General features: G+C 46.9%; 2 protein-coding genes across 2 annotated transcripts; both read left to right on the top strand.

Moving 5' to 3' along the window:
* Positions 1-59,658: 59,658 nt before the first annotated feature.
* On the top strand, positions 59,659-64,241 carry TPGS1 (tubulin polyglutamylase complex subunit 1). The gene is made up of 2 exons (XM_085638869.1): positions 59,659-59,935; positions 63,132-64,241. Exons 1-2 carry the CDS (start codon positions 59,700-59,702, stop codon positions 63,658-63,660), a joined length of 765 nt encoding a protein of 254 aa, XP_085494995.1. The 5' UTR covers positions 59,659-59,699; the 3' UTR covers positions 63,661-64,241.
* Positions 64,242-72,234: 7,993 nt separating this feature from the next.
* On the top strand, positions 72,235-120,071 carry CDC34 (cell division cycle 34, ubiquitin conjugating enzyme). Its single transcript, XM_085638870.1, has 5 exons — positions 72,235-73,216; positions 86,057-86,143; positions 111,166-111,263; positions 117,409-117,543; positions 118,902-120,071. The coding sequence occupies exons 1-5, from the start codon at positions 73,037-73,039 to the stop codon at positions 119,119-119,121; spliced, it is 720 nt and encodes a 239-aa protein (XP_085494996.1). The 5' UTR covers positions 72,235-73,036; the 3' UTR covers positions 119,122-120,071.
* The last annotated feature ends 24,108 nt before the right edge of the window (positions 120,072-144,179 follow it).

Below are 144,179 nucleotides of genomic sequence, written 5' to 3'. Positions count from 1 at the left end.
ACTCTCCAGACACTCCGTGGCCACCCAAAAATTAGACAGCCATATGTCCTGAACTGAGCGGCTCATCCTGATACCTAGGTACTTGACCTCGTCGGTGACCAATTCGATCGGAAATTCCGTATGACACACGGCCGTGCCATCCGTCAGCGGTAGCATCACCGACTTTGACCAGTTTATATCTATGCCAGTGAGGCCACGATAGCGTATCACCTCTCTCATCAACGGATCAAAATTCTCTGACGGGTTCAGCATGTATATAGTAATATGGTCAGCATACATCGATATTAATAGACCACGCGACGTGAATCCAATGCTACGCTGAGTATGGTGTTGCCTCAAGCGAGCTGCCAGTGGTTCCGTGGCGATAGCGAAGAGTAACGGCGACAGCGGGCAACCTTGTCGAGTCCCTCTGGATATGCATATAGGTGCAGATGTTTGACCATTCACCCGCACTCTTGCCGTCGGGTCATTATAAAGTATGCCGATATGCCTGGCAAATGGCAGGCTAAACCCCATTCGGGTAAACAGCGTCTGCAAGAACTTCCACTCCAGGAAGTCAAATGCTTTGGTCGCGTCCAATAACGCCGCCGACGCCTGCACCCTGGGATCCAGGTAGTGCAGGAGCCCAAAAAGCACCCTCAGGTTATGTGAGGTGGACCTCCCCATTACAAATCCCGACTGATCAGACAGCGCAATCTGTGGCAACATAAATTTTAAGCGGTCGGAGAGCAGTTTCGCGTAGATTTTGGCATCAAGGTTTATTAATGAAAGTGGACGATAGGAGTCCGGGCTTGTGGGGTCTTTACCCGGTTTAAGTAGCATGATAATCAGCGCTTCACGCATCGACTGGGGGAGGATGCCCGTTTCCACCGCCTCCTCAAATACCTTTTGCAATCGCGGAACCAGGATGTCTGCATATTCTTTATAGAAGGCCGCCGTCAGCCCGTCAGGGCCTGGTGCCTTGCAAGGGGGCAAGCTAGTTATTATCGCCCGTATGTCGTCTGGCGTAAACGGGAGATCCATATACTGTCTGGCACTGTCATTGAACCATGCCAACGCTATAGTATCTAGGTAATCGTGGAGAACCTTGTCATCTGGGTCCACCCTGGAAGTGTATAATTCTCTATAGTAGTCTGTCATGGTGGCTAGTATAGCCGGTGGCTCCCTCACCACTCCACCCTCTGCACTCTGTAGTGCCAGGATATGGTCCGCCCCTCGTGGCGCTCGCAGCAAGTTTGCTAGCGTGCGGCCAGCGCGGTCCCCCTCGCCATACTGTCTGGCCTGACAGTCTTTAGACAAATACACAACTTCACGGTCAGCCTCCTCCTGGTACCTAGTAAGCGTTGATCGAAATGCAGCCCGCACGCTATCTGAAGGCGCAGTAATCAAAGTGGACTCTAGCTGCGCTAGCTCAGTTTCTAAGGAGTGCAGCGTATCTCGTATGGATCTCAGAACTCCTGTCTTTAGCGACATGCAGTACCCTCTCGTAACCACCTTACAGGCCTCCCATAGCGTGCCCTGGGACTCCATAGAGCCCTCGTTGATCTTGAAGTACTCCTCCAGCTTTTCACGGAGTCCCTGCTGAAATACCTGGTCGCGCAGCGCCCGAGAGGGGAACCGCCAGCTAAACGGTGTAATATATTGGGAGGGGGTGGCCATGGACAGGAACACCGGAGCATGGTCGGAAAGTGACCGCGGCAGGTGCTCCACCTCTAGTACTGAGGTGTGTAAATCTCTGGATAACAACCAGTAATCCAGCCTGGACCAGGCAGCTCTATGCGCGGTTATGCATGTGCCCGCGCGGTCCCCGGGGTGTAGTAGCCTCCAGGAATCCACCAGCCCCGCATCCTGTATAATACAGCCGAGCGCCTCCGCCGCTCTAGGATGGTGGTCCCTGGCCGCGCCCTGCCGATCCATAGTGTCGGATAACACCACATTGTAATCTCCCCACCACAGTACCGCTGCCGGTCCCCGGGTCTGCACCTTATGCCATAAGTCCCCATAGAAGTCCGGGTTATCATCATTCGGGCCATAAACATTCACCAGCACCACTCTCATGCCATACAACGACCCCACAAGGATTATGTATCTGCCTTCAGCGTCCCTAATTGCCTCGTGTGTGGTCCATGGAAGCCCTCTTCTGATCAGTATCGACACCCCTCTGGAGTAATTGGAATACGCCGCGTGCACTATCTCTACCCATCTATGACGCTGGAGCAGCTGCGCCGCATTAGCAGTTAAATGGGTTTCCTGCAGGAGGCAGATGTCTATGTCTTTCCTAAGTAAGTAGGCCTGCACCAGCCTGGCTTTGCGGCTGTCATTCATACCCCGCACATTCCAAGTGAGACACTTCACGTTCTGCACGGCGACAGGGACATCAAAAAACCATGGTCTAACAGCAGCCCATATCCACTCAGCACGCCACACACTCCCCACCCGCAGACGCGTGGGTCAAAACCCAGTGGCCCGACGAGCAACCAAGCACGGGAGTGAGCGCAGCACATCAAGCAATTTGACGGACAACATGGCAGTGAGTACTTTACGGTAATTGGTATATCACAATAACTCGCTTCCTCTGATCCTACGCTACAAAACAAACAAACAACAGCATCATCCTCCAAACACCCAATACCAAAATCCCCACCTGCATCAACCCCCCAATTAGGTTGTGCAAAATCCCCCCAGGTCACCCTCCCTACCCCACAAACTTTAACTAAGGCCATTGGCAGCAACCAATGAGTGGGAATCATCCCCTGAGGCGCGCAGGTTGGCCACCTACTAACCCCGTACTTTTGACAGGGCGATCGAGCGCTGGCTCAGCGTGTCAGCTCGAGGACCTCCCTCCCCTAGATCCAAAGTCATATGTATAGCACCCCAGCCACATGAAGGTAACCCCCGATGTCCCCAGCAGCCACCAGTCTCCGATCCAGCCAATACAGGCAGGCCATAACGGAACACCATAGACCCAACGTATGCAATCACTCAATATCACTTAGCCTGTCTTGGAGAGCCGGCCCCTCTGCAAGCGGTTGGTTCTTTTGGTCTCTGGCCAATTGTTTCGCATACTGCAGGGCTGCCTTCGCATCCACGAAAAAAGATGGTTTCCCCGGGCCCTGTACCCTGAGCTTTGCAGGGTAGATCAGTGAATATTTCGTGCCCGTTTGTTGGAAGATTTTCTTCGCCGGCATGAATTCTCTGCGAGCGGCCTGGACCTGTAGAGTGAAATCCGGGTATAGTGCTATGTGATTGCCTTTGTATTGCACGTCCTTCATGTCTCGTGCCATTCCCAATATCGTGTCCCGGTCCCTGTAGTTCAGGATGCGTGCAATAATGGGCCTGGACGGCGCTCCCGGCTTTGGCCTAGGTCCCAATGTCCTATGCGCCCTCTCGACGAGGAACATCGGCGAGAGACCCGACCCAAACAGATCTTTCAGCATCTGCTCAACATACTGCTCCATGTTGGTAATGTCCGTTGATTCTGCCACCCCCGTGACGCGGATGTTATTGCGCCTCGAGCGCGCCTCCAAGTCTTCGTTCTTTTGCTGTATGAGAGCCAATGCTTTGTCCATGCCCCGCATTTGTGTGACGAGAGCAGACTGGCTCTCTTCCGATTCCGCTACGCGTGTTTCTAACACTTCTACCCTGCCTTCTTGTTTGTCCATTCGCGTCGTAATGCCATCCATGCGTTCCGCCAGCGCGTCCATTTTGCCATCAATACCCTGCAGGCTCGCCTTTAATTCTTGGAACATTGATTTAATGTCCACATCTTGAGAGCCACTCCGGTCGACCTTCGCAGCTTCAGAGTCCCGAGTGTCGGGATCCGGCGTTTTTTGCTTGGATTTGTCAAACGGCAGTCTCGGCTGACGGGTACCAGGCTTACCCATTTCTGCCTCACAGCGCAATCAAGTGACCGGAGCAGCCTTGACCCCGATACCCCTCCTGTCACCAGACACTCTGCTCCGGGCTTCCACGGCAGTCAGCAAATCGGTCAGTCATCGCCAGCAGCCAGGGGGAGCACCGTCCCCCGCGGCGGGGTATGCCCACTGTGGATTAATCCGCCCGCTCGGGACAGTCGCGGCACGGGTCACCAATCTCGAGCCGCCCCCTGTGCAACAGCTTCACCTGTGACTCTCAGGTCTGGGCCGCGTGTTAACACCGTGCGGCTGCAGCAGTGCTCCAACCCGGGCGCCCGTCGGGCCTGGCGCCCGTCAAGATGGCGGCTCGCGTGACAACTCCCAGGCGCCAACGCCGCCCGTCCCCCGTCACCACGGTCGGACACACCGGCCCTCAAAGGGCCGCGGCTCAGCAGCGCGTAGTCTCCGGAACCGGGCAGTGGACACACACCCCTGTCAATACTTTCACTCAGTCCGCTGTCGCGGGGTATCTTCTCTCAGGCAGCTGTGGTGTCGCTGTTCTGGATACAATGGCCGCCCTCCGCCTCGGACCCCGAGACCCAGTGCAGGTTTCAATGCTCCAAAGGGAGCTCGGGCGCCCCGCAGATGCGAAGCGGTTCCTTTCACCTCGAGGTCCGGCACAGCAAGCCCGGCTTACGTGGTCCCGCAGCGTCCACCGGTCGCCGGCGCAGGTCCACGCTCCTCGACTCCCGGATGTCCTCCAAGTGCTCGAATCGCGGGGACACAGAGAGCTCTCTCCGCACTGCACCTCAATTCCGCCAGCAATGGTCCGCAGCACAGGACACGCCGCCCCCGGACTATGGCACCGCCCGTGGGGGTAGATCCTGTATTATATCGCGCACCCGGGTCCGGGCAGACCAGATGTACGCCGCTACGTAACACTGCACTTCCTCGGGCCCCAGCCCCACGCTAGTCCCCGGCATCCGTGAGCGTCACAGGCCTCACCGCCGATCTCCACTTGCCAAGCCCTTCTTCGCTGCAGCTCTACCCACTGGGGCAGGGATCCCCTCCGGCAGAGCCCCTTCACAGTGCGTCCTGTTGGGGTCGAGAGATCCGAGTCCAGACACAGGTTTGACGGATTAATGCCGGATTAATTTGCTCGATCGGCGGAGCTGCGGTTTCAGGCAGCCATTCCGCTTCGCAGCCAAGCCACGCCCCCTGTACTGCATTTCTACTTTTGGGGAGACAGCAACCAAAGATAAGCACAACCACAACTAAGAGAGAACAAAGAAAACAAAACCTAACAAAAAAAGGCACAGTGAAATAACACTGAAGAACAACCATGAAACCAGCCCGTCAATTAACAATAAATTAGATAATTTTTGCCTTTCCAATACTTACATAGTGTTACCCTACTCTAAGCTCCTAGATTACAAACAACAACAAAACTAAAAGTACAACAATAAAATAACTTTACAATTTATCGGCAGTCAGGGAATGTGAGGATTTTGAGGTACCCCGCAATTTAGGGTGAGGATCTGAAGGATGACTTGAAAACCAAGCCCATATCATGCTCAACAATTTGGTTGTGGTCTCTTCGCCCGGGAACCACCACAGACTGAGATATGGACAAAAAGGCATTTTAAAGGCAAAGCCCTGCAATGCATTATGGGCTGAGTTTGCAGCAAGCAGTGAATTTTATATAGGGGTGGGCGGAATTTGCATTGTCACACTACGCAAAGCTCCGCGAAATGGTAAAAAATCTCTGCAAGCACCCAAAAGTTCTACGAACACGCGAAGTTGCTTGTTCCGCTCGTTCGCGATGTCTTTTTCTGTTTGCGAATGCTGTTTGCGTGCTCGGGGAGAAATATCTCGCGAACAAGCATTTTGAAAGCATGAACAAGTAAACAATTCCGCGAAGACACGGATCCCGGAATTTTTGGCTATTCCGCGTTCTCCGCGGAACGCAAAATTACCCAAATTCCGCGTGCGGAGCGGATTTTACCACCCACGCCTAATTTTATAGTAGCAGCTCGCCTTCATCCTGTTTTTCAGTACTTTAGTCAAGAGTTTGTAGTCCACATTTAGTAAAGGTATTAGTCTCCAGTTTTTAATGTCTTTCTTTCTCCCTTTTTTTGGAGTAAGGTGATGATTCCATGGCAGGCGTTTTATGGGAGTTTGTTGGTTTTGACACATTCCGTGTAAAATTGTAAGACATCAGGGCAAATGACACGCCAACATTTTTTGTAAAATTCCCAAGGGAGATCGCAGTCTCCTGGGCTTGATAGTTTTGAGCAATTCTGTAAAGCTTTCATGAACGCCTACCCACTAAGCTACTCCTATAAAAAAAATTACATGCTTATTATTTAGAGAGCTTTTATAAAGTAAATCTTCATTTTCATAATTTTTGCCTTTGTTTTACTTTTCTTATACAGATTAGAACAAATGTCATGTACATTATTTTTATCAGTACTATTATGTAGATTATCATATCCACACCACACTTCTTGTATGCTTTTACACATACCATTTAACAAAATCTACATCCATATTAAAAATTAAAATAAACTGGCTGCAAGGCAGGGAAGGTTATGATGTTGAGGTCCCCCGCAACTTAGGACGAGGACCTAAAAGTTAACAAGAAAAGCAAGGCCACGTTGTGCTGTACAATTTGGTGGTGGTCCCGTCACCCTGGAATCCCCACAGGCTGACATATGGACAAAAAGGCATTTCAAAGGTGAGGCGCCACAAGGCATTATGGGGAGAGTTTGCAGCAAGCTGTGAATTTTATAGTAGCGGTTCTCCCTTGCTTGGGAGCACTGCAGTGATATTTATGTTTAAGTATTGTGTTCTGCAGAAATATCTGTACTGCATTTCTACTTTTGGGGAGAGTATAACCAAAGATAGGCACAACCACAACTAAGAGAGAACAAAGAAAACAAAACCTAACAAAAAAATGCACAGTGAAATAACACTGAAGAACAACCATAAAACCAACCCCTCAATTAACAATAAATTATATAATTTTTGCTTTTCCAACACTTACAGAGTGTTACCCTACCCTAAGCTCCGGGAACACAAACCACAACAAAGCTAAAAGTACAACAATAAAATAACTTTAAAATGTATCGGAAGGCAGGGAATGTGAGGATTTTGAGGTACCCCGCAACTTAGGGTGAGGATCTGAAGGATGACTTGAAAACCAAGCCCATATCATGCTCAACAATTTGGTTGTGGTCTCTTCGCCCGGGAACCACCACAGACTGAGATATGGACAAAAAGGCATTTTAAAGGCAATGCCCTGCAATGCATTATGGGCCGAGTTTGCAGCAAGCAGTGAATTTTATATAGGAGTGGGCGGAATTTGCATTGTCACACTACGCAAAGCTCCGCGAAATGGTAAAAATACTCTGCAAGCACGCAAATGTTCTACGAACACGCGAAGTTGCTTGTTCCGCTCGTTCGCGATGACTTTTTCTGTTTGCGAATGCTGTTTGCGTGCTCGGGGAGAAATATCTCGCGAACAAGCATTTTGAAAGCGTGAACAAGTAAACAATTCCGCGAAGACACGGATCCCGGAATTTTTGGCTATTCCGCGTTCTCCGCGGAACGCAAAATTACCCAAATTCCGCGAGCGGAGCGGATTTTACCGCCCACGCCTAATTTTATAGTAGCAGCTCGCCTTCATCCTGTTTTCCAGTACTTTAGTCAAGAGTTTGTAGTCCACATTTAGTAAAGGTATTAGTCTCCAGTTTTTAATATCTTTCTTTCTCCCTTTTTTTGGAGTAAGGTGATGATTCCATGGCAGGCGTTTTATGGGAGTTTGTTGGTTTTGACACATTCCGTGTAAAATTGTAAGACATCAGGGCATATGAAACGCCAACATTTTTTGTAAAATTCCCAAGGGAGATCGCAGTCTCCTGGGCTTGATAGTTTTGAGCACACTTCTTGTATGCTTTTATACATACCATAGAGCAAAATCTACAACCATAATTGAGATTAAAGAAGAATGAGTGGAAGGCAGGGTAGGTGATGATTTTTAGGTCCCCTGCAACTTAGGGCGAGGATCTGAAAGTTGACAGGACAAGCAAGGCCACATTGTGCTGAACAATTTGGTGATGGTCCCGTCACCCTAGAATCCCCACAGGCTGAGATATGGCCGAAAAGGCAGTTCAAGGTGAGGAGCCACAAGGCATTATGGGGAGAGTTTGCAGCAAGCCGTGAGTTTTAAGTGTTGTGTTCAGCAGAAATATCTGTACTGCATTTTTACTTTTGGGGATAGGCACAACCAAAATTAGAAGAGATCAAGGAAGGCAAAACCTAACAAAAAACTGCACTGTGAAAGAACACTGAAAAACAACTATTAAGACAGCCCCTAAATTAACAATAAATTATATAATTTGGGGTTTTTCAACTCATATAGAATATTACCCTGCCAAAACCGCATAGAACACGCATACAAACAACTACAAAACTAAATATACAACAATAAGATAACCTAAAAATGTTTTGGAAGGCAGGGAATGTGAGGATGTTGAGGTCCCCCGTAACTTAGGGTAAGGATCTGAAGTATGACTTGAAAACCAAGCCCACATTGTGCCCAACAATTTGGTGTGGTCTCGTCGCCTGGGGACCACCACAGGCTGAGATATGGACAAAAAGGCATTTTGAAGGCAAGGCCCTGCAATGCATTAAGGGCTGGGTTTGCAGCAAGCAGCGGATTTTATAGTAGCAGCTCTCCTTCATCCTGTTTTCCAGTACTTTAGTCAAGAGTTTGTAGTCCACATTTAGTCAGAATATTAGTCTCCAGTTTTTAATGGCCTTTTTTCTCCCTTTTTGTAGAGTAAGGTGATGATTCCATGACACACGTTTTGTGGGTGTTTGTTAGTTTTGACACATTCTGTGTAAAATTGTAAGACATGAGGGCATATGACACACCAACATTTTTTATAAAATTCCCAAGGGAGACTGCGGTCTCCTGGGCTTGATAGATTTGAGCACTTGTGTAAAGCTTTTAGAAACTCCCACCCACTGAGCTACTTCTAAAAATGTACCTGCTTAATATTTAGAGAGCTTTTTATAAAGTAACTCTTCTTATTCATCGGTTTTGCCCTTGTTTTACTTTTCTTGTACAGATTAGAACAAATGTCAAGTACATTGTTTTATTTTTGTCAGTATCATTATGTATCCAAACCACACTTCTTGTATGCTTTTATACATACCATAGAGCAAAATCTACAACCATAATTGAGATTAAAGTAGACTGGCTGGAAGGCAGGGTAGGTGATGATTTTTAGGTCCCCCGCAACTTAGGGTGAGGACCTGAAAGTTGACAGGAACAGCAAGGCCACATTGTGCTGAACAATTTCGAATCCCCACATATGACATGCCAACATTCTTTATAAAATTTAGAAGGGAGACGGACGTCTCTTGGGCTTGACAGTTTTGAAGAATTCTGTCAAGATTTTAGGAACTCCTACCCTCTGAGTTACTCCTATAAAAATACAACCTGCTTACTATTTAGGATGATTTTTATAAAACAAATCTATTCATTCAACAAGTTTGCCTTTGATTTACTTTACTTATACATATTAAAACAAATGTCATTTATATTGTTTTTATATTTGTCAGTGCCATTACATAGATTACCGTATCCACACTACGCTTCTTATAAATTTTTATACATACCATAGAACAAAATCAACAACCATAACAGAGATTAAAATAAACTTAGTTGAAGGCAGGGTAGGTGATGATTTTGAAGTTCCCCGTAACTTAGGGCGAGGACCTCAAAGTTGACAAGAAAAGCAAGGCCACGTCATGCTGCACAATTTGTTGGCAGTCCTGTCACCATGGAATCCCCACAGGCTGAGATATGGACAAAAAGGCATTTCAAAGGTGAGTCGCCACAAGGCATTATGGGGAGAGTTTGCGGTGTGAATTTTTTAGTAGCGGCTCTCCCGCTGTGCCAGGGAGGGCCACAGTGACATTTCCTTATTGGGTTTATAGAGCACGGCCTCGGGTGTACCAAACAGTTAACGCTAGTTCTGTATTAGGAAGTAACACCATGACATGCTGTTTTATCTCACAGTGTAAGTATTGTGTTCTGCAGTAAGAACCATACTGCAGCTTGAGTTTTGAAGAGGAAATAACTAAAGACAGGCTCCACCAACCTTAAGAGAAATAAAGAAAAGCAAAAAATCTCAACTTATATTGCTCTTGCATTGTGATAAAGCATTGAATTGCAGTCATATAATCAGCCTCTAATAAATATAATCACATGAACAATACATTATACCTTTTCTGTTTTTTTTTCAATTCGTTCAATATAATTTTGTACAGATACAGCAAAAATAAACACACAAGCTGTACACCAAAAGTTCCACTAAAACAAAAGATTTAAAATGTTATTGAAAGCAGGGAAGGTGATGATTTTGAGGTCCCCTCCAACTTAGGGTGAGGACCTGAAAGTGCACAAGTAAAGCAAGGCTATGTCATGCTGCACAATTTGGTGGCGGTCCTGTCGCCCAGGGACCTCCACAGGCTTAGATGTAGACAAAACGGCATTTTAAAGGTGAGGCCCTGCAAAGCATTATGGGGCGAGTTTGCAGCAAGTGGTGAATTTTACAGAAACAGCTCTCGGGCAATGCCAGGGAGAGCCACTATGATATTTCCTTGTTGTGTTGTTTTTTCGAGAACGTGGCCTCACATGTACCAAAGCACAAGGGGCCATATTAGCAAGGGCAGTATCGCCGCTTTAGAGGCACTTTTTGCAGATAAAGCGGCGATATTTTTATCGCCCTATTAGCAAGCTGTCGCTAACAACTGTTAGCGACAGGTTAATGGCGATAGCGGCCTTATTTTTTACCGCTTTGCATGTCAGCGATATTTATCGCTAATGACATGCAAAGTGGGAGTTCCTCACTAAAAGTAATAGGAAGAAGTTGCTAACACAACTTCTCCCTATTAGCAATGCCCGTGAAGCGATAAAACAACTCGCGCCAACCTCGATTATCGCTGGATTTTAACACCTGCTAAAATCCTGACTTAGCCATTGTTTTCTATGGGAGGTGGATTCTACGGCTGAATCCTCACCTGCCTATTAGCGACCTTTTCCTTAGCGTTGGGAATTCATCGCTGGTATTCCCGCGTTAATGATGGAGAATCTCCACTATTGCTGGTTTATTATCACCTTGGAGATAAACGTTGATAATAACGCGTTATCTCCACGATCTAAACCAGCGATAGCCCGCTATAAAAAATACAGCGCTAAACGCGCTTTGCGATGATTATTGCAAGTCCTTGCTAACATGGCCCAAGGTTTTTAAAATTATTTTTTAGAACATGGCCTAGTGTGTACCAAACCAGTCAGCCATAGTTCTGTATTAGGAAGTACCACCATGACATGCTTTTTACCTATCACGGGAAACAGAGCCGGGGTAGGTGTAGAGGCATACGCCACAACACGATCCAGATGCAAGGGAGCGTTGTGCTCTGTCCTTAAACCGAGAGATTTACACTGACTCTAATAGGGGTCAGGTCGCAAAACAAGGTATAAGAATGCTTTGTTATTTATTGCGTGACTGATTACTTGTATACTTACCACACATTGATGAATCAGTCACATAGTAGTGTGGGTTACGTTATTTCAGTCCTGATGAGTTGCCTTTCGATCCCTTGCGGACTAGACTTGGCAAGAAACGTGTTGACCTCACGTTTTAGCAAATGATCACGTCTGCTCCTGAGCACCATTGGATCCCATATGAGCAGCACAGTTAGTGAGCTTCACCAGTAAAGACTCCTCAAATAGGCATCACTAGACCTCTTTTAAATCACTTCCTTCCACCCCCTACACATTTCTCACGCGCCACATACACACACATAATCATACTGCAGCGCCCGCCAAACAAGGAGCATGCCCAGAGGATGAAGCATGACACATTTCGGGTGTGTGAGGGCACGTGCTCCTATGGGAGCTTATTCCACTGACCTGAGAACCCACTATTCTTCAATTCGTCATTTTTTCCTATCCTTTTCTAAGGAACTGCACATTCTTGTATTTAAGTTATGCTTTTTACCTCACCATATAAGTATTTTGTTCAGCCATATTAATTGTACTGCATCTTTGTTTTTGAAAAGTGGATAACTAAAGATAACATCAACCCCAAACAAAAAAAAGTAATCAAAGGAGGTAAGACACCACAAAAAAACTGCTTTGTGAAGTATAACAAATTGCAACAATAAATCAGCCTTTAGAGATTATAATCCCATGAATAGAATACTACATATTGTTTTAGATTTCTTGGTCATCTTCAACATAGCCATGCAAAGGGTTCCTAAGGAAGAAACGACAAATGCTGTAGACCAAAAGCACCAACCAAAGAACACCTTCTGAAACCGTCATGGAAGGCAGGAACGAGCCCCCCAATTTAGGGTGAGGACCTGAAAGATGACATGAAAAGTAAGGCCATGTCGTGCTTAATAATTTGGTGCGGGTCCTGTGGCCCTGGAACCACCACAGGCTGAGATATGGACAAAAAGGCATTTTAAAGGCGAGGCCCTGCAATGCATCATGGGCTGAGTTTGCAGCAAGCAGTGAATTTTATAGTAGCAGCTCTCCTTCCTCCTGTTTTCCAGTACTTTAGTCAAGAGTTGGTAGTCCACATTTAGTCAGGATATTAGTCAACAGTTTAATGTCTTTTTTTCTCCCTTTTTGTGGAGTAAGGTGATGATTCCATGGCAGGCGTTTTGTGGGAGTTTGTTGGTTTTGCCACATTCTGTAACAAATTGTAAGACCTCAGGGCATATGACACGCCAACATTTTTCATAAAATTCCAAAGCAAGACCGCCGTCTCCTGAGCTTGATAGTTTTGAGCAATTCTGTAAAGCTTTTAGGAACTCCTACCCTCTGAGCTAGTCCCATAAGAAAATTAAGCTGTTTATTATTTAGGATGATTTTTATTAAGTAAATCTATTCTTTCATCACTTTTATTCTAACTTGATTTATTTTATACAGATAAAAATAAATGTCATGTACATTGCTCTTAATTTTGTCAGTATCATGATATGGATAATCATATCCAAACCACACATTTGTACATACTATATAGCAAAATCTGCAGCCATAACAGAGACTAAAATAGACTGGCTGGAAGGCAGGGTAGGTGATGATGTTGAGGTCCCCCCGCAACTTAGGGCGAGGACCTGAAAGATGACAAGAAAAAGCAAGACCGCGACGTGCTGAACAATTTGGTGGTGGTCCCGTCACCCTGGAATCAACACAGGCTGAGATATGGACGAAAAGGCAGTTCAAGGTGAGGCGCCACAAGGCATTATGGGGAGAGTTTGCAGCAAGCCGTGAATTTTATAGTACCGGCTCTCTCTTCCTGGGGAGCACTGCAGTGATAATTCTGTTGAAGTATTGTGTTCTGCAGAAATATCTCTACTGCATTGTTACTGTTGGGGAGAGGGTAACCAAAGACAGGTACAACCACAATTAAGAGAGATGAAGGAAGGCAAAACATAACAAAACCACTGCAACGTGAAAAAAGACTGAAAAACAACCATAAAGCCACCCCCACAACAAACAAAAAATTATATCACTTTTGGCTTTCCAAGTCTTATACAACGTTATTGCTGGAGCAGAGTTTTCTTTAGAAAATTCTGGGGCTTTTGAAGCTCTGGCATGTCTATGCGTTTTATTGATTTATTAATATTTAACAATTAATTATTTGTCTTGTGCAAGTGTGTTTTACTAATCAACCCGTTTGTCCTAACACAAGAGAAAGTTACACAAGGGTTAGCATGTGTGTGCTGTTTTTGTTTCCTAAAAAATAACGTGCAAGTTTTCATGTTTAAACGTTGCTGTGTGCTGTTTATTTTAAGCACAAAACGCTGTCTGAATTAATGCTTTTTTATGTCGCAAAGCTAGATAAATGCATACACATAAGGGTATTAGTGGGGTTTACACTGTTTAATCATTATGCTGTAGTAACGTTGTTTTTATTTCTTTAAATTGAGATGGTCTATTGTGGCCTATGGAGGCCTAATCCATGATGGCTAATTTTGAGAGCCTGGCCTCGAGTGAATATGTGAAAGACGTGACGAGAGAGACCCCTGCTGGAAAAAGGTCGAAGACAACTGACCATGGTCCTTCTATGAAATTTTCCATAAGGACGGCAGCAGCTTTGGGTGTTCTCCAAGAAAAGTGAAGGTGTCCTTGGCAATCTCGAAAGACAAAGGAGCCTTAGAGGGAAACTCTGAACTGTGGCTCGATGGCCGAGGGAAACCGGATTAAATGTGTTACATGTTTTATTTTCTTGGTTCCTGTTCCGTAGTTCACGTCTTGTGACTTTTCCTGAGCGGAGATTTCCAGATGTAGCAATGTTACATTTCTTCCTTCTCGTTCTGCTCAGTGATACAGTTTATTCAGCCAACTTTATGTGTGTTTCTATTGTATTTTTCACTATAAAAACTGTTAGTTTAGGGAGGGCTCCCCCCACTCTTTTGGCCACATTCACGCGTTGCTGAGGATTGATGCTGAGGACTCTGTCTTGACAGACTTTACCGAGAGACTGGTCCTGACCCGTTCTGACACTTAGTTAGAATAGGTAATTATGAGATGATTTATTCTGATTTACTTTGACTAATTTTAGATAAAGCAATATAACTTTAAACATGGTGTTGAATATTCTTTCTTGTCAATTATTGAGTACATTTTGATTATTGTTGTATAGATTGTATAGAGTATGATTAAGGATAACCATCATAATTAGGTCCTATCGTCCTAGATATAGATGCAGGGTTTTCTTCCCACAGGTCTTATGCTGGTAGAGTATTTGAGCGTATGTTAGTGAAATGGGCCCTAGCGTATGATGAATGTATGTGCGTGTAACTGTGAAATTACTCTATCCGTGATAGTGGGTTTATTTTAGGTACCCTGATCTCTATCATTAACCTACCCGAAGTACTTGGAGCACAAACCTCTCCCAACTACCAAGCTAAAGCTCCTACTGTAAATAAAAATTAAAAAAAGTTTTAGAATGTTCTGGAAGGCAGGGAATGTGAGGATTTTGAGGTCCCCCGCAACTTAGGGTGAGGATCTGAAGGATGACTTGAAAACCAAGCCCACGTCATGCTCAACAATTTGGTTGGGGTCTCGTCGCCCAGGGACCACCACAGGTTGAAGTATGGACAAAAAAGGCATTTTTGAAGGCAAGGCCCTGCAATGCATTATGGGCTGAGTTTGCATCAAGCCATGAATTTTATAGTGGCGGCTCGCTGGCTGTGCCGGGGAGAGCCATCATCATATTTCCTTGTTGTTTTGTTGTCTTTTCCAGACCCGGCCTTACCGTGCTTGCACCAAAGCTGTCAACGCTAGTTCTGTATTAGGCAGTAACACCATGACATGCGATTTAACCTCAACATGGAAGTAATGTGTTCTGCAGTAATGCCTGTACTGCATCGTGAATTTTGTAGTGTAGCTAACAAAAAAAGAGAATCAAACACATCTAAAGAAAATCAAGAGAAACAAAAGCATCACACTTAAACTATATAGTGAAAAAGAAATTGAATTGCAACCATAGAGTCTGCTCTTAGAGAGCATAACTACATGAACAGCACATTGTACTAGCTTCAAAGCCTTTTACAATGTTAACTTGCACAATAATGATCAAGAATAAAGCAGCCTTTAACCAACAAAACAAAAGTTTCAGCCATAGTATCAGACCAGAGCACATTAGTACTCAGGGAAGGAGATGGTTTTGAGGTTCCCCCTTCATCCCCAAACTAAGGGTGAGGACCTGGAAGTTGACAGGTAACGCAAAGTCTCGTCATGCTCAATAATTTTGTAGTGGTCCCGTCACCCTGGGACCACCGCAGGCTGAGATATGGAGGGAAAGGGCATTTTAAAGGCGAGGCCCCGCAAAGCATTATGGGGCACGTTTGTTGCAAGCAGTGAATTTTATAGTAGCGTCTCTGGGGCTGTCCCAGGGAGAGCCGCGGTGACATTTCCTTGTTATTTTAATGTTTTTTCTTAAAGCACGGCCTCCCGTGTACCAAACAGTTAACGCCAGTTCTGTATTAGGAAGTAATACCATGAGATGCTGTTGTACCTCACTGTGTAAGTATTGTGTTCTGTAGTAATAACTGTACTGCATCTTGAATTTTGGAGAGAGTATAACTAAAGATAGGTTCAAACACAATTAAGAGAGGTCAAGAGAGGCAAGACATCACAGTAATATTGCAGTGTGAAAGAACATTGATTTGCAACCATACGATCAGACCCTAGAGGGCGTAACCACATGGACAGTGCATTATACATTTTTCGGCCTTTCAGGTTGTCTACCATGTAACCATGCACAAGGCCTGAAGAGGGAAAACAGGTCTTTTTTAATGAAAATAAATCTTTATTTAATTTTAGCTAAAGAATTACAGAAAAACCAATCCCATAGAGTGAGGCACATGTTTACCTTGCCTAATATGATGCTCGCAGGCATATCACGTTGGAGGTTACCATCTAGATTATTTTATAGATATCTTTTCTCTTGTATTAGAAAACACGTAGAGACCTAGACCAATTCCTTTTATGGGTTGTCTTTGTTGGTGGTTTTATTGCCAATCCTCCCATTGTTGTTGTTGCCATATTTTATTTCCTTCAATTTTACCATAGTTTTTTTTATGTCAACCCATACCTATATAGTCATTTTATTAGGACATAGTTTATGCAATCATTTGTGTCTAGCTGTTTGTGGGAGAAAAGTGACAGGTTTCTGGATATCCGGAGGGCTTCTTTCCCTGCTTTGATTATCTTCCGTTTTTTAGGTCTCGCCTAGCTATTGCATTTACGTAATCGCTATGCGAGACTCTAGTGAGAGGGGCATTTCAAAGTGCTCCCAAAAGTGGATAGCATGGCGAGCACGCGCACAATCACGTGCATCGTGCCGCCATGCAATCCGTTTGGGGAAGCGCTTCAGCCCACTGGCGCGTGCACGTATAGCCACAGCCTCGGCATCATACTTCAAAGGGTCCGCTCCCCCGCCTGGAATGCACTCCCCCGCCCCCGCCACAGCATGCCGAGAGATTGTTTCCTCATGGCGCCTCTCACAACTGTCCCTCCCCCACCACAGGGCTAGTCTCACGGACGCATTGCCATCCATCGATTTCACGCCCGTGTTCTCTTGTTCTCCGTGTGAAGGGTTGATTCTTCTCCTGGGCAGTGCTCACGGGGACATCTTGCTCTTCTGGCCATGCCCCTCCGGTGATGGAACTGTCTGGTTGGCAGGCATGAATGTGCAGTCCTCCGGGCAATGTCCTTCTGCTCGTTAGTGTGTTTTCCCATACTCACTTGTTGCCAGGCGTGTGTGATGTTTGCTTCTGTCCAGTTGCTGGTGTTGGTTATCTGCTGTGTTGCTGTGATTTCTTTGGATTGTTGTTTGGCAGTCCTGGTATTGTCAATGTTCTTTATAACTGTCTTATACTTTGCAAGAAAAGGTTCTGTGCATATATACATTGGTGGTACAACTAGATGAAATGCTTTGTGATTGAGTACAATTTGTACCCGTGAAACAGAACGTCAGAGTATAATCTTATGTAGTCTGCACTTTTTGTCTGTTTTTCTAGCAGACGCGTGTAATATAAAATGAAATATTTGGGAACAAAAATACTTCTAAACTGGGCATGTTTTCCCCCTTTGTCGTGTGTCTTGTAGTCCACCTCTCTTTTGAGTTTTTCTGCTGGTGAGTTCCAAAGGAAGGTGAGCAGATGTTTGTTCTGATGTCTGATGTTGTTTTATGTGGGGGGCGTATTACTGCCAGGAACAAAAGGATGGGCAGTATCACTGCTTTTATGACCAAGAGTTTACCTTTCATGGTAAGTTTTCCCAGTCGCCATAGATTCAACTTGTTCTTAACCTTTTTCTTTGTTTCTTCCCAGGTCCCCTTGCTTTTGGTGTCTTGAAAAAAAAATCACTCCAAAAAATCTGGTGGGGTCTCTTGTGATTTGTATTGGAGTTTGGTCATGTTATCCCATCGCCCTATTGTTAGCATGTGCTTTTTAGTTTTTTAAGGATAAGGCCCAAAGCTTGCTCAAACATTTGCATGTGGAAGATGGTTCTCCTGACTGCTTGTGGGGTCTTGCAGATGGTGATGAGTTGACACACTTTGATCCTGGTATAAAGCCACCTCTGATGACGTTATCCTATCTGATCTGTATGAGCAGTGATTCTAAAGTGCAGATGAAAAATGCTGGTGAGAGTGGGCAGCCTTGTCTCACTGCTGTTTGGTTCTAAACGGGTTAGTGACGCCTGTTGATATTAACACTGCTTGATGCGGTTTTGAAGAGGTTAACAATTATGTAGGTGAAGATTGTGGAAAACCCCATGTTCTGTAGGACCTACAACAAAAAACTGAGTGAGAATTTGTCAAAGGCCTTGTTAAAGTCCAAAACCATTGTACTTCCTATCGGGCATATTATCAAAAATGGCGTTAAAATTATTGCCGCTTTAGCGGCAGAAAACTGCCGCTATAGCGGCGATAATGGCTTGATAATATGCCCTTGAGAATTCCCATAGAAGCCCATGTTCTGGTGACAACATGGGCTTCGATTGGAATTCTCCAGGGCATATTATCAAGCCCATTATCGCCGCTTTAGCAGCAGTTTTCTGCCGCTAAACCGGCGATAATTTTAACGCAGTTTCTTGATAATATGCCCCTATGTCTTTTCTGTCTTTTCTGGTACATATAGCGTCTCTGAACCTGATCATAGTTTCCCAGATCTGTGTGCCTGGACCCTCACAGGTTTGCTGCTCATGTATCAACGTGGCTAGTACTACCTTCATCCTGTTTTCCAGTACTTTAGTCAAGAGTTTGTAGTCCACATTTAGGTAGGATATTAGTCACCAGTTTTCAATGTCTTTTTTTCTCCCCTTTTGTGAGGCAAGGTGAGTATTCCATGGCAGACGTTTTGTGGGAGTTTGTTAGTTTTGATATATTCTGTATACAATTGTAAGACATCAGGGCATATTATACGCCAATATTTTTTTTTTAAATTCCCAAGGGAGACCGCCGTCTCTTGGGCTTGATAGTTTTGAGCAATTCTGTAGAGCTTTTAGGAGCTCTTATCCTCTGAGCTGCTTCTATAGAAAATGTACCTACTTATTATTTAGATTGCATTATATTAAGTTAATCTACTCTTCCATTATTTTTGCTATTGATTTATTTATTTTACAGTGATTAAAACAAATCCCACGTCCGTTGTTATTACATTTGTCAAAACACAATTCTTGTTTGCTTTTATGCATACTGTAGAACAAAATCTACAGCCACAAAAGAGACGAAACAAATGAGCTGAAAGGCAGGGAAGGTGATGATTTTGAGGTACCCCGCAACTTATGACGAGGTCCTGAAAGTTGACAGGAAAAGCAAGGCCACGTTGTGCTGAACAATTTGGTGGTGGTCCCGTCACCCTGGAATCCCCACAGGCTGAGATATGGACAAAAAGGGATTTCAAGGGTGAGGCGCCACAAGGCATTATGGGGAGAGTTTGCAGCAAGCCGTGAATTTTGTAGTAGCGGTTCGCCCTTGCTTGGGAGCACTGCAGTGATATTTCTGTTTGAGGATTGTGTTCTGCATAAACATCTGTACTGCATGTTTACTTATATGGAGCAGATAACCAAAGATAATTACAATCACAATTAAGAGTAATCAAGGAAAACAAAATCTCACAGAAAAACTGCATTACGAAAAAAAAATTGGAAAACAGCCATAAAATTTGACCCTAAAGAGATTACCCCCAAGGACAATCCATCCTATTGTTTTAGGATTTCCAAGTGTTCTATAACTTTACCCTGCAAGAAACGCCCAGCGAATAAAACACTCCCAACTGCAAAACCAAACCTCCGGTTTTGGCAGGCAGGGAATGTGAGGATTTTGAGGTCCCCCGCAACTTAGGGTGAGGATCTGAAGTGACAAGAAAACCAGGCCCACGTCATGCTCATCTATTCAGTGGTGGTCCCGTTGCCCTGAGACCACCACAGACTGAGATATGGTCAAAAAGGCATTATAAAGGCAAGGCCCCGCAAAGCATTATGGGCTGAGTTTGCATCAAGCAGTGAATCTTACAGTAGCAGCTCTCTGGCTGTTAGTTCTGTATTAGGAAGCAGTACAATGACATGCTATTTTACCTCACCATGAGAGCATTGTGTTCTGCAATAATAACTGCTCTGCATCTGGTTTTCAGCAGAGTGGATAATTTTTTTTAAAAAAAGGATCAAACACAAATAACGTAATTTGAAGAAAACTGCATTTTAAAAAAACTACATTGTGAAAAAACATAGAACTGCAGCCATATAACGAGCACCTAGAGAGCATAACCACACAAACTGGTCACTACACAATTTTCAGGTATTCATACTTTCTACAACGGTAAAACACACAATAACATTAAAAACAAACACTTCCCACTATAAAGCAAAAACTCCAGCCATTGTGAAACTTACATGAATGTTGGAAGGCAGCGAATGTGATGATTTTGAGTCCTCCCCCGCCCCCCAACTTAGGGCGAACACCTGGAAATTGATCAGAAAAGCAAGGCCACTTCATGCTCAACAATTTGGTGGTGGTCCCGTCGCACTGGGGCCATCACAGGCTGAGATATGGGCGGAAAGGAAATTTAAAGGCGAGGACCTGCAAAGCATTATGGGGCAAGTTTGCACCAAGCAGTGAATATTATAGTGGTGACTCGCTGACTGTGCCAGGTAGAACCACTATGATATTTCCTTATTCCATTCCAAAAGCTTTATTCGACAGTTAAGTCATAAAAGCACATACACAAAGTGCTACATAACAAACTAGGCAATCAATAAATAATTTAAAAACATTAATAAATATTCACATTAATTGTCGAGGCGAGTATTACAATTTTCCATGTACTAAAAATCGGAGAATAAAATTGATAATTTTATCGCTGAACATAAAAATAAATATGGCACTACTAGATATGATTTTTCGGAGACCTTACACTTAACCATAAAACCAGACGTAACTTCAGTACCAAATGAATGATAACCAGCATCATATCGCAATCGCCAGGACAGCTCTTTTCAGTGCACACTCCCAATTACAAGGGTTCATTGTGGTCTAATAGTCCATGACCAACTCAAGAGCTCAGCCATTGCGATGGCAAAACATTGAGAAGTTTCAGAGCGTAAAATTCTCAATGCATCGGCGCACCTTCTAAAGCCCAAAGACCTACAGATTGGCTTAAACCACACCTGACGGGGCCCCTCATAAGCTGGGCACACAAACAATAAGCGTGCCAGGGTCTCTAGTTGTTCCGGGCACAAGGGGCACGTACTATTACCAGATGGAATCCATATTGCAGTATGCGATCTTATTGGCAGTGTGCCCACACTAAATTGAAAGTACAGATTCCTTTCAAGTGGTTTGGTTATTACATCCCAGTATTGCTCTAAATTTGCGAGAAACTTGACTTCCAAAAAACTTTCAGTAAGCTTTGAAGTAGCGCTATTTCGATGAATCTCAGAGAAAACCAATTCCCATTACTTTTCTTTCAGATACTCTTTTGGGGGGAAAGACGCATTAGCGGCATCTTCCCACAACATGGCTAGACCGAGCTTAACTAATACAGTTCTTATCTCCCGTAGTCATTTGATTTTATGGTAGCAATCTGCCCGGATTAAGTCGCTAAGGCCAGAAGCATAAGGTGCTAATTCTGGCGTGCACCAAATTCTTCGCCAATAGAGTAGTGGGTGTATTCTTGCAATATCACCCAAAGATTTTCTGCCTAATTCTAATAGCATTGGGCACACTGGGGTACTTTGCGGAAGGCCCGTAATGCTACGTAAAAACCTTTTTCCTGCAATTGCTAATTGAGATAGGTTCTCAAAACCCCAGAGCTCGGCCCCGTATAGGGTAGAGCTCACAACTTCCAGGTCATAAATCTGAAGTACAGGGCAAATTGGCTTTGTGAGCAAGGTTTTAAATTTTGTAAATAGTGCCCCAGATAGTTGCTGGTGTTTTAAAGTGGCCATATCAAGTTGGCAGTTCCACTTCATGTCTTTTTGGAGGATTACCCCCAGGTAAGTGAAATCCCTTACTTGTTCTAAGGGGCAATTATTCATACATACACTACCTTTAAAAGTTTTGTGTTGATTAAAAGACATGAACTTTGTTTTGTCTACGTTAATTTCCAGACCCCTAAGATGGCAAAACTCCTCAAATAAATAACAACATGGCACGCTGAAGGCCACTGGGAGTTTTTGAGATAATCAGCGTTTTGTGCGTGAACATTAAAATGGGAATATGAATTCCTGCCAATATCGGGGCATTCGTGGGGGTTAACGATAAAAACTTAGCGATCCAATTGATGAAGAGTGAGAACAATGTAGGAGCCATTACACAACCTTGCCGCACCCCTCTATCAATGGGAAATGGTTTGGTAACACTACCTTGTAGCCCCCACCTTATTTGAGCGAAATTGTCCTCATGTAAGTGAACGATAAGTGATAACAGCTCGGGTGCCATCCCTAACTCCTGTAGCACTGCCCATAACTTGCTGCGGAAAAATAAATCAAATGCTGACTTAAGGTCAACAAATGCAGCATATAAGGAACCCTTACGTAAAACCACTGTCCGCCAATATATTAAAGTAAACCAAAAAACCCGGTCAATAGTGCTGATATGGGTCCGAAAGCCTGCCTGTAGTGGTGAAAGAATGTCATACTCATCGATCCAGTCTTTGGACCTTGTTCAGCACTAACCGGCCCATAACCTTTTGCAGTGAATCTATGAGGCTTATTGGCCTATAATTACCTGGATGGAATTTATCCCCTTTTTTGTATACCGGGATAATCTCAGCCCCTTTCCAGGAGTCAGGCACTGGGGCTCCTTTAGCGATGGCATTGGCCAGTAATATAAGGTACCGGCACCATTTAGATTTATCATGCAAGAAGATGTCAGCCGGGATGCCATCTATACCCGGTGCTTTACCCCCTATTACAGCTCCAAGGGCAATGTTAACATCAGCCAGTGTAAAGGCTGTGTCTAGGTAGAATACATGTGTAGGCACAGCAGGGTCCCCCTCTTTATCCCCACAGGCATATTGGGCTTTAAAGTGATTAACCCAATCCTCCTGGGCTACATGATTTTGAGGCGGAACTGGCTGTCCTCCCCTATCCCATTTCACAATGTTCCAAAACTGTTTGGAGTTATTACTAGCATATGCCAGTCTCAAATCCTGCCATCTGCTTCCGTCCCAGTGCTTCTTGGCCTTTTCCTGAATCTTCCTATAATTACGCCCGGCCACCCTATTTTGTCTGGCACCCCTGACTTGAGTTCCTCTCCCAGTCTTGTACGAGCCAGCCTACAATCCACATTAAACCACGTACTAGGTTTTTTCCTTTTTGTATTCTTATCTGTAACCTGTTTTAAAAAATACAATCTTAAATGGGAAAAAAATTCTTTATGGGTTATGGTAATTATCTTAGGGAACTCGGAGTGGTCACAACAGGCCTCTAGGTCAGCTATAACAAAATCAATATCCCGATTAATAGTATCAAGGAGATCTGGGTTCTGAACGAAGCTTAGCCCATTATAATCGCCACAAATCATTAGTGGGGGTCAAATCTAGAGTAAGTAATTCATAAACTGGCTGGGCCACTGTGCTCTGTACTATAAATTCTAGGGAAAAGCATAAGGGATAATGATTACTCTCTAAACGACCCCTCACAATCATATCCCCTAAGGCGTGCCATAACTTTAGATTAATTAATAAATAATCTATGCAGCTGGCACTATGGCCGCTGTCAAAAGTATTAGCCCCATGCCTATCGGAGACTGAGCGCCCATTTGCTGCCCGCAGCCCTTTTTCAAGACAGAGTGCTTTGAATTGGATTGCAGCATCCGTCCATTTTTTTATGGACGCTAATTCCAGTTTTGGGATGCCCCACCGAGTATCTTCCTCGCCTGTGAGATCTTGGTCCTCAATGCCAAGAGGCTCAAAGGTCGAGTTGAAGTCACCAGCCTCTAACACTAGAGAGTCCCAGGAATGTATATCCAGGTGATCGTCAAGGGCCGTTATAACCTCAGACGTCTTCCCCCCGCTCTGACCCCTTGCGCAGACATTATAAATGTCAATACTATATTGTGGGCTTACTCTCAGCCGTTTTGCGAGGACTTCCTTACTCTGGGTTGGAAGAGACTGGATTTTATAACTAGTCTCCTGACACACCCAGATCGTAAGGACCCCTGCAGGTTGACCTTTACCCCTTTTATGGCTGGAATATAATGGTTCAGGTAACCTACTCGAAAGACGGGGTCTACTAGCCATCTTCTCTTGAAAGAGGCAAATGTCGAACTGGTCAATAAATGTTGACCAGTCAGGGGATGTAACCTTGGTGCCCAACCCTGCGATGTTCCATGACAGTACTGCTAGTCTACGTGTGGTTGATCCATTTGGGGTCCCCCCACCGCTCTCGTTGGTAGATAGAGTACCACTATCTCTCCCTCCCACTATTAATGGGGCAATGTCAAGTGTTTGCCTAGATTCAGTAGATGTCTAATATTAGAACGGGTGAGATTTTGTGTACGAATATCAAAGCTTACAAGGTTTTCCACTAAGTGTTGGTGGGTTAGTGTGAGGGCAATGTAATCAAATGTGGCATTAGGGCATGAGTGTCTTTCTGCTGTGATGATGTCATCCCTTATTATTGACCAACAGCCCCTACCATATCGGATCCACTGGGTGCACTTGTTCTTAAGTGATCCCTCATCTTCTCTATAGGATGCACCTGGAAGTCTGGGGACATTAATCATATACACCTTATTTACTGTGTTTGGTGTTCTACTCCCTACTCCTGCTTCTCCTTCACCAACATTTCTATTAGCATTGATATTAAAGGTTGAGACAACGGCCTTAGCAGGGAGCAACCGGGGTCTGGAAATGGGCGTCCAGCTGTCTTTCTTTCCAGGGCGCCCTTGACTTTCGCTCAGGGTATCCACATTTAAGGGCCTGGGGAGACCACTCATACTTGGCCTCTGTGATGGTTTGGCCACACTTTGTACCACTGAATGATTGCTAGCACTCTTAACGGTATTTAAGGATGATTTATGGTTGCCCATTAATGATTTGATCAAATCCACTGCAACATGCACCTTACTTATTGTGTCACTAAGTATGCTAACGGACACTTTGAGGGCCCTGATTTCATCCATCATTGTTACCAATTTATTAGAAACTGTTTGGTGATCAGTGTCGTCTATGGGTCTTTCATGTTGTATGTTACTAACAACGGGTGTTCTATTATCTGCACCGGCTGCGCGTCGATCGCCCATACACCTATGGTTATTAGGGTTACTAGTCGCTGTATTAACCAGGCCCATCGTGTTTTTCCTAATTTCCATTGTGGGGGGTATTTAGCGGCGGGTCGGTTAGGTCAGCCAAAATTGAGAATCTATTACTACATGCTAAGCTGGTACAAAGTTCCTGGGTGTCTGGCTGGCACTGGGACGGTCCCTCTGTCATTATATTTGTCACTGGTACATTCTGGGGTACTGGTGTTATTGATTTTTTGACTGATTTTTTTAACATGTCGGGTACACGCCCTTTAGAATGTTTGCTACTCGGGCTCTGTTGCGTGCTATCACTGGGAACCTGGACAGGGTGTGTGGAATCCAATAACCCCTCATATTTGGATAATAGGCTATCTATCCTGTACCACCCTCAGAATCATTATGGCTAGGACTTTTTCTTCTTCCCTTTTTAACTTCCTCTTTTTTTTGCATCACCCGTGCCACTGTCACACAATTTCCTCTTCACCAGTCTGGCTAGCCCATACGAGTGTACAATACAATATTATACAATTAAAACTATTAAAACAATTGGGAGCTCAGTTAGGCCACGCTTGATATAGTTCAATGTCTATGCACCACTGTTCGTGAAGACTTCCAGTACTCCAAAACCCTCTTGTCTTTGGTCACAGTACAGGGTAATAACCTTATTTAGGTATGGAAACTACTACTGTATAGTCACCTGGTCAGGTGTCCCGGTCGTCAAATCTTAGAGAGTTGCCCAGCCCAGCCTGTTCCCCCAGCACAGATCAGAGAAGACGGCGTCCCGCGCTGCGGGAGTGCGGCGGCCCTTTATTGCGCCTCCTGGCATGAAAACGGGGTGCTGGGCGGCCCTCCTGCCGCAGGTGATGCTGGGCACTGTGGTCCTGTTACCCCAGCACATGTCAGAGAAGATTGTTTTGTTGTCTTTTCCAGAACGTGGCCTCGCATGCACCAAAGCTGTCAATGCTAGTTCTGTATTAGGAAGTAACACCATAACATGCTATTTTACCTCACTGTGTACATATTGTGTTTTGTAATAATAACTGTACTGTACAGCATTTTGAATTTTGCATAGTGAATAACAAAACATTGGTTTAAACCCAAATAAAAAATAGCAAGGAAGCTAAGACTGTTTGTAGGAGAGTAGGGTCTGCTATCCTATGGTCACCCCAAATTTTTGCTTTTTGCTTCACTGGTTTTTGACATATTGAGGCTGTGGGCCTGATAATCAGACCCCCAGCCTGCTGTTCTATCTAACTAAATTGACACTATGCACCCTAGGTGCATAACCAATTGGAAGTGGATCACCCTGTGAGCCCCTGTACCAGTGTACACTAGGTACCCAGGGCATTGGTGTATCTAAGGCCTGCCAGGGGCTGAAGCATGTATTATGCCACCCCAGGCTTGGCCTAACAAATTTGACACAACTGGCTGATCAATCAGCTGGGGTAAGTTGGTGTAACCACCTCTTACTTAGGTGTAGTATACCTATACCTAACCTTAAATGGGACACGTTAACCTATAAGTCACTCCTATGGCAGGCCTTAACAATCCTGAAGGCAGAGTGCGTGGTTCCATGTGAGATGGTGCTCTGGCATGAGCTGAGCCTGTCTGCAGTGGTCGGAACAACTTCCTTCTACCGTTTCCAGATATCGTCATACCATATACTCTTAAGTGCATTATGAACCTCGCGGTTAAATGCTATCTTTGGTTTGGCTTTATCAAAACATGTCGAGTAAGGTGCCATAAGAATTGGAATACTAACCCCTCGCCAATTCTGGCGACGGGGTTAGCATTCCACCCTTCTAGAGGGACACGACATGTACAGTGCCTGAAACCCGGGTAAAATCAGACATAGCCTCAGCTCCACAAAATGGATGCTGCCACCACAGACACAAGTCTGCCCTGCTGCTGCTGGGAGTCCTTCCAGCTTGGGAGACGTGGACAAAGGGTTTCCTGCCAGGGGAGGTGCGTGCACCATCCCATACAGGATTTTGTGTATTGGTCAGGTAGGGCTTGAAAGGAACCAGACATGCCTGAGGCTCACAAGGAGCCTCGGTGCATATGCCAGTTCAATCCGGTCCTGGGGCACACCAGCCCCGGACCTGGGGCGAGCTGGACAAAGGATTGGGGGTGTAACCACCCCCCTTCCTGGTCCCACCCTTAGGGAGGGACCTAGCAGGTAGTCCGGCCCCTAGAATCCGCTTAAAGGTAGGAGCTGTGTCCTAAGACTTCAGACATCCTGGAATCAACTTAACAACAAGAAGAAGACGGGAACTTCGACGCTCTGCTGCACAGAGGACTGAAGGAAATCTCCCCTATGGTCAGGGAGTGACCATCTTGCTAACGCAAGCACCAACCAGCTATTGAACGTCTGCTTTGCCGCCGCCTCCTGCCGGAGCCCGAGCCCAGAGCCCGACAAGACCTGGATCTCCAGACCTCGCACCGCCCGATCCACAGTCCCTGAGAAGAAGGAACCCGTGGAGGCACCGAGACACGTGGAGCCAGCCATCTTGAAAGACCGACGACAAGCTGCAAGCGCAACGACAGAGGCTCCCTCCAAGTTGTGCTTTGGGTCCTGAGAAGCCCAACCACCGAGCAGCAGCTGCACCAAAGGTGAGCCCTCCAGCATCTCCACGATCTGCGTGGGGCCCCTCTGCACTTTGCAACTCGACGCGCCTGCCCGGTCCCTGGCCCGTTGGCTAGTGGGCATTTTGGCGACCTATTTGAAAATCAATGATGCTGGTCTGGTTGCTCCAGACTGGCCCTAGCTGCTCTCCAAAAGAGCAGCTCCTCTGACCTTGCTGGTCAGAACAAACAGCTTTCTTGAACTTCCACGACTCCTGCCTTTGCCAAGGCTTGTTTGCTTCTTTCGAGTCGCCGACACCGCCGACAGCGAGAGCCTGCGTGGGACAGCTCATGACTTGACTCCTGGACATCGTCGACCTTCAGGGACCACGTGGCTGCGGAGACAAGCTACACCTCTTTGCCTGTTTGCACCCGACATCGCCTGGTACCTACCTGGTGCCACGCCGGTCACTGGCTAGTGACTGTGAACACTGTCCCCTCTGCTTTCAGGTCTTCTACAACTCCGATCCACCCTTGGATCCAACACAGCTCTTCTGGACCGACCGCCTGCAGCATCTTTGTCATCAGGCTCCATTGAATCGATAGAAGAAACCCGACGCACTTCGAGACCTATGCACCCGCTTCCTGTGGGGGAGGTAAAGCTGGCACTCCGGTGCCCAAGTGTAGAGAATCATCTCTAGTGTCTGTGTTTCGAATCTTAAGATCGTAGTCCACCCAGAAGACCCTTTCTGCAGTAACTTTGTAACTTTTACGCACCCATTGAAAACCTATGGGAGCACGCGTGTGACTTTCCTCACTGCACGCGCAACCCGTGGACCTCCTGGTCACTAACTGAAGTTAGCTCCTTGTAGGCCCAGCGATTCTAGAGGCCCTAGGCTTTTTCCCTTTCCTGTTCGTGGTACTTATACCACTATTTTAGTATATGGTTTGAGTGGCCACCAGGGCCCATCCATATAAAGTGCAACTTCTGTATATTATAACGTTGTCTTGTTTAACGATTTGTGCTCCTATGCTCATAAAGAGTCTAGGGGATACTTTGAGAAATAAATACATATATTTTTTGAATATATATCTGTGTGGTGTCCTTTCATTGGTATAAAGGGGGGTTACATTTGGTAAAACAGCCTGCTTAACACGCTTTAACGAGTTTAGCCTCAAAGACTGCTTATCCTACGCTACCACTAGGGCAGCTAGTCCGAAAAGGTTGACTTACAACCACACCATAAGGGTTGCTTGGCATGGTACAAGGTGGTCACTTTAACTAGTGAACATCATATACCAGGCCAACTTCTCACATTGGTGAGCAGCGGTGGGATTTGAGCTTGCTGTGTTTTACCATTGTAATCTCTTGGTTACCAATTGAAAGATCACATAGGTACCTTTAGGTACATATAAAACAAGATTAGATATACTTAAGTTCTACTGAACTTAGTGTTGTAGAGCAAAGGGAGTAGCACACCCTGACTACAACTACTAGATAGGTTTAGTAGGTAAACCCAAGTGTAGGTAGATTGCAACACATCCACCCACACTTAAGAGCAATGGAGGGGGCAGAGGGGTCCAAGGTACCCATCTCTGTCGAGAGTGACCCCCAGAGGGCACCAACTCTCTTTGCTACCCTAAATCAAAATGAGCTCAGGCAGTTGGCAAATATCAGGGGCCTTAAACAGCTCAAGAACCCTACTTCTGCTGAACTCAGGGAGCTTTTACAAGCTGATGAAGATCAGAAAGCTCTCAAGAAAGCCTCCCAGTTAGGCCCCTTAGGGACTGGAACAGGAGGCCCCCCTTCTGAAGATGCTACTGAGGTACCCCTTTCCAATAATCACCCCTTAGATGAGATTCATACTACAGAGGATGAAAGTGAGAAGGGTACTGATACAGAAGGTAGTGAGGATGAAGGGAGAATTAGCCCAGTGCCAAGTGTTATACGTGGCCCAGCTAACCTAAGGCTATTGGGGACTGACAATGGGATCATCCCATTGGATCACCCTAGTGGACTTAACCAGGGGCTTGGGAGGCAAAGGAATCACTCAGGTGAATCTAATGCTTCTCATACCTCTAGAGGCTCTCAAGGTCACTCCAGGAGAAGGATGACCACCCCTCAGAGGAGGGAACATGAGGCCAGAATGCAGGAAGCTCAGCTGAGAATCAGGAGACAGGAGCTAGATGTAGCTCTGATGGAAGAGAAACTGAGTAAGGCTAGGCAACCTAGAGAGAGTGGGTCTATACCCACTGGTGGCAGCATTGTCCCTAAGGACAAAGATAGGGTCTTTGACAATAGGAACCTGTCCAAGGTTGTGCCCCCCTACAAAAGTGGGGATGACATCCACAAATGGATGACTGCTCTTGAGAGAGCCTGCAAAGTGCAGCAGGTTCCTGAAGACCAGTGGGCAGCAATCTTATGGCTCTCCTTTGAAGGAAGAGGCAGAGATAGACTCCTCACTGTTAGGGAGGAGGATGTCAGAAATTACAGAGCCCTGAAGAGTGTCCTAGTTGATGGGTTAGGCTTAACCACTGAACAGTACAGGTTAATGTTCAGAGACACCCAGAAGACACAGACTCAGGACTGGTCTGAATACATTGAATGTGCCACTAAGGCTTTGGAGGGTTGGTTGCTGGGAAGTAAGGTATCTGATTATACAGGATTGTACAATTTGATGATGAGAGAACAGATTTTAAATAACTGTCAGAACCAGCAACTGCATCAACACTTGGTTGACTCAGATCTGACCTCTCCCCAAGAATTGGGCAAGAAGGCAGACAAATGGGTCAGAACCAGGGTTAAGCAAAAGAACCAGAACCAGGGCCAAGGGGGTGATCAGAAGAAAACAGACCAAAAGGGTGGAGATCAGAAATCTAAAGACCAGAAGTCTTCAACAAGGCCCCAAACTAGTACTAACGAGGGTGGGTCCCAGCCTAAAGGGAAGAAGAAAGAAGGTCCAAAGAAACCCTGGTGCAAATCTTGCAAGAATACAACTCACTGGACTAGTGATTGTAAGAAGGGTGGAGCCCCCAACACTGTTGCCCCTAAGGCACCTGCTCCCAGTACTACTGTTAGCAGTGTTGGTCCCCAAACAAAGGGTGTAGTGGGAATCACTATGGGAACTGAAGGAGATTCTGACTTAGACAGAACCCTGACACAGGCAGTCTTGATCTGTGATGGGGACATGGATTTGTCCATGACTGTGACCCCCAGTAACCTGGGCAAGTACAGACAGACTCCTTTAATAAATGCAAAAGTGGCTCAAGCCTACAGGGACACATGTGCCAGTGTCACTATGGTGACACCAGGCTTTGTGGACCCTGGACAGTACATACCAGGTGAGAATTACCTGGTGACCAATGCCAGCAATGCCACTACTTCACATAGTGTGGCAGTTGTTAACTTCTCATGGGGAGGGGTAACTGGCCTCAAAAGGGTTGTGGTTAGTGCAGACCTCCCAGTAGAATGTTTGTTGGGCAATGACCTAGAGAGTTCTCTATGGTCAGAAGCAGAGTACAGGACACATGCAGAGATGCTAGGTATATCACCACATGTCCTTGCTGTGACCAGGCCACAGGCCAAAAAGTGCCTTACTAAACCACAGGTCTTGGATCCTGGAAAAATGGACCAAGCACCTACCAAGAAGAAGAACAGGAGGGTAAAGGCTGTGCTTTCCCCCCTGCCTCAAGGTGATGATCAAAAGGGGGTGGTGATGGACGGAGCATCAGAACTAATCAAACACTCACACCCAGTCCACAGATCTGGGTTTGATCCATCACCGTTCTTTAGCCCACTCTGCCACCCCAGTTCAGACATGGCCATATGCAAATCAGTCTGACCCTGTGCCTCATGGGAACAGTCCAGCCCGAACTGCCAAGCCATGCCTTCCCTGGACCGGAAACAAGCTTCCTAGGACCGGTTTCTGGCATTTCAGCCGTCTTCAGCCAGGCTTGCTTGAATCCAGTGGCAAAGTGAGCAAGGGACTCACGTCTGACCATACCCTGCCAACTTATGGCGAACAAAGCAGTACAAAAGGGGGTGGTGATGGACGGAGCATCAGAACCAATCAAACACTCACACCCAGTCCACAGATCTGGGTTTGATCCATCACCGTTCCTTAGCCCACTCTGCTACCCCAGTTCAGACATGGCCATATGCAAATCAATCTGACCCTGTTCCTCATGGGAACAGTCCAGCCCGAACTGCCAAGCCATGCCTTCCCTGGACCGGAAACAAGCTTCCTAGGACTGGTTTCCGGCATTTCAGCCGTCTTCAACCACGCTTGCTTGAATCCAGTGGCAAAGTGAGCAAGGGACTCACGTCTGAGCATACCCTGCCAACTTATGGTGAACAAAGCAGTACAAAAGGGGGTGGTGATGGACGGAGCATCAGAACCAATCAAACACTCACACCCAGTCCACAGATCTGGGTTTGATCCATCACCGTTCTTTAGCCCACTCTGCCACCCCAGTTCAGACATGGCCATATGCAAATCAGTCTGACCCTGTGCCTCATGGGAACAGTTCAGCCCGAACTGCCAAGCCATGCCTTCCCTGGACCGGAAACAAGCTTCCTAGGACCGGTTTCTGGCATTTCAGCCGTCTTCAGCCAGGCTTGCTTGAATCCAGTGGCAAAGTAAGCAAGGGACTCACGTCTGAGCATACCCTGCCAACTTATGGCGAACAAAGCAGTACAAAAGGGGGTGGTGATGGACGGAGCATCACAACCAATCAAACACTCACACCCAGTCCACAGATCTGGGTTTGATCCATCACCGTTCTTTAGCCCACTCTGCCACCCCAGTTCAGACATGGCCATATGCAAATCAGTCTGACCCTGTGCCTCATGGGAACAGTCCAGCCCGAACTGCCAAGCCATGCCTTCCCTGGACCGGAAACAAGCTTCCTAGGACCGGTTTCTGGCATTTCAGCCGTCTTCAGCCAGGCTTCCTTGAATCCAGTGGCAAAGTGAGCAAGGGACTCACGTCAGAGCATACCCTGCCAACTTATGGCGAACAAAGCAGTACAAAAGGGGGTGGTGATGGACGGAGCATCAGAACCAATCAAACACTCACACCCAGTCCACAGATCTGGGTTTGATCCATCACCGTTCTTTAGCCCACTCTGCCACCCCAGTTCAGACATGGCCATATGCAAATCAGTCTGACCCTGCGCCTCATGGGAACAGTCCAGCCCAAACTGCCAAGCCATGCCTTCCCTGGACCGGAAACAAGCTTCCTAGGACCGGTTTCTAGCATTTCAGCCGTCTTCAGCCAGGCTTGCTTGAATCCAGTGGCAAAGTGAGCAAGGAACTCACGTCTGAGCATACCCTGCCAACTTATGGCGAACAAAGCAGTACAAAAGGGGGTGGTGATGGATGGAGCATCAGAACCAATCAAACACTCACACCCAGTCCACAGATCTGGGTTTGATCCATCACCGTTCTTTAGCCCACTCTGCCACCCCAGTTCAGACATGGCCATATGCAAATCAGTCTGACCCTGTGCCTCATGGGAACAGTCCAGCCCGAACTGCCAAGCCATGCCTTCACTGGACCGGAAACAAGCTTCCTAGGACCGGTTTCTGGCATTTCAGCCGCCTTCAGCCAGGCTTGCTTGAATCCAGTGGCAAAGTGAGCAAGGGACTCACGTCTGAGCATACCCTGCCAACTTATGGCGATCAAAGCAGTACAAAAGGGGGTGGTGATGGACGGAGCATCAGAACCAATCAAACACTCACACCCAGTCCCAGGGAAGGCATGGTTTGGCAGTTCGGGCTGGACTGTTCCCATGAGGCACAGGGTCAGACTGATTTGCATATGGCCATGTCTGAACTGGGGTGGCAGAGTGGGCTAAAAAACGGTGATGGATCAAACCCAGATCTGTTGACTGGGTGTGAGTGTTTGATTAGTTCTGATGCTCCGTCCATCACCACTCCCTTTTGTACTGCTTTGTTCGCCATAAGTTGGCAGGGTATGCTCAGACGTGAGTCCCTTGCTCACTTTGTCCTTGGATTCAAGCAAGCCTGGCTGAAGACGGCTGAAATGCCAGAAACCGGTCCTAGGAAGCTTGTTGCCGGTCCAGGGAAGGCATGGCTTGGCAGTTCGGGCTGGACTGTTCCCATGAGGCACAGGGTTAGACTGATTTGCTTATGGTCATGTCTGAACTGGGGTGGCAGAGTGGGCTAAAAAACGGTGATGGATCAAACCCAGATTTGTTGACTGGGTGTGAGTGTTTGATTAGTTCTGATGCTCCGTCCATCACCACTCCCTTTTGTATTGCTTTGTTCGCCATAAGTTGGCAGGGTATGCTCAGACGTGAGTCCCTTGCTCACTTTGTCACTGGATTCAAGCAAGCCTGGCTGAAGACGGCTGAAATGCCAGAAACCGGTCCTAGGAAGCTTGTTTCCGGTCCAGGGAAGGCATGGCTTGGCAGTTCGGGCTGGACTGTTCCCATGAGGCACAGGGTCAGACTGATTTGCATATGGTCATGTCTGAACTGGGGTGGCAGAGTGGGCTAAAAAACGGTGATGGATCAAACCCAGATCTGTTGACTGGGTGTGAGTGTTTGATTAGTTCTGATGCTCCGTCCATCACCACTCCCTTTTGTACTGCTTTGTTCGCCATAAGTTGGCAGGGTATGCTCAGACGTGAGTCCCTTGCTCACTTTGTCAATGGATTCAAGCAAGCCTGGCTGAAGACGGCTGAAATGCCAGAAACCGGTCCTAGAAAGCTTGTTTCCGGTCCAGGGAAGGCATGGCTTGGCAGTTCGGGCTGGACTGTTCCCATGAGGCACAGGGTCAGACTGATTTGCATATGGCCATGTCTGAACTGGGGTGGCAGAGTGGGCTAAACAACGATGATGGATCAAACCCAGATCTGTTGACTGGGTGTGAGTGTTTGATTAGTTCTGATGCTCCGTCCATCACCACTCCCTTTTGTACTGCTTCAAGGTGATGATCAGCCTTCCCAGGAAGATGATCTAGAGGATCCTGAAGGAACTGTCCCTGAAGGGCTTGAACCTGATCAGGTTGAGTTCCTGGGGACAGGGGACCTTCCAGGGCTGACTTGGGGCAGGCTCAGTTATCCTGTCCCTCTCTTGAACTGAACCCCTCAGACAGCTGGCTGCTGCTGAGGCTGCTGGGAATGCTCAAGGTACCCATAAAGTGTATTGGGATGATGGGCTCCTTTATTCAGAGGCTAGAGACCCAAAACCAGGTGCAACCAGGAGGTTGGTTATACCTCTGCAATTTAGGGGCTTCCTTCTTACCTTGGCCCATGATATTCCTCTAGCAGGACACTTGGGCCAGACCAAGACCTGGGACAGGCTTGTCCCTCACTTTCACTGGCCTCACATGAATGAAGATACAAAGGAGTTTTGTCGCTCCTGTGTGACCTGCCAAGCCAGTGGCAAATCAGGTGGCACAACAAAGGCACCCCTAATACAACTACCTGTGGTGGGGGTCCCCTTTGAAAGAGTGGGAATAGATATAGTGGGTCCCATGGATCCTCCCACTGCATCTGGGCACAGATTTATACTGGTGGTAGTGGATCATGCCACCAGGTATCCAGAGGCAATTCCCCTTAGGACCACTACAGCTCCTGTTGTGGCTAGGGCCCTGCTGGGAGTATTCTCCAGAGTGGGGTTTCCTAAGGAGGTGGTTTCTGACAGAGGTACCAACTTCATGTCAGGATACTTGACAGCTATGTGGAAGGAATGTGGTGTCAACTAGTTCACCACTCCTTATCACCCACAATGCAATGGGCTTGTTGAGAGATTCAACAAGACCCTAAAGGGTATGATCAAAGGATTACCTGAAAAGCTCAGGCGAAGATGGGACATCCTTCTACCCTGCCTTCTGTTTGCTTACAGAGAGGTCCCACAAAAAGGAGTTGGCTACAGCCCCTTTGAATTGCTGTTTGGGCACCCTGTAAGAGGCCCACTGTGTTTAGTGAAGGAAGGATGGGAGTTACCTCTCAAAAAGCCTAAACAAGACATAGTGGACTATGTACTTGGTCTCCGCTCCAGGATGGCTGAGTATATGGAGAAGGCATCCAAAAACCTTGAGGCAAGACAGGCCTTACAGAAAGCTTGGCATGACCAAAAGGCTGTCTTGGTTGAGTTTCAGCCAGGACAGAAGGTATGGGTGTTGGAGCCAGTGGCCCCAGCAGCACTCCAAGACAAATGGTCTGGACCCCATACAATCCTGGGAAAGAAGGGAGAGGTTACCTACTTGGTGGACCTAGGAACTCCCAGGAGTCCCCACAGGGTACTCCATGTTAACAGGTTAAAAGCATATGTTGACAGGGCAGACATGGGCTTGCTCATGGCTACAGATGAGGTACAGGAGGAAGAGAGTGACCCTCTCCCAGACCTGTTGTCTCAGAACCCTGAAGATGGCTCAGTTGAAGGAGTGACCCTGGGAGGTAACCTCACTGATCATCAGCAGATTGAATGTAGACAGGTTCTACAATCATTTCAACACATGTTTTCCTTGATACCTAGCCAAACTGACTGGTGTACCCATGTGGTGGACACTGGTGACAGTCTGCCTGTGAAGAACAAACTTTACAGACAACCTGACCACGTCAGGGACTGTATAAAGGCTGAGGTACACAAAATGCTGGAATTGGTTGTCATTGAACCCTCAGAGAGCCCCTGGGCTAGCCCAGTGGTTCTGGTCCCCAAACCTCACACCAAAGATGGCAAGAGAGAGATGAGGTTCTGTGTGGATTACAGAGGACTCAATGCTGTCACTAGGATAGATGCACATCCTATTCCAAGGGCAGATGAGCTCATAGACAAACTAGCTTCTGCTAAGTTTTTGAGCACATTTGACTTGACAGCTGGCTATTGGCAAATCAGATTAGCTGAGGAGTCTAAGGCCAAAACAGCATTCTCAACCCCAGGTGGGCATTATCAATTTTTGGTGATGCCCTTTGGTCTGAAGAATGCACCTGCCACCTTCCAAAGGTTGGTGAATCAAGTCCTTACTGGGTTGGATGACTTTTGTGCAGCATATCTTGATGACATTGCTGTCTTTAGCTCCACCTGGGAGGATCACCTGATCCACCTGAAGAAGGTACTAGAGGCTCTGCAAAAGGCAGGCCTCACTATCAAGGCTACTAAGTGCCAGATAGGGCAGAGTAAGGTTGTGTATTTGGGCCACCTTGTAGGTGGAGGCCAAGTTCAACCACTGGAGAGTAAGATACAATCCATCAAGGACTGGTCCCCTCCAACCACCCAGACTCAAGTTCGAGCTTTCTTGGGCTTGACTGGGTACTACAGGAAGTTTGTTAAGAACTATGGGTCCATTGTGACTCCTCTTAATGATCTGACATCCAAGAAGATGCCCAAAAAGGTTCAGTGGACAGTAAGCTGTCAAAAGGCATTTGACGACCTGAAGAAGGCCATGTGCTCTGCACCTATCCTGAAAAGTCCTGACTACTCCAAAGAGTTTATTGTCCGAACAGATGCTTCTGAGTTGGGTGTGGGAGCTGTGCTGTCACAACTTAATGTAGATGGTCAAGACCAACCCATTGCTTTTATTAGCAGAAGGTTGACCCCCCAGAAAGAAGAATTGGTCAGCTATTGAGAGGGAGGCCTTTGCTGTGGTGTGGGCCCTGAAGAAGCTGAGGCCATACTTGTTTGGCACTCACTTCAAGATTCAGACCGACCATAAGCCCCTCTTGTGGCTAAATCAGATGAAGGGTGAAAACCCCAAACTGCTTAGGTGGTCCATTTCCCTACAGGGGATGGACTTTACAGTGGAGCACCGGCCAGGTACAGACCATGGGAATGCAGATGCAGATGGTCTCTCCAGATACTTCCACTTAGGACATGAAGACGAGACTGGTCAAGGCTAGTTTAATATCCCTGCATTTGGGGGGGGGGGTTGTGTAGGAGAGTAGGGTCTGCTATCCTATGGTCACCCCAAATTTTTGCTTTTTGCTTCACTGGTTTTTGACATATTGAGGCTGTGGGCCTGCTAATCAGACCCCCAGCCTGCTGTTCTCTCTAACTAAATTGAAACTATGCACCCTAGGTGCATAACCAATTGGAAGTGGATCACCCTGTGTGCCCCTGTACCAGTGTACACTAGGTACCCAGGGCATTGGTGTTTCTAAGGCCAGCCAGGGGCTGAAGCATGTATTATGCCACCCCAGGCTTGGCCTAACAAATTTGACACAACTGGCTGATCAATCAGCTGGGGTAAGTTGGTGTAACCACCTCTTACTTAGGTGTAGTATACCTATACCTAACCTTAAATGGGACACATGTTAACCTATAAGTAGGGCTCCCGGTTTTATGGTATTTATTTTTTTGCCATTTCCGTCTGTATTTATCCATATTTATTTTTTGGGCATTTTTTCTGTATTTATCCACATTTATTTTTGCCACAAGCAAAAGACGACGCTACAGCTAGTATTTTTCCACGTTTATTTAAATTGACAATTTTGTTCATTTTGTAGTACAATATAGGCTATATTATACTAGAAAATGAATAAAAATATGGTTAAAAAAAGGGCAGGAGGAGTAGGGTGGAGAGAGAAGTTGGGCTAGCTCACCCACAGCAAGGCTGTAAACACCTGCTCAAACTCTTGTTGCAAAAGGCCAGGAAAAAAAAAGCGCAAGCTAGTACATACATGGCAGCTGAAGCTAGAGCACCTAAAAATAAGACTTGCCTGATCACACATTGCATTCCGGCGCATCTTTAACAGTCTCCATAACCACACTCTCTCAGATAGCGCCACTCATACCAGTGTAGGGTGTCCGAGCACTTTGCATCACACACACATTACACAGAGACAATCAATCATATGTGTTTTAAATCAGAATATAGGAAATGTTTACATAAGACAAAGGACTAAAAGTGTAGGAGTCACATGTCACCCATACTGGTAGGCAGTATAGTTTAAGAGTGCTTGGTGTGGAGAAGCACAAACGCAGAGTCGAAAAAGAAACAGCAGAGTTGGGAGTTTTCTTTAATAGTAAGAATAGATTTCTGGTCAAATGAACCCTTTTTGCAACATTAATCAATGTTCTAATGTATGCTTTGCAGTGTGTATGCAGTTCTATGATGAAAGTTAATAGCTCACTGCTAAATATTAGGACTTTAAGTTATAAATTGCAAGTAACAAAACGATGTCTCTCTTAAAAGCAGTAACCTGCTGATGTGTTCACATTACATGCACTCTGAAATCAACTTGGTACACGTTCTTAGCAGCAGGCATATTAACCCTCTGCACTAACTATACAAAACAATGATCTCTCTCCAGGAAGATAATTAATCACACGAGTTATCTTGACATTTTTGTGAGGCCTGGCAATTACCGGAGGTAAGAAACGCTGCAGCAGGTGCTTCAAAAACATAATAAACTTGCAAACAGGCGCCCCCAGGAAGCCAGCACCTGGTGCGGTGGCACCGGTCGCACCACCCTAAAGCCGGCCCTGCTTACTGGAATCATCAGTCAGTCCTTTCAGCATATGTAGTACGGAAGAGACAGGCGGGCGACGCTGATGCATCTGTTAGCATTCTCTTGCGCTCCTTACAGAAGCGAAGAGCCTCGGAGTTACAAAGAGATGAATGCTGCTAGCGGGTGGTGTGGTGTTGTGGGCCCGGGGCCCACATGCTGATCACTACAGGTGGTAACCATAGCAACAAGACGACGCCAGTGGAAGTATGCGAGGACGAGGGAGGTGAGTAGTGAAACAGTCCGCATTTTGAGGAATTGTTTTGCAAACGTGGCTCCTGTCCCTTTGCCAGCACAAAGGCGCAGTGGTACGACCGTCTAATTTCATTTTGGTTCTATGCCCCTCTAAAACCATCTCAGTCACTGGACGGTCAAAGATCTCTCTTTTAGCCCTTCACTAGCTGTAAAATGTGCCTGTGGGGATCGACGTGTGCGGGGTCGTGTACAATATAACATCAGGAGCGCTTTCAGGCAAAAAGACACACATTTAACGACATGCCGATGAACAGATCTCAAAGTGTGATTGACCGCCAGCCGCACCCGAGTACTTAACAGGTCTTTAAAAAGACCATTCACCAGATAACAAGGCTTTGTTGTTTTTTTCACCCCTTCTTACCAGACTGCGAGCAGTGTCTCCAGGACCCCCTGTGCTCAGTGGCTTAAACACCGAAACGAAACGTAAAGAGCTGCCTTTTACACGGGACAGCAGCGTGGCAAAATTTGCTAGCATTTTGCCGTTTCAAAATATAAATACAGACAAAGGAAATATAGATTTCCGTCTGTATTTATATGTAAAAATCCGTAAAAACGGAAAACCGGGAGCCCTACCTATAAGTCACTCCTATGGCAGGCCTTAACAATCCTGAAGGCAGAGTGCGTGGTTCCATGTGAGATGGTGCTCTGGCATGAGCTGAGCCTGTCTGCAGTGGTCGGAACAACTTCCTTCTACCGTTTCCAGATATCGTCATACCATATACTCTTAAGTGCATTATGAATAGGGCTTCCGGTTTTATGGTATTTATATTTTTGTCATTTCCGTCTGTATTTATCCATATTTATTTTTTGTAAATTTTACCAGTATTTATCCATATTTATTTTAGGTTTTGTGAAAAAAATAGATGAAATGTGTATATTTCTGCATTTATTTAACCAGTTAATGTGCACTCTTGCCTGAACGCCTGACAGGTTTCAATGATATATACACACACAGGTGGCAAATTCTGCATGTGCAAGAAAATATGTAAATTTTAGTATCATCTACTGCTGTTTAAGGCTCTTTACTAAGATTCCTATCTTTTTTAACCCCCTTGCCTGTCAATCCGCACAGCTATTGGCCTGGCAGTCATGATTGACAGCATTTAGACTCACTCAAAAACAACCAAATTTCCGTTTTTTTCCACATTTAAAAATAAATACAGACAGGAAAATGAATTGTTTTCTGTCTGTATTTATCTGTAAAAAAAAGGTAAAAACGGAAAACAGGGAGCCTTAATTATGAACCTCGCGGTTAAATGCTATCTTTGGTTTGGGTTTATCAAAACATGTCGTGTAAGGTGTCATACGAATTGGAATACTAACCCCTCGCCAATTCTGGCGACGGGGTTAGCATTCCACCCTTCTAGAGGGACACAACATGTACAGTACCTGAAACCCGGGTAAAATCAGACATAGCCTCAGCTCCACAAAATGGATGCTGCCACCACAGACACAAGTCTGCCCTTCTGCTGCTGGGAGTCCTTCCAGCTTGGGAGACGTGGACAAAGGGTTTCCTGCCAGGGGAGGTGCGTGCACCACCCCAGACAGGATTTTGTGTATTGGTCAGGTAGGGCTTGAAAGGAACCAGACATGCCTGAGGCTCACAAGGAGCCTCGGTGCATATGCCAGTTCAATCCGGTCCTGGGGCACACCAGCCCCGGACCTGGGGCGAGCTGGACAAAGGATTGGGGGTGTAACCACCCCCCTTCCTGGTCCCACCCTTAGGGAGGGACCTAGCAGGTAGTCCGGCCCCTAGAATCCGCTTAAAGATAGGAGCTGTGTCCTAAGACTTCAGACATCCTGGAATCAACTTAACAACAAGAAGAAGACGGGAACTTCGACGCTCTGCTGCACAGAGGACTGAAGGAAATCTCCCCTATGGTCAGGGAGTGACCATCTTGCTAACGCAAGCACCAACCAGCTATTGAACGTCTCTAGTGTCTGTGTTTCGAATCTTAAGATCGTAGTCCACCCAGAAGACCCTTTCTGCAGTAACTTTGTAACTTTTACGCACCCATTGAAAACCTATGGGAGCACGCGTGTGACTTTCCTCACTGCAGGCGCAACCCGTGGACCTCCTGGTCACTAACTGAAGTTAGCTCCTTGTAGGCCCAGCGATTCTAGAGGCCCTAGGCCTTTTCCCTTTCCTGTTCGTGGTACTTATACCACTATTTTAGTATATGGTTTGAGTGGCCACCAGGGCCCATCCATATAAAGTGCAACTTCTGTATATTATAACGTTGTCTTGTTTAACGATTTGTGCTCCTGTGCTCATAAAGAGTCTAGGGGATACTGTGAGAAATAAATACATATATATTTTGAATATATATCTGTGTGGTGTCCTTTCATTGGTATAAAGGGGTGTTACATTTGGTAAAACAGTCTGCTTAACACGCTTTAACGAGTTTAGCCTCAAGGACTGCTTAGCCTACGCTACCACTAGGGCAGCTAGTCCGAAAAGGTTGACTTTTAACCACACCATAAGGGTTGCTTGGCATGGTACAAGGTGGTCACTTTAACTAGTGAACATCATATACCAGGCCAACTTCTCACACTGTTTATTATAACAACATAGAGAAAGAATATTGAATTGCGGCCATACACTCAGCTTCTAGAGAGCATAACCACATAACTAGTGCATTATGTACTTTTCAGGCTTTCTACCATGTTAATATATACAATACCTGTCAATTACCAAATACCCTCCCAGCTGTAGAACAAAAGTACCAGCCAATCAATAACTTTACATCATGTAAGCAGGCAGGGAATGTGATTATTTTGAGGTCCCCACCAACTTAGGGTGAGGACCTAGAGCAGAGATCTTCAATCTGTGGGGCGCACCCCCCTAGGGGGGCGCGACAACATCTCAGGGGGGCGTGCACTCCTCTCTAATCTTTCCTTACGATCCCATGCTTTTGTTTTGCTAACTCTCCCAGGGGGGGGTTAATTCATAGAGCTGAAACGCTTCAGCTGCAGTGGGAGGCAGGATGTCTCCTCTGCTAAAACCGAAAGCAAACCAGACGGTCCTGTTCCTTCACGTTTGATATCACAGCAGAGGAGAACCCTTGCCTCCCACTGCAGCTGAAGCATTTCAGCTCTATGAATTAACCCCCTCCTGGGAGAGTTAGCTCTTCCCCGAAAGGAGACAAAGTTTCCAGGGATGTTTTAAGGCATGGGCAAGGTGGGCTCTGGCCCAGGGCCCCAGCCTTTTAAAGCTCGTGGGGGGGGGGGGGGGGGTTTGCTGAAAGAGCCAGCTCTGTTCTACAGAGTCTTGCTCTCATGAACTTGACATTTTTTTAAACACAATGTTGTAAATAGCGTTTTTCTATCATTCATTTTTAATGTGTAAGAGTCTATTACAGACATTTTGCAGCCAAAAGTTGTTTATGCGTCATGTAACATCCATATAAAAAGTTATTTTAGATCAATACAGGACTTCGCATATGAGAAATGGGAGGGTGTGACAGAGATTATTTGCAGTAATATTAGTGAAGTGCTGTTGTGTTACATACTAAAAACACACATCACTATCCCTGAATATCAGATGTACACACTTTAGTATTTGACCAAAGAAGGCATGAAAGAGCTGAGACTGGATCATAAAATCAAAGCTGGTCCGAACAGGGGCCGCCAAAATACATTTGGCCCAGGGCCCTCAAAATCCTTAAAACATCCCTGAAAGTTTCTTTTAAAATTACACAGGCAGGTGCGCAAAATGCCAGCCAGCCATGTGTTGTTTAAACAGCCTGCAAATTGCTTGTCTTGACACTAAATATGGTTATAAATAAAGTAGTATGTATTCATTTGTAATGTGACTTTTCTGTTTTTGTTCCCTTTTATTATCAGTCATGGATCATTCAGGCAGCTCTAGAAAACAATTAAAAGTTCATTCTATTTATAGTTGCTGTTCAAAGTATGCACAGACAAGTGCTTAAAATACGGCTTTAGGTGACTGCTTATGTTTATACCATCTGTGACATCAAAATAATGAGCTGGCTACCCTAATCATAAGACTGGAAGTTTGTTGAGGGATCAGCACATTATTTCTTTCCTCCACCCTGATCCCTGGTTAGTGCCATAATAGCAATAGTTTAACACATTTGAAACCCTACGCTGCGGTCAATAACATGCTGAGTTACTTCAACTGTCTGGAATTGCACCTTGCATTCAGACATCTCTCTCCTCATTCTCGCCCTTCACTTTCAACCTCACCCTGCACTCACACTGATCCGATACACTCACACCATTCACCCGCTTACCCTCCACTCACAGTGATCACACTGCACTCACAGCGATCACAATGCGCTCACACTGATCACATGCACTCACACCATTCACCCGCTCACCCTGCACTCACACTGATCACCATGCACTCACACCATTCACCCGCTCACCCTGCACTCACACTGATCACCATGCACTCACACCATTGACCCATTTACCCTCCACTCACAGTGATCACTCTGCACTCACAATGCACTTGCGCTGTTCATCCTGTACCTCACCCTGCAGTCACACGAGCCCGCGACTCAACCTGCACTCGTGACACTTCACTCACTTGTCCCCCTCACTGTTCAATCTGCAATCTCACTCAAATAAGCCCACCACTAACCATACATTCATTCGTCCCACTCTGCACCAACATGCGCACCCAAATTCATATGGTCACCTCACTCACCCCTGTATACAAGTATGGGCATGTCCGGCCACATCAAGGTTTTCGTCCTAAATTACACAAGGAGACATCTAAATGCACTGCAATCCAGCCTTCCAGGGGCTCCTGATAGAGACAGTTCTGTTTTTGCCTTGATGGCCTGGAATAATTCCTAAACAGATTCTTGCAAATACCGTTTTGTTTAATCTCTTTTTAATGTGATTGATGTGAGGGAGTCTATTACTATTTGCAGAGAAATGTGTTTGTTTCATGCAACAACCATAAAAACGTTAACCATAAAAAAGTTAGCTCCAAGCGAGTCCTCCCATATGAGAAATTGGAGGATATCACAGATATTATTCACTGTAAAATTAGTGGGCTGCTGCTTTGTTACAACAGTGAAAACACATCACTATCTCAGAATATTAGATGTAAACGCTTTTAGAATTTCTACTACAGTGCCTGTGCACCATTAGTAGCCTGGCTAAATAGGGTATGGCAGAGCTGAAAGTAAATCATTTAAACTCAAAGCTGTACTGACAAAATCCATGCCATCACAAAGTCTGTCAGACAACATTACCCTGAAGTAAAATAGACAACATCATTAATTTATTATTAGTTCTATTTTTTTTTAAACATAGGCCCGACGTGTCCTAAACTCCCACTGCTTCAGGCAAGCAACTTATCGTACTACTTAGGAATTCTCAATTAGGTGTTCGTTCAACGCCCTCTCAGTGGACTTTCAACTGTCTTCGGTTCCATAACTGGTTGGTGGGCAATTATCCCATTATAATGCTGCATAAAATGTTTGTTAATGATTTCTAGAGAAGAATTGTTTCTCGTGTATGAGCTGTGAGCTAGGGAGTGCTCGAAAAATCTAACACTGTCTCCCTTATAGTCCATTTCTTGGCTGAAAATGTCGGCAGGATATTCAGCTTTGGGAGAAACTGCTATCAAAACTCTCTTGCCTTTCAGCTCGTCCTATTTATGTGAGACTGGGTTTTCAGCACTTGCCTTGTTAAATACTAAGTACCGTTCAAGACTGGATGTGGAGCACAACCTGAGGATGGCAGAAGCAAGAAACCATCCACAGATTGATCGTCTCTGAAAAACAGGCACGCCTTGTCACATTTATGTTGAGGGTGTTATTATCAACCTATGTCATGTGTAAAACAAAGCATCTTAGTAAAAACAATCTGCGCACATTTTATCTTGAAAAGTGGTGTTTTGAGCTGTGTAATAAGCCTCTGTCATTTCACCACAGCCACTCACAAACCTGCAGTTTACTAAACACTCTTATTGTATTGAACATTATTTGCTGGATATTCCCGGAATATGAGCGTGGCGGTCGATTCCAGAAATTTCTTTCAGGTGGTGGGGGGGGCCCAACATCTAAAAAAATTCAGCTGGGGGTCTCAACGTACAAAAGTTTGAAGACCTCTGACCTAGAGGTTGACAAGAAAAGCAATGCCACGTCATGCTCAACAACTAAGATATTTCCTTGTTGTTTTATTGTTTTTTTCGAGAGCGTGGCCTCACGTGCACCAAAGCAGTTAATACTAGTTCTGTATTAGGAAGTAATAGTGTGTTCTGCGGTAATAACTGTACTGCATCCTTACTTTTGGGGAGTGGATAGCTAAAAATAGATTCAACCACAGTTAAACTAAATAAAGGTGAAAAACTACAACAAAGCTACATAATAAAAATACCTTAAATTGCAGCCATATAATCAACTACTAGAGAACATAAGCACATTAACAATGTATTATACATATTTCAGCATTCTAGACCTTCTACAAAGTTAACATTCACAATTCATCTAGAAAACAAAATCAATCCAACTGCAGAGCTATAACTCCAGCCTGAGGAAAGCAGGTAAGGTGATGATTTTGAGCCCCCCCCCCCACGCCAACCAACTTAGGATGAGAACCCAGAAGTTGACATGAAAAGCAAGGCCACGTTGTGCTGATCAGTTTGGTGGTGGTTCTTTATCCATGGGATCACCACAGGCTGAGCTGTGGATGAAAAGGCATTTTAAAGGCGAGGCCCCACAAAGCATTATGGGGCGAGTTTGCAGCAGGCAGTGACTTTTATAGTAGCAGCTCAGTTTTGTTTTACTGATTGTTTTTAGAACACAGCCTCGCATGTACCAAAGCAGTCAAAACTAGTTCTGCATTAGACATTACATGCTGTTTTATCTCACGTGGGTCCTGTGCTCTTCATGCCACTGGAGTCAAACTATCCTGGCTGATGAGGGGTGAAACCCCAAAACCGGTTCTAGGATCCTTGTTCAAAGGTCCAGAGAGGATCTGGCCTGGCAGTTCGGGCTGGACTGTTCCCATTGGGCGCAGGGTCAAGACTGATTTGCATATGCCTGGGTTCAAACTGGAATGACATAGGAAGCAAAAAAACTATGGATTTAGCTCCAGATCTCTGTACTGGGGTGAATGTATGACATTGTTCTGCATTCTCTCCATCAATTGTTCTTTTTACATAATTCAGCATAATTTCACTAAACGCCACATAGTTCCACACCACACAATTCAACTCCACACATTTCCATTCCCACACCACATAATTCAAAAAACCACATAATTCAACTCAACCACATAATTTAAATCAACCACACAATTACACAACACACCAAATACATTCACTCCACACCACAGAATCATGCCACAATATTCAACTGCACACCACATAAATTCCACTACATACCATTCCACAGCACAAAATCCAAATCCACATAACTACACTCCATGACACACAATCCCAATCCACATAATTCCAGTACACTCAATACCACATAATTGCTATCCTCAAAATTCCACTGCACACCATGCCACATAGTTCCACTCCACACCATACTATTCCATGCCACACAATTCCACAACTAACAATTCCAATCCAACCCACATAATTCCACTCCACATCACATACATACACTCCTCTCCATAACACATGGGTAAAAGACAATGGGGCATATTGACAAGAAAGTGGCGAAGCGCGAGTTTGCTCCAAAATTGCAAACGCCGCGCTCCGTCACGTTAGAAACTGAGGGATGCACCGTATTTACACAATAATACGACACTTCCCTACGTTTCTTCCTGCGCTGACGCTAAATTCAGCTGCCTAGCGCCAACGCAGGCACCCTTGCACTATAGTGCAAGGGTGCCTGCGTTGAGGGAATGATTGTTTATGTGCAGGAAGCTGTCCCTTCCTGCACGAAAACAATCCAGAAAAGGCAATTTGCAACACCTATGTGTGCTGCATTGTGCAGCACACATAGAAGTTGCAGATCATCACATTTGTTATTATTGTTTATGTGCAGGAAGGGACACCTTCCTGCACATAAACATTCATTCATGGCACTTTGCTGTTTCTATGTGTGCTGCAGAAACAGCAAAAACGAGCAGAAATAAAGCATTTCTCCTTGTTTTGCCATGTTAAGACCAGGTTTTGTCTGGTCTTAATTTTAGCACTGCCTCCTATTTAACCCACCATTTTAAATAGTGGACAGCGTCAAAATCAGTGGGTGTTGTGGCGTAACACCCACCGCAACACCCATTTCCCACCCCTTTCACAATAAGTCTAGCGTGAAAGGGGGCCTTAATTACAAGGTGGCATTAAGCCATGTTAAGTGGCTAAACGCCGCCTTGTAAATAAAGAGAAGACCCTATCACCACAGGAACGTCGCAAAAAGTGATGTTCCTGTGGCAGTAGGGGCTTGTGAATATGCTCCAATGTCATTTACAATGGCAATAGCTCCAGGAGCAGCCTGTGCGGGTAAGAGTGATCTGGCAGTGGGGCGGGTGGGGGGGGGAGTTGATAGACGAAGAGGGAATATAAACCTCTACTACTCACTCTCTACTACTCTACTACTCACTCTCTGCTACTCACTCTCTACTCACTCTACTACTCTCTACGACTCACTCTACTACTACTCTCTACTCACTCTCTACTACTCACTCTCTACTACTCTCTACTACTCACTCTGTACTACTCTCTACTACTCTACTCTACTCATTCTCTACTACTCTCTACTACTCTCTACTACTCTCTAATACTCTACTACTCTCTCTACTAATCACTCTCTACTAATCACTCTCTACTCACTCTCTACTACTCTCTGCTCACTCTCTACTACTCACTCTGTACTACTCTCTACTACTCACTCTCTACTACTCTACTACTCACTCTCTACTACTCTACTCATTCTCTACTACTCTCTACTACTCTACTCATTCTCTACTACTCTCTACTACTCACTCTCTGCTACTCACTCTTTCATACCCTCTACTACTCACTCTCTACTATTCTCTACTCACTCTCTACTCACTCTCTACTACTCACTCTGTACTACTCACTCTTTACTACTCTACTCATTCTCTACTACTCACTCTCTACTAATCGCTCTCTCCTACTCTCTACTCACTCTCTACTCACTCTCTACTACTCACTCTCTACTACTCTCTACTACTCACTCTCTACTAATCACTCTCTACTACTCACTCTCTACTGCTCACTCTTTTTACTACTCTCTACTACTCTACTCACTCTCTACTACTCACTCTACTCTCTCTACTACTCACTCTCTACTACTCTCTACTTCTCTAATACTCACTCTCTACTACTCACTCTCTACTACACACTTTCTACTACTCTACTCAACTATTCACTCTCTACTACTCTACTACTCACTCTCTACTACTCTCTACTCACTCTCTACTACTCTCTACTACTCACTCTCTACTACTCTCTACTCTACTAATCACTCTATACTACTCACTCTCTACTACTCTCTACTTCTCTACTCTCTACTATTTCGCTACTACTCACTCTCTACTACTCACTCTCTACTACTCTCTACTACTCACTCTCTACTACTCTACTACTCTACTAATACTCACTCTCTACTACTCACTCTCTACTACACACTTTCTACTACTCTACTCAACTATTCACTCTCTACTACTCTACTACTCACTCTCTACTACTCTCTGCTCACTCTCTACTACTCACTCTGTACTACTCTCTACTACTCACTCTCTACTACTCTACTACTCACTCTCTACTACTCTACTCATTCTCTACTACTCTCCACTACTCTACTCATTCTCTACTACTCTCTACTACTCACTCTCTGCTACTCACTCTTTCATACCCTCTACTACTCACTCTCTACTATCCTCTACTCACTCTCTACTCACTCTCTACTACTCACTCTGTACTACTCACTCTTTACTACTCTACTCATTCTCTACTACTCACTCTCTACTAATCGCTCTCTCCTACTCTCTACTCACTCTCTACTCACTCTCTACTACTCACTCTCTACTACTCTCTACTACTCACTCTCTACTAATCACTCTCTACTACTCACTCTCTACTAATCACTCTCTACTACTCACTCTCTACTGCTCACTCTTTTTACTACTCTACTCACTCTCTACTACTCACTCTACTCTCTCTACTACTCACTCTCTACTACTCTCTACTTCTCTAATACTCACTCTCTACTACTCACTCTCTACTACACACTTTCTACTACTCTACTCAACTATTCACTCTCTACTACTCTACTACTCACTCTCTACTACTCTCTACTACTCTCTACTACTCACTCTCTACTACTCTCTACTCTACTAATCACTCTATACTACTCACTCTCTACTACTCTCTACTTCTCTACTCTCTACTTTTTCTCTACTACTCACTCTCTACTACTCACTCTCTACTACTCACTCTCTACTACTATCTCTATTACTACTCTACTACTCACTCTCTACTACTCTCTACTTCTCTACTACTCACTCTCATCTACTCTCTACTACTCACTCTCTACTACTCTACTCTACTCCCTCTCTACTCACTCTCTACTCACTCTCTACTACCCACTCTCTACTACTCACTCTCTGCTACTCTCTACTCACTCTCTGCTAGCTCTACTACTCTCTACGACTCACTCTACTACTCTCTACTACTCTACTCACTCTCTACTACTCACTCTCTACTACTCTCTACTACTCACTCTCTACTACTCTCTACTACTCTCTACTACTCTACTCTACTCATTCTCTACTACTCTCTACTACTCTCTAATACTCTACTACTCTCTCTACTAATCACTCTCTACTAATCACTCTCTACTCACTCTCTACTACTCTCTGCTCACTCTCTACTACTCTCTACTACTCACTGTGTACACACACTCTACTACTCACTCTCTACTACTCTACTCATTCTCTACTACTCTCTACTACCCACTCTCTGCTACTCACTCTTTCATACCCTCTACTACTCACTTTCTACTACTCTCTATTCACTCTCTACTACTCGCTCCGTACTACTCACTCTCTACTACTCACTCTCTACTACTCACTCTTTACTACTCTACTCTACTCATTCTCTCTACTCACTCTCTACTACTCACTCTCTACTACTCACTCTTTACTAATTACTCTCTACTACTCACTCTCTACTACTCTCTACTGCTCACTCTCTACTACTCTCTACTTCTCTAATACTCACTCTCTACTACTCACTCTCTACTACTCACTCTCTACTACTCTACTCAACTACTCACTCTCTACTACTCTACTACTCACTCTCTACTACTCTCTACTCACTCTCTACTACTCACTCTCTACTACTCTCTACTCTACTAATCACTCTCTACTACTCACTCTCTACTACTCTACTCTCTACTTTTTCTCTACTACTCACTCTCTACTACTCACTCTCTACTACTCACTCTCTACTACTATCTCTATTACTACTCTACTACTCACTCTCTACTACTCTCTACTACTCTACTACTCACTCTCTACTACTCTCTACTACTCACTCTCTACTACTCACCCTACTCTCTACTACTCACTCTCTACTACTCTCTACTACTCACTCTACTCTCACTCTCTACTACTGTCTACTACTCTACTACTCACTCTCTACTACTCACTCTCTACTGTCTACCTCTCTACCTCTTACCTCTCTACCTCTCTACCTTTTACCTCTCTCTACCTCTCATGCCACATCTCGCTCTACCTCTCTCTCTGCCTCTCTCTCTCTACTACTCTCTACTCTCTACCTCTGCCTCTCTACCTCTCTCTCTTCCTCTCTACCTCTACCTCTCTACTCTCTACATCTCTACTCTCTACCTCTCTACCTCTCTACCCTCTACCTCTCTACTTCTCTACCTCTACCTCTCTACCTCTCTACTCTCTACCTCTCATGCTACCTCTCGCTCGACCTCTCTCTCTGCCTCTCTCTCTACTACTCTCTACTCCTCTACCTCTCTACGCACACACATATGAACATATAAATATATATATGTATATATATATATATGCATATGTTTTTATATATGTATGTGTAGATATATATATACATACATATATAAACATATATATACATCTGCATATCTATATAAATACAAATATAAATGCATGCATACATATACATATACATATATGCATACATATGCATGTTATGTACATGAAAGTTTGAAAGACACTAATAAAAGCAAAGCTAAAAGCCACCTAATTAGAAATAGAATTGCTTTAACTTAAACGAGGGCGACACCTATTGCATTTTCAATGCTTGTTACATTTTATTTTCCCTCGTCGTCGTCTTTGAACTCCCCCCCACCCCGACACACTGCTCTTGCCTGTGATGGAGCAGGTAAAACAAAATGTTGTATACCTCCTCTAATTTGCATGAAATTAATTACGTAATCATTCTAAAATTAATTAAGATAACATGTTTGCAGTAGAAGTGTTATTAATCAACCTTTACATCTTGATAAACATAAATACACGTGGGACTAAATTGCTAATTGCATGGCACAACAATGAACTAATTGACTATGGTACGTAAATTAACCTTAGATTGTGGTGAAATAGTAAAATTGCATGATTTATGTTGCTTTGTGATCGTTTGTGCTTTAAAAGTTATCAAGTGGTAAGTATTATTGCTTTAAATCTTGCTACAGTTAGGAAAGTACTAATATATATTGGGATTAGTATGGGTTTGAGCATCAGAACTTTCATTTCTATATTTTAATTGCTGTTATGTCTATTTCTGCTTAAGTTGGCATTCGGGCCTATTAGGCTGCAGTACCCAAGGTGGCGTTCTCAGAAGCAGATGCTACCATGTGCGCGCGATGACTTCTGCGCATCCCCAGATGGCTCTTGAAATCACGAGGTAGCTTGAACTTCTGACATCGTGTTCCCTGCCAAGGACGAAAGTCAGGAACTTGACCATAAGCCAGAAGATGACAAAATGAAAACCAAGGACGAGACAAAGAGAGGACCTGTCAGAAGGACCCTTTTTTTTTGATAAACAAATTTTTATTGTGTTTTGCGGCATAAAAGACAGTATCAAGAGTAAGATACAGCAGTGCATTGAACAAGGCATCAGTAACTGCATTTGGATAAGCATCAATAAACCATTGCAAAGACCCTCCCACCCTCTCCCATCCTCCGTCCCCACCCCCTGCGCCCCCACCCTTCAAATCATGCCCCCCAGCCACTTCCCCCATATCTTGCGGAATTTTTTGGGGCAGCCTCGCGCAGCACACAACGACCGCTCCTGGGCCGCACACCAGTCCACCCCTCTACTCCAGGTAGCCACTCTGGGTGGGTCCGGTTGTGACCATACTGCCGCTATGTCTCTCTTAGCCACCATAAGGGCAGTGGTGAGGAAGTACTTTTCGTTACGGGATCCGTCGATCCCATCCATGATGCCCAGCAGGGCCATTCTAGGCTCATGGGGAACCTCCCAACCCAAGACCTCCGCTAGCTCAGTTTCAATCGCTGCCCAGTAATCGTGTAGACGGGAACAAGACCACACCATGTGGAAAAAATCTGCCGGAGCCACCCCACACCGGGTGCAGGAGGCGTCCACGCGGAGACCCGCCCGGTACAGGCGGTCTGGGGTCAGATAGGCGGTGTGTAGGTAGTAGATTTGGATGAGCCGCAGCCTAGCGGAGGTGGTAAGCGACCGAGGGCCCATAAGGGCGTCCCTCCAGTCCGCCTCGTCCAGGGGTCCCACCCAGGCCTCCCATCGCTGTTTGAGCCCGCTCCAGTCCACCGGGGAATTGTTAATCAGGGATTTGTAAATGCGGGATATACCCCCCTTTCCCAGATACCCCAGCATCACCTGAGCTTCAGGTGGGCTATGGGGAGGCAGTCTGGTGTCTAGAGGGACGTGAGCCCGGACCGCGTGGCGCAGTTGAAGGTAGCGGTAGAATTGGGAGGGCCGCAGCGAGAAGCGGGTCTGAAGCTCTTGGAAGGAACACATGCGGCTCCCACGCCATAAGTCGCCCAGACAGGAGATACCAAGAAGATCCCACTGCCGAAAGCCCGCCAATCCCACCACCTCCCGCAGCCAGGTCCCGTGCCAAAGCGGAGTGAGTTGTGTGGACGTCCCCGACCATCTAGTGTGCCGCAGTGCCGCGCGCCACGCGAGGAAAGGAGCCCGCACGACGTCGGGGAGTGACAGGGGGACCGTTGTGCCATAGAGCATGTTTTGGATGGAGGAGAACCCAAGGCCTTGCACCTCGAGACGGTAAGCCGGGTCGCCCCAGCCTCCCGAGAACCAGTCATGGATCACCAGTAACTGGGTGGCCAGGTAATAAAGATATAGATTGGTCATGCTCAGACCGCCATCATAGGAGGGGACCCTGCATCGATCCAAGGCCAGCCGAGGCCTACCGCCGCCCCAAAGGAATTTGGTCACCATTTTATCCAGGTCTCGGAACCACGGGCGCGGAAAAGGGCATGGAGTATTTTGTAGTATGTAAAGAAATTTGGGGAGGATCATCATCTTGTATAGAGCGACTCTCCCTAGCGGATTCAATGGGAGGGACTGCCACCGGAGCATGTCTGACCTGGTTTTGTTGACTACCGGAGCCACATTAAGGGCCCAGCATAGTTCCGGAAGGAGGGTGACCCAAATCCCCAGGTATTTAAAGGAGAGTCTCCGGAGGGGGATGTCCGACTGCCAGTCGAAGCATTCCCGCGACGGGTGTAGCGGGACTAGGACGGATTTTTTGGGGTTCAGGTGAAGACCCGACGCTTGGCCAAATCGATGGAGGATCCGACGGACCCGGGGACCCGAGGTCGCTGGGTCCGAGAGATAGAGGAGGACGTCGTCCGCGTATAGGGCGATTTTGTCGGGGGCCACATCCGGCCATTCCCATCCTCGAAGAACAGGATCCGCGCGAATCAGCACCGCCAGGGGTTCCATCGCCAGAGCGAAAAGGAGGGGCGAGAGCGGACAACCCTGGCGCGTCCCCCGGCCTATGGGAAATGGGCGAGAAAGTGCCCCATTGACCAACACACGGGCCCGCGGGCGCGCATAGAGGACCATTACCATGGCTCGGAACCGGGGGCCGAAGCCCATACGCTCCAGGACCTCACCCAAGTACGCCCATCCCACGGAATCAAAGGCTTTTTCAAAGTCGACCAAGAGGAGGGCCAGATAGGGGGAAAGGCGGCCGCGGTGCGCCATCGCGAGGTGGAGGCGCCGTAGACAGTGTCTGGTCCCCCGCTCCGGCATAAAGCCACATTGGTCCGGATGGACCAGGGAGGCGAGCGATGGGCGTAACCGTTGCGCCAGGACCGTGGCATAGATTTTGAGTTCTGTGTTAATAAGGGATATCGGCCGGTAGTCGGAGCAGGACCGCGAGGGAGGCTGTGTCTTGGGGAGTACAACTATGGTTGCTGTATCCGTTTCGGGCCGGAACGAGCCCGTCTCCACCACGGCCGCAAAGAGGTCTCGAAGCCTCGGGGCCAATGTCTCACGGTAGTGAGCGTAATATTCCTGGGGGAATCCGTCAGGTCCCGGGGTCTTCCCGGGTGCCAGGCGGCCGATCGCTTCTTCAATCTCCTGTAGCTCGATCGGCGAATCCAGGGTCTCAGAAATCTCAGGCTGCAGCCGCGCAAGTGTCGCCCCGTTTGTTCCCAGTAGCTCATTCAGGGAGAGCGTGGGCGGTCGGAGACGGTACAGCCGGGAGTAGTAGTCAGCGAATGCCTGGGCTATCGCCACTGAGACCATGTGGACTCCACCCGCGGGGTCCGCGATGGCTGGAATGATCCTGCCCGCCCGGGGATAGGTCGCCAGGCGGTGGAGAAGAGTGCCGTTTTTGTCTCCCCAACCGTACACCCGGGCCACCGAGGAGCGCCATAGGATCTTCGCCGCTTCCAGGGAGTGCAGACGAATCTCTTCCCGCAGGAAGGCCAAGCGACGAGACCGTGCGGCATCGGCTAAGTTACCCAGACTACGCTCCAGTTCTAAGGCCTGGGCCTCACAGTCCGCGAGCTTCTGGGATTGAGCCCGTCGTTGACGTTGCAGGTGCCCTTTAGCGGCGCCCCGAACAGTCGCCTTGCCAGCCTCCCAGAGGACAGCGGGGGAGACGACAGAGCCCTCATTATGAGAGTAGTAGTCGACTATCTCGCCCCCGACCGCCCTCCGAAAAGCCTTGTCGTGAAGGAACCAAGCGTTCAGACGCCATATCGGACGGGCAGAAAGGGGGGGGGGACCGAGAGCGAGGAGCACCGGCGAGTGGTCCGAAAGGCCCCTCGGAAGAATGCGTGCGTCCCGCACCCCCACGCAGTCGGTAGAGGGCACAAAGATGAGGTCGATCCGGGCGTGGGAGTGATGGGCCGCCGACTTGTGGGTGTATTGGCGCTCCTGCGGGTGCCAGATCCTCCAGACATCGCAGAGGCCCTGGGATTCCGCCCAAGAGGAGAGTTGTTTTGCGCCAGAAGGACCCTTTTACCTTGGAAAAAGATACAACTGTTGTTTCCCCGCCTGGGAACTAAACAGACAGTGATTGTTGGACCTGTCAGCCCTTTGGGTGGTCCCTCCTCATCATTATTTATTTTGTCCCACTTTTGCCTCAAACCCTGTTTGAATTTTTCCTTTTTGGGAACCACCAGACTTTTTCGTGTTGCTGCAGATTCAGGGAGCCATTTTATCTACCCCTGAAACTTCTGCCTGAGGGCCTGGAGCACAAAATGGTGGCCACCTGTGACATCACCAGCATCCACTGGAACATACCAGCACCTTCCAGAACATTCCAGGAGATTCCAGAACCCTGTGACCGTTGGAGGCGGTTTAGAATGTTGGGAGGTTAAGACAGAGTGTTGGCAGTTGGAGCTGGCAGTTGGCACCTGACTGGTGAAGAGAGAGGAGCACAACAGTGAAGGAGGAAGGAGTGAAGCAGCAGGGGTGGAAACTTGTGCCTGGAGTGGGGTCCATAAACCCACCCTTGATACTTGTCCCTACTGATGGATCCCAGCCTATAGCCCTGTGTGGGAAGAAGACAGAAAAACTCATCCTAAGGACCTGAACAGCAGGAACAGGCCTTAGAAGCAGAAAGCAGCAAGATCCTGACCTGGAAACTGGTTTCCCTGGAGTCCGGCGTCGAGTAGCCTGAGACCTGGAGCCCGAGGTGGAGAAGCGGCGCTGACTGAAGTCGCAGACGTCGTACCCGGGGCCGCCTGAGGTCGTGAGAGGGCGCCGACGGAGGTCGTGAGGAATTCCAGAGGTCGAGGAGGAAGTGAACCGAGGTCGAGCGAGCGGCGTCATCGGAGGAGTGAAGTCCGCCCTCCGGAGTCGTCGGAGACCGAGGTAGAGGTGAACCGGAGGTCGGGAGTGAGGATCGCACTCCGGAGTCGCCCGGAACCTGAGAGGAGGAGCACCGGAGGTCGGGGGTGAGGATCGCACCCCGGAGTCGCCGGAAGTCGACATCGAGGCCAGGCCGGCCGACGTCATCGGAGCCGAGAGCGCCATCGGACCGGAGCCGCCCGAAGTCGACACCGAGTAGAGACTGCCCGACGCCGTCGAATCGGAGGTCGAGATTGAACCGAGGCCGCCGACATCGGACCGGAACCGCCTACCGGCGTCGTCAAAGAACTGACATTGTGCCGAGGCCGCCGAGACCGAACCGGAACCGCCTCACGGCGTCGACACGACTCCAGCGGCGTCGGAACATCAGAAAAAGGGCAGTAAGTGGAGTAGAGGGCGCCTAAGGCCCTGTGGAGACCTGAGAGACTGCTCTAAGGGGCTAGGGAGGTGCTGAAACCAACCTGACTGTGCCTGGGGTGAACTGGGACTAACCTAGAGAGGTGGTGTGGAGAGAGAAAGCCAGGGCACTGGTATTCCCCCCTTTGATCTACCTCAGTTTAGGCCTCAGCCTTGTCTCAGCCAGGGAGTAGAACCCCTCAAGCCTTCCACAACCCTACAAGCTGTGCCTGGGCCAAATCAGCCCTTAGGAATTGAAATGTCAACTGATAACATGAGTGTTGCTGTATACTTTTAATTATTTATTGGGGGTACTGTATTTATTGAGTTTTTACCTATTTATTGCTTCACTATATTTATAGGTCCACAGGACTTGATGGTGTACAATATTTATTGGTACAGTAATTATTGCCTCAGAATATTTAATTGCCTGTATTACCTGCACTGATATTTATGTCCCTTGTATTTATGATCCCCCCTATTTATTGAATCTTCAGATAATATTTATTTAACCTGCACTATTTAAAATTGTATATTGTGATTGACCTATTTATTTTTCCAATCAGCAACTAAGAGAAAAAGATAAAGAAGAATATTTTCATAATTTTTACGGTGTAGAGTCGTTTTTGGAACGGATGCACGCATGGTTATTGTATGGGTATATTGTATGCTTAGCACGGTGCCTGTTTCCTGACCACTCGAGCCAAGCTACCACAGTGTGTCCGGTAGACCACCACCACCCTTTCAGAGTGGGAGTGTGGTTTTCCAACAGTGATGATTTGAGAACTTTGTGAAAAGTCACTATGGAGAACCAGTTTGCACTGGTAAAATTCAACAAACTACAGATAACCCTGAATTGTCCAATCAGAACATTTGGTCTGCCCCTAAAGTTGCTATTCTAACATGAAGTAAGGCAGAAAAAGGTATAAAACCTTCTCATCAATCATTACGGAGAGAGAAGAGTTGGAGTTGGAAGGGTTGATTGCAGCAGCGTTCGTTCGTTCGTTGGGTTGCAGTTGTGGCTGCATTTGTCTTTGAGTTATTTCTTTGAATTCCTTAAATTCTTTGCTATCAGTCTGAGTGTGGAATTGGTCCATGCTCCGGATTGATGTTCGGACTTTGCTGAAATTCTGAACTACTACACTGTAGCCTGTATTTCGCACACTGGTTTGATCCTTGGGTGAGAATTGGACTGCCTGTTCGAGGGAGTCTTCATATGAGAATGAAGATAACTCCCTGTTTGATCTGAACCTTTCATCATCTTTCAATTGGTAATGATTCAATGCACTTTTCTGAAAATCTTTGTCTAAGAATAATTTCTGAATGTTCATAATTTTCCTCTTTATTAAATCAAAGATTAAGTAATGAACTGTAGAAAATAAATGACAATGTAAGAGTTTAATTAACGGTAAGATACACAAACATTGAAATAATAAGAAATGAGTTTGTGGTTCTTAAAATAATTACAGAAAATATCAAATGTTTCCTAGGCTTTACTTGTTTATTAGCTGGTTCTAATTCACCATCAACCAGTCCAACTAGTTGGTCCATCGACCAAATAGTGGAGTGCCTTGATGTTAAAGTCAGGATTCTGAAGCTGTATATAGAATGTGTATATAAAGTAAAGCAAATTGATCCCGATAGGTAATAAGGTACCCACATGTCCAGCGCCTTTTTCTCCTGTGAACAGATTTGTGTACGTTCGTGTGAAGGTAATGTGTGTTGGTGTTATGGGCCCCACCAATGAATGAGTGCATGAATGAGCTGTTGATTAAGGATCTGTAACATAAGGAGACTATGTAAATGTTGTCCTCCGTGCTGAATCACCTGCACGGGTCACCCTGAATAGCTCTAACTCTCGCAAAAGCGAGACCTGCTGGCCTTGCCAATGCCAGTTGCTTATGCGTCTGTTTCTCTAGCCAGTTGGTCTTGGGGAAACCGACACTGCTTGAAGTGTATTTTACTGAGTAGCATAAATATGCTCCTCGGTGAGATGAGAGTCTGGTGAAATCCCGCTCACCCACTGTCAGTGGTGGATGCTACGAGGTTTTGTGACAGTAACACTAACTAATTAACTCTTTTGGTGATATTAGCAATTACAAAGCAACTGTAATTTACAAGTAACGAAATACGACTGCTATAAAGCGCTCTAGCAGCTTTTGGTAATGTCCACACAATCGAAATATACTTTCATAAATGTATAAATAAATGGCCCTAGTAAAGTCACGAAAGGTGCTTGAGTCGCCATCTTGGTACGGTATTGCCTTGGTTACTAACCGCAAGTGTGAGGGGTCGGAAGTTGGAACTCGGAGCTCATGCCCCTGTCACTAAGTTTGCCACTGACGTCACGATGGGCTGGGCGAACAACCCTTTATGCCCCGCCTTTTCCTTGTGACGCCGGCAGGCACAGTAAGCCTGGACCGGGACATGACCTGTCAGTGCCGCATGACGCCTTAGTGGGCGGAGTCAAGCGTGCCGTCGTCACTTGCCTCGCTTACGTGACCCCAGTTGCCATGGAGCCCGTGACGCCGCGCGGTGACAGCGCAGGGCTCATGGCCGAGCAGGCTCTGACCCGGGCCGGGGCCCCTGCCCTGATGCGGGCCGCCCTGGTGCAGCTGCTGGCGGCGCGGCCCTCGGACCCGCTGCGCTTCTTGGAGGAGTTCTTCGGGGGCATGGTCCCGGGCGGGCCGGAGGCGCCGAGCACGGAGCGGGCGCTGCGGTACCTGCGGCTGGCGCCCTACACCCGGAGGTGAGGGGCCCGGAGATGCGGTGACCTGTGGGGGTAGCGGCTCCAGAGCATGCATCAGTTGCTTAGGTACTGCTGGGTGTTTGTAAAGCGCCTCTCGCAGCCTGTAGGCCCTTGCTCAGGGTGCCTGGCTGCGGAGGGCCTGCAGGCCGTGGGGGCGCCCCCACCCCTCCCTTGCTGCACGCTCTTCTCTGCAGTGGGATAGGCGGGCCATCATCCTCACCTTCTCTCCTGCTACGTTGAAGCACCCCCCCCCCCCTCCTTGTGGTGCCCACGCTCATCCCAGGAGATAATGTGACACTGGTGGTTTGACCAGGTACTGTGCTGGTCGCATTGATTCTTTCACGCAGGGCAGACCCTCTGCAAAGGTTGACTGGTCACATTTCTGTTGCCTGTTGTTATGTTTGGAGCAGCAACCTAAGATCGGGCAGTGTTAACAAGTGTAAAAAGACCATAGGTGTACCTAATGATGGCTGTTGTCTTTGGTGATGTATTTTAGCCATGCTATTTTTTTGGAGGGGGGGGGGGGAGAGTTTTATGTAGCACCGACACGACCCGAAGGTATCAGAGGCTTTTACATGAGCACCAGTTGCGTTATACATTTATTTTGTTCGGCACGGGGATTACGTGTGGCTATAACCAATTTTAAAATAAAAGCTATGTTGCAGCCAGGGCTAGTGCACATTTGTAAATTATGGGATTTATTTATGAGAGCCTACGGCACTTTTGTACCACATAAAGTGGTACGTGCGTGATGCAGGGCTGTCTATCTCATTTATAAAGCCACGCAAATCCACCCTGCTTGATTTGAGTGACCTCATAACTATTGACTAAGGCAACGCAGCACAAATCACTGTGTTGCCTTACTCTGCACCCAGGAGGCGTTTCATGGGTATTTGAGTGGGTTTTCCCATGCAACACTGATGGATTTTGATACTGCCCTTGATTTACAAAATCATGTAAACCTGGGGAAGCGCCAAATCCATACACCTCCAGAGGTGAGGCGTAACATGTTTATTTCTCCTTGTTTTTTTCCTTTTTCTATGTGTGCTGCATTTGATAGCAAACATAGAAAGGAAAATGCCTCTTAGGATTGTTTTTGTACAGGAAGCTGTCCCTCCCTGACAAAAACAATCCTGCATGCAACGGAGGGTAAGGGTGCCTCTATTGGCGCTAAGCGCCCGAAACAGCACCATCGCGGGGATAAAGAACAGGAATGTACCGTATTGCATAAATACGTTGCATTCCTGCCCTTCCACTTTGGCGTAGAGCAGCGCTGCAAGGTGCCAAATCCCACAAATGAGGGCCTAAGTGGATTAGCCTGCATGCTTCATAATCTTTTTTTATAATCATTATTTTTAGCCATGCTGCATAACACCCAAACTGCTATACAGCATGGCTACAAATCATTGCCAAAGTCAGCAATGCGCATGCTTTGCAGCATGAACAAATGTCAATAGCAGAGCTAATAGTTTCAAAAGTGCTGTCTATTGGCTTTGGCAATGCTTCTTAGCTATCTGCACAACATCCTTGTCGTTCAGAGTAAATTAGTTATTCTCCCAATGCGTGTAAAAGAAATAGAAATTATTGTTGCCAAAAAATCCTCTGACATGAAGAAAGCAATTGCACCCATATCCATGTTTTAGTGAAAATACATTTGGAAGCTAGCATCTGTTGGCACAATAAACATACATTTCAAAGGAAAAAAAAGTGCTTCTTAGAAGTGTACGTGGCACAATAAAACATAGCTACAAAATTCAAGAGGTTCAATAAGGATGACAGGAAGGAAGAAAAATAAAAGTAATACCTCAATCACAGCGCAATGAGTGGATGGACAGCAATCAAGCTGAAGCTATCAGTACTTTGTCCATGCTCCTGCTGAAAGAAGAGGAAGTGAAGCCAGCACACTCTGCCAATTAGAAGGCAGCAAATATGACTGACAATGAAGCCAACCAATTTTAAGCAATGGGTGGGCTGCAAGCCCCTTGTATACAATATGTTTTGCAAGTGAAGGCGCATGCGCGGTCACAGGTGAGACCTCAAAATGACAAACTAATCATGCAATACTATCAACAAATCTGCTGCAATATGCTGCGTAATTTGCCTTTTTTGTTGCATGATTTGGCCCTCCCCAGCCGCATAGTCCCAGTGGCCCTGACAATACTTCAGTTTTGACATGGGACATTCCAGCATAGTCTTCCACAGGGGTTGAGGCGAAGATGTCTAGTTGTACTGAAGCGCCAAGGGGCATATTGGCAACAGACGGCGATAAATATCGCAAAGCGCGCTTAGCGCTTTTATATTTATTGCCGTCTATCGCTGGAATTTATCACCCGCTTAGCGCATTATTAACAACGCTTTACTCCAGGGCGATAATATTCCAGCAATATCCAGGGAAATGGGGCAACATTGCTGGAAAACCAGCGATGTTGCACTCAAAACGGCGATAGCCTTGGTGATACGACCCTGTGGTCGTATCAACATAATCCAGCCCCCATGTTAAGCATGTATAAGTCAGGATTTTTGCAGGTGTAAGATTCAAGCGATAATCGCCGTTAGCGCGAGTTATTTCATCGCTTCGCGGCCATTGGTAATAGGGGGAAGGTGAGTTAGCGACTGCTTTCAGTTGCCTTGAAGTTGGGAACGCCTACTTTGCATGTCATTAGCGATAAATATCACTGACATGCAAAGCGGCACCCAAACCGGTTGCTTTCGCCAGGAAGCTGTCGCTAACAGCCGTTAGCGACAGCTTGCTGAAAGGGCAACTAAAATATTGCCGCTTTAGCGGCGAAAAGTGCAGCTAAAGCGGCGATAACGCCCTTGCTAATATGCCCCAAAATCTTTGCACAAAATCATTTAAAATCAGTTCCAATAATTGTCCCCAACAGGGAGTGTTCTGCCATTGCTGGGATCAGTGTCTCCATCTGGCATCCTGTAAGCTCTCATTTAAAACTTCTACCCCTAGTGAAGTAGTTTACCTCCTAATGTTAATAATGTGATTGTCTCAGCCCATTCTTGTGGACAGAATCTAGCCTTGTTTTGAGGAGTTTATGAGGTAATGTACTTGTGCATTTTCGCCTCTTTCACATAGTCCTCTCTCTTGTCTGCTGATTGTATTCATCCTGTTCACCAATGTTATCATTACCGCATATAACTGTTTGTCCTTTTCTTTCTCTATACCCACTCTGTGGCAGCGCAGGACTGCCTTTAATAACAATGTCAGCCTGGCCTATGAATGCCTGTGCAATGCTGTCAGGAAGAAGAAGCCAGGTCTGAATGGGAGGACTTACAGCGAGCTGCTGACTAGGCTGTGCAAGGAGGGCAAGCTCCCCAGTGACATCACCTCACCCCTGCTGAAGAAGATCCGGTGCCGGGATCACGAGGCTGTGCCCTTTGATATTTTCCGATATGGCACGCTAACATGCTTCGTGTTGATGGAGTACGTGGGTAAGGCAGGTGCCCTCTACGACATCCTCAGTGATTCTGGTGCAGTGGACGAGCGCGTCGGCCTAGCCCTCCTTGAGACTTTGGAAGAGGCCCTGGAGGCCAGCGATTGTTCGGTTCCTGCTAGTTACCTAGTGGCCGGGTCTAAGCTAGGCCCTGACAGTTTAGCCCTGGCAATGGATAAAGCGTTACTGGCCAAGAAGCCCAGCTCCTCAATACGCAGGGAGGAGTTTCTGGGGCAAGCAGCTGTCTTGTTTCTTGCTAAAGTGAAACCCACACACTGACGTTTTCAACGTTGTACCATGTTTGAAAGTAGTTCTTGCTTTGTTTTCCAGTAGAGCCGAGAGGAAGAGCTTCAAAGTCATGTATTTCTGAACTGGAAGAATTATTAATTTCTCAACTTTGGCATGTGTTAGGTTCGTAAAGCAATGACTTCAGGCTTGCTAGAAAGACCATGTGGCAAGTTGTTCTTTTCCTATGTACCGAGTGCCAGTAGCAGGAACCAGGAAATTAAATGTTCCTATGACAACAAACAATCTTAAGTGACACTACAGTGAAGATGTCGCAATGGATTCTTAATACCAACTTAGGCAATCGCCGCCAAGTACAGCCACTTTAGTTTATCACGCCCTAAGATGTGGGTTGGGAAAGGTTCATGAAAGCAGGCAAATATTTGTGATGTTTCCTGGATGGGCCAAGTTGTAAATTATGGAGATATTTGGCTTGCGCCAGAGACATGTTGGTCTACTCTTCACACCTGTGCAAAGGAATTATGGCATTATTATTTTCTACATGTATTCTTGCACATAAGTAAGGTTTACAATATTCATTTGATTGTCCTGTATTTCATAAAATATTCAGCCTATTTTCTTTTTTATTCAACAAACATATTGAATGTTTCATAAGCGTGTGCTATGTAATTAGTTATTAACTCTAATAGAGCGAATCAGGCTATCGTCTTGTCAGTAGTTGGTGGTATCTTCTCGCATCTCAGGTGTCTTAGGGCACAGTCACATGGCCCTGCTTGGAAGATGCATAATTTCCACACTAGAATGCAATTCCCGTTTCGATAGTCGCTTACTGTCTTGTGTCTTAGTTTATTATTCTGTGTCCTGGGGGGGGAGGGGGGGGATACGTGGGTGGAGTCAGGTATTTGGGATCTTGGTAGAAATGGCTCCTACTACTGAACAATGTTCGTATCTGATTTATCTCCACCAGATGCACAGAACTCCCCCAACATTGGTTGCTTGTCAGCGCATACTCCAGCAGTCACTCATCACTGCTAACTGTCTGTACTTATCTTCACTACCGCGACCTAGCTCACACCAGCTAGTCCATTTGTATTCAAAACTACAGCTTACTGACATCCATTGCTGTCTGCCAGTGAAAATAAGGGCCCTGAATCCCCTACTACCAACACATTAAAACTCTTTGGCTGGCACTGTTACCTGCTATTTTATCTCAGCTCCCAGCCACCAGACCCTTACCCAACATTCTTCTTTGAGGTAACCAGCCTCATTCTAGTTGCCTCATCCATCTCAACCAATGTGTTCTTTGGGTATTTCAGGAGACTAACCATGAAGGATACCTTTTTTCATGTGCTGAACACCACTGCTTTCACTCGGCATACGTCATAGCCAACTATCAGCAAGGGTGACAACATGGATTTTGCCTGCACCCCAATGACCTGTCTAACCTGCCAGTCATCCTACATGTCGTTTGGACCAACCACACTGCCATACCCTTCTGAGTGAGCCAGTTTTCATTGATGCACAGGACACAGAAAAGAACATCCAACACGTGTAAAATGTAACGCCACCCTACATTTACCCGCCGCAACTACCTGACACCCCTCTTCAGATCATAACAACATGTTCCCAATGACAGCAGATAAACGCACCCTTTGACAAGTGTTTCATACTTTCATTATTCTTCAGAAAGGTAAGTCTTGGTGGGGGGAGTGCTGCTGTATTCTTGAGTTAGTGCCAGCACAGCGCCCACTTGCTAAACTCTGGCTTCAGGAATGACATCAAGTGCTCCCCTTATGAGCAAGGGTCTGCCTCAATCCGCTAACAAGGGATGGGCTGCACACTGGATCTTACAAAACAGCCCAGATCCTCCAGAATGCATGCTGGTCCACGTGAACACCAGCAGTCTTTCACTCACTGCAGAAAGGGATTGTTGGCATGTCCTAGCACAGCCCAGTGCGTTGTACCTGTGACACCAAAAAAAGAAATCCGTAGGAGCTTCTGCATTCTTAGTCGAAGTGGCAAAACACTGGTACTTCCTGCCAAGCAAAATTCAAAGTATACAGGAGCACAGCTAATGCAGTAAACACCTGGCTGTTTCTGAGATGATCCAGACTACTACTCCTTCCAACAGCCTGGAACTACAAACTACCGCCATCATATGTACTGGCCCTGGCTACCAATGCCTATAGGCCAACTGCTGACAACGCTGCACCAGATGTAAGTAACCTACCTGGACCTGCCCTGCCTCCTGTCTTCTAATAACTATAACAAGAGGGCAGTCCTATTAGTTCCCGTGTGAGTTGGATATAAACACCAGTTCCAGCATCCCTATTGGACAAGCAAGTGATGTCTGGCGAGTTCTGGCAGACATTCGTGGTACCTTGAGGATGTCAAGATGGCCCTGGCTAATTACACATTCCTATTATTAACACCTTGTGGTTGAGAACCTATAATAACTGTCATACAGGGGATGCCTGTAACTCAGTCCATCCTGGCAGATGGCTCTCCCCTCCTCTCCCATGCCAAAGCCTCTTTAAATCCATAAATGGGCGTCCTCCTGCTATAGTCAACATATCAGTTGTGACCCAGAATACAACGGAGTCCTAGTGAAATAATGGGACGTACTGAGTTAATCGCAGATACCTGCACAGTGCAAAGTTTAAATTACGCATCTATCACTCCTCTCATACATCACACCGCTGAGAGTAGTGCCGCAGATAAGATTAGAGCTTCTCTCTGGTCACGACTTAGAAGCACTTTGCACATATTTTCAATGCATTGTCAACACACTTCCAACCACACCCCTTGGATGCTGTAGCATGGTATTTGTGTGGGTAGGAGCTTCAGTGTCCCACATCGTAGTAATGAGCGCTGTTTCATAAATGCAACAATGCAGTTGCATTTCTTGAAGTTCAGTCTGTGCTGCAGAGTAGTGCTGTCCCTAAACATTGATATTGCAGCCTACAAAAAAGCCATCTGGCTCGGAATGTGTTTCTTTTGCGGTACTGCCAACTAGCCTGCAGCTAATGCAACCTGAAACTGCACTGTATCAACTGATGACATCTATGATGCTCGACAAGGATCTTTGGAAACTTCTGTGTGATTAAATGCATATATTTTAATCATGGAGCAAGAAGTTAATTTGTGGATGATCTTCTTCACAAGAACATATAATCGAGAAAGGCATGTGATAGACATCGGAGTTGGCTCGCGAAGTGGGGAGGTGAACAGCTGGACTCCAACTACTAGGGAAGAGGCAGGGCAAACATTTTTAGAAACAGCCTCACATTTCATAAAGTAATTTATTAGCCCCGCTCTTAAAAATTACACACTATTTATTGACAATAATTATATAAACATTGGCTTCTTTTTATATGATTTAAGCAACCAACTCTGCTAGGTGTACTGAAACCCTCACCATTAATCTCTTATAGAAGCTCTGTTTCTACACATGACGGTACTAAAGCAGAATGTTTCCGAGGCTCATCTGGTGTGTACCAACATATCTCATTTACTCCAGACTAAAACACTTCAGCCTCATAAATTTAGTTTTGGAACCACCTCTTGAAATGTTTTAGTCACAAAGAAGGCCTCATGGTAAATGCAGTGCATGACAACACTTCAGTAGTAGTCTTTAACTGTTCACCATTGTTGGTGCAGCCTGTGCTGTGTAACTCTAGGCACTTGTTTCTGGATTCATTCCTTCATCAGGAGGGAGCAGCAAGTTGTTTTGAGGGTGCTGAAAATGCTGGCAAAGTCTTCTCAGGTCGCTTTACCACTCACTGGGCGCGACTTGTTGCGCTCTACTGCTGATGATGCATTGGAGCAAATTGAGTGTTGGGATGTTAGACATGCTTTCAGGGCAGAGGCTTCTTTGTCTGCTCCTCCAACTTAACACTGGTGCCACCTGCCCTTGACACGCTACTCTCAACTGGGGGACACTACATTAGTTAAGCAATGCCTATTCTTGCAGCAGCTCCTCCGCTCAGCTTTCCTGCACCCAACAGTTAGATATTGCCGGTACACTCGTGCCATGTCAGTGGAGGCCTTAGCCCTCACACTTCCCTTTGTGCACGGTGGACTGGTTTTGTCAGGGTTTCACTGCCCTTGCTGCTGTTCCATTTGATGATGGCTTCATCCCTGTATTCCATCTGCCACAAACTGGTGTATGGTCCAGTGTCGGAGAGTCCAGGAAGGAGGGATAGAAGAATCTTATGTAATTCACTGTTATTGTGAATGTGATGGTGTCAAAGCCAATCCCTCCCTTGCCCCTTAGAGGTCGATACACCTCTTATCTGGGGGTTGGGGGATGAGGCGGAGGTTGGGAGGGTCAAAGATGGTGATCAAGGCCCTGGTTAAGAGGAAAAGAGGATGAGGGAATGGAAGGAGAGAGCAAGAGAGAGAGAGAGAAACACTCTGGCATGTTGGTATCTTGAAGATCCAGAGTGGATTCCTAGGTAGAGCGCCTTGAGTCAGAAGTGGTGAGAGAACACAAGAGGGCTAAACACACAAGGTAAGTAAGAGAAACAAATACCACAGACTGTGACAAGCTGATGGCAGGCTTTAACTAGCCACGGGTGTACCAAGAAAACAATATAGGAGCTGAAGCACTACAGCACAGGAGTGAGAGACTGGATGGGAAATACAAACTAGACAAAGAAGTATGCAAAAGGAATAATAACAACCAGCAGGAGAGATCACAAGGGTACTGAATGAGGGAAAACAACAAAAGTGAAGAAACAAGTTAAGCTAGGTTTGAATTAACGCGGCGAGTCACAGCAGCCGCTATGGTCAGAAAAGTGAGGTCAATGTCAGTCAGACCTAAATACCATTGCTGCCACTATTGACCTGGAAACGTGTCTGCCTGTGCTGGACCTCTAGTGGCCAAGGCTGCTACTTTAAGACTCTGGGAAATGTACCTTGATGTGTCATATAGTTCAATTTCCATTGAACCCTCCATCTCTTCTAGTTTGCCTTCCTTTGTCATGTTGAGTCCAGTGATCTGACGTCTTATTGCTCATCCATCTTCACTAAGCCACTTGTGCATCTTTAACTTACTTGTGTGTGATAGCCTGAGTGTATGTGCTGTGGTATTCTGTTGTATCACAAAAATGTTGGATATCTTGTATAGTAGTGGTACATTAGAGGTTGAAGGGAGTTTTCTGGACAGCAAAGTGAATTGCAGGACTGTGTCAAAGCATTCCTGGGGTACTTTGAGGTACTTTCAACTGGAATATGATGGAGGATATGAGACAAAACAAGCATTTGCAATGCAATAGGTCTCACATGTGTTAAACTTAGAGCTGTTGGTGTTGAAAATTACAATGTTTTTTACTTTTACTTTTTTATTTGCAATGGAATGTGATGTGCCGCTAGCGATGGAAAGGCACAGGGAGATGCTGCTACACAGCTGCAACTAAAGTATAAAGCATGGCGAAGACCTTTTATTGCATTATCTCATTTCTGAATGCTTTCTTTATAATGTAAGCAGTTTGACTTAATAAATGTTGTTTTCTGGGTCTGTTGCTATGCTCTTTCTCACTCATGTACCCCTAAAAATACATTTAATTAGGCTGAGCAGGGACCCTGGAGCCTTCACCCCACAGCGTTATCTCGTACACCCTCTGATTGAATGACTTCTGGTGACATTGCTTCATGATACGACGCTTATGAAGATGCAGCCATGAATCATGAGAAGTAGTGGCAGAACATTCAGAGAGGGGGGCAACAATGCCAGTCCTTCAGAAGTCAGTATCTGTATTTTATTAACACTCAGAAGTATAAGAAAAACAATGTTACTAATGAAAAAAATTAACAAGCTTCTTAGCTACATAATCATACTTAGGAGCATGACATAAAATGAATGCATCTGGAAACTAACATGCGAGATAAGCTGGCTATTTTGAAGCATGTTTTTCTTTCCCTGCTACTCATGCTATGTGTGGACAAGGACTGCTTTGTAAAAGGAACTGCACCCGGAGTCACAGAGTCATTTTTCATGGGGAGCAGGGCTGGGTGGTCTGTCAAGAAGGCAGGGACCACAAAGGCCTCTTCTTTAATTTCTTAAATATACAAATATACCCTAATGGAACTGCAGCCTTCATGCCAACTTGCGAGGAAAAACAGACACTGCCAGACCCAAGAGGCGGGAAGTTAAAGAAGATGAAGTCGATCTTTCATTCTCAGGGGCATATTTACAACAAGTAGGGATAATTATCGCTAAACGTGCTTAGCGCGTTTTATTCTATCGCTGGATTTCATCGCCAATATAGCGCTGTATTAATAACGCTTTGCACATTGGTGATATGATATCCAGCAATAGTGGCTAAATGCAGGAATATCGCTGGAAATCCAGCAATAAAACATCAGCGATAGTGAAATCCTTGCTGATAGGCCATGGTGGACTTAGCCCATCAATCCACCTCCCATGGAAGAGATTGCTAAGTCAGAATTTTTACAGGAGTTAAATCCTGCGATAAAGGGGGCTTAGCTCGCCTTTTTCCTCTTGCATCGCGGGTCAGGGGCAGCCTTGTTAATATGGAGATGCGGAGTTAGCGAGTGTTTCCCATTTAGTATTGCTAAGGTACGCCCATTTTGAATGTCATTAGCAATAATCGCTGACATGCAAAGTGGAATAAAAAGGGCAACACATGTTAGCGTGTCCTTGATAATTTCGTGATATATAAATAGCCGCTTTTTGGCCGAAAACGGCCGCTAAAGAGGCGGAATTGGGCTTGATAATATGCCCCTTAGTTTTTAAAACAGAGATAAGATTTGTTTTCAGCTCGGCAAAGTTAGAGAATAATTCCTGTTAAAAGATCCTCTGTGTGTTTCCTTTGCTTTAGTGTTTTTTTTTCTCTCTCTCTTATTTCTCGCATTGCACTATTGAAACTGACGTTATCATGCCCAGACTGCCGTGCAGGCTGCAAAATTAAAAGTGAAAGTGCTTGTAAAACAGTTTGTGGTTCCGGACAACGGCGGGCACAGAGACCGCACTACCCTGTGTAGTTCCCTTGATGTTGATTAGTAATTAGAAATGGAGTGAGCGTGCACGAAAACAAACTCCAGCACTTGCCGTTGAGGAGTGCCAACTGCTTAGCAGACAACTAGAGGAATAGTTTGGTGGAGTGGTGCACTGCTTATTGAAACGTCACTGACAATCAAAGAAACAAATAAGTAGGTGATAAGTTTCTTTTATTTTCCAAGACAAAAGATTTTTTAGCCAGCCATATGTAAAACAGTGCTCAGCTCTGCTGCTCCAAGGCTCTGTAAATTAAAAGTGAAAGTGGGAGTAATGGCCAGAGCTGCCGACTTTAGAGCTAGCGACTTCGAGCATCGGTGTTGGCTCAACATCGTGCTCAAAAGCACTCCAATACCTTTGGGTTGAGTTCGGCTATATAAAAACTGCAACAAAAAAAGAAGTGCTTGCAAAACGAAACTTGTGCTCTTGAAGCTGTAATTGCTTGCTTCTAAACAAGGGGAAGGGAATCATCAGCGCCACACAGGCATTAGGGGAGAAAAGAGCCCTAGAACCAGGAGGGAGGAGGAGGTAGCTGCAGCCCAGGAGGGATGGAAGAGCAGCTGTTCAGAATAAAAACAAGCTGCGAGGGGTGGGAGGTGTTGTACTGGGAATGGCAGGGGAGATTAAGTGAACTGGGAGCAGCAGCAAGGACAAGAGTGTAGGACAAAGTAGTGCACTGAAGGAAAACATATGGCCCATAGTGAAAGGATCTATATAGGAAGAGCAATCTCCAGGGTGGAGCAAAACAACCCAATTGTATGCAATTGACAAATGAAAATAGAGGAATTTGTAAAGGCAGAGGTAAGAACCAATGTAAAATGCAGGGCATGTTTAAAAACCCATAGACTGAACACCGCATCTCGAAGAGACAGTGCAAGCGCTGCCTAGGCGAGATCTAAAAAAAAACAGTTCATTGTGGCAGGATTTCTATGAAAGAAGGTGTGCAGAGACAACTGCTGTGAGAGGTCATGCCACGCCATACAATGAGTAACTTGTAGGCTCATTATAATAATGTGTGAAGCAAAATTAAATTGTCAGTGTTGCAACATATACTTGACAAGCAACCTGAGCTGTTTGTGTCACTTGCAGCGACTTGGCAAGACTATTTACATGAATAACTGTTCAGCTGTTTATTTCAAAAGACTGGGCGTACTCTATTTTTATAGCATAAATCATATTCACTGTACACACAGACAAAGGGTAGGGCTGTTGACTGCTGGAGGCATGACTAAGATTGGTTCATATTGCATCTGGCCTCTCCAAGATGGCCACACAGCAGTAGTCGCTGCAGCTCACTTTAGTGTGTTTTTTATTTTGTTGACATGCGGAGTAGCCATTTTTGATTGGGCTACTTCTGTGGTTCCGCAGTGGTAAAGGCTGGTTTACGGCTAGAGGTCTGTGTACGGGCCATTCAAGCGTTGCTGTCCGTGCGGTGTCCCTGGGTGGCAGATGCCCACTGCGTTATATTTGATGCTGTTGCTCCAAACAAACACGAATTGTCCGCATGCGCATTGACGCAACCGCCCGATCCAAGATGGCAGGGGTGGAGCCAGGAGCGCTTCTTTTGTGGTCCGCTCTTTGTGTCTACGACGGGCCGGAAGTGGCAGGAGGAAGCGGAGGAGAAAGCAGCAGAACAAGGAGCTAGAGCCCGAGGCCCCTCTGCCTCCGAAGGACCCCCCTCTCCGAGGCCTGTGCCCAAGCCGTGGTCCTCCCTGAGCCCCTTCCGGTGTGGACTCCGGTGTTCCGAAGGTCAGGGATCCCCAGCAGCCGAGCACCCCGGGGCTACTCTCACTCGCACCTCGGTGGGGACAACGGACACCCCCCTAGAGCTCAGGCTCTACCCAGGACCCCTCCCCGGTGCTGCAGGTCTCAAGCACCCGAGCAGTGCCCGGGCAGAGATCAGACCCCAAGACCTTACTCCCCCCTCAAACCCCGCTATATCCAGACAACAAAAGCCCCCCCCCCAAACACCCTCCTGAAATTAGATTGTAGATCCACGACTCCAGCCCTCATCACTCTCAGGGTACCAAACATCCCAGAACAGGGCCCCCTGAAGACCAGCAACCCAACCCATCGAATTCCATATATTAAGAAGCCCAGTGGGGTCCCCACCAAATCTTGGAGCTCAGCTCCACGGCCCGAAGATAATCCACGGGCTCCCAGAGCCACTCCAGGTTGTAAACCCACTTAGATCTAGGACTCCACCTGCCCCAAACCCCAAGTTCTCAGCCTAAGTGTAGCTCCTCCTCCTTACGTCCCCTGCAACCTACCCACCCACCAGGGGTCTCCTTGTGGTTGTTGCCTAGAGTCCCCCCTGAGGATCGTGCCCTCTTTCTAGATCTCAAATCCACACTTTTACAGATCACTTCACATCCCTTGTCCCCCACCATGGCCCGCGCTGGCCCTGTGCGCGGCTCTTCCAAGGCGCTGCTGCTGGAGCTGAAGTCCTTACAGGAGGAACCGGTGGAGGGTTTCCGGGTGTCTCTTGTGGAGGAGGCGGATCTCTACAGCTGGGAGGTGGCCATCTTCGGGCCCCCCAACACTGCTTACCAGGGTGGCTACTTCAAGGTATGAGGAGGGATAGTGTCATATTCTGAAACTCCCGTGAGTTACAGCCTGCAGTGCTTCATTTGAAGAAAAAATCGTGCCAGGGCCCTCCTCGGATGCCACTGCAGCTTGCACCACTTGTTGCCCCTGCTGCCAGTGACAGTACCAACACAGCTACATCAAACTCCTACAAGTGTGACACATTAGAGTATTCCAGGACCCAAATGTTATAATTACACATTTCCAGCGGTAGAGGAGCACAGGAACCAATAGTATTATTACAAGAGTCCCATACACTTAGATAATAAGGCATACTCTTTGTATAATTAATCAAGAACATACGAATGAAAAGAATAAATAAGGACATCAATTGTTTTGGTCTTTATAAAAAGAGATGTGTGTTGTCTAATATCAAGATATTTCTAATCAGAATTTTGGGATATTTGCCTTATTATCCAAGTGTATGGGACTCTTGTAATGATGCTATTGGTTGCTGTGCTCCTCTGGAAATGTTATGTTAATATCGCGCTTTGGTAGCGGGTTGCCCGAAGATTGAGCATTTTTCGAACAATTGGGCAGAGTGCAGCGAGGATTGGCCATAACCGTTCTTTCTATTGCCTATAAGAATCGCTTGGGTGGCAGGTATTACTCATTTTTTATGTTAATTGAATTTATAAACAATTGTTGTGCTTGTATCTAAATTACGCAAACAGCGCCTCCACGTGGCAGCCCACCATAAGTGCCGTTGCTGAGCACCGTAACCCACCAACTCAAATTAAGCACTGGTTACATGGTGGAGCTCGTTCTAGATACCTAAAAGAAGCCTTGCTAAAGGCAGTAGGATCTCCTTTTATGACTTATTGGCTTCCGGTGCTGTACATCGCCAACAAACAAATGAGAAAAGACGTAATAACGTGAAACACTAACATACATTTCGTGATGTCATTGAGTTGTTGTTCAGTAGGTGCACACATGCATCACTAGATATACGCTCTTATGCATTACCACGCATGCTCACACCCACCAAAGAATGTAGTGGCCATTTTTAAAAAAATGTCTTTAATTATCCAAGATGGGTGATTCTACTCAGAGCAGTAACAAGAATTGCTTGCGCAAAGAAATTCTTTTAAAGCGGACTGGCCCAGTGTCAAATAGGAGCTGCCAGGCCTTTCATAGAAAACTTTTTAAAAAAAGAAGCATTTTAAGGACTCTGAAAGGCGAGGGAGTAACGAAGGAGGTGGTGGGGTAAAAGTGATGTGGATGGAGCCAGGGGAGCACTTGCCAATAATTTGGTCATTGGTGCCCAGGGTGTTGGATGGGTTAATAGAAAATAAGTTTGTGGTGGGGGATACAGGAGTGGAACAGCAACACAGGGCTGACAGAGAATGTAGGTGTAACACTGTGGAGCACAGCGGGAGCATGTGTTTGGTGGGGGGAAAGCAGCACAACAGAGTGATGGGTAGAAAACACTTTTATTCTAATGTAGAGTTGAAAGACTCAATAAAACAGTATTTCCTTAAATGTAAGCAGTGGAAGAAGGATAGAAGGTAGCAATTCAAAAGGGTGGTAAAGCAATGGTGCTCCGGGGAGGACAAACAAGGAGAGGATGGCAAGCTATCGAATAATAAGCAAGCAAGAGTGACAATAAAGCCAACCAATGGAAAGAGTTGGCGGGCACAGAGCCTTCTGTACAGTTTTAGTTTGGTCCACAAGATGCTTCCGCCTACAGACAGTTACAGGTGAGACCTAAAAGGGCATCGATCATCTTCACGCCTCCCTGGAGTACCGGAGCCACTCAAGCTCCACCTGCACCTTCCGACTGCGCATGTCTTTACTGTGTACCTCGGTTGGGCCCTAGTTTTGTATCCTTAATATTCAGTTACAGCCTCCAGTTGGACCTAGCTGCGCCTGTTGGACTATTTTGGGCCTCCAGGCGTCCCTTAGTATGTGGATGTAAGTGGCCGGCCCTCATAGGCGTCCGGCGCTTGCTTTCTCTGTGCTTTGTGGACGCTCCAGTGTTGTCCTTGTTTTGTTAGCAATGTCTCCCAACATGGCTCTCATCTGCGCGTGCACGTTGTTATTCACTTAACTCTTCCTTATTCAGTTAACTATTCTTGCTGCTTCATACACAAGCAGCAAAGCCCTCCTTCCGTTTCCTGTTTTCTTCTCGTTCAAATTAAGTGATTGAAAGCTCTTATTCCCCAATTAAATTCCATCCTGCTGCTTGATGCGACCCTTGTTCTTTTTTCGACAGTCTGCATCGTGGCTTGACTTCTTCAGTCCTTCTTTCTTCTGTAGGGCGTGCCTTTGTTTGTTTTTTAGTCAGCCCTACCTTTGGATTCTTTGCTTACCGACTCTTCGTTCGATTGCCCATACACTTCTTGGCCACTTGTGAGTTTTCCTTAGTTGGAGGACTTCTTTGCGCACTCATTGGTTACTTGTTTTCCTTCAGTCCATGTCTGTGAGCGCTGTAGCCCAAACAGCTTTTCCTCTCTATTCGTCATAGCCTGTTGTCTTTTGCTTTGGATGACATTTTTTTGTGCTACTCAGTCTGCCTACTTCTCCCCAGTAGATGCACGTATTTAAATGACGTTTATATAGCGCGTCATGCTCCTGACGAGGCGTTACCTGCTCGGTTCCATTCACCTTTGTGGGTGTTGGTGCTCGTGTTCGTCTGCTTCCAACCCCTCTGGGAGCCTTTTCTTTGTATCTCGTATTGTTTACCTGCTTGTTCAGGTTACACCTGCGTGCTCCTGCTCTCTTGGGGGGCTTCATAGGCACCTCCGAGTGTTGCTCCTCTGGGTGACGTCAGCAGTCCCCCGTGCTTACTTGCTATTTCACCTACACTCAGTTGTCAGTTGCTGCATTAGCTTGTCACTGCCTTCTCCTGCTCCATGTTCACTGCTTTCCTTGTTCAGTGTGAGCTCTCCTCTCACCCCGTCTGTGGCCTGCTCGCTTCTCGCTTGCTCACCTGTCAGTTCATGTGCTGCAGCTTTGGCAGCTGTGCCCATACGTCGTGCAGTAGCTGTGGTCCAGGCATCGTCTTCACCTGCTGGAGTCTGCCAAGCACCCGCCTGCGGAGGAGGAAGCAGATGGGAGTCCTGGGGAGGAGGGAGCCTCTCGATTGCTGTTGAGTCACGGAGGGCACTCGATTCATTGGGGCCCAGGAGGAGATTCTCTTTTGTTGAATAGACAGTCCATCTTCGCCTCCAGAAGGAACAGATAGTTTAGTTACCTTTACACAAATTCACATCTTCCATCTTTTAGTGTCTTCTGCTTTCTGCCAAGGCTGGTATAGTGTAACGATTCCACACCCTAGCTCGGTCGTGGTTTCAAGCTGTTGCAATTAACTTTCTAGCGACCGAAGTGGGGCAAACAGGCTTTTTGTGTCCTTTCACTTTAGTTTCCTTTTAATATTTCAGTTGTAGTTCAGTTTTGGTTCATATTTGTATATAGTATGAATTGTTTCATTCACGATAGGAACACGTTTGCCAGAATAGAAGGCTGCCTCTCACAGTGACCAGGTGGTGTGGTGCATCTGAAGGGAGTTAGGGACTAGCCGTTTATTCTGCAGGACTCCTGTGTTCTACTGGGTTTCTCTTTAAAGATGGCTCACAAAATAGTCAGTCATTCACAAGGCAGCATTTTTTGCCAGTTTGCTCTTAAGACGAATTCGATTATCTCTGGATTAAAATAGCCTTTGAGTAAATGCCAAAAATGTGTTTGAATCTGTTTCTGTAGGACGGGGCTCATGCTGCAGCGACTCAGCTGATGATGTATATATGATGGCTGCCAGCCGTGGGTCATTCTGTCTGGAGGGGCTGGTTGTTGGGGCACATTATGGCTTCTGTATATTGGTTGTGGTTCTTGAAGGCGCACAGTGTCCATTGAAGGGGCGCTGGCAGTGCGAGGGACTGGAACAAGGGCTGTGTTCCCTTCACATTTAAATAGCCCCAGTGAGTCAATAGGGCGACACTGCGATGAGCAGTGCGGTGACGCAATACAATATTATTCGACTAGCGGCGTCTTTAATGACTGATAAAAGAGGGCAGCCCTGCTATCCACTGGGAGTCATTCCCCGCCCTGCTGGCCATCACTAGTGGTAGGAGGCCACATGCTGGCGAGATGGAAGGCTTGGGAGCGATAAGGGGGTTACAGGGAGCTTGTTTTGGTCGTATGACTGCCAGTCCTAAAGATGATTTTCAGATTGTGATGAAGAATTTGAAGTGTTTTTGATGACTACCAGCCTGTTTAGAGTTAGGTGGCCAGGGTGGGGTGAGGTTGGGCTAAAGGAACCACCTTTTGGTTAAGCTACAGTACAGTCAGGCTGGATACTGACCAGAGCAGTGGGCAGACTTTGGAGCAGGTTGTCGACCCTGGGAGAGGCAGGTTAAGTAAATTGAAGCAGGAGGGGCAAGTCTTTCTTTGTCGATAAATGTGTGATTTCTGGAGTTGAGTTACAGGTTTACTTACTCCTCTCTTTTCCAAGACGGGGATTTTGCACCAGATTTGCTCACTTTTTTGCGTGGAGAATGTTTTCTGAGCTACTAACCTAAGATCCCTGGGGCATATTATCAAGCCAGGCGATAAAATTATCACATTCATGGGCTTCAATTGGAATTCCATAGAGCATATTATCAAGCCCATTATCGCCGCTTTAGCATCAGTTTTCTGCCGCTAAAGCGGCGATAATTTTATCGCCTGGCTTGATAATATGCCCCTGAGTCACTTGTCTTCCTGTTTGACACGTGCCTGTAAAGGCGTGGTTATTATACTCAGACATTATTGTTAATCTAATGATGATCCTGGGGGTGATATGTGAAGGCGGGGCTGAAATACAGGTAACCAGACGATGTGTCACTGTTTAAAAATACAACTCTTTTTGGGTTGGACTTGTAGGGACGTGTAAACAAAGAAACTAGTGTGACTGTATTCTGTGCGGATGGGCCAATCACTTTGTTTGGGTGCCAGCCGATGTTTCAGCCTTGTTTGAGTGCCAAACCATTGGCTATTCGCCTTGTCTGGGTACCAGCCTGGGGCTTGGCCATGGCCGTGCGTCTAGTAAATTTGTTCTAATTGGAATACTTCTTCCTCGACCAGTCGGGTTTAGGTTTTAGGAGAGCAAGTGAGATGGCCTTCAGTACGTACGGTGTTGAACAACAGATGCTCGTTGGCGGCAAGGGCTCTGGTTCAGCATACATTTTCACTAATCTTTCATTGTTTTAGTGTCCAAGACTAACTTCTTTTATAGGTCTGGTATTACCCAAGACCTTTTGTTAATAAAATATACTTTACAGGTGTACTTAGAAGGACCTTCAGCCAGCCATCCATCGGTCTCCTGCAGTGTCATTCACATTTTGCTTCCCCCGTTACACACCGTATGCCACAGGGTCACGTTAGCCATTGGCTGACCTGACTGAGCGATGGCATTCTGTGCTTGATTTAATGTGCCCTTCCACACAATAGGAAGCCTCGTTCTGTGCCAGGGACTAATGATGCGATGTGTGCTTTTAATTAAATTGTGTGTGTGTTTTTCATGCAGTGTATACTGTCTTACAAAAACCTTTCACAAACAAAATAAGCGTTGGCAAAACCAAAAGCTCCGAAGCCTAAACCAGGCCGATTGTCTTTGCTGCCAGTGTGTGTTTTGCTTCAACTTTAGGTTGATAAGCGGGTGATTTGGTAAAGTCCACGTTTTTTTAGATCCCTGCTTTGTAAAAGCCTTCCATTCACTTTCCTTTGTAGTCTCTTGTTGTGAAAGGAGATAGTCTTGACCGAGATGATCGTGGCTTCCGATATGGGTCGGTATTTAAGTGTTCTGTCAGCTTGATTATTTCAACCCTGAGCGGTTATGCGTCCTTGGACCAGGCTTGAATTCGGATTCATCTCATACACAGCCATCTTTTCAAAGCTTGAACTAATCTGCAATCTACCAGCTCGGTTGCCCTCTGGCATCCTACTAAAACAAGCATTGGCATAGCCAACAGGTCTTACCTTAGGGACCTTAAAAGTGTTTAGCCATGCAGCACATTATCCTGGGCCTCCCGGAATTGAAGAGCTATACAATTACTACACACTGGGTCATGCAGTCTGATTCAGGAATGTGTGCTTGCCTCAGGAAACATTTATGGACACACTCCAAGGCTTTTTAATGCACAGACAGAAAGACAAGTGTCTTGATGCAAATCAACAATACTATAACATTCTGTGTGTGACTGAATCACTATAGAGTTTTGAACACCCTAGGCGAAAAAGCAGTAAAGTGCTTTCCAATGGTGGAGACGTCACATCCCTTCTTCCCCAGGCCTCTAATCACCAAGCGCCCTTCTCAAGACTTTTCCTTTCAAAACACTGCTCGCCCCATCCTTTTACCAGCAAGCCCCCTGGCACGCCCTCTGCCCCAGCCCCCAGAGTATAAGAGCACACGATGCAGCAACAACAGACTCTTATTTGTCAGGTAGAGGGGAAATACTAAATAGAGACGGCGTTGGCATCACTTAAACTCCGCGCACTTAAAAACAAAAAAAATAAGCTGACTGTGTAATGTAACTGGCGCTTTTGTAATGTTACAAATGGGGCTTCAATGTGTAAAGTATTTGCAACACACTCCAGTCAACTCAGTGAAACTCCACACAGGGTTAAGAAAATAGTACGTGTTTATGTTCAGTAAAAGGTAAGACCAAAACTATAAAAATCCAAAAATGTGTTGATCCTTGTGCAATTTTTTAAAATAACTTGGGTCAAAGCAATAGTAAGTCAGATGGGTCCGCAAGGCCCCTTTTTAGAAAAGATTCAATATAGAGGTAGTGTTGCTTACAGTCCTATGCAAATATGTATTTGAGTATTTCAAGCATGCACGCCTTTGCCTCAGAAGCTGGTGCTCTTCTACTAGAGGAAATATGGTGTTTGCAGCTTTACAGGGAAAACAGTGACTAAGCATGCACTGCGTGCCTATTACACACCACACTGTAGTTTCAGTGAACCGAGGTTTGTGCTGCCAGAGTCCGTAGCCCTCTACCACGAGAAACGTCGTTCGATGGAGATCGAGTCTGAACAACCCAGTCTAGCTGTTTAACCAAAGGTAGTAATCCTGTGAGCGGTCGGAGCCGCTACTGGCCTGACTATTGAAACCACAAGTGAGAGACTGACATTCAGCTGCGAGAAGTGCAGTAAACTGATGTTGGGACCACCCGTGTTCCGGTTGTCCCCAGTGGTTAGAGTTAACAAAGTAGGCACAGTTGAAAATGGATTGCAGTTGTCCCTGGCTGCGAGGAGTGCAGGCGAGAATCCATGGGACTGCCCAGTCCGACTTTCAGAAACTGGTGCGCTCCCTTTAAGAGAATTAAGTTCCCGCCCGGGAAGTCACAATGGGAGTGGGGCTGATGTACTGCTGCGGGGAACGATACAGGGACCGCTCTGTCTGAATGGACAAATGCAAGGTATGCAAACACACGCTGCGGGTTGGAAAATGCAAATACTGTCCGAAACATGAAGAGTGGCTATCGTGAAGCGAGTGCCATGCTGATACACGAGTCAAGGCTAACACTCTTCTCCCCCCCCCCCCCCCCACCAACCCCCCAAAAATAGTGTGCCTGACGGAACCTAAATATAAAATAAAATGCGTAAGACCACTTGTAACAGGGGCAATCTCCTGAGAGGGTCCAAATCTCCAAAAGCCAGACTAAGTATTTTCACCAAACAAGAGCATGCATTTACAAAGGGCAGTAGGAGGAACAGATGAAAATGATGGGAGGTGCTTGAAGCCCACATTGTAGATACAGCATGTCTCGAAAGAGACAGCGCATGTGCTGCCTAGGCTGGACCTAAAAACTGCATTGGTTGCCTATTAGAAAACAGGCAATTTATAAGCTCTGCTGCCTAACGTACAAAGCTTTATACCAGACCCTACCTGCTTTCCCGTGCTCAAAACAGTTATTATTTGCCTTATAGACAGCTACGGTCATCCAACAAAGCTCTCCTGCGGACCCACACATTCGTACCACCAGATTCGGTAGCAAATAATTCTCATATTTGGCCCCACACTACTAGAATCGGCTCCCCCTTCATATCCGTACTTGCCTCAGCACCATACATTTTTAGAAAGATTTTAAAAACATGGTTGTTTTAAATCGTGTCACTCATGCCTGAGCACAGTGCCGATATTCTCCTTCGGGAGTGAGTTGCACGCTTCCAAGTGACCACATTAACTTCCTTTTCCACTGCAGCACAAAGGTCAGGCCATGAATCCAGTGATAGGACAATCAAGATTGGTTAAGAGTATATGAGTGCCACCTCCTCTGTTTCGCAGTACTCCTAGAAGAAGAAATACTCACAATTTCAGGTGATAGTTTTTTGGTAGATTTATTTTGTTGTCAAGCATTCGCAACATAAAGTGCAGTTTGGGACTCAACAGGTTCAATACCTCAAGATCAGCTTCCTCCAAATATAGGGCAAAAGGCAATTGCACCCAGGAGGAAACCCCTGGACCTTTCCCTTGTAATTAAACCTTACAGGACAAACCAGAGTTGCGGTCCAGCAATCTGGTGGTTTTGTGGGGGATGTCGGGTGACTTTGCCATGGGAACTGTCTCCAAATGATGATGATCACTGTCAGAGCAGGCTGGTGCCAATGTTCTTTATTTGTGTTCAAAAAAATAAACTGACCCTTCTCTCTGCATAGACAGTGGCTGATTGTGCTTTGGAGGATAAGCAGAGAGGCACATTTCAGTCATACCTTTTGGTTCTTCGTCTGTCACTAGTGGTTGATAATTTATTTTACCGTGTTCAGCTAGTGTGTAAATACCATGTCAGCCCCATCTGCCTGAATGGCTTGGGAGAGGTAGGGTCACCGGCTTCATGTGTGAGAAGTGGAGACATCTCCATGTGTGGGAGAGTTGAGGGAGGGTCATCACCTTCATGTGCGAGAAGGGAGAGGTAAGATCATCGGCTTCAAATGCGAGGAGGGGTAGGGTCACCAGCGTCCTGTGTGGAGAGAGGTAGGGCATCACCTTCATGTGTGGGAAGGAAGAGGTTAGATCATCTGCTTCAAATGCGAGGAGGTAGGGTCACCAGCTTCATGTGTGAGAAGTGGAGTCATCTCCTTCATGTGTGGGAAGGGAGAGGTAAGATCATCGGCTTCAGATGCAAGGAGAGGTAGGCTCACCAGCTTCATGTGCTGGGAGGGTTAGGGTCATCAGCTTCATGTGAGAGGGGAGGTAGTGTCATCAGATTTATGTAAGGGGGAAGGTAGGGTCATCAGCTTCATGTTTGGGAAGGGAGAGGTAGGATCATCAGCTTCATGTTTGGGAAGGGAGAGGTAGGATCATCAGCTTCATGTTTGGGAAGGGAGAGGTAGGATCATCAGCTTCATGTTTGGGAAGGGAGAGGTAGGATCATCAGCTTTGTGTGGGGAGAGGTAGGGTCGTGTGAAGGGGAGGTATGGGCTTCAGCTCGATGTGCGAGGAGAGGTAAGGTAATCAGCTTTATGTTATGGGAGAGGTAGGGTCATCACCTTCATGTGTGGAAAGAGTTAGGGTCATCAGCTTCATGTGTGAGAGAGTAGGGGTAAGGTCACCAGCTTCATGTGAGGAGAGAGGTACGGTCAACAGCTTAATTTGCAGGGATAGGTAGGGTCATCACCTTCATGTGTGGTTGGGGAGAGGTATGGTCATCAGATTAATGTGTGGGGACAGGTAGGGTCATCGGTTTCTTCTTCCTGGGGACACTGAGGCTCTAGAGCCTGATATAAAGTGACTGTATGAATGTGTGCATTAATTCTATAACCTACACCTGGTCCAAAAGTGACAGATAATTATACAAGGTCAAAAGCAGACCGACACTCTTAGTAAATTGATGCAGGGTTGCTGGGGTCTGGGAGTGCAGAGGGACTTGATACTGTCGCAATATGTTACATTAACCTCTCTTCTAACCGGAAGAATGAGGAGGGCGGGGCCTGACCCGTTAGAACAACCAATTTTCTTTGTGTACTTTTTTAGGAACGAGTTTGTGTTGGACACTGAAAATGTGCCCTGCTGTATGGACCGGCCGAATACTGCTCGGATGATTTAACTCCAGAATTATGAACGTTTTACTAAAAATTGTATCATAGGATTTCCGTTTCTTGAAGATTTGATGTACACAAGCTTGTCCTAAAAAGTACACTGAAAATGTATTGTTCCTTGCGACATTGTTTACACAGTTTAACTTGTAATGAGCTTCCTATGTAAAGTTGCCCTGAAGAAGCCTTTTTGTTGAGGTGAAACTCATCGGCTGCGCTTTTGCTTTCTGAAGAACACAAATGAAAGACGGATACGAACACAAAGGACCCACTAGCCTTATCTTCGTTGTTTCTTGTACACATTTTTTTTGTGTTTACACTTTGTGCTGTTGCCTCTGGTTTCAGTGTTCAATGAATGACCAATGAGCAGCTGGTCATTGGAGGTGGGCAACTAGTGCTTTGAATACCGTGGCAACCTCAGGTGGTGCAGGCCCAGTTTCCCTAGCTGCCATAATGGGTTCAGTGTCTTCTGGGAGCAAGCCGGGGAGGGGAGAGGGCGGAATGCACATCTGTCTCCTCACCTGCTCAGCACAGGTTTGTGCCTGAGGCCCAACTGACTGACTCTGAGAAACACAGTGTCGTACCTTCAACTGCAGCAACGACGGAGACAAAGCTACCTGTCTCCTGAGACGGCTTGCTGCTGTTTGCACCGCCCATCTGTACTCGCCACTCCCACCAACGGCTTGTGTCTGTTTTCAAGCAACAAGGGGAGTCAATGGGGCACCTGCACAGAAAGTGAACAAAGGGTTCATTCAAGTGTCCCAGAGGTTGTATGACTAGTGCCACAATCATACCCGATTATTAGGGCGGGTGCAAGCTCCTCGGTAAATGTGTCCCTCTTTAGGGGAGAGACGACTGTTGTAGTCCTACAGTATTCTGTCTGTGGAGGTATATTATGTGGCATTTGCAGCATATTATTGTCCTCATTTTCCAGGTCAGGTGTTAACCTAGGCCTTTTCATTTTACTGCAAAATGATGTATAATATGCTTACTTACAGGCAGGGCTACTGTAATAATGCAATACGGTTGACTATATTATGTGGCAAGAAAAGTTGAAGAATGCAGTGTAATGCACCACATTTCTTTATTTTCTTGTTTGCCCATACACTGTAAACGTAAGTAAAACAAAGGTTTCACCTCATTAGTACCAGTTTACCACCCAGGTACATCAATAAGCAACTGAAAAATGACTAGTCAACCTAAGCAAAGAGCCTTGTTGCTACTTTTTAGAAAACTTTTGATTAATTTGAGCCAGCAGCAATTTTTTTCATGTCCAATCTGCAGATTTTGCAGAGGATGATCTAGCAAATTCATAATTATGTGGAAAATGCCACTGCTGCAGAATCACATACTTCCAGTACCTTGCCTATCGGGGATTTCAGTCAGTCCTCTTCATCCAGTTGGTCTTCTGACGTGTCAATCACATTTTCTTCCACCCACTGCAGCAAACAGTATTTCACAGTGGTTCAGCCCACTTCACTGTTGCCTCATTTCACTGAGTGACAGCATTTAGTATTCACCAAGAGCATATCCTCAGACAAAGTAGTTCCCTTAACTCATGGTGACTAATACACAGATCTATGCTTTTTTTTTTTTTTTTACAAAAGCTTGTTGAGGGTTGCCAGCGCTTGTTGAGGGTTGCCAGCGCTGGTTGATAGTAGGATGAGAGTTTGAGATAATCTATATATCTAGATATATTTGCTATCTAGGGCCTGTGTGGTAGCACATACCTTGCATTGAGATAGTAAAAGGAATCTTCTTGGGGAACTTTCCCAGCGTAATAGAGTTTGGTGATGAGAATTACTTTTGGGTTACCCACTCCTGTTGCACATCACTGAGTTGCCGAACCAGAAGCTCAGCGGCAAGAGGTGTGTGTACTACCCCTGGTGGTGTGCACACGTGTGCATGTCTCTCCTCCACTACACAGTAGTACCCAGTAGAGATTTCTTGTAGTGTAGCAAGTGTCCAGTAGTATGAGTTTAGGTATTACACGAGTAGAAATTGAGGCTCCCTGATGATGAGGGTTATTAGAGGCCGAGTACAAACAAGTTGAAGGTTGTACTCCCTTTACCAAGATGTCCATTTATGTTGGAGAAGAACATGGTTCGGGTGGAAGTCTCTGAAGCGTTTCTGAGGCCACTTCATTCACGATGAAGCGGCGAATACTGGGAGAAAAGTTGGCATCTAGGGGAGAAGCGGTCGCGCAGTGCAGACCTTGAGGGAACATAAACTGTGATCCAGGATTCTGGAGAGCCATCCAGTAAAATGGTCACAGAATTGGAAATTGCAAGGACTAAAAAAGCCATTCAGTAGCACTGGTTGGAAAGTCTTGTTGAATTGTCCCCTTTTCCATGGTCTTGGTTTGCCGAAAGGTTCGAGAGACCTTGCATAAGCTCTAGCCCGGCCGGGGCCTCTGGTGCTGAGACAGCTGGGGGCCACTGGTATTGTACATCCCTGCTCTGTCTGTGGGTTCACCGCAGGGGGGCTGCTCAGGGCACCCTCTTGTTGATGAATAGCACTGAAGGGCACACAGTCCCTTTGTAAAACCTTATGCTCAATCTGGGAATCTTTCATGAAGTATGTATGTACGAAAATGGACCCCGGTCACTCTTTGTAAAACCAACTTATTTCCTGACCTGGCTTTTTGATTGGGGTGATTACGTCTGTGTGTGAAGTGGGGAGAGGATCAGAGGCCAGCCAGAATGGGATGAATTACTTGGCGCACTGGGAGGTGAGCTGCACTGTACACAATAAAACGTATTCCCCCCCCTCCCAACCTCAATCTAACATGTTATTTGTTTGCAGGCTCGTCTGAAGTTCCCTATGGATTATCCCTATTCTCCCCCAGGATTCCGCTTCATCACCAAGATGTGGCACCCCAACATCTACGAGGTATGATGACAGACAAGGTGCAGGGCAAAAGTGTATAATTTTTGCCCTCACTGCCTCGGTGATTGGCTCACACGTTTCCTTGCCCAGTTCAAGAAGCCACTTTTACTCTACTTAGATATTGAACTACTAACTTAACGGTGTGGCTGCAGTACACATTTACACCCCTGTTTACACTGTCTTCTTACCTTGTGCTAAAAGTGTTTATTTTGTGTGTAATTTATGGGAAGGGAATATCTGGGGAATTTGGTGGGATGAAGAGAACTACAAACCATGTTTTCCTATTTGTATTTTAATTGGAGCTGACCAGATGAGTTGTTTCCATGCTACTGGTACCACTGGAAAGGTTAAAGTAGATGAAGTGGCAGTCGCATGGTTGGCTGTAGCTCTCTGCCCCTGCTTTTCCAGCGTACAACAGATTTATCCTATGCTGAACCAAATGACCCATTCCTTTCAAGACTGTGTATCTTAGCCAGTATCTTCCTCTCTCCGGCATTGTTGGGGAAAAGTTCATGAAGCTTCCAGATTGTACAGCACTTTGAGCTTCTTGCACCACCCACCTTTGTGCGCAGAACCTACATAGGGGTGCGCTAGCAGGCCTGAGTGCAAGCAGTCTCTCCTTCGAGGCTTCCAGCACAACTCTTGGAAGTGCTTGTACTGTCTTAACTATAGAAACCCTGCTGAGACACTGCAGGCGCCCTTCATTTACTTGGGGTTATTTTCACAATTTGACTACAGGTTCGTTGGTAGCTGTGAAACTTTACTGTCGAGTAGCAGAGGCGCGAAGAAAGTCCTAGGGTTATGTCTCTAGAGTGTCGGTTTCATGGGAAGATGTAAGGTAGACCGTTCCCAGCATTGTGCCCTCTGTTTTTCTTTCTGGCACCAGTTTGAGGGGGTCCCTTGATCTTCAGGGATCCACCCAGACTGCTAGGTGGCGCCTCCATGTGACTGCTTGTCTGAGAGGTGAGGCCATTAGTGTCTCCTCCAACAATGTTCCTTTTTGGGGATCCCCACAGCGCCCCCTTGAGTTGCTAGCAGGAGATCCATTGCTCTTGAGGTGTACCCAGGGAACTGTCTCCTGATCCACCAGTTTCTTTGTACGTCCAGGGTGTTTGGAGGTTGACGGGAGCTCCTTCAAATGTATATCTTTTCTAATACAAACGTTGCAGGCAATCATTGCTGGTGCAATCCTTCACAGATATTATTGTACGTTTGATGATTGGGTTTACTTTCACTGCTGCCGCATTTGCTTTCAGGATTGCACTTAAATATCTATGAATATTTCTTCTGAAGTACAAGTGATGTTTGTAAGAAGGAAGATAACATTTTTGTACCGAAGACCATTCAATTCCCACCATCGTTTTTCTGCTTTTCCTATGGCGTGGTTTGTAGGGGACTCTCATAGTAACCTGCCAGAGAAGCCTGGGGCAGATGTACCTGGAGACCCTGCTTTCCCAGACTCCCCTCTGTGGATGGAAACTTGACCCCTGATGGTTGGCTGGCCCTTCAAAAATACACACTAACAGTGACTGGGCTTCTGCCAACTGCTCATCTAGTTGCCAGGAAGATCGTTTCACATACTGGACTAGGACGAACATGGACTACTCGCTGTATCCAGAGTGTGGAGCTGGTCTGTTTTTTCTACCGTGCTGATACCCATGCCCAGCGCCTCCCCAGGGAGCCCTGCTCCATGGCAGAGAGCCTGAGCCTGGTGTACCCTTCACCACATGGTGGGTTGCCAAAGAAACTTACTCATTGCACACAGATGCTAAGGAACATAGTTGAGTGCGCTGTACCCCACACCAGCGATGGCGACCTGCTGCCAAGAGATCAGCCCCCAGAAGTGTATTTGGGGCGGTGGTGACTCTGCCTGAAAACCTTCTGTTGGGATGGGTGAATACGATGTCAAAGAATGTCATGATATGTGCAGGTCCGACCACGACAATATCAGGAAATGCAATGTGAATGTCCACACAACTGCGACAATGCCCGTCGATTCAATGTATACCATAAATTGTGACCGCACAGCAGTGCCGACATCAGCAATAAAACCAGTGTATGTCCTAATCAATGCTGTTAATATACGTTCAGACCAAAGCAAACCTAACTTGGACAACTCCAGTAAAAACGATGTCAGTGTACTGGATGACAACTGTATGCACAATGTTTATAATGTCGGTTAAAAATGATATCGGTGCCTGCCATATTATTCTTGTGAGTTCCAATAAACGGTACATTATTGCGGTCGGACTCACACATGGTGACCTCCCTATCAACCCCGAGTCAGCTACGTGGTTGGGCAGGTCCTGTGACCCATGCCCACGCTTATTGAGTAACTGGTCACAGGTTGGGTCCCCCATATATTACAGGCAAACACGCACCCAGGAAAAACCCTGATCGATTCCACAGATAGATACTTGCACCACAAACCAGTCCAAGGTAATTGGCCTCAATAAAACCAGTTTGGCCTAAGGCTTGTGCTCCCTAGAAATACAACAAAGCTAGATACCACATGTTTCCACTCAGCCAATCGGGACACGACATGCTCACCACACATAGTGATCGTGCACTCCTCACACCGGACATATGGACACATACACACTGGCCCACATTAGCTCTTCCCGAGGTCAAGAGCCATCGGTGTCCTTATCAGATGCACACATGTGATTGGTTTATGAGTAAGCTGCTCTTTAGGAATGTAGAAAACATTTTATTGTACCTCATGAACTGTATGAATTGGCGGCCAAAAGATTTTGAGCAGACTCATTCTGTCCAGGCTCTCCCTGTCGCAGCTTTTAATTAAACCAACTTGTTACTGTTTTGCCAAACGCCTCTTGTCTTTTTATTTGTTTATGGTAAATTCATATCCAAGCAACATTTTGGCAAGCCAGATAGCAGAGATTGGTTTATCGAGCCCAACTGTTGTCAAAGAAAGGATCTCGACCCGAACTGATTCATCTGCGATAAAAAGACCGATGAACAGATACCATAATTGATTAGAAGTTCTGCTGAATCCATGAAGCGGGTGTCTTTCTAGAGACAGCCGCCATAGGGTAAGAGACTACATCTGATCTTTAGTCCCAACCTGTGGTGTTTGACAAACTAGGACAAGCGTGTAGACCACGTTTGTTTTCCCCCTAGTCCGCACGCTAGAAGAATGCAAAGGTAGTTACCTAACCTTGGGTTTAGAGCTCAAGGTACACCTCGTCCCCGGGTGCTAACAGTGGATAGCCTGGTGTTGTACTTGGAACAGGGACTGCCTCGTCCCCGGGTGTTAGCAAGGGATAGCTTGGACCATTGGGCTTAGTGGCACGTTGGTTCGCATAGGCTCTTGGTATGATACAGTGCCAACATCTCAAACTTGATTTTCTTAGTTACAAAACTTCAAGTGCTGTTGGTTTCAACACTCATAGCACCTGAAAGAAGTGAGAGATGTCCCCTTTTTTCTCTCCGCTTGAATCTCTGGGCGGCAGAGATACGCACAACCCCTGGGTGTAATAAGTTTGGAAAAACATTTCAGACCTGGGTGAATCGCGCATAGCTTTTTTGTGGTTGTAGAGGGCCGACCGTTTCAGGATATCCCTTTTTTCGATTAAATTGTTGCTATATTTGTCCACTGAGCCTATAGTGACAGACTTATCGGGCTCACCTGGCTCCGTGTACTGCGCAGAAAATCCCCTCTCCATGGGATATAGGTACTAGTAGAGGGCTTAGTTTTTTGGACAAAAGGAATTTTTCGGTCAACTGTTTTTAGTCTCTTAGATCTTTTCCCTTCTTTAGATTTATTAATATTGTGGTGCTGTTGAATTTATCAAAATCATGCAGTATGTTTAAATGTTGTCTCATTAATAATTCTATTCTTTTAGCTGATACTAGCCATTTTTCCAAATCAGAAGTTCATGATTGTTCGTTTTCTGCTGCAATCAATCCACTCTGCCCTGAACGAACAATTGCACTTTTGTCATAGGTTGTTATTGCTTCATTGCACTATTCTCTTTTAATGTTACCCATTTTTTTGTTGATGCATCAGGTTGCTGTTTGAGCTTGTAACCAGTAAATTGAGTTTTGGTACCGCCCCTGTTCCACAGTTCCTCCAAAGAATAGTAGAATTGGTAACTCATTTAAAGAAAATCTCGAGATAATAAAATTTTTGCAAACCCTTAAAACAAAATAGTTTCCCACTCGGTCATGGCAACTCCACTAGACCACATGAACGCGAATTTCCCCAACCAGGCATGGAGATTAGAGACACACTGCCGTGAGTAACACCACCCATACCAGGACACACACACTCATTTCCCCGGTGGCCGGGGGGGGGGGGGGGGAGAGAGGAGGGGGGGGGGGAGAGGAGGAGGGGGGGGGGTGGGCGACATTAGATACCTGCATCATAACTCGCCAAAACTTTCATTCAAACCAGACTTGTGGGCCAAAAAAGAGCTATGCAAATTACCCTATTAAGAATGTGGGCAGGCCGATGGAATGCACCATACACTACCTCCAAGCTAGGAGCAGCAAAGAGGAAGGCTCCTGCTCCTCTGAGTCCGACAGCGAAGGCGAATGCCTAAAATGGGGCCTGCCAACCCAGGGGGCAGATGGGGAGTGCTCACAAAAAAACCACTCAGGCGCGTAAGAACGTGCTCAACCCGTGGCAGCCCCGGACAACCTTGAGGAGGGCCTGTGATCACAGTGCTCATAAGTAAAACACCGTATCGCTTTCTTGCTGATAAATGGGCGGCTAGGTCATGCCTAAGGAAAGGAGCAGCCCCTATATCGAAGACCACCGCTAAGATGCAGGGGATCTCAGAATTTGTGGCTAAGGTTCCTCTCACAGAACTCCTCAAAATGGAAGTAGAAGGATGTAAGATCCAAACTGAGGATGTCCATCCCGTTCACTGAGGATCAGAGTATAGCCTGCTCCTTCCCCGAAGTTTTCGCCCTTGAGCACAGACCAGTGACATCCACCCACACCTTAAGAATATCAATCAGGACAATCCCAGACCATCGAGCCCTCCTCGAGAGAGCAGTCTGGGGTTATATGTGAAACCTCCTAAAATGGTAGAAACTAGACCTTCACTGGACCTGTCGCGCAAAGCATCGCTTGGTAGAAACAGCCAAATCAATAAGGGAATGCACACATAGGACCATTGTACCCCTTGAGGCTAGGGGGGAGCTGGCTCTGGGAAGCTGGTCCAGGCTCCGCCACCACTCTGGCGCCTCTACAAAGGAAGAGGCGGCCCAGGCGAAGAAGCACATGGCCATGGGGTGCATTTCCTGCCCTGGGAGCCCCTCCTTGCTACCCGATACAAATCTGAGACAAATTACGGCAGCAGGGAAGGCGACATGCCCGACCCTCTGGACACCGCCTAAGGTAATGGTCCCTGCCAGCCTCATGGGAGAAATCCCTGGATCTAGAGTGGACAGGCTACCTCCTACATCGTCCCCCCACCCCGTGGTCCTGCTGGAGCTACCAAGAAACTGATGGGAGCACCCCCAAAGAGGTCAGGGTGACCACGAACGTACAGGTGGTGCCTCATTGTGAAAGACCTCAGCTGGCGGACCCCAGGGGAATCTAACAAAATGGTCGTACCAGAGAGACAAAGGGAGGACCACCTCAAACTATCATAGAGTGCCATGACTGTCTCTGAAAAAAACACAAGGCTGCCCATTGTTGCCTAAACGTATTTCACAAACTGAATAGACTGTTATCAGGGCTACCCCCACAGAATCCCTACACACAGATCAAACTCCAATTCCCACAGACATTCAGTGTATCTAGAACATCCGCACAAGCATACCTCTTACACCTGCTGCAGGAAGCCCTCCACCAACACAAAAAGGAAATATCACAACAGTAGGAACACTCAAAACCATTAATTCAACAGTAGAAACACTCAAAACCTTTAATTCACCAGCCGGGATAATTCAGAACATTTTAAGTTCACACAGGAAAACTTCAGGATGACCATGCTATGTCGATCTGGAATAGATATTCTCAAATTAACATTAATAGAGAATCAAGATGTCATTAAAGACACAGAGGCTAGCATTCTGCATACTCTTTTATTGCCACTTCAGTCAGCAGCACCTTAAGAGAACTATTCCAAGCATTAACAATCCAGAATTGGAACTCAGGCAATATATAAATGTCACTGTTAGAGAAAAATCTTCCTCTTTTAAATGCAAACGTGTGAAGAAAACTAAATCCGTCCTCAAACCTGTACCTTCCATGATCCTATTTCCTTACGATTGCGGAACTGCGAATCTAGAATAAAAAAACATATGTAATAACTTGTCTAAAAAAAAATAAAAATGCACCAGTAAATGACACATCCTATTTTGCTTATCTACTAGAAAATATATATATAATATATCGGGAGGGATAATGTTAGCATCTGTGTCTTTTATGAAATCCTGATTCTCTATTCATGTTAGTCTGAGTATCGCCATTTCATTTAAAGATCGGACGCTACCATTCTGCATCTTGAAAGCCCTTTAACACCGCCTCTGACGTTTTCAATTGGTCTAAAATAATGTTTAGCCAAAGTACCCACATTTGACCAATCGGCTGCTTTCAAAATATATTACTGTTTTCCTCCAGACCAACAAGCTTTACTTGCCATAGCACCTCTTACAGAATGGACTTTATACCATTCCACATTCACCCCTGCTTGTTTCATTGCAATTTTGCCTTTTCTTGAAATTGTTGCATTACTTACCGCCCTAAATCGTCTCACATATGAGGTTAATAATTGATGTTCACCATCCCTTCTATTCTCCAAGACTCCAGACTTGTATTCTTTCACACAATCAACCACACAACTTTGTACATTCATCAAATTTTGGATAAAATATTGATGTAGACACAATCTTCGTCCTCTTTCAAATTAAAAAAAACACTTCGTCTGGACTAAAAATCCTGTTAACTTCTGGACATTTATCACTCTTCTGCAAGACCCCAAACACAAAAGCCAGCTTAATAGAAAGATTCTTTTTTAAAATGTATTTATTTATTTTAGAATGAACAAACATGGTGGCGTTCACATCTACTCGCCTACAACCCTGTGGGCCGGCTACTTTGTATATGACAATCACTGCGTGTCTCAGTGTTTCCCACATCCCGGGGGCCGGGTATCGCTGTCTTATACGTACAATAATTCGCCAACGCTGTACGTGAATGCCACCCATCATGTCAACTCGTATAGTCTGTTCCCTAAATGGGAGCATAATAGAAAGATTCTTAGTACTCAAATACTTGTTCAATGCCCACAATTAAAATAACTTCAGGATCAAATTCACATCCCATAGGATAATCATACCTTGCTTTTGGAGGCCTCTTCAGTCTCATGCTATTCAAAATCCTACAAACCAAAACATAGCTTCGGCCCTGACTAATTACATGACCAGCAGAAACTACAGCGCTATACCAATTTAATGTCCTATAACTGAGTCCCTTTTCAAATTGTTCAACAAAAAAATGTACAACCTCTACCACAAATGCCTCCACGGGATCCAGACTTTTTTTCCACGCACCAACCAATCCAAATCCTCCATATTCCTTTGTATCTACGTCTGATGCCTGGTGCCGAAGAGTCCTCAAAAGACCCTCGAATGGTCCAGCTCTCCTGACACCTTCCAAAAAAGAAGGTTCAACTCTCTCCTCAACACCAAAGGAAGTTCCACTCCTTCGTTCGTCAACAGACCATCCTCTGCCATATTAAACCAGGGACTCTTGCAAGCCAATTTCAGAACTGCTTGAAACCATGCCTGTGACACCCAAAAAAGAGTCACCAGTACTAACTGACGTCTCTCCTTCCTCACCTACAGAACAACTCTGACTCCTTGCAAATGGTAGGAAAGTGTACCCCCATTAGCTATACGTTTCTGCTGGAATGCATTGATCGCTGTCGCACCTAGATCCGATAACCAACTGAAATACCTGTGAATCTGATGTCAATCTGGTTGCAAAAAGGTCCACATCCAAAGGGCCCATAACCTGCTCTATCCTCCAGTCTGCCACTAAGCTCCTTACCCCTGGAAGATACTCAGCTCTTAAGCTCCTATGTTCAAGACAAAATAACCAAAGTTCCATCGCTATCTCTGATAGAGTTTTGGACCTGCTGCCTCCTATGCAGTTTATGTAAGACACCACTGAAACATTGTCCATTTTTATCAAAACTTTCTGACCCTGTAATACATTCCTGAAACTCATCGGGGCATATAAACCTTCTGTTAATTCCAGACAATTTATATGATGGCCTTCTCTTGACTTGACCAAGCACCACCGGTTTTCTGCTCTCCAAGTCGGGCAGCCCAACCATTCAAACTGGCATCAGTCTCCAAGACAAACTCTGGCACACATCCAAAAATTGCTCTTCATTTACATGCCTCCAGATTGTGTATCCACCAATCCAGTTCTGTTTTCGCTTCCTAATTCAAAACAACCTTGTCGCCATACCATAAGCCTTCTCTCAAGGCCTCTGCCGTTAACCTCTGCAAAGCTCAATAATGCAAAGGGCCTGAGAATATAGCTTGGATCGATAATGAAAACAATCCTAATAGTTTTGCCAAATCTCTGTGTCAAACTGTTCTTTTTTACAACACGAGACCCCTCCTTCTTTATCAACATTCTTTTCTGGTAACAACAACTCCCCAATTGTGTCTATCTTGAAACTTAAGAATTCCAAGCTCTGAGACGGAACCATAATGGATTTCTCCTCTTTTATGAACTCAAACTTTCTAAGAGATTAATCGTTTCCTTCAATTGAGTTACCAACATTTTGCGACATCAACAGAATGTCATCAAGATAAACAATCATGTGAAACCCTTCCCTCAAATAAGCTACCACAGCATGCTTCACCTTTGTAAAGCACCAAGGTGCCGATGAAAGACCAAATGAAAGGCTCAGAAGCTGATATTACTGATTTCTCCATCTGAACTGAAGATATCTCTGGCTGTTTTCCTCCATATTTACTGTGAAATATGCATCCTTCAGATCCAATTTTACCAACCGGTCTCATCCCTGAAGCATCTCTTAGCCGATGGATCCCCTCCATCTTGAAATGCCTGTAAACTTAAGATCGGTTTACAATTCTTAAATGTATTATCAGTCTCCAACCCATGTCTTTTTTTTGGTTCACAGCGAATAATGTGCTTACAAATCCTCTTAAGTGATCTCCTATCAAACAATTTGCTCCTTTTTCTAAAATCACATTTATATCAAAACCTGCTATTCTCACTTGTTCCTGATTTAGACTTGACTGGTTTCTTTAACTGACTCGGTATCTCCGCTAATTCTTTTTCGAAACCTTGAATTGAGCTGAAGATCCATGAATTGTTTGTTATACGTTTCCAATCCTACAAATCTTCACAACTATCCGCCTATTCTTTTTTGGGAAGAACCAAAAGAAACCTCCGTACTCACCGCCGGACCCAGAGGTTGACAGTCCTTTTACCCAGCTACTTCTAGTTCTTCCAAACGGTCCTCTTTGTGGGAAGAATCCCGAGGGACCTTGGAAGCCCAGATAGGTCAAAAGGACACCTCCGCACCTTCTAAAACATCGCACTCTGAACAGCATAGCCTGCACAGAAAATACTGTCCATGCTACAGCAGGGGGGGGGGGGGGGAATAGTACGGATCGCATTAAAAGGAGTTAAAAAAATCCCCAGTCGTCCCCAAAATTCCAATGCATTAAACTTAGGTAAAAATCCCCAGTCGTCCCCAAAAATTCTCTCGTTCACTGCAATTAGTTTAAAAACCTCCCCAATACCATTTAAAAGTCCGTCTTCTCCGCCTAATCCTAATAGGAAAATTTGCCCCCCAGTAAAACCATTTAGCTCCCAGCAAAACCATATAGCATGATCATTTTACAAATGAAACCGGAATGTTCAAATAAATTGCCTCACAAATGTATTTCTCCAAATTAACCTACGGCCCACAGCTCTTACCCTACTAGTCAGCAAATGACCTGTATTTGCACCAACGTTGCTGCAGCCCGCCATTCCTTCTAATCAGGACTCTCGAAGACTCGGAAGACCAATCGCTCAAGTACTTCAGAGTTCAACTAACTTTGTAACTTCGTTTTTAGAGACACTCTTCCTGCACAGCACCAAAGACGAAAACACCCCTGGGCGCCCAGACAACAGCCACCACACACCAAAGCACAGACAACAGCCACTCCACACCAGACCACAAACAACCAAAGACAGGCCCAGACATCTCTCTCGAAGACAATCCTACATTATACAAATGTTTCCTAAGTTACATTCCCTTATATTTATGTACACGCTCTCCTTGCTTTCGAGCCCCTCCAGAACTGAAAATGTATATAATTGTGTACGCTCTACTACATTCTTGCAACGCATGAGCAGAGACCTCTCACCTCACATACACCTACAATGAACCAAACATTAGTATTCCTCACTCACTACACAGCGCACTCCTACACAACACCTGGTACTAAAATAGTCCGAGGTAGGCACACAAACTACGAACAAATTTTATTACATTGATACCTCTTGCATAGGCGCAGACTTTATTTTGTGCAAGAGAGCCCCTGAAAGAGCAAAATGTCTCGTTCATCTGTACCTCTGCAGGATCAAGGCAGAAATCCAACCCAATAGAGTAGAACCCTGTAGGACATTAGTAAACATCACCCAGCATGAGACCAACCCTACTGCACTATACCTCTTAAATGTGCTGATTGACATCTAATCCGACGTAGACCAGATGTTCAGAAAGGGCACCATAGGGGAAGACACGGTTTGGCCCCGAGGCTTTGTTGAGAAAAGGTTCTTGGAGATAGCACGGCCACCAGACTATTGCACAAATACGTCTGCTCCCGCCTCATTCTGTGGTCCAGGGCAGCCCTTAACATCTTTGGGAACATCTTCTTTAACGAGCAATGGGTCCCGGACATGGAATTCCAGTGCAGGGCTGCTTATCTTAATCAAGCCAGGGGAAATGAGTCCCATGAGATGGGGGTCCAATGTCAGCATTGACACCTTTGCCAGGAAATCTGGGATAGCGAGTTCAATAGGTACACCTGGCTGGAGGGGAAGGGGTAACCCCTAATTGTATGTAAACGTACGTTGTACTCTTTGTTTTAGAGGCAAAGGAACCATACCGTTGGGCAGCAACATGAATTGTGGCATGATATTGCGGGTTCAAGACCTGCAATGGGGCCCTTTCACGCTGATGGATGTCTACTGGCAATGCAGTGACCTCACCTACACCCAACTTGTCCCTGGATGGCTGCGCCTCTGCACCCTCGTGACCATACACGCCCCAACCCTGGTCACCCCTGGAGAAGATCTGTCCGAGTTGTCTCAACATCTGTTAAGGAAGAAAACTCTGTTGCAGCAGACTCGAAGGAGAAGAACTGCTGATTATTTTGGCTGGGCTCAGTACAAGGACATTCCAGAAGAATTCAGACTCTTCATAGAAACTCAAGTAAGCGCTGGAGTGTCGATACCCTTCTTCACCGTACAAACAAAATCAAAAGCCTGCTGGTTACAAATGACCAGATGGGAATTGATGAAGATGATGGATAACACTGAGATCGGCCTAAACTCTATCCAGGAAGAACTATGAGCCAACCACCTAATGGTGATGCAACATTGGTACTTGTTGCACTTGACCACGCTGGAGGGTGGGGTGTGCGCCAAGATTGGGCCTTCCTGTTGTACTTTTATCCCCAGAAACAATATGAACAATGTGGCACTAGCCCGTGCCATCAAAGGTCTTCATAATCTAAAAGCAGATATGAAGAAAAAGGGAGGTGCCCGGAGTAGGACTGGTTGCACAGTATCATTTTGTTCGAGGCATGTGGGCTGCTGAATTCATATCTGTGCATAGATCGCCGCCTAGTGTTGGGTCCGGATGTTTGCACGTTGTTGTCCTGGAAGAGTCTTCGAAGTATCCTTGGATAGGTGACTCCTCCCCTGGACTACAGTGCGCATGGGCATCCTCTCCATCCTCAGATTGTTTTTTTCCGCCATTGGGTTCGGATGTGCTATCTTAGCTCAAGTTAGGAAAATATTTTGTCGAGGCCAAAAGGCCTTTAGTTCGCGTCGGTACTGTTTATCGATCGGTTTTCGATACAACCTTGTTAGTTTACTAACTTTCAGCACCGACTTTTTTCGCATTTACCTGTTCATCGACTACTTCGACGATGGAATCGAGGACGCCATTCAAGAGGTGTCCGGTATGCAATGCGAAGTACCCACACATCGACGTCCATCCGGTGTGCAACAAATGCCTTTCGCCGGACCACGACGAATCGACATGCATGGCCTGTGCCCGGTTCCGTTCAAAAAAGACTCTACGGAATCGACGAGCGGCGAGACTCGAAGCGCAGCACGCGGCACCGGCCCCAGCAGACATCTTCAACGAGGCCGAAGACGTCGAAGAATTGGAAGTCTTACCCTCCAGTCCCGTTTCCGAACACGGATCCGGATCGGACGAAGTCAACGAATCACTCTTCCACAGAGGTGAAGACGACACCGAGGTAGGAGACGACGAGGAGGCCTTAGGGGCCGAAGAGAGTAGCTCCAATGATGAACAAGGCCTACCTGTTCACACCGAAGAAGGCCCAGTTCCACGGCCTATGGCTCCGGTCGAGGGATCGCCTTCGGGCCTTACCCGAGACCCATCCCGCAGTTCTTCGGCCCCGCCCTCGGGCCCGGCCTCGGACACCCAGCGGCAGCCATTACCGCTTAAACCAGCTGGTTTCCCTTCCATAAAACCGAAACCGAAAGCTGCTCCGGTTCCAACGAAACCGAAACCGAAAGTGGCGCTGGTCGGATCGAGGCCTTCCACGCCAGCGCGACGCGTCGACACCGACCGCACCAAGAGAGACTTCGGTGCCGAACTTGAAGCGGGCGACGTCGGAGTCGATAAACGGAAAAAGGCCTTCGGCGCCGACAAACCTACTCGGCTCCCGACGCCACTGACACCGAGGGCTGCGCCGCCTGCTGCGCCTCGCATCGCTCCCTCGACGACACCAAAGCCTCACGCATCGAAGACGTCGACGGTCATCTCCGCACCTCGACTCGATGAAACACCGGCGCCGAAAAAGTCCACGGCCGCCTCTACGAACCTGGTCGGTGCCAAAGCCTCAAAGGCGCCCCAAGGACGACCTGGTGCGACACAAAGCAGCAAAACCAAGGCTGCCCTCCAGGACCCGTCGGGTTCCGGTCCGATCGAAGCTCCGGCAGCCTCTTCGGTGCCAGCCAACATTACCTTTGGCTTGCCTCCGTCAACAATCCCGAAAATGTTCCAACTCAGGACACGGGTCACCCAGACTACGATTACACCTGCTGAGACGTCTCCGTCACATGTCATCGACGCCAACACTGGCAGGATGATTCTCCACGAGCAAAGGATAACTTCGGAACCACCGTTGGACCCTTTCAGGATCCCTCTAAAAAGGAAGCTGCCTGTAGAATCAGAACCTCTCCTTTATGAACCTTTCCACTCATCCTACCAGGATCCACAACTATTCTCCCCCACACGTTCCGACACGGATGCGTTGGAGGACTACATGGATGACCAAGTCCCCTACCATGGAGACACAGACCCTGATGACCAGCAGGACCCTGATCACACTTGGGGCGACCCGGTAGACCCAGGTGCACCTCTCGATACACAGGACCCACAACTCTATGGGGCAAAAACATCTCCCACAGAGGATACTGCAGCCTTCAACGCTCTTATTGAACGTGCTGCCAATAACCATGGGGTGCAGCTTCACTCTGACACCGTCGAAGATGACTTTCTTATGGACACTTTCGCATCCTCAGAACGGCATGTAAAGACTCTGCCCATGTTGAAAGGAGTCCTCAAACCAGCCAAGGACCTTTTCAAGGAACCCACCAGGGCACGAGTGATAAACCCCAGGATTGATAAGAAATACCGATCAGCACCTGGGGACCCTACTTACATCAGAGGACAACTACCACTAGACTCCATTGTTGTAGCGAATGCTCGCAAGAGGGCACACTCGCAAACGACAGGTGACGCTCCTCCCCCGGACAAAGAGTCCAAGGTGTTAGAGACCTCTGGCAAGAGAGTTGCCGCCCAAGCAGCCAACATATGGCGCATAGCCAACACTCAAGCGCTCCTTGCTCGCTATGATAGAGCGCACTATGACACACTCGAGCAAATATTCCAACATCTCCCTGACCAGTTCAAGGAAGGCGCAGAAATGCTCATCAGAGAAGGACAGCTACTCACGAATGCTTCCATCAAGTGTGCACTAGATGCTGCAGACACGGCTGCCGGGGCCATAAACACAAGCGTCATGCTGCGACGACATGCCTGGTTACGAATCTCAGGATTCAAGCCTGAGGTACAAAACAATATACTCAACCAGCCTGTCAACCCCGACTATCTATTCGGGCCAGAGGTTGACACCACCCTTGAAAAGATAAAAAAGGACACGGACACTGCAAAGTCCATGGGCGCTCTCCAAACTCAGTCCTTTCGGAGCGGCTCCTTTCGTCGCCCCGGAAACAAGGGAGCAGGTAGAGGACAGGGGTCACAACAAACATATAACAAAGGCAATACACAGACCACCTACGATAAAAACACCCGGGGTGGATATCGTGGCTCCAGCACAAAGGGCAGAGGACGCGGCTACGGCAACACCAGGTCCTCCCCCAAGAACAAGCAGTGACGCCCTCTCCCTTCCTCCCGACCACATAACACCTGTCGGGGGAAGGCTACAAAGGTTCCTGTCCACGTGGAACTCCATCACCACGGACAGGTGGGTCAAAGATATTGTAAAATACGGTTACTGTCTGGAGTTAACCTCCACTCCACCCACAATACCACCAAGAAACCGTCCTATGTCCTCAGAGCACTTAACGCTCTTACAGAAAGAGGTGCAAAGTATGCTTCTAAAAGGCGCTATAGAGGTCGTACCCATCCACGAGCAGGGTACGGGGGTGTACTCCCTCTACTTCCTAATTCCAAAAAAGGACGGGTCACTCAGACCTATATTAGACCTGAGACCCCTGAACCAGTACATTCTTTCAGAGCACTTTCATATGCTCACTCTACAGCAAGTCCTTCCGCTTCTCAAGCAGGGAGACTTCCTAGCCACACTGGACCTCAAGGATGCGTATTTCCACATACCCATCCACCCCTCACACAAAAAATACCTCAGGTTCACTGTTCAGGGGCAGCACTATCATTCAAAGTCCTTCCCTTCGGCGTGACAACAGCGCCCAGGGTTTTCACAAAGTGCCTAGCTACAGTGGCAGCACATCTACGGAGGCAGCATATACACGTCTACCCCTACCTAGACGACTGGCTCGTTCAAGCGAAGTCAGCCCAGCAATGTGCCAGCCACATGTCCCGCACCATTCATCTCCTCCACAGTCTGGGATTCTCACTAAATTACCCAAAGTCCCATCTCCAGCCCGCACACGTACAACAGTACCTAGGTGCGACTATAGACACTCTGGCGGCCACAGCTCAGCCAAATTTAGTGAGGATCAACAGCATACAACTGCTGATCTCCAAGTTCAAACCCAATCACTCACTTCCAGCGCGAGTGTTTATGCAGTTGATAGGCATGATGGCCTCCTGCATCTTCATAGTCCCGCACGCGAGATTACACATGCGCCCGCTTCAGGAGTGCCTAGCACGTCAGTGGAATCAGGCTCAAGGACAATTGAAAGACCTAGTGTTGGTGAGCGGTCGGGCATACAACTCTGCATTGGTGGAATCCACAAAACCTTTGCAAGGGCCGACCATTCCAAGAGCCTGTCCCACAGATAGTACTGACAGCGGACGCGTCTCTCCAGGGATGGGGAGCTCATGTACTCCACTACACTGTGCAGGGCCTATGGACGACACAACAAAAGAAGATGCACATCAACCTTCTGGAACTGATGGCAATCTTCCTGGCCATGAAGGCATTCAAAGTACATCTATGCAACAAGGTCGTGTTGATCCGGACGGACAACATGACCGCAATGTACTACATACAGAAGCAGGGAGGAACACACTCTCCACAGTTGTCTCATCTGGCTCAGAGCATGTGGAAGTGGGCCATTCAGAGGAACATGTTCCTCATGGCGGAACACCTCCCTGGCAAGGACAACCAGATGGCGGATCTGCTCAGCAGACACAGCCACCAGATGCACGAGTGGGAGCTACACCCATCGGTACTCCAACCGTACTTCCAGCAGTGGGGTCATCCAGAGATAGACCTATTCGCGACAAGCGAAAACGCAAAATGCCAAAGCTTCGCCGCCAGGTTCCCACATCCGCAGTCGCTGGGCAATGCGATATGGATGAACTGGTCCGGCAGATTTGCGTACGCTTTTCCCCCAGCGCCGTTGATACCGCTGGTGGCTCGCAAACTCAGACAACACTCCCTGACACTCGTCCTAGTTGCTCCAACGTGGGCACGCCAGCCGTGGTACACCACCTTCCTCGAACTTTCCGTGGTGCCGCATCAAAGGCTGCGGATCAAACCCGCGCATTTGACGCAGAACCATGGAGAGATTCAGCACCCAGATCCGCAACAGCTGAACCTGGCGATCTGGCTCCTGAAGTCCTAGAGTTTGGCTATCTCAACCTGCCACCTGACTGTATGGACATCATCAAGGAGGCCAGGAGACCCACTACAAGGGCTTGCTATGCAGCCAAATGGAAAAGGTTCGTCATTTATTGCGGTAATAATGACATTAACCCGCTGGACGCATCCATCCAAAACATCATCTGTTACCTCTTACACCTATACCGATGCAATCTGGCGTACACCTCCATACGTGTCCATTTGACCGCAATATCAGCCTATCTGCAAACCAGGCAGCACCTCTCACTATTCAGAGTGCCTGCCATCAAAGCATTCTTGGAGGGACTCAAACGAGTCATTCCACCAAGCCACCCACCGGCTCCAATGTGGAACCTCAACTTGGTCCTCACACGCCTGATGGGTCCACCCTTTGAACCTCTACACTCATGCGAGATTCAATTCCTTACCTGGAAAGTAGCCTTCCTGGTAGCGATTACTTCCTTAAGAAGAGTTAGTGAACTCCAGGCACTAACCGTTCAAGAGCCATTCATACAGGTTCACGCCAACAGGGTCGTACTACGTACCAACCCCAAATTCATGCCCAAAGTAATATCGCAGTTCCACATGAATCAAACTATTGAACTGCCCGTTTTCTTCCAAAACCCACAAACTGTCGCAGAAAGGGCACTACATACACTAGATGTACGGAGGGCCCTCATGTACTACATCGACAGGACTAAACCCTTCAGGAAGACAAAACAACTGTTCGTTGCATTTGCCCCGCACCACAAAGGTAACGCCATCTCCAAAGCAGGGATAGCCAGATGGATAGTTAAGTGTATTCAAATCTGTTATCAAAAGGCAAAACGCACATTAACTATTCCACCACGAGCCCACTCAACGCGCAAGTTGGGGGCTTCCATGGCTTTTCTAGGAAATATTCCCCTGCATGATATATGCAGAGCAGCCACATGGTCCACTACACACACATTTACAAAACACTATTGTGTAGACGTGCAGTCAAAACAGCAGGCAGCTGTAGGACAGGCTGTTCTCAAAACACTTTTTCAGACCGCTGCAGCTGGCACTGGTAGCCGCCGCTAATAGAGGGCACTGCTATGTATTCTATGCACAGATATGAATTCAGCAGCCCACATGCCTCGAACTGAATATGCTACTTACCAGTATGCATCTGTTCTTGGCATGTAGGGCTGCTGACATTCATATCGCCCTCCCTCCTCCCCGGCGCCTGTAGCAGCTGCAGCTCTCAGAATTACTGTATAGCATGGTCATCACTTTCTGTATCTACTCCATCACTGCCACAATGGCGAAAAACAATCTGAGGATGGAGAGGATGCCCATGGGCACTATAGTCCAGGGGAGGAGTCACCTATCCAAGGATACTTCGAAGACTCTTCCAGGACAACAACGTGCAAACATCCGGACCCAACACTAGGCGGCGATCTATGCACAGATATGAATGTCAGCAGCCCTACATGCCAAGAACAGATGCATACTGGTAAGTAGCATATTCATTTTCGAGGATCCCCTTATGGGTGTTAAAGTTACTGGCATCTGATATGCCTATTCTCCTTGCTGTACTTCTGTAATGTGGTTTCCTACTAGCGGGAGTTTGTGCCGTAAAAAAGCAGTCCTCAAATTAGGTAGTATGCATTTAGCTAGGGAACCAATACTAGATACAAACACACAGACTTTCAAATAATTGTCATGACATAGGAGGAGGCTAGAGAAGCTGATGACTCAACTAGAGAAAGGAATGTTGGGATGGGTCAATACGATGTCAAATGAAAGTCATGATATGTGCAGGCCTTACAAAATCAGTAAATGCAATGTGCATGTATGCCATAGTCTGTGTCCACACAACCATGAAAATGCATGTCTATGCAATGTCAGTGTATACCATAACTTGTACCCGCACAGCAGCGCAAACATCAGCAATAATGATACCAGTGTATGTCATAATCTATCTTGTACGATAATATTGTTGCCAATAAGAACAATGTCCATATACGTTCAGACCAAAGCAAACATAACTTTGACAACACCAGTAAATGTCAATATGCAAGATGACAACTGTATGCACAATGTTGATAATGTCAATAAAAGTTATACCAGTGGCTGCCATATTATTCTTATGAGTTCCAGTGAACTCACATCATTGCTGTCTGATTCTCCCAAGGTGACTTCTCCATGAACCCCAAGTCAGAGATAGGTGGTCGGGCAGATCCTGCGACCCATTGCCACGCTTATCGAGTAACAGGTCACAGGTGGGGTCCCTCATAAATTACAGGCTAGCATGCACCCAGGGAAAACCCTGATCTATTCCACAGATAGTAAGTTGCTCCACATACCAGTCCGAAGTAATTGGCCCCAATAAAACCTGTTTGGCCAAAGGCTCACGTTCTCCAGAAATACCACAAATCTAGATACTTCATGTAGATGGGTACTGTAGAAAGCTGGCTCCAGTGTATGGTAGGTCCTTAGGTGGTTATACTGTGCAGAGAGTTCAGGGGTTCCCCAAAAAGGTTCAGGGCTCAATGTAAAACCCACAGTGCTCTATTAGTGGTAGTGTGGGCGAGCAGCCGTAGGCCTAACACAGAGCGGTGTAAGACATTTTTTGTACAACATTGACCAATAATGGAGTAGTGTGCGGGGCTATTCTGCTTTCAATAATGGACACATGAGACAAAAAGGAGTTCAACATCAATTTTTGAAAAAGTAAGCTTTGTTTCTACTTTGTTTTAAGACCAAGATCTTCGCAGTAAGGTAAGTACGTTTTTAAATTAAAAATACTTTTCACTTTCAAAAGTATTTTCTGAACAGTTCAATGTCATCTTATGGGAAAAACAATTGTGGTTTAACAGGTAAGTATCACACTTGCGGTTCCAGTCTTCGGGACTAGAGGTCAGCAAGGGTCAGGTGAGTAACAAAACTGCACTACCAGCGGCACGGGCGCCCGGGTGCAGAGGTCAAAATAGGAGTCTTTCCCTAATGTGTTTCAATGGAGACTGGGGGCACCTGGAGCCACACTGCTTGCAGGTAAGTAGATGGTTCCCCATGCCCAAGCTTTGGGGTTAGCAAAATCAGCATTGGGAGCCTAATGCCTTTCAATGGAGTTTCCTCTTTGGACAAACAGGCTGCTACCATCGTACCAGAGGTTGCAAGAGGGAGACCAACGACAGCAGAGTTAAGTAGAGATGTAGAGGGTCTCGGGTGCTCAGTTGATTCAGCTCACCAAGGCCCAGGGGCTTCGGGTGCATGGGTGCCTTTCAACGTCTGTCTTTTATGCTGGTCACAGTCAGGGAAAGCCTCTGGATTCAGGCTGCAGGCATCGTCGTGGAGGTCAGGAGCGGTCAGCTAATGCTGGTCTCGAGGTCAGGATCACTGGGGGGGACTTCACTGGGTAGGTGGGCTACTCAAGACTCAGAACATTCGCATCTGGTGCAGAGTGGGCAGGAGACGCGGATCCACCTGGATCTGGGGTCCTTGGAGTGGATTTCTTCTGGACCGGTCCACTGTACACAGGAGATTGGAGTCGTTGTTGGAGGCAGCACCCTCCCAACGTTTTCAGAGGTTGCTGGCTTCAAGACAGATCGCAAGTTTGTCGAAGCTGGAGACAGGCCGTTAGGGCTGTTGCCAAGGCAGTCATTGTCCACAGTCTTCTCTGCAACGATGTCTTCTTGATTCTTAGGTCGTCGCTAATCTAATTTCTTAGTCTGGTGGAGCCACCTAAATACTGAATCTAGGGGCGTTTTAGGGGCAAAGCAGGTAGGACCAATGGGCACTTACCTGGGGTGACTATACCCTCTATGCTATCCTCCTGTGGGAGGGGCATAGTCCTAGCTCTGATTGGAGGCCCCCCCATCTTGAAGATGGTGGGGACTGAAAGTTGTGCTTCACCTCCCCCACCTTAGGGGATGAGTTGGCAGTGGCGGGCACACCTATTCTTTCAGGTTTTCCCACTCAAGTGGGGGTGTAAACTGGGGGCTTCCATCTGCTGCTAGCAGCAGAAGATGTGGGTTGCGTTACAAAGGCAGCCAGCCTTTGAAGCTTCACCCTCGAGCACTGGCTCATCCTTGGGGAGAAGTTGCGACACCTCTGCCCAGGATGTGCATTGTTTCTGGTCCCAGAGAGCAGGGGTTCTCCACCCAGGGGTCCAGAAACATGTCTGATGGTGGCTGGCTGACTGCAGCCAGTCAGAAACCACACTAGGGTTGATAAGTTTTCAGGGGACACCTCCGAGGTGCCCTATAAGTACGTGGCACATTAATCTGACACTGGCATGAATATGGATTTATTGAGTAGTGAAAAAAAAAACACTCCTGTGTTTAGTGAAGCCATCGTGTTGTGGATCTCAAGTTGTCCAGTTTCCAGCCCATGTACTCTCTTGGTCTTCACTGGTACATACAACATTAAGGAATGGACCCTCCTATCGTAGGGGCATATCTGCTCATGCAGATGTACCCTCACCTGTGGTACAGTGCACCCTGCCTGAGGGCTGTAAGCCCTGCTAGAGGGGTGGCTTACCTATACCTTCAGGCAGTGCTGTCTGGCATGGCACCCAGACAGTGCCATGTCGATTTTGTAGTTTTCTACCTCACATGGGCATCCACACTGCAAGGGCAGAGCCATGGTCCCAGTGAGGAGGTTCCAGGGGACCCTCCTTAGCTCCCAGGCCCTAGGTACCCAGGGCACCACTTACTAGGGACTTTCAGGGGGCATAAGTACTAATAATGGATATGTTTAGGGAAGAAGCACTGGCACAGTGGACCTGGTTGGCAGGGACCCTGTGCAGTACAATTGAAACCACATCAAAACCAGGCAATAAGTGGGGGCTAATCTTGTCAAAAGAGGCACTTTCTCACATGTATACTCAGCCAATCAGGACATGACATGCATACCACACGTAATGATCACGCGCTCTCCACACCGATTATCTGGACACTTACACACTGGCCCAGGTTGAGAGCCATCTGTGTCCTTATGAGATGCACACATGTGATTGATTTGCGACTACGATTCTCTTTAGGAATGTATAGAAAATGTTATTGTACCTCATGGACTGTATAATTAGACTGCCAAAATTTTATACATCTAGATATTTTGAGCAGACTCGTTCTGTCCAGGCTCTCCTTGCCACATCATTTAAATCAACTTGTTCTTGTTTTGCAAACGCCTCTTGTCTTCATTTATTTAAGGCAAATTCATATCCGATCAACACTTGGCATCTGCACCACCTTGGGTTATTAGTAATTTCCAAGCGCTCCCCTTTGACCTGCCGTGTGCATCGCTCCAGCACTCTGCTGGTTATATAGTCTGTTCAGTCTTAGAACCATCGCCTTCGACTATTTTGTATTTTCACCCTGGGGTTATATTTAACTGTTTGCAAATATCTAGTGTTGTCAACACTGTCTAACATAACCTCAAGATACAAAGTCTCCTCTTTAGGAGGGAACGGTTGGACTCCTCCAGGAGGAATGTATGCCTTGCTGGGGCTGGGAACCCTATGACTCCGTTTCAGTGAGTTTGAAAACTCATTTTTTTCTAATATTATAATATTTCAAAAACTATGTATGAAGAATGAATACCGGTGTCGTATGCAGAACCCACTTGATACAGAAACGGTTGCATGTTTCTTGTTAACCTATGGTTAAAATGTTTCCTAACAAATATTTTTTTTATATTTGGTGATGTGGATAGCTAGAGCTTGGTATCAAGAGGTTCCCATTTCAAGGAACCAAGTGTTTGTTTGTATCCTTAGAACCGATTTGAAGGAGCATCTTTTCCCAGCCACTGTCCCTAATAGGTTCTGTAATTAGTCCAATATATGATTGCTATTATCCCTCTCCTTACAGGACACCAAAAACATTGAATTAAGAACTCTAAGCCCCCTCTGAGCACTTCATGCACTCAGGGAATATACTGCTCTCCCCATGCACACAGGATATATACACCTCTATCCATCCACATGGGATATATATGCACATCTCCCTATCCATTAAGGACATGTACATCTCCCTCCCAGGGCACATATACCTCTCTCCCTATCCACACAGGACATAAACACCTCTCTCTCCATCCACATAGGATATATACACCTCTCTCCCTGTCGACACAGGACACATATACCCCTCTCCACACAGGACATATACACCTCTCTCTCCATCCACACAGGACATATACGCCCCTCTCTCTCTCTCAATCCACACAGGATATATACACCTATCTCCCTATCCACATAGGAAATACATCTCTTTCCCTATCCATACAGAACATACACATCTCTCCCTATCCACACAGAACATGCACATCTCTCCCAATCCACACAGGACATCTACACTTCTCTCCCAATCCACACAGGACATATACACCTCTCTCCCCAACCATACAGGACATCATATACACCTCTTTCCCTATCCGCACAAGATATATACACATCTCTTCCTGTCCACTTGATAAATATACACCTTTATATACCTCTCTCCCAATCCACACAGGACATATACACATCTCTCCCTATCCACCCAGAACATCTATACCTCTCTCTATCCACACAGGACGTATACTCATCTATCCCTATCCACACAGGATATGTACACGGATCTCCCTGCCCACTCAGGACATATACACTGCTCTCTCTAGCCACACAGGATATATGCATATCTCTCCCTATCCACACAGGATATGTACACCTCTCTCCCTGCCCACTCAGGACATATACACTGCTCTCTCTAGCCACACAGGATATATGCATAGCTCTCCCTATCCACACAGGATATGTACACCTCTCTCCCTGTCCACTCAGGACATATGCACATCTCTCCCTATCCACACAGGATATGTATACTTCTCTCCCTGTTCACTCAGGATATAGACACTTCTCCCTATCCACACAGGATTTATACACCTCTTCTCCTAGCCACACAGAATGTATATACACCTCTCTCCCTATAACACGGGCTATGTATATACCTCTCTCTATCCACACAGGAAATGCACACCTCTCTTCGTGTTCACACCGGACTTGTACACCTCTCTATATATCCACACAGGATATGTACACCTCCCCCTCCCTGTCGATACAGAACATATACACCTCTCTCCCAATCCACACAGGTTATATGCACCTCTCTCCCTGTCCACACAGGATATATGCACCTCTCTCCCTATCCCCACAGAGCATATATCCCTCTCTCTCAAACTGCAGAGGACATGTACACCCCTCCCCCTGTCCATACAGGATATATACACCTCTCTCCCCGTTCACACAGAACATATACTCTCTCCCTGTCCACATAGGACATATACACTTCTCTCTCTATCCACGCAGGATATATCACCTCTCTTCCTATCCACACAGAGCATATATAACTCTCCCACAATCCACACTGAACATGTATACCTCTCTATCCACACAGGACATGTACACCTCTCCCTATCCACACAGGACACAAACACCTCTCTCCCTGTCCACACAGGATATATGCACCGCTCTCCTTATCCAAACAGCATATAATACCTCTCTCAATCCATACAGGACATATACACCTCTGCCCCTGTCCATACAGGACATGTACACCTCTCCCCCTGTCCATACAGGACATGTACACCTCTCCCCTGTCCACACAGGACATATACACCTCTCTATCCATACACAGAACATACACCTCTCTCCCTATCCACACAGAATATGTACACCTCTCTCTATCCACACAGAATATGTACACCTCTCTCTATCCACACAGGACATATACACCTATCTCCGTGTCCACGCAGTACACCTCTCTCTCCCACTATATACACAGGTCATATACACTTCTCCCCCTGTCCACACAGGACATATTCTCTCTACTTGTCTATATGGGACATATACTCCTCTCTATCCACACAGGACATATGCAACTCTCCCTATCCACACAGGATATGTACATCCTCTCTCTATCCACACAGGATATGTACACCTCTCCCTATCTACACAGGACATATACACCTCTCTCCCTGTCCATGCAGTACACACCTCTCTCCCCCTGTACACCCAGGACATAATTATCAGCACTTCACGCCACATGTGCACAGAACCTCAGGCTGGTGTAGGCATAGCAATACTAGCCTAACACAGTTAATACATCCCAGTGCCCACTTCACAAGAGCTATTCTGATTATCCACCCAATGAGCACTTCTGCCTCCTCGGCTTGTGTTTTCTGGATTTTAATCTACAGAGTGCCAGAACACATCTTGTACTCAGGTGGTCTCTTCAGACTGCCTCTGCAAGCTCTGAATTATCATAAAGTAGGACCTCTGTTCACTCCTGATGTACCTGGCAAGACAGATGTTTCTCAAACGCCCCTATAACCAGTGCACTAATTACATTGTTGCCAAGTTGGGCTTAGTCGGGTTTTCATCATCCATGTGCTGTTTATTCCCACAAGTGATGTATAAGAAGGCTAATGTCTCTTTGTTGGCCTTGTTCTAGAACGGAGATGTTTGCATTTCTATCCTGCACCCCCCTGTGGATGACCCTCAGAGTGGAGAGCTGCCATCCGAGAGGTGGAACCCTACACAGAACGTCAGGTGAGCGCCTTCGCGTGGACCTGCGGGTGCTAGATATACCCTGTAGCAGGGTTCTTCTTAGCAGAGTTCTCTGCCCGATGGAGTGACGAACAGGTCAGAGAATCTCTCTTCCCCCTTACAATAATCCTGTCCACGTAACACACTGAAAGGCAGTCTTAATTTTATGCAGTGTCTTTCTGTGTTTTGCTGGATCAGTGATCCCCTACAACCCCTTATTTTAAAGAACAAAGGTCCTTGGCATAGGAGGGGATAATGTAAACCTTTCTACATAGACTACAGTGAGCACTATGGGTAGTCTTCCAATGTCCAGCCGGACAGAGGAATATTTATTCAAATAAGATAACAGGGGAATGAACGGAATACAGGGAACAGGGATGGCTAACGGCACAATCCTGTACCGAGCATTGAAGTAAAGGGATACGTTTTAGTGTAGAATGGCGTTTCGTTCTGAGAATTCTACGTTTAGCGGAATTAATGTCACTGTTTGAGTAACCACGTAGGGAAAACCTTTTGCCCATATCATCGATGCACTTAAAAAACTCCGACTCTTCACTACAATTACGACGAGCTCTCATCATTTCCCCAAATGGTATTGCTTTAATTTGATGCCGAGGGTGTGCACTATTGGCATGTAGAATAGAATTACAAGACGTCGGTTTGCGATACATTTTGCTATGAATTTGACTGCCTTTAATATACAATTCAACATCAAGAAATACCATGTGCGATACACTTGAACAGGAAGTGAACTGAATATTCAAATCATTACAATTTAAGTGATCAATAAATTCCTGTAGCATTGATGATGTACCAGTCCAAATCATAAGGCAGTCGTCAATGTATCGCCCCCAAAATAAAATATATTCCTGCCATTTGCTACCTGAGGCACCCCAAATAACTTTTTCTTCAAACCAACCCATATATAGGTTAGCAAATGCTGGCGAAAATTTCGAACCCATGGCCACACCTTGGATTTGTTTAAACCATTCTCGTTTAAAAAGAAAATAGTTGTTGTCAAGAATCGTCTTAGTCATAGTAAGAAGCATCTGGGTATGCTCCCAAAGATTCGCTGGTCTATTTGACAAAAAATGTTGAACAGCCTGTAAGCCCTAATGATTAGGTATGCTCGTATAGAGCGAAACCACGTCCAGCGTCACCAAAGTCATACCTGTTTCCCAAGTTATGCCACTCAATATACTTAAGATATGTCTAGTATCTTTGATATAGGATGGCAGGTTAATTACCAAAGGCTGCAAAAAATAAGTCCACGAATTGAAACAAATGCTCCGTAGGTCCCCCTATACCTGACACTATGGGCCTCCCGGGTGGAAACGGGAGGTCCTTATGAATCTTAGGCAAGGTGTACAGACAGGACGATCGACCTTTAAATATAAGTATTCATCTTGATCCAAAAGATGATTGTCATGCCATAGTTTAAGTAAACCATTAATATGAGTCGTTAGAGAAAAAATAGGATTATATGAAATTTTCTGATAACATTGTTCATTATTCAATTGGGAAAAGATCTCTTGTTCATAATCATTTATATTCATAACAACAAGGTTACCCCCTTTGTCTGCTTTTCTCACAATTATATCAGAATCCTCAACTAAAGATCTGAGAGCTTGTCTTTCTCGTGCTGTTAGATTATCTTGACGATATCTACCAGATACTGTTGACTTCTTGATCATTTTATCAATGTCTTTGAGAACCAAGGTGTAAAAAATCTCAATATTATTGCTGCTAGTCAAATTCGGAGACCATCTAGACTTAACCTTTAAGCCACTAGATATTGAGAGATCAGGCGTAATATCCAAATCCGCTAGGACTTTACCTATTGTAATAGGATCTTCTTCCATTTCAGTGATTGACAGTAGCATCATTGTGTCTTGAATATCCTTAATTGTAGTCAGGCCAGACAAAGGGTTGCCCAGTTGTGAAGAAGAATCTTTATTGGGTATGGGATTCATATCAAAATATTTTTTCAATTTTAAGAGTCTAACAAACTTGAATAAATCAATTCTGACATTGCACAAATCCCCCTGTGAGGACGGACAAAATCCCAAACCTTTTTTCAGTAACAAAATCATATCTTTACTAAGTGTACTTGAAGAGTTGCCGGGGGCCGGAGGAAGCAAGGATCTGCCGTTCCTTAGGGCGTAATAGCTTGGTTGGTATGAGCTTACGTAGTATTATCATGTAAATGTAAGCCGCCTCTTGCTCTTCTTTCAACCAATTCCCTTGCCTGTTATTTCCTTCCTGTGTCTATACTCTCTATCCCTTTACTTCAATGCTCGGTACAGGATTGTGCCGTTAGCCATCCCTGTTGTTCCCTGTATTCCGTTCATTCCCCTGTTATCTTATTTGAATAAATATTCCTCTGTCCGGCTGGACATTGGAAGACTACCCATAGTGCTCACTGTAGTCTATGTAGAAATGTTTACATTATCCCCTCCTATGCCAAGGACCTTTGTTCTTTAAAATAAGTTATTACCCGAGGTCCTCAGGCTACCTGATCGGGTCCCCTTGTTTTTCTCTCTACACCTACAACCTCTTGTCATCTCTCTATAGAAAAGAATGCACCTTGAGGACTTTCGATGGCTCCGCACTGTGCTCTGCTGTTTTCACGGTCTGCTCTGTTTTTATTAAAGGTTTGCACGTAACGGCAACAACAGAATTAACAGCCCCGTATAACATAAGGTTGTGTGTGGTAGAGCAACATGGTACCGCAGCCTGCACATCTGCCAGATCGTATTAATACTGGACTGTACCACCCTTGCCCAGCACTGTGCCCCTTCAGAGCTCTGCCGGATTACCGCAACACTGGAAAGCATGGTGCTTGCCCAGGAGAGTGCCCCTGCCCAGCTCTGCTTCATCACCTTAGTGCTGAAGTACTCCACCCATGCCCAGCACAGTGCCTTCTTATGCCTCTTCCAAAGCAGACGTCTGCTCGTTTGTGGCGTCCTTGATGGGTTCTTGCTTTACCTCCTAGATCTTCCACGGTGCCTCCGTTCTGACTATCTGCACGCCTGTCTGTGCCTTTGCATAACGGCCACCCATCTCAGTTCTGACACCGCACACCTTTACAGCTATATTTCCCCTGCAGCTCTTCCAAAACATATTTTTGTCATCTCCTGTACTGAGCAATGGCTCATCTCTGCCAAAGCACCTCTATCCTTCAAGCATCCTGACTATCCCAGCACTGATATCCATGCGGGCCTCAGAGTGTGCCTCAATTCTGAGATCTGCCACCCCAACCTTTTAAGTAATATAACAGTGAAGTAGGGTTTCAAAGCATCTCTCCCGCACTCTCTCTTCTTTGTCGTCTGCTTGGATATGGCGGCATGTGTTGATGAAGGGCTTCTTGATGAAGACCTGCCCCACCTGTTGGCCTGGCCCATTCTCAGGATGTATGGGAATGTGAACATTCAAGGTTGGAGTCAGAGTAAGGTGGGATTAGATGTTCTGTTGTCGAGGGACCAACACAGACGAATCCCTTCCCGGATAGTTTTTGCTTAAGGTGCCTCTCAGAAGACGGCAGGCAGCTGCTTCAGGGTACCATCACCAAAGAGAAGACAGAGAAGGCCATCTTGAATGTCCTGTATCACAAAGCCGCGGGTGAGGAACGGCTTCCTGGCTGAGTTCTACAAGTGGACCACATCCGAGGTGGTGGATCGTTTCCATGAGGCCTTCACTATGGCTGATCGCTTGGGCTCCTTGGGTTTACTGTCCAACAGGGAGCTGCTTCGGTCCTCCTCATACCAGGAAAGGACCCTCTCCTTCATGACAGTTATCGCCCCATATCCCTGCTCAGTGGGGATGTCAAGGTACCGGTCAGCATTCTAACTGCCTGCCTCAACTGAGTCCTTCCCTCTTTACTCCCCATTCTCAATTGAGGTTTCTCCCAGGCCGCTAGTCACGCAACCATCTTTGCACGGTCGCTTATGCGGTCTGGCTAGCAGCGGACATTCTGGATAAGGCCTCCGCGCTGGGCGCACAGAAGTCTTTTGAAAGGATAGAATGGGATTACCGGTTTGCTGTGCTCCAGAAATTTGACCCCCTCTCCCCATGCAGGTCAATTGCAGGTGCTCTCTTTCTTACCCCTTCTTGGTCCGCAGGGTACCTGTGAGGGTTGCCCACTATCCGTCCCAGTAGTTCTCCTCTCAATGGAGCCTTTAGCAGTGTCCCAGCGCCGATCAGATCGTAGTTAATCCTATGCCCTGAGGGCCGTCGACATTGTATCTATACGCAGATGACCTCTTACCTTATCAGCCTTACAACAGGCTGGAGACAATCGATGCTTTTGCAGCAGCATCCGGCTACAAGGTGAACTGAGGAAAGGGCGAGGCCTTGCCACTGTCTTGTTTCATCACCTGCACCGCCGTCGCCGGTTACCCATTCCAGTGGAAGAATTCCTGCCTCCGGTGTCTGGGTATCCTAGTTAACAGGGGCCTGGAGCGATGGTGGTGGATAACCTGGGCCCACTTATGGATCAAATGCAACTGGACTTTGTGAAGTGGTCCCACCTGAATATCTCTCTCCAGGGATAGACTTGAGCAGTGACAATGGTTACCCTCCCATGAATGACGTGTGTTGGGCATACTTCCTCAAAAAAAAAAACCCTCGACCCACTGTCGGATAGACTAGACCAGGGCTCTCCAAAGTTGGTCCTGGAGGGCCAGATCCATGTCAGATTTTTAAGATGACTACACTTATCTAAATGGGGATATGCTAAAAATCTGGAATGGATCCGGCCCTCCAGGATTGACTTTGGAGAACCCTGGATAAGGCCATTAAGGCCTTCATTTGGGGTTCAGCGAGACCTCGCCTGGCGACTTGTAAGCTTTTTGCCCATAGATCAGTACGACACCCAAACCACGACCATCCACTGTTCCCCAGTGCTTTCTTTCCTTAAAGGCAAGATGTTTGGATTGTACAATCTCCTGATTTGCCACCTTTATTCCCAACCACAATTAGCTATCCTCAGAACCCCCTGTCAGGCTCGCCTGCAGGTGGAATAAGAGGGGGAAGAATGGAAGGAACTTTCGGAGGTCTGGAACGAGGTGTCCGTGAGGCATGGATGAAGTTGTCTGTTTGAGATTCTTCGGACTGGTATTGGACCCCAGCATGGGTGCAGGTTGCAGGATTGCTCCCTGTCCCTCTGCCTGCCTGCTGGCGATGCAGTCACACACCCTGTGATATTGTTTGTATCTTACTTCGCCCCTTCTGGAGGTCTATGCTCATGGAGTCTATGGATTTCCCCTTCCACTTTCAGACCTCCTTAATGCTCCTCTGACTTATCTGTTCTTTCGGGGCTGATCCGCCATGCCTGTCGCAAGATCTGAATTCTGCGACATTGGCACATTTGCCGTCTCATGAGAAATGGCTCACAGAAGAGTGCAAGACTGTGTCCTATGAAAATGGTCATTTACAATTTAATGGACTAAGGAGATCATTCTCTTCTCACATAGTCCCCCTTTCTACTGGATGCCCCACCCACCCTAATTTGCATTGAATCTTGATTTTTCCCCATCACTGACATTGCCCCCCCCCCCCGCATCACCCTGCTTGGGATTTGCCTGACTGACCTTCTCTTCCATGCTTTATAGCTCTGTCTTCCTCACATCTTTTCTTACTGTGCTTCTTCCTCTTCCTTTGCTCCTTCTCTAGGTTATTTTCTTTCTGCTCTTTCTTTTTTCCCTTTCTTACATATTCGGATTGTTATTGGTGCGTGTATCGCAATCAACATTTGTATCTCAATTTGGTTCCATGCTGGACTTGCATGTCTCTGCATTTGCTGTTATTTTTCAGTCCTCAATTTATGCCAAGAAAAATAATTTCTGCACAAAACAAGGTGCATCAGTGAGGAGCTCTTTGCTGGCACGTCCAACTGTAACATGTGGTCTGTAAATCCTCTCCAAATGTGGGTAAACCTCCGTGCTCATCAGCATGTTATTGGTTATTGGAAAGATGACTATCGACAGCACCTGGTTGGCTCATCACTGGAAACACATTTTTATCAACTCCTTGAAATCTAATTTTGGCTTTTCTATTCGAGGTACAAGGGCTAAGGACCTGATTGCTTGCACGCGTTCCACTTAGGCAGACCCCCTCTAATTACCTCTATCCTCCGTCTGTCCCCCAGAACCATCCTGCTTAGTGTCATCTCTTTACTGAATGAGCCAAACACCTTCTCGCCAGCGAACGTCGACGCCTCCGTCATGTACAGGAAGTGGAAGGACAGCAAAGGCCGTGATCGCGAGTACGCAGACATCATCAGGTGAGGCAATCCACAAACTCTGAAGGGCATGGTCCGTATGGCGCTTGGCTAGTATTACTTTTCCTTAAGTTCTGCTGCTATGAATTGTCCACTTAAAGTATGTGAAGCGATGAACTCTTGTGTTACACATTTGTGCAAGTGAAGGCGTTCTCGTATGCAGACAAGGCACAGCACATTCAGCAGTGCAAGTTTCCCAGGCTCACATGTACAGTCCAGACAGCAGATCTTCAGTCCGCAAAACACTCGCAGCGCAGTCCGCAGCAGCGCATCAGGTCTGTTGTGCTTCCCCTGTTGTAGTGGCCTTCGTTGACATACTACCCGTCTCTGTACTCCCAACCTAGGTGCCTACTCATGCACATCCCAGAGATCCCCTTGCTTGTCTCAGATGTTGCACACAAGAGGGGGTTCAAACCCCAACTCTGCCACCTTGCATTTGTTGCTTCCCATCCCATTTACCAGCGTTTGGATATTTATTCTGAGGTGCGGTCTGTGAAACCAGCTCGCACGGCATGCATTGTCTCGTCCACTGAGGACCAGTCTTGTGCCCGAAGAACTTTACTTTTTGTTAAACATGTTCACTTTTGGAGATAAAAAACTATCGACACCTGGGGCTTTTCATCTGTGGACACCCTGAGAAGGAGACAGTAGCTAAGGTGACTATTATCTAATAAGCACTGACGTAGGCTTTTGCCTGTCGCTTTGTGTACCAGGCTTCAGGTGGCATAAGATTTATTGTGAACTTCTACTGAAATGTCCCATTTGTGAGATAAATCCACCCAGGCTGTGTATCTTGCACCAAAGAAAAAGATCAAAATTCACAAATAGGCTCTAGAAAATCTTTCGATTGCTTTTCAGATGCTTATCATGCATTCAGTACTTTGGAAATGCTGGGCTGGTATAAACACCAGGTCCATATCTGTGACTTTTTGTGGTCGTGACCTGATGTAGATTTTAAAAGTGCTGGCTTTTTGTTTAGTGCACATTGTAATTAAAAACAGAATAGTGATTTGAGCTCTTACCTGGCTGTGCCCTAGAGGGTTTGTGATGGTGGTCTTGTGTGGCATCTGAATCCACCCTGTGGTACTTGCACACACCGTGAACGACTGAGTCCCGATGCCGCTGTAGCAGCTGCTATTAAAGGGTATTCCCACCTTGCATTAAGTAGCCCATTGCAACAGCTAACGTTTTGGGTCCAGCGCCCAGATACTGTTTATGTGATTTTGACCAAATTGACATTTAACTGCGGTTTGCTATTACCAGGCGGTCTGCAATGTTGTGTGAACGAATCAGTACTTTTTCCTCTTGTATAACATTTACCTCTTCCTCTACCCTGCCCTTTAACTGCTGCTCATCTCCAGGAAACAAGTGCAAGCAACCAAGGCTGACGCTGATCGCGATGGAGTGAAGGTGCCCACCACACTAGCAGAGTATTGCGTGAAAACCAAGGCTCCCGCGCCAGACGAGGGCTCAGACCTCTTCTACGATGACTACTATGAGGAAGATGACATGGAGGAGGAGGACGAGGACGGCGATAGCTGCTTTGAGGACGAAGATGACTCTGGGAATGAGGAGTCCTGACACCAGCTGCATCACACTGGAGATCCTTAAGCTACTTACCACCTCCCTATACAGACACCAACCTTTTCTCCCCAAACTAGAACATGAACTTGGGTTTGGATGCATTTCCTTTCACCACAACTGGTGCTTTACCCCTGGGAGAATCTTCTGCTTAGAAAGGCTTTCTGTCAAAAACATCTTTAAAACACAGCCATGTCCTCAGACTTTGAGAAGTTGTTTCACGGCTCCAGCAGCCTCGTAGTGACCAGCCTGAATTCTTTGCATGGCGCTGAGGAATGGACACGAAAAAGCTGGCACTAAGGAGGATGTAGTTTTGAGGGTGCTGCGGGACGAGGATTTGGGTGTGCGGTCTCAGGGGCTTGTGGTGTACAGCAGGACTTTGCATATGTGTCTGTCTAGTTAACACCCACTGTGTTGGATGCCTTTGACGGCCCTAGTGTTGACTTTCTTGATGTAACCTTTGTTTCCTGTCAGCCATTGGACTCCTGCTCTTTCCCTGTATTGCTTCAGGGAGCTTTAGGGTGGCCACTGACAGCTGAGCAGATTGGGTGGCTAATGAGTACTTTTGCAGGGAGATGTGCTGGTGGAGGGTGTTTGCTTGTACTGTGATGTTCTTCACCCCCACCAATGTTTTGCTCTCCTTGGTTTCCTCGTTTTGACATGCAGATGCTCATGCTCAGAATTTGAGTCTTGAGATTGCTTTATAATTGATGGAGAAATGGGTTCGGTATCATCTGAGCAGGGGCTGTGCCATTTCTATAATGTGCAGCGTGGTAGCAGCGTGCCTGTTGGTGACCGGGCCAGGGAGGTGTTTGACCAAAAGTCTTCACCGTCTTGGTTCCTTGGTCGTGGGTGGAATTACTTTATTGTCTTTATATTTTATTGTGTATTGTATTGAATGTTTTTGTTCATTTTTTTTGAAATTATTTAATTAAAAAAATAAAACTGTTGTACTTTGTGGAAGTGAGTTGCTAAGATTCCGGAGTGGTAATGTCGAAAGAGGTTAACCAAAACATGTCCTAACCTTATGGAAGCTTGGTATGCGTGTTCACCTTTGACCTGGTTGGGGAACTGTAAGTGCTGTGCCACTTGTGTATATGTATTCTCAAGCACTTCTAGGAGCCTCGCTCATGGCGGGAATCACTTCCAACCCTGGTCATCCTTCAGGCACAGTCTGTCCAACCATGAAAGCACAGCTGACAGATTGCATAAGGTATTTAAAAAGTGTAATTAGACAGCCCTTGTGGAAGGTGCTCACTTTATGTATTTCAGTATTCCGGCTTCTGCTGTCTAGCAGCTGTGGCTTTATATTTGATTTCATTTTCTTTAAATATTAGCTAGTAATGTGTGTCGAGAAGAAAGGGTCTAGTAAGCCCCCATTGCATAGACGGACCCTCCACTAAGCCATACGTTTGTGCATAAACATGTACACCTTTTCGACTGGGTTCCCACCAGCTAAGAGAAGACCAGAGCTGAAGGTCCTTTCAGGGCCTTCAGGAGCAATTCTCTGTAGCCGCACACAGACTTCTCAAACACGCACCCAGAAGCAATCGGAGATAGAGGTGGTCCGATGGCCCACCAGTGGCTGCTGAGTGAAGCGCCCAGGGGACTGCATCCCAGACTAGGGAACACTTCCAGAACATTGGAAGCTCTTCAGTCTCAAATGGGTGCGTCTTACTGTAGGTTCGAGGCATGTGGGCTGCTGAATTCATATCTGTGCATAGATCGCCGCCTAGTGTTGGGTCCGGATGTTTGCACGTTGTTGTCCTGGAAGAGTCTTCGAAGTATCCTTGGATAGGTGACTCCTCCCCTGGACTACAGTGCGCATGGGCATCCTCTCCATCCTCAGATTGTTTTTTTCCGCCATTGGGTTCGGATGTGCTATCTTAGCTCAAGTTAGGAAAATATTTTTTCGAGGCCAAAAGGCCTTTAGTTCGCGTCGGTACTGTTTATCGATCGGGTTTCGATAGAATTTGTTAGTTTACTAACTTTCAGCACCGACTGCTTTCGCATTTACCTGTCCATCGACGACTTCGACGATGGAATCCAGGACGCCGTTCAAAAGGTGTCCGGTATGCAATGCGAAGTACCCACACATCGACGTCCATCCGGTGTGCAACAAATGCCTTTCGCCGGACCACGACGAATCAACATGCATGGCCTGTGCCCGGTTCCGCTCAAAGAAGACTCTGCGGAATCGACGAGCGGCGAGACTCGAGGCGCAGCACGCGGCACCGGCCCCGACAGACATCTTCGGCGAGGCCGAGGACGTCGAGGAATTGGAAGTCTTGCCCTCCAGTCCCGTTTCCGAACACGAACCCGGATCGGACGAGGAAGACGAGTCACTCTTCCACAGAGGTGAAGACGACACCGAGGTAGGAGACGACGAGGAGGCCTTCGGGGCCGAAGAAAGTAGCTCCAATGATGAACAAGGCCTACCTGTTCAAACCGTTCAAACACCAGTGCCACAGCCTATGGCTCCGGTCGAGGGATCGCCTTCGGGCCTTACCCGAGACCCATCCCGCAGTTCTTCGGCCCCGCCCTCGGGCCCGGCCTCGGACGTTCAGCGGCAGCCATTACTACATAAACAGGCTGGTTTCCCTATCACAAAACCGAAACCGAAAGCTGCTCAGGTTCCACCGAAACCGAAACTGAAAGTAGCGCTGGTCGGATCGAGGCCTTCGACGCCAGCGCACCGCGTCGGCACCGACCGCACCAAGAGGGACTTCGGTGCCGAACTTGAGGCGGGCGACGTTGGAGTCGACAAACGGAAAAAAGCCATCGGCACCGACAAACCTGCTCGGCTACCGGCACCGACGACACCAAGGGCCGTACCGCCTGCTGTGTCTCACATCGCTCCCTCGACGACACCTAAGCCTCAGGTATCGAAGACTTCGACGGTGATCTCTTCACCCCGACTCGATGACCCTCCGGCACCGAAAAAATCTACGGCCGCCTCTACGAGCCTGGCCGGTGCCAAAGCCTCGAAGGCGCCCCAAGTACGACCTGGTGTGACGCAAGGCAGCAAAACCACACCTGTCCTCCAGGACACGTCGGGCTCCGGTTCGGTCGGAGCTCCCGCAGCCTCTTCGGTGCCGACCAACATTACCTTCGGCTTGCCTCCGTCAACAATCCCAAAAATGTTCCAACTCAGGACACGGGTCACCCAACCTACGGTCACACCTGCTGAGACGTCTCCAGCACGTATCATCGACGCCGGCACTGGCAGAATGATTCTCCAGGACCGAAGGATAACTTCGGAGCCGCCATTGGACCCTTTCAGGATCCCACTAAAAAGGAAGTTGCCTGCAGAATCGGAACCTCTCCTTTATGAACCCTTCCATTCATCCTACCAGGATCCACACCGGTTCTCCCCCACACGCTCCGATACAGACGTATTGGAGGACTACATGGCTGACCAAGTCCCCTACCATGTAGACACGGACCCTGATGACCAGCAGGACCCTGATCAAACTTGGGGCGACCCTGCAGACCCCAGTGCACCTCTCGATGCACAGGATCCACAACTCTATGGGGCAAAGACATCTCCTACGGAGGATACTGCAGCGTTCAATGCTCTTATCGAACGTGCTGCCAATAACCATGGGGTGCAGCTTCACTCTGATACCATCGAAGATGACTTTCTAATGGACACCTTTGCATCCTCAGAAAGACATGTAAAGACTCTGCCAATGTTGAAGGGGGTCCTCAAACCAGCCAAGGACATTTTCAAAGAACCCACCAGGGCACGAGTGATAAACCCCAGGATTGATAAAAAATACAGATCAGCACCTGGGGATCCTACTTACATCAGAGGACAATTACCACTCGACTCCATCGTCGTAGCGAATGCACGCAAGAGGGCACACTCGCAAACAACAGGTGACGCTCCTCCCCCGGACAAAGAGTCCAAGGTGTTAGAAACCTCTGGCAAGCGAGTTGCCGCCCAAGCTGCCAACATATGGCGCATAGCCAACACTCAAGCGCTCCTTGCTCGCTATGATAGAGCGCACTATGACACACTTGAGCAAATATTCCAACATCTCCCTGACCAGTTCAAGGAAGGCGCAGAAATGCTCATCAGAGAAGGACAGCTACTAACGAACGCTTCCATCAAATGCGCACTAGATGTTGCAGACACGGCTGCCAGAGCCATAAACACAAGCGTCATGTTGCGACGACATGCCTGGCTACGGATCTCAGGATTCAAGCCTGAGGTACAAAACAATATACTGAACCAGCCCGTCAACCCCGACTATTTATTCGGGCCAGAGGTTGACACCACCCTCGAAAAGATAAAAAAGGATACGGACACTGCAAAGTCCATGGGCGCACTACAAACTCAGTCCTTTCGGAGCGGCTCCTTTCGTCGCCCCGGAAACAAGGGAGCAGGTAGAGGACAGGGGTCACAACAAACATATAACAAAGGCAATACACAGACCACCTATGATAAAAACACCCGAGGTGGATATCGTGGCTCCAGCACAAAGGGCAGAGGACGCGGCTACGGCAACACCAGGTCCTCCCCCAAGAACAAGCAGTGACGCCCTCTCCCTTCCTCCCGACCACATAACACCTGTCGGGGGAAGGCTACAAAGGTTCCTGTCCACGTGGAATTCCATCACCACGGACAGGTGGGTCAAAGATATTATAAAATACGGTTACTGTCTGGAGTTAACCTCCACTCCACCCACAATACCACCAAGAAGCCGTCCTATGTCCTCAGAGCACTTAACGCTCTTACAGCAAGAAGTGCAAAGTATGCTTCTAAAAGGCGCTATAGAGGTCGTACCCATCCACGAGCAGGGTGCGGGAGTGTACTCCCTCTACTTCTTAATTCCAAAAAAGGACGGGTCGCTCAGACCTATATTGGACCTGAGACCCCTGAACCAGTACATTCTTTCAGAGCACTTTCATATGCTCACTCTACAGCAAGTCCTTCCGCTTCTCAAGCAGGGAGACTTCCTAGCCACACTGGACCTCAAGGATGCGTACTTTCACATACCCATCCACCCCTCACACAAAAAATACCTCAGGTTCACTGTTCAGGGGCAGCACTATCAGTTCAAAGTCCTTCCCTTCGGCGTGACAACAGCGCCCAGGGTTTTCACGAAGTGCCTCGCTACGGTGGCAGCACATCTACGGAGGCAGCATATACACGTCTACCCCTACCTAGACGACTGGCTCGTTCAAGCGAAGTCAGCCCAGCAATGTGCAAGCCACATGTCCCGCACCATTCACCTTCTTCACAGTCTGGGATTCTCACTGAATTATCCAAAGTCCCATCTCCAGCCCGCACACGTACAACAGTACCTAGGTGCGACTATAGACACTCTGGCGGCCACAGCTCAGCCAAATTTAGTGAGGATCGACAGCATACAACTGCTGATCTCCAAATTCAAACCCAATCACTCACTTCCAGCGCGAGTGTTCATGCAGTTGATAGGCATGATGGCCTCCTGCATCTTCATAGTCCCGCACGCGAGATTACATATGCGCCCACTTCAGGAGTGCCTAGCACGTCAGTGGAATCAGGCTCAAGGACAGTTAAAGGACCTAGTGTTGGTGAGCGGTCGGGCATACAACTCTCTGCATTGGTGGAATCCACAAAACCTTTGCAAGGGCCGACCGTTCCAAGAGCCTGTCCCACAAATAGTACTGACAGCGGACGCGTCTCTCCAGGGATGGGGAGCTCATGTACTCCACTACACAGTGCAAGGACTATGGACAACACAACAAAAGAAGTTGCACATCAACCTTCTGGAATTGATGGCAATCTTCCTAGCCATGAAGGCGTTCAAAGTACATCTATGCAACAAGGTCGTGTTGATCCGGACGGACAACATGACCGCAATGTACTACATACAGAAACAGGGAGGCACACACTCTCCACAGTTGTCTCATCTGGCTCAGAGCATGTGGAAGTGGGCCATTCAAAGGAACATGTTCCTCATGGCGGAACACCTCCCTGGCAAGGACAACCAGATGGCGGATCTGCTCAGCAGACACAGCCACCAAATGCACGAGTGGGAGTTACACCCATCAGTACTCCAACCGTACTTTCAGCAGTGGGGTCATCCGGAGATAGACCTATTCGCGACAAGCGAAAACGCAAAATGCCCAAGCTTCGCCGCCAGATTCCCACATCCGCAGTCGCAGGGCAATGCGATATGGATGAACTGGTCCGGCAGATTTGCGTACGCTTTTCCCCCAGCGCCATTGATACCGCTAGTGGCCCGCAAACTCCGACAACACTCCCTGACACTCGTCCTAGTTGCTCCCACGTGGGCACGCCAGCCGTGGTACACCACCTTCCTCGAACTTTCCGTGGTGCCGCATCAAAGGCTGCGGATCAAACCCGCGCATTTGACGCAGAACCATGGAGAGGTTCAGCACCCAGATCCGCAACAGCTGAATCTGGCGATCTGGCTCCTGAAGTCCTAGAGTTTGGCTATCTCAAACTGCCACCTGACTGTATGGACATCATCAAGGAGGCCAGGAGACCCACTACCAGAGCTTGCTATGCAGCCAAATGGAAAAGGTTCGTCATTTATTGCGGAAATAATGACATCAACCCGCTGGACGCATCCATCCAAAACATCATCTGTTATCTCTTACACCTATATCGATGCAATCTGGCGTACACCTCTATACGTGTCCATTTGACCGCAATATCAGCCTATCTGCAAACCAGGCAGCACCTCTCTCTATTCAGAGTGCCTGCCATCAAAGCATTCTTGGAGGGGCTCAAACGAGTCATTCCACCTAGTCACCCACCGGCTCCAATGTGGAACCTCAACTTGGTCCTCACACGCCTGATGGGTCCACCCTTTGAACCTCTACACTCATGCGAGATTCAATTCCTTACCTGGAAAGTGGCCTTCCTAGTAGCGATCACTTCCCTCAGAAGAGTTAGTGAACTCCAGGCACTAACCGTTCAAGAGCCATTTATTCAGGTTCACGCTAACAGGGTCGTACTACGTACCAACCCCAAGTTCATGCCCAAGGTAATATCACAGTTCCAAATGAACCAGACTATTGAACTGCCCGTTTTCTTCCAAAACCCACAAACTGTTGCAGAAAGGGCACTACATACACTAGATGTACGGAGGGCCCTCATGTACTACATCGACAGGACTAAACCATTCAGGAAGACAAAACAACTGTTCGTTGCCTTTGCCCCACACCACAAAGGTAACGCCATCTCCAAAGCAGGGATAGCCAGATGGATAGTTAAGTGTATTCAAATCTGTTATCAAAAGGCAAAACGCACATTAACTATTCCACCACGAGCCCACTCAACACGTAAGTTGGGGGCTTCCATGGCCTTCCTAGGAAATATTCCCCTGCATGATATATGCAGAGCAGCCACATGGTCCACTACACACACATTTACAAAACACTATTGCGTAGATGTGCAGTCAAAACAGCAGGCAGCTGTAGGACAGGCTGTTCTCAAAACACTTTTTCAGACCGCTGCAGCTGGCACGGGTAGCCGCCGCTAATAGAGGGCACTGCTATGTATTCTATGCACAGATATGAATTCAGCAGCCCACATGCCTCGAACTGAATATGCTACTTACCAGTATGCATCTGTTCTTGGCATGTAGGGCTGCTGACATTCATATCGCCCTCCCTCCTCCCCGGCGCCTGTCGCAGCTGCAGCTCTCAGAATTACTGCAAGCATGGTCATCACTTTCTGTATCTACTCCATCACTGCCACAATGGCGAAAAACAATCTGAGGATGGAGAGGATGCCCATGCGCACTGTAGTCCAGGGGAGGAGTCACCTATCCAAGGATACTTCGAAGACTCTTCCAGGACAACAACGTGCAAACATCCGGACCCAACACTAGGCGGCGATCTATGCACAGATATGAATGTCAGCAGCCCTACATGCCAAGAACAGATGCATACTGGTAAGTAGCATATTCAGTTCGAGGCATGTGGGCTGCTGAATTCATATCTGTGCATAGATCGCCGCCTAGTGTTGGGTCCGGATGTTTGCACGTTGTTGTCCTGGAAGAGTCTTCGAAGTATCCTTGGATAGGTGACTCCTCCCCTGGACTACAGTGCGCATGGGCATCCTCTCCATCCTCAGATTGTTTTTTTCCGCCATTGGGTTCGGATGTGCTATCTTAGCTCAAGTTAGGAAAATATTTTTTCGAGGCCAAAAGGCCTTTAGTTCGCGTCGGTACTGTTTATCGATCGGGTTTCGATAGAATTTGTTAGTTTACTAACTTTCAGCACCGACTGCTTTCGCATTTACCTGTCCATCGACGACTTCGACGATGGAATCCAGGACGCCGTTCAAAAGGTGTCCGGTATGCAATGCGAAGTACCCACACATCGACGTCCATCCGGTGTGCAACAAATGCCTTTCGCCGGACCACGACGAATCAACATGCATGGCCTGTGCCCGGTTCCGCTCAAAGAAGACTCTGCGGAATCGACGAGCGGCGAGACTCGAGGCGCAGCACGCGGCACCGGCCCCGACAGACATCTTCGGCGAGGCCGAGGACGTCGAGGAATTGGAAGTCTTGCCCTCCAGTCCCGTTTCCGAACACGAACCCGGATCGGACGAGGAAGACGAGTCACTCTTCCACAGAGGTGAAGACGACACCGAGGTAGGAGACGACGAGGAGGCCTTCGGGGCCGAAGAAAGTAGCTCCAATGATGAACAAGGCCTACCTGTTCAAACCGTTCAAACACCAGTGCCACAGCCTATGGCTCCGGTCGAGGGATCGCCTTCGGGCCTTACCCGAGACCCATCCCGCAGTTCTTCGGCCCCGCCCTCGGGCCCGGCCTCGGACGTTCAGCGGCAGCCATTACTACATAAACAGGCTGGTTTCCCTATCACAAAACCGAAACCGAAAGCTGCTCAGGTTCCACCGAAACCGAAACTGAAAGTAGCGCTGGTCGGATCGAGGCCTTCGACGCCAGCGCACCGCGTCGGCACCGACCGCACCAAGAGGGACTTCGGTGCCGAACTTGAGGCGGGCGACGTTGGAGTCGACAAACGGAAAAAAGCCATCGGCACCGACAAACCTGCTCGGCTACCGGCACCGACGACACCAAGGGCCGTACCGCCTGCTGTGTCTCACATCGCTCCCTCGACGACACCTAAGCCTCAGGTATCGAAGACTTCGACGGTGATCTCTTCACCCCGACTCGATGACCCTCCGGCACCGAAAAAATCTACAGCCGCCTCTACGAGCCTGGCCGGTGCCAAAGCCTCGAAGGCGCCCCAAGTACGACCTGGTGTGACGCAAGGCAGCAAAACCACACCTGTCCTCCAGGACACGTCGGGCTCCGGTTCGGTCGGAGCTCCCGCAGCCTCTTCGGTGCCGACCAACATTACCTTCGGCTTGCCTCCGTCAACAATCCCAAAAATGTTCCAACTCAGGACACGGGTCACCCAACCTACGGTCACACCTGCTGAGACGTCTCCAGCACGTATCATCGACGCCGGCACTGGCAGAATGATTCTCCAGGACCGAAGGATAACTTCGGAGCCGCCATTGGACCCTTTCAGGATCCCACTAAAAAGGAAGTTGCCTGCAGAATCGGAACCTCTCCTTTATGAACCCTTCCATTCATCCTACCAGGATCCACACCGGTTCTCCCCCACACGCTCCGATACAGACGCATTGGAGGACTACATGGCTGACCAAGTCCCCTACCATGTAGACACGGACCCTGATGACCAGCAGGACCCTGATCAAACTTGGGGCGACCCTGCAGACCCCAGTGCACCTCTCGATGCACAGGATCCACAACTCTATGGGGCAAAGACATCTCCTACGGAGGATACTGCAGCGTTCAATGCTCTTATCGAACGTGCTGCCAATAACCATGGGGTGCAGCTTCACTCTGATACCATCGAAGATGACTTTCTAATGGACACCTTTGCATCCTCAGAAAGACATGTAAAGACTCTGCCAATGTTGAAGGGGGTCCTCAAACCAGCCAAGGACATTTTCAAAGAACCCACCAGGGCACGAGTGATAAACCCCAGGATTGATAAAAAATACAGATCAGCACCTGGGGATCCTACTTACATCAGAGGACAATTACCACTCGACTCCATCGTCGTAGCGAATGCACGCAAGAGGGCACACTCGCAAACAACAGGTGACGCTCCTCCCCCGGACAAAGAGTCCAAGGTGTTAGAAACCTCTGGCAAGCGAGTTGCCGCCCAAGCTGCCAACATATGGCGCATAGCCAACACTCAAGCGCTCCTTGCTCGCTATGATAGAGCGCACTATGACACACTTGAGCAAATATTCCAACATCTCCCTGACCAGTTCAAGGAAGGCGCAGAAATGCTCATCAGAGAAGGACAGCTACTAACGAACGCTTCCATCAAATGCGCACTAGATGTTGCAGACACGGCTGCCAGAGCCATAAACACAAGCGTCATGTTGCGACGACATGCCTGGCTACGGATCTCAGGATTCAAGCCTGAGGTACAAAACAATATACTGAACCAGCCCGTCAACCCCGACTATTTATTCGGGCCAGAGGTTGACACCACCCTCGAAAAGATAAAAAAGGATACGGACACTGCAAAGTCCATGGGCGCACTACAAACTCAGTCCTTTCGGAGCGGCTCCTTTCGTCGCCCCGGAAACAAGGGAGCAGGTAGAGGACAGGGGTCACAACAAACATATAACAAAGGCAATACACAGACCACCTATGATAAAAACACCCGAGGTGGATATCGTGGCTCCAGCACAAAGGGCAGAGGACGCGGCTACGGCAACACCAGGTCCTCCCCCAAGAACAAGCAGTGACGCCCTCTCCCTTCCTCCCGACCACATAACACCTGTCGGGGGAAGGCTACAAAGGTTCCTGTCCACGTGGAATTCCATCACCACGGACAGGTGGGTCAAAGATATTATAAAATACGGTTACTGTCTGGAGTTAACCTCCACTCCACCCACAATACCACCAAGAAGCCGTCCTATGTCCTCAGAGCACTTAACGCTCTTACAGCAAGAAGTGCAAAGTATGCTTCTAAAAGGCGCTATAGAGGTCGTACCCATCCACGAGCAGGGTGCGGGAGTGTACTCCCTCTACTTCTTAATTCCAAAAAAGGACGGGTCGCTCAGACCTATATTGGACCTGAGACCCCTGAACCAGTACATTCTTTCAGAGCACTTTCATATGCTCACTCTACAGCAAGTCCTTCCGCTTCTCAAGCAGGGAGACTTCCTAGCCACACTGGACCTCAAGGATGCGTACTTTCACATACCCATCCACCCCTCACACAAAAAATACCTCAGGTTCACTGTTCAGGGGCAGCACTATCAGTTCAAAGTCCTTCCCTTCGGCGTGACAACAGCGCCCAGGGTTTTCACGAAGTGCCTCGCTACGGTGGCAGCACATCTACGGAGGCAGCATATACACGTCTACCCCTACCTAGACGACTGGCTCGTTCAAGCGAAGTCAGCCCAGCAATGTGCAAGCCACATGTCCCGCACCATTCACCTTCTTCACAGTCTGGGATTCTCACTGAATTATCCAAAGTCCCATCTCCAGCCCGCACACGTACAACAGTACCTAGGTGCGACTATAGACACTCTGGCGGCCACAGCTCAGCCAAATTTAGTGAGGATCGACAGCATACAACTGCTGATCTCCAAATTCAAACCCAATCACTCACTTCCAGCGCGAGTGTTCATGCAGTTGATAGGCATGATGGCCTCCTGCATCTTCATAGTCCCGCACGCGAGATTACATATGCGCCCACTTCAGGAGTGCCTAGCACGTCAGTGGAATCAGGCTCAAGGACAGTTAAAGGACCTAGTGTTGGTGAGCGGTCGGGCATACAACTCTCTGCATTGGTGGAATCCACAAAACCTTTGCAAGGGCCGACCGTTCCAAGAGCCTGTCCCACAAATAGTACTGACAGCGGACGCGTCTCTCCAGGGATGGGGAGCTCATGTACTCCACTACACAGTGCAAGGACTATGGACAACACAACAAAAGAAGTTGCACATCAACCTTCTGGAATTGATGGCAATCTTCCTAGCCATGAAGGCGTTCAAAGTACATCTATGCAACAAGGTCGTGTTGATCCGGACGGACAACATGACCGCAATGTACTACATACAGAAACAGGGAGGCACACACTCTCCACAGTTGTCTCATCTGGCTCAGAGCATGTGGAAGTGGGCCATTCAAAGGAACATGTTCCTCATGGCGGAACACCTCCCTGGCAAGGACAACCAGATGGCGGATCTGCTCAGCAGACACAGCCACCAAATGCACGAGTGGGAGTTACACCCATCAGTACTCCAACCGTACTTTCAGCAGTGGGGTCATCCGGAGATAGACCTATTCGCGACAAGCGAAAACGCAAAATGCCCAAGCTTCGCCGCCAGATTCCCACATCCGCAGTCGCAGGGCAATGCGATATGGATGAACTGGTCCGGCAGATTTGCGTACGCTTTTCCCCCAGCGCCATTGATACCGCTAGTGGCCCGCAAACTCCGACAACACTCCCTGACACTCGTCCTAGTTGCTCCCACGTGGGCACGCCAGCCGTGGTACACCACCTTCCTCGAACTTTCCGTGGTGCCGCATCAAAGGCTGCGGATCAAACCCGCGCATTTGACGCAGAACCATGGAGAGGTTCAGCACCCAGATCCGCAACAGCTGAATCTGGCGATCTGGCTCCTGAAGTCCTAGAGTTTGGCTATCTCAAACTGCCACCTGACTGTATGGACATCATCAAGGAGGCCAGGAGACCCACTACCAGAGCTTGCTATGCAGCCAAATGGAAAAGGTTCGTCATTTATTGCGGAAATAATGACATCAACCCGCTGGACGCATCCATCCAAAACATCATCTGTTATCTCTTACACCTATATCGATGCAATCTGGCGTACACCTCTATACGTGTCCATTTGACCGCAATATCAGCCTATCTGCAAACCAGGCAGCACCTCTCTCTATTCAGAGTGCCTGCCATCAAAGCATTCTTGGAGGGGCTCAAACGAGTCATTCCACCTAGTCACCCACCGGCTCCAATGTGGAACCTCAACTTGGTCCTCACACGCCTGATGGGTCCACCCTTTGAACCTCTACACTCATGCGAGATTCAATTCCTTACCTGGAAAGTGGCCTTCCTAGTAGCGATCACTTCCCTCAGAAGAGTTAGTGAACTCCAGGCACTAACCGTTCAAGAGCCATTTATTCAGGTTCACGCTAACAGGGTCGTACTACGTACCAACCCCAAGTTCATGCCCAAGGTAATATCACAGTTCCACATGAACCAGACTATTGAACTGCCCGTTTTCTTCCAAAACCCACAAACTGTTGCAGAAAGGGCACTACATACACTAGATGTACGGAGGGCCCTCATGTACTACATCGACAGGACTAAACCATTCAGGAAGACAAAACAACTGTTCGTTGCCTTTGCCCCACACCACAAAGGTAACGCCATCTCCAAAGCAGGGATAGCCAGATGGATAGTTAAGTGTATTCAAATCTGTTATCAAAAGGCAAAACGCACATTAACTATTCCACCACGAGCCCACTCAACACGTAAGTTGGGGGCTTCCATGGCCTTCCTAGGAAATATTCCCCTGCATGATATATGCAGAGCAGCCACATGGTCCACTACACACACATTTACAAAACACTATTGCGTAGATGTGCAGTCAAAACAGCAGGCAGCTGTAGGACAGGCTGTTCTCAAAACACTTTTTCAGACCGCTGCAGCTGGCACGGGTAGCCGCCGCTAATAGAGGGCACTGCTATGTATTCTATGCACAGATATGAATTCAGCAGCCCACATGCCTCGAACTGAATATGCTACTTACCAGTATGCATCTGTTCTTGGCATGTAGGGCTGCTGACATTCATATCGCCCTCCCTCCTCCCCGGCGCCTGTCGCAGCTGCAGCTCTCAGAATTACTGCAAGCATGGTCATCACTTTCTGTATCTACTCCATCACTGCCACAATGGCGAAAAACAATCTGAGGATGGAGAGGATGCCCATGCGCACTGTAGTCCAGGGGAGGAGTCACCTATCCAAGGATACTTCGAAGACTCTTCCAGGACAACAACGTGCAAACATCCGGACCCAACACTAGGCGGCGATCTATGCACAGATATGAATGTCAGCAGCCCTACATGCCAAGAACAGATGCATACTGGTAAGTAGCATATTCATTCTGCAGCGTGAATCTTTCCTGGATTTACATGCAGTGCATTATTCCACCACCGGTGGTAAATGAGGAAAGACCAGTGCGCTCCACTGGAACAATTGAAGTCGCAGCAATGGAAAGCGTCAAAGGACTGTAGTCTGCTTTACTTCCTGGGTCTAGGAACGACGGCCAATTAAGACCCATCCTTAAGCGCACACAACAGTTGGGTTAAGAGACAGATTCTAGAGGTCGATGTAGGATGTCTTCACAACGCTGGTATTAAATGGCCTCATGAGCACAGCTGACCTTGGAGCATGCTTGGTCACATACATATGGCACAAGCAGTGCCGGGGATTAACAGTATATGCCACAGATAAACCGATCACACAAGCATCTCTGAAGTGTATTGCTGGAACACCGCTGGTGTCGAAAGACCGTTAAAACATGGGTGTGAAAACTTAAAGACCGTTTTAAATTCCTTTCCTGTAAGTTGTCTTCAGCAGTCGGAGGCAGACTAATCTTCAATTTAACAACTTTGTTACTTTTAAATTACTTTTTCCTCAAAGGTTTCTACTGGCGGACCCTGTTATCTTGGTCAGTTCCGCATTAGGTATGCAAGTATCGCTGTTCATACCTCCCGTTACGCTTGAGTTTTTATGTGGTCTGATGTTATTACTTTTTGTTTGTAAAACTTTTTATTTGGTGTTGTAAACAATGAGAATACAGATTGTCCCCAGTACATCTTTGTTATTCTGCATTAACAATGGGTTCAGCCCCGCTGTGTCATTATGTAGGTTTCACCTCAACACCTTCCTTTCGGTCATCACCCAGAAAGTATTCATTCTTGTTTATTTCCCTCCATCACTTTGCAAAAGTAATGTACATTTGACAGGTAGTCTTGTCTGAAATTGAATATCTGAACTATAAATATTCTAATACTGTAATACTGATTATTTTAATGCCCATCTGTTAATCACCACTTTAGTGTGCTTATATCATGATCAGTCATCAATATAATGCCACAGCCATTATTTACTGGTAAACCTCAACTACTGGGTGATAATATATTTAACTATAAATTCCTTGGGTTTCCACTTTTTAAATCGTCTATAAAGCGCTGATCGACCTGCCAAAGGGATCTCTCTTCTATTGGCTGTTCAGTTTTGGATTTTACCTTTTTTATCTGATTTTCATTGTTCTACTTTTGAAATTGTTTCATGAAATGAAAGCAACAACCCTCAAATTTTTATTAGATTTTTTTTATAAGCCCATTCAACTTGTGTAAGTAAATCAGACTCTTAATGACATTCTCATTATTACAAATAAGAGGAAAATTTGATGAAGTTATTGTTTAACTAGACATTTGCCTCTTATAAAGTTGTGATATTTAATTATTCATTCATCTTTGTCACTTAGTGGTTCCATAATTTCTAAATATTATATTTGTCAAATTTGGAGACATTTTACGGCTACTTTTTAAAAATATTTGTCCTATAAAAACCAATCCTATTGAGGATCAAAAGGCTCCCAATAAACCTGGACTACTACCATCTCCTGAACGCGGACTGCCCTTCCTCTGCTAGCCCCGCCTGACTCCGCACTGCCTTACTCTCACCTCCCGCTTAATCCTACGTTCTCCTTCCTCTTCCAGGCAGCTCACTCTGCCACACATGATGCACCACAATACTTGTAGGGCATACTGTACCACCTTTGCATGCTAGTTCGTTGTAAGGCCCTGTTACACTTTAGATTTGCCCTTCCGTCGTCCGCTCACCCGCCCCATCTTTTAGCTAATGATATCAGCCTCTTTACAAATTCTCTTCTTTTGATTACCAACCACTCTTTCGACTTGTGCTTCTTTCTGGGATGCCCTCTTCTCCTTCCCATATCCTACCCCAATCCTGATTGTATCTTTCACAGCCTTCGGATCTACCACCCCAAAACAAACCTCAAAACTGACTCTTTACTGCCGCCTTCTAAATTCTCTTGCTGCCCTCCTCCCGAAAAGACTAATATTCACACTATCCTGGTCCATCTCAAGTGATCGAATTGCTACTCACCCTTCTGGAATAACTAAACAGTCTTAATACTAGTTCATCACCACAGCTACACTGATTGGATAGCTACTCAGACAACCACAAGAGCAATCACATGAAGAATCGCAAGATGAACCTTCGCAACAAGCAACCACATGCAAGACTGAGTCCCTAGGCAGTGTCAACACTTCAACAGCATTGCCCATCCTTTAGCTGATGCGCTTGCAAGGCAAATCTCCACTCTGATCCTACTTTTCACACCCACAAGAGCCACCTCCAAGAAAACCAATATAAGCCACTTCAAAGTGGGGAAAAAGTGAAAAGGAGTCAATATTTACACCTCTATCACCAGACCGAGTATTCAACAGAGGAAGCAGGACCTACGTCAGTCACTACAGAATAATAAATCTGCGCTTTCCTCCTCCTGTGAAAAGTGTCTCCAGTCTGCACTCAGTTCAATAAAGTTTCAATAATTCAAAATGTAGTCCAAAAAGTGTTTTGAATGATAATTTATTTTCTTCTTTCTCAATTCATTTAGTTGTGCCGTTATTTCCACGTTTACAACTTTTTGAAAATTTAACATTTGTGCCCAATGCATTTTGGGCAATGCCCTTCATCAGGGCTTCCTCTTTGGTAAATGCAGTTATACAAAATTGCTGTTCATGTCCCCATCGGCAGTCCCTCCGTAGTGTTGCATAATCAGCGTCTTCATGAATGCAAGTCCTGCAAATGCGCTGGGCACAAGTTTTACATTTTCAAAAAGTTGTAAACGTGGAAATGTCACAACAAAATGAATTATGAAAAAAAGAAAATGAACATTCAAAACACTTTTTGGACAACAATTGGAAATATTGAGACTTTATTGAACTGAGTGCAGACTGGAGATGCTTTTCACAGGAGAAGGAAGGCGCTGATTTAATTTCATTTACAATGATCTCTTACTCAGGAGATTATACCGATCTGCACCGATCACTGAATTCCCTAATCACATTTGAACTCGTGAGTGCGAGTCTTCCCACGTTTGGATTGATTTCAGTCACTACAGAAGAACAGTTGTGCATAATACCCCCCACTTCTTAGCTCTGCACCGTCAGCAAAAGCTACCATCTCCTTCAGCCCAGGTGTACGCCCTCCACCAACCACCTTTGCTGCATCCTAGGTAATGCTAGATCACAATGCAAGAGCAAAATGCATATTTTTGACCTGCTAGTTAACTTCAGCCTGGACCTGGAAGCCCGGTTAGGAGGCTGTGCTGCCTCTATACCGCATATGGCCATTGTGGTTTGGTACCTGGCTGAGTTCAAAATATGCCCCATTAAAAACACTGGTTAAGAGCTATTTGTGGTTTACAAAAACATACTGATGTTCTACATTGAAGATGATTCAGGAACAGAATGTGAATCGCTACTTATTTGTTGCTGTCCCTGCTTCTGTTTCCTACCTCCACTCAAGCCACCCTCACTAAAGACCAACCAAGCCTCTGGATCCTGGGACATTTCAACGCCTGCAATGGTAAACTACTGCTACAACACACAGCACGTCTACTCGCTAGCCTTGAATCTCTGGAATTCTCTCCACTACTCGAGGGACTCCTATTTTTGACAGACCACCTTCTCTATACTATTTATTCACCCAAAGGACTCCTCACAGTCACTGGAAAAACCCCGACATCCTTGGGTAATCACTACTTCCGCCATGGTATTCCAACCTTCTTTTGGATTTCACAACCATCAAAGGTCACTACTGTTTATCTACTAGACCCTTGAAAATACAAATTTAAAAACCTTGGAGGAAAACGGGCTTGTACATAACCACTTAGGTCCATCTATGATTTCCAAAAGCACTTAACGCTACCAAAATACCTTTATCAATCTCAACAGGGGAGAGCAGGATATTCAGGACTGATTTAAAACTGGAAAAGGATAGCAAAAGCCTTAACAGACAGTGTAGAAAACCATATAAAGACCATACAGCATATAGAGAATATCTAGCAAGAAATTTAACAGATTTTACTTTTACCTTTGAATTTCTGAGGCTACCTGTCCTAGTCAAGAGCTTGCTAAAATATCTTTTGAATTCTCTAATCGAGCCTGAACATCAACGCATGTAGAAGACACTCAGGAATGGTGCAACTCTCCGGTTGTCCAATTGTTAAACACATTTGATGCTCGTGAAACGTAACTTTTTCTTAAAAGCAGGGAGAGAAATTACCTTCTTTCAAATTACGGCAAATCATTGTTACTCTTAAACACAATCTAAAATGTGCTTCTTAGCAAGAGAAACTAATAATAGAGCTACAAACCTAAAAGAATCGCTCATGAATTTTTGAAAAAAAATATATAAAGGTTTTCTTCAGGAAAACTGCGTCCTTACGAGCTAGAGCAAATCTCAATTTGTATCAACCTGAGAATTCTGACCTGGGAGAAATTGTATTCAATCCATGGTAAGAAAAAGCAAGAAATGATCATTCGAACTGTACAAACTACGTAGCAGTATCCAATGGTCAGTTCTTATGTCTGCTGGAAAAAAAAAGACCGCATTCTCTCTAATCTTGGGCTTCATTACACAACACTGCTGATGAGCGGGATTCCAATCTGGAAGGACGACTGAATCCAGCCGACGGTGTTGCTGGGATGAGCACAAAGCTCTGCAGATACAAGAGAAGGTGCAGTCCTTGTCTTTTTGGACCGTTCATCCGTACTCAACACATTGGGATAACTTCTGTTAATGTTCAGGAGTTATAGGTACTGTTCTCAACTACATAAATGAATGAATACCAGCATTTGTAAAGCACACAGCTACCTCCGGGGAGGTGTCCCGGCGCTGGGGGCCGTTGGGCAGATTAAGCGAGCTATTGCCCAGAGTCACAAGGTGCTGGGCTAACCTGCCGCCGGCACTGGGGATCCTGGCCGCTGCACCACACCTCTTCTCTATAGCATCCTACCTCTCCAGCAGATCCCAAATTGTATCATGTACACCCTTCTGCGCAGTTCAGTTCACAGGTAAGAGCAATGTCCTCGGGTGTCAGCAGTTGCTCCTCTCCTATGGCACACTTGCCTATCGCTATTTTCTGGCATTATCCGCTCATTCCATCTCACCTACAACTGTGCTGAAGTCTTGAAGCATCATAAAACTCAGAAAACCCCTAGACCTTAAGATCATGTGCCCAGCACTGCACTGTTGGCAATAGAGGAATGAATCGGCTGCAGGACATAACCGGATTAAAAGCCCCTGTTGAGAGGTCATTTACTCTAACCTCTCACTCGCAACTTAAGTTAACGAAGTGACCAGAGATGGTTTGTACTCTGCCAGTTATCTCCTCTTATGTACAAGATTCATGCATCAAAAGATCTAGTGTGGTCCTATTTGGACCATACCTAGGACTGTCGAAGAAAACTAACAGGCAAGATACAAGAATCCAACATGTAGCGGCTAGACCAGTCCTGAGCTTGAGCAGGCGGGATTACACTACTGCTGCCCTCAAGGCTCTGCACAACTACAAAGCCCGCTACAACCATGGACCAGAGCCCATCTCCATACAGTTGAAACCCAGTCTGTGCAGTGAAAGCAGAATCCTCCTATTGAGAATGGCCCCACCCGGATTAGCCACTCTGGCAAGATTATACACTTTATGTGAATCTGCACTAGAATTTAAAGTAGAACGAGCACTGGCAAAGTAAAAAGGTTTCACAGTGAAACCTAGTTGTTTTGTCAATGCTTTTTTTGGTGCCTGCTGCAAATGCACACCCTTTCAATAAAAAAGGGCAGAAATGGGCAGGGGAATTTAGGGCTACAAGGGTGAAGGGTTGGATTGTCCATAGTGAATAAGCAACGGGAGAGAAAAAAGAAAGGCAACTCGCAGAATGTTTGCATCCACTCCCATTTTTTTTGTAAGTACACAGACAATACTTATGCCTTCTTTAGATCAAGAACACTCTTTATGTACCCAGCCAGTCCTCCTCCCATCTTTAGATCAAACAGAGGCCGCTTTGTGTACCCAGCCGATCGTCCCATCTTTAGATCGAGAAGAAGCCTCTCTTTATGTACCCAGCAAATCCTCCCATCTTTAGATCGAGAAGAGCAGTCTGTTTATGTACCCAGCCAATCTTCCTCCCATCTGTAGATCGAGAGGAGCACTCTGTTTATGTACCCAGCCAATCCTCCTCCCATCTTTAGATCGATAGAACTCTTTGTGTACCCAGCCAATCCTCCTCCCATCTTTAGATTGAAAAGAAGACTCTTTATGCAACCAACCAATCCCCCTCCGATCTTTGTATCAAAAAGACTCTTTGTACCCAGCTAATTCTCCCATCTTTAGATTGAGAAGAGCCCTCTGTTTATGTACCCAGCCAATCCTCCTCCCAACTTTAGATCGAGAAGACTCTGTTCGAGGCATATGAGCTGCAGATTACACACTGTGCATAGATCGCCATCTGGTGTTGGGCCCGGATGTTTGCAGTTGTTTTTCTTCTTGGAAAGTCTTTGGAAGTCACAAGGTATGTGACTCCTCCTTTGGATCATACTGCGCATGGGCTTTGGCTCCATCCTCAGATTGTTTTTTTCCGCCATCGGGCTCGGATGTGTTCTTCGCGCTCCGGTTCCAAACAGTTTCCAGTTAGTTCTCCTAATCAGCGCGCAATCCTTCCCTTCCGCGGTATTGATCGCGATCTTCCCACTCGATAGACTTCGATTCCAGGCGTCGACGCATGCCTTCGGGCCTACCTCAGCTCTGGTCCTGGCTCATGGAAAGGACTCCATTTAAGAAGTGTCCTCTAAGTGGGTCCAAATTTCCCCACACCGATCTCCATTAGGTGTGAAACCTCTGCCTCTCCCCAGAACACGAGGCTCGAGACTGTCCGGCGGGCAAATCCTTCCGGTCCAAGAAAACCATTCGAGACCGAAGAGCGAGGAGAACCATGGCACACGCGTCGACTGCAATCCGCGATGACGTCTTTGGAGAAGGCGTTGATGTTCCCGAGGACCAGCACACAGAAGAGGGCCTCGTCAGCGCCTCTGAAGCAGACAACTCAGATGTCGACCCCCACCCTCGACGGCATCGAAAAAGGCTTCAGTCACGCCTTCGCCCCTAGGCACGACCAAAGACACTGCTTCACATACCTTGCTTTCGGGCCTGGTTAAGAAGCCCATCAAGCCTTCTGGCAGCTCGGGCTCGAGCCAGCCTACCGTCGGTGCCGAGAAACACTCCGCAACGAAAAAGAAAATGGCTTCCTCTGCGCTAAGCTCCACACCGAAGCACTCGGCGCCGAAGACAACCACTAGCTCCTTGGTACAGACACCATCTTCGGAACCGAGCAAAAAATCCAAAGCCATCGACACCCACACCTCGAAGTCGAAAGTTATCTCGGAACCGAGGAAACAACCGGACATTTCAAAACCACACAGTTCAAAACAACGAACTGATGACTTCAAGACTAAAAAACCTACGGCTCTCACACCTTCGGCGCCGACGGATCGGCCCCTCAGAGGAACTGTTTCAGCCCGATCCACTCCAAAAAACACTTATTAAAGACCCTAAAATTGGACATTTGATGCTCTGTATCAAAAAGAGACCGCTGGACAAGCCTTCCCCAGCTCCACCTCCAAAGAGAAGAGACTTTGCAACCTCCCCTTTGAGACTACCCTCACTCCCTCCTCCACCACCTCCTTCATCTCCTCCACCTCCCCCACCTCATCATTCCCCCACACCCTCTCCGGATGAGGATGATGACCATATCTACGAAGACATAGGGGGGGACCCCATGACCAACCCACAGAGGACCCCACTCCTACAGGCTCCCCAGACCCATCGGACGACTACAACATCCCTAACGTCCCGCAGGATGACCTTTACCCTTCAAGACCCCCCCCCCCCCCGGAAGACACTATGGGGATTAACCAACTGCTCCATAGGGCTGCACACTACCACGGAGTTGATCTCCATACAGACCCTATGGAGGAGGACTTCCACCTAGATACCTTTGACACAACACACAGGGCCACTTCCATCCTGCCCATGCTTAAAGGTGTTATCAAACACGCGCCAGAGGTCTTTAAAGACCCGGTCAGAGTCAGGATCATCAACCCTCGCATCGAAAAGAAATATAAGGCTGCCCCTACAGACCCCACCTACATCAGAGGGCCCGCACCACTAGACTCACTCGTAGTCTCCACTGCAAGGAAACATGCAAACTCCCAGGCATCAGGCGAGGCACCACCACCTGATAAAGAGTCCAAACTCCTAGACGCCTCTGACAAGCGAACTGCATCCCAGGCTGCCAACATATGGCGCATTGCAAACACACAAGCGCTTTTAGCGCGATATGACCGGGCACATTATGATGAGCTAGAAACCATTATGCAACACCTCCCTGACAAGTACAAGAATAGAGCCAACGAGCTAATCCAGGAGGGTAAAACCATCACCAACACCTACATACGCTGCGCCCTCGATGTTGCCGACACTGCCTCTAGGGCAATTAACACCAGCGTCGTCCTCCGTAGGCATGCCTGGCTATGGATTTCCTGGTTTAAACCAGAGGTACAGGCTTCCCATCCTCAACCACCCTTTTGACCAAGAACATCTCTTTGGCCCAAACGTTGACGTTGCCCTTGAGAAAATGAAGGACACAGATACGGCAAAGTCCATGGGAGCCTTACAGTCACACCCTCCTAGGCACTCTTTTCGCCGTTCTTCCTTTTGAAGCGCCTCTAGAGGCTACTCCTCTGACAGCGCCTCTACTTCCTATAAAGCCCCTACCCAATCCACCTTCACTAGGGGTTACCAGAGAGGTGGCTATAGGGGTAACAACAATAAAGGCAGAGGCAAAACTAATACCTCCCACTCTGCCTCCACCCCTACCCAATGACTTCCCTTCACTCCCCCCAGACCATCCCACTCCAGTCGGGGGCAGACTCCACAATTTCCTTCATGTCTGGGCTACAATCACCTCAGACAAATGGGTAACACAAATAATTCGGTCAGGCTACTGCCTCGAACTAAAATCAATCCCCCCCAAACATTCCACCCAAACAACGCCCAATGTCACAGGAACATTCATCACTTCTGAAGCAGGAGGTAATCTCCCTCCTACAAAAGAGTGCGATAGAGCCAGTTCCTACCCACCAACAAAATATGGGAGTTTATGCCCTATATTTTCTCATACCAAAAAGGGACGACACTCTAAGGCCTATCCTGGACCTCAGGCCCCTAAATCACTATATACACTCTGACCGTTCACACATGGTCACACTCCAGCAGGTACTTAGCCCCCCCCCCCCCCCCCCCCAGCTCTCCCAAAACGACTTCCTTGCCACCCTAGACCTCAAGGATTCCTATTTCCACATTCCCGTTCACACAGCTCTCTGAAAGTTTCTCAGGTTTGTAGTGGACGGCCAACACTATCAATTCAAAGTGCTCCCATTCGGAGTCACCACAGCAAGTTTTTACCAAGTGCCTAGCGGTCGTAGCAGCACATCTGCGAAGACAACACATCCACGTCTTCCCATACCTGGACAACTGGCTAATAAAAGCCAGCTCGTACAACCAGTGTGTACAACACACTCACGCCACTATACAGCTACTTCACGAACTGGGCTTCACAGTAAACCACACGAAGACCCATCTGCAACCGTCCCACATAAAACAATACCTCGGTGCCACCATAGACACCTCAAGAGCGCTAGCCTACCCCAGTCCTGCCAGAATAGCAAACATTCAGGCCTTACGCGCCAAATTTCAGCCGGAACACACTCTTCCAGCTCGAGTGTTCATTCAACTCATATGAATTATGGCATCTTGCATATTCATAGTACCTCATGCAAGACTCCAGATGCGTCCTCTCCAAGAGTGCTTAGCGCGCCAATGGAACCAGGCCCAGGATCAACTGACAGATCTGGTGTTGGTAGACGGTCGTGTCCATCGCACTCTGCAGTGGTGGACCACCAAAAACCTTTCCAAAGGGTGACCGTTCCTGGAGCCTGTTCCTCAGATAGTACTGACAGCGGACTCCTAGCTTTCCGGCTGAGGAGCTCACCTACTACATCACACCATGCAGGGCAGGTAGACACCTCAACAAAAGTTGCTCCACATCCACTATCTGGAGCTACTAGCCATATTCTTAGCACTAAAGGCATTTCAAACACACCTATCAGGCAAGGCCGTCCTAGTCCGCACGGACAACATGACAGCCATGTACTATATACAGAAACAAGGAGGGGCACACTCTCCGCACCTCTCTCAGCTAGCACAGAGCATATGGAGATGGGCCATACCCCAAAAAATCTTTCTCCTAGCCCAACATGTCCCAGGAGTCCAAAACACTATGGCCGATCTACTAAGCAGACAAACACAACAGATCCACGAGTGGGAACTCCATCCACAAGTTCTTCACCCATACTTTCAAATGTGGGGGCATCCACAGACAGACCTCTTCACCACCCACGAAAACGCCAAATGCCCAAGCTTCGCCGCCAGGTATCCACACCCATTGTCCAAAGGCAATGTGATATGGATGAACTGGTCAGGCAAATTTGCGTACGCTTTTCCGCCTCTCCCACTCATTCCATTAGTGGTGCGCAAACTACAACAACACTCCCTTACTCTCATCCTAGTAGTTCCAACTTGGGCCAGACAACCGTGGTACACCACACTGCTGGAACTATCTGTAGTACCGCACCAAAAGTTATCCCTCTCTCCACCCCTTTTAACCCAGAACCATGGAGAGATCAAGCACCCGGACCCAGCTCATCTCAACCTTGCGATCTGGCTCTTGAAATCTTAGAATTCGGTTATTTAAATCTTCCTCCCAGACTGTATGCACATCATTAGAGAAGCTAGACGACCTACCACTAGAGCTTGCTA

This window comes from Triturus cristatus, chromosome 12 (assembly GCF_964204655.1).
Source record: "Triturus cristatus chromosome 12, aTriCri1.1, whole genome shotgun sequence".
NCBI lineage: Eukaryota > Metazoa > Chordata > Amphibia > Caudata > Salamandridae > Triturus > Triturus cristatus.
The sequence above is the reverse complement of the archived record's forward strand: the minus strand, read 5'-3'. Positions and strand labels throughout refer to the sequence as shown.

Excerpts from the sequence above, each read along its gene's own strand:
- TPGS1 (XM_085638869.1), top strand. The coding sequence starts at position 59,700 with ATGGAGCCCGTGACGCCGCGCGGTGACAGCGCAGGGCTCATGGCCGAG. Across the intron at positions 59,936-63,131 it reads CTGGCGCCCTACACCCGGAG|GACTGCCTTTAATAACAATG; the intron begins GTGAGGGGCCCG and ends GTGGCAGCGCAG.
- CDC34 (XM_085638870.1), top strand. The coding sequence starts at position 73,037 with ATGGCCCGCGCTGGCCCTGTGCGCGGCTCTTCCAAGGCGCTGCTGCTG. Across the intron at positions 111,264-117,408 it reads AACCCTACACAGAACGTCAG|AACCATCCTGCTTAGTGTCA; the intron begins GTGAGCGCCTTC and ends TCTGTCCCCCAG. Across the intron at positions 117,544-118,901 it reads GAGTACGCAGACATCATCAG|GAAACAAGTGCAAGCAACCA; the intron begins GTGAGGCAATCC and ends GCTCATCTCCAG.